At 47.8% G+C, this 144,179-nt stretch overlaps 1 long non-coding RNA gene across 2 annotated transcripts; it reads left to right on the top strand.

Moving 5' to 3' along the window:
* The first annotated feature begins 6,685 nt into the window (after positions 1-6,685).
* LOC129636889 (uncharacterized) lies at positions 6,686-67,408 on the top strand. Of its 2 annotated transcripts, none has more exons than XR_008707183.1 (5): positions 6,686-6,782; positions 18,491-18,641; positions 27,438-27,516; positions 58,695-58,873; positions 67,370-67,408. It is a non-coding gene; the product is annotated as an uncharacterized LOC129636889 (long non-coding RNA). The 2 variants fall into 2 exon arrangements; XR_008707182.1 differs by lacking the exon at positions 6,686-6,782 and adding an exon at positions 13,212-13,313.
* Positions 67,409-144,179: the final 76,771 nt, after the last annotated feature.

The following is a 144,179-nucleotide window of genomic DNA, read 5'->3' on the forward strand; positions in this document are numbered from 1 at the left end:
GGGTGGGGGTGGGGTAGAAACCAGCAGGAAGGATGGACAGCAGGTGGGGTCTTGGGGGAGGCAGAGATTCCTTAATAAGCACTCATCAAAAGGGAGAAATTGACATGTGGACTGTATTAAGGCAAAAAACTGGTCTTAGCTCAGGCTCTATTACAAATACCATAGGCTAGGTGGCTTAAAAGCCAGACATTTATTTGCCACAGTTCTGGATGGCATCTATGCTCACTGCTATACCGCCAACGCTATTTCCCACAGTTCTGGGAGCTGGAAGTCTAAAATCAAGGTGCGGGCAGGTCTGGTGTCTGCTGGGCACTGGCTCCTTGGTTCATAGATGACCACTGTTTCTCTGTGTCCCTGCAGGGTGGGAAGTGATTCTCTCTCTCTTGTCTCTTTTCTAAGGCACTAAATCCACCTTATGACCAGATTGCCTCCAAAGGCCCCACCTCCTAATGCCATCACACTGAGAGTTAGGGCATCAGTGGATGAATTTAGGGGGCTACAGTCAGTCCACTGAAGGCAAAAGGAGAAGTGGGTAGCAGAGAATGAGATAGTTACATAGCATCACTGACTCAACGGACAGGAATCTGAGCAAACTTTGGGAGAGAGTGAAGGCAGGGGAGCCTGGTGTGCTGCAGTCCATGGGGTCGCAAAGAGTCAGACATGACTTAGCAACTGGACAACAACAAGTTCAGTCCATAGCAGACTTTATGTTTATCAGAAGACCCTCTAAAACGAGTGAAAAAGCAAGCCCCTAGAAGGGCCGAATCTAAAAGATGGAAAGTCCCAGGAGCTGATGTGGATGGGAGAACTCTCCTATTCTGCTGGTGCACGCGTAGCTGGTACCACCACTTCAGAACGTGGTCCAGCTGTATCTTGTAAAGCTGGACGCCCCATGCCCAGCACACCTGCTCCTGCTCCTGCTCCTGCAGTGGTGCCATGTGCAAAGAGGAGCACAGAGCAGGGTATTCTGAGCTGCCTTTGCCATAATAACCTCAAACCAGGTTGCTCCCAGATGCTCATCTACTGTAGAAAAGATGAATATGCTGTGGTTTCCCCACACTATGGAATACCCTACACAGTGCAGAGGCATCATCTACCATGACGTGCAACACTGTGGATGAATCTCAGAAGTGATGCACAAAGAAGCCCGGCTCGGAAGAGAGCACAGGGTATGAGCCCGTTTATATGAATGGCAAGAGCAGGCAAAACTACGTGGTGCCTTTAGACGTTGGGAGGGCACATCTTCTTGGGGAGGGGACGGTGGCTGGAAGGGGACCCCAGGGGATGTGGGGGGGCTGGGAAAATTCTATTTTTCTATCTGGGTGCTAGTTGCATGGATATGTTCTGTTTGTGGAAATGTTGAACACTTGTGATGTGTGCTCTTTCCTCGCCTCCTGCAGCCTCTGGTGGCCCCAGCATTCCCTGGCTTGTGGTCACATCACTTCATTCTCTGCCTGTCTTTATACAGCCTTCTCCTCTCCCTCTGTGTGTCTCTCCAAAGGGAAGTTGTCATTGCATTTAGGACCCACTTGAATAATTCAGAATGATCTCACCTTAAGATACTTAACATCTACAAAGACCCCTTTTCCAATGAAGGTTGAGTTCACAAGTTCCAAGTGTCACATGGCCACTTTTTAGTCACTGAAAGGTGTGTGCCAGTCCAATGGGCTGAACGCTGGCCCCCAAAATGGCCATGTCCTGACCCTTGGAACTTGTGAACTCAACGTTCGTTGGAAAAAGGGTCTTTGCAGATATGATTAAGTGTTTTAAAGGTGAGATCATCCTGGATTATTCAGGTGGGTTCTAAATGCAGTGACAAATGTCTTTCAGAGAGATACAAGAAGTAAAGATAGCTTAGTCCTTTACTGCTTGAGAAGCACTACTTGAGAAAGTATCAATTTCTTTTTAAAATCTGATTTTCCTCTTTGATCAAAGGTAAGGGGGTGGAAGGTAAGAAAGTGGCCAGGACCTCTCCTGTTTGTTCACCTGGATGGTGTGAGGCATGTGGCAGAGTAAGGACTCGGTCAATGTTGTTTTTCAATTTATTCCTTAATTTCAACTTTATTGAAGTATAATCAACATAGAGTAAGAATACAGATTTTAAATACATTCATCGATAGTTTTTGACGAATGTAAACAGTCATGTAACCAACCTCTTACTGAGCATTTTCATTACCCCACCTCCTGTCCCACTTAACCACTGATCTGATTTCTTAGCATAGATTAATTTCCCCTGTTCCTGGATGAGCATCATAATAAAGGAAACCATACATTTTGTATACTAGCTGGCTTCTTTCATTTAGTATAATTTTTTTGTGATTCATTTATGTTTTTGCTCAGCACTTTGGACTGTTGCTGAATAGTATTCCTTTGAATGGCTATAGCATGGTTTATCAGTTCTCTTGTTGATCTACCTTTTGGTTATTTCTAGTTTTTGCTAATATGAATCAAGCAAGTCTTTGTGTGGATATATGACTTTATTTCTCATCGGTGATTGGACAGCAAGGAGATAAAACCAGTCAATCCTAAAGGAAACCAACCCTGAATATTCATTGGAAGGACTGATGCTGAAGCTGAAGCTCCAATACTTTGGCCACCTGATGTGAAGAGCTGACTCATTGGAAAAGACCCCAGTGCTGGGAACAGTTGAGAGCAGAGACAGAAGAAGGCGACAGAGGATGAGATGGTTGGATGGCATCACCGACTCAATGGACAAAAATTTAGCAAAATCTGGGAGATAGTGAAGGAGGGAAGCCTGGCATTCTGCAGTTCTTGGGGTTGCAAGAGTCAGACATGACTTGGCAATTGAACAACAATAGCAATGCTTTTATGTCTCTTGAGTAAATGCCTGGGTTGTTAAGTATATGATTGTAAACGATAATTCCAAAGTGGTTTTGTCAGTTGCTTCACATTGTTGCCAATATTTGGTATTATCAGTCTTTCATTTTAGTCATTCAAGTGCTTAAAAAGTGGTATCTCATGTGGTTTTAATTTGCATGTCACTGACAGCTAAAATATTAAATACCATTCCACGTGGTTGTTGGCCACTCGTATGTCTTCTTTTGTGTCTGTTCGTCTTCTGTCCATTATATTTCTGTATTAGTCATTTTTCTTGATTGATTGATTTGTCTTATTACTGAGTTGTAAGAGCTCTTTATTTATTATGGATATAAGACTTTTGTCAGATACATACATTAAGATCAGTTCAGTTCAGTTCATTCGCTCAGTCGTGTCCAACTCTTTGCGACCCCATGAATCGCAGCACGCCAGGCCTCCCTGTCCATCACCAACTCCCGGAGTTCACTCACACTCACGTCCATTGAGTCAGTGATGTCATCCAGCCATCTCATCCTCTGTCGTCCCCTTCTCCTCCTGCCCCCAATCCCTCCCAGCATCACAGTCTTTTCCAATGAGTCAACTCTTTGCATGAGGTGGCCAAAGTACTGGAGTTTCAGCTTTAGCATCATTCCTTCCAAAGAAATCCCAGGGTTGATCTCCTTCAGAATGGACTGGTTGGATCTCCTTGCAGTCCAAGGGACTCTCAAGAGTCTTCTCCAACACCACAGTTCAAAAGCATCAATTCTTCGGCACTCAGCCTTCTTCACAGTCCAACTCTCACATCCATACATGACCACAGGAAAAACCATAGCCTTGACTAGATGGACCTTTGTTGGCAAAGTAATGTCTCTGCTTTTGAATATGCTATCTAGTTTGGTCATAACTTTCCTTCCAAGGAGTAAGCCTCTTTTAATTTCATGGCTGCAGTCACCATCTGCGGTGATTTTGGAGCCCAAAAAAATAAAGTCTGGCACTGTTTCCACTGTTTCTCCATCTATTTCCCATGAAGTGATGGGACCGGATGCCATGATCTTCGTTTTCTGAATGTTGAGCTTTAAACCAACTTTTTCACTCTCTATTTTCACTTTCATCAAGAGGCTTTTTAGTTCCTCTTCACTTTCTGCCATAAGGGTGGTGTCATCTGCATATCTGAGGTTATTGATATTTCTCCCGGCAATCTTGATTCCAGCTTGTGCTTCTTCCAGATATTTCCTCTCAATCTTCAGCTTGTCTTTTCATTTTAAAAATGGTTTCATTTGAAGCATAGATATTTTTAGTTTTAATGAAATCCAATCTATTATTTTATTCTTTCAGGGCTAATTCTTTCTGTGTCTTGAGAAATATTTGTCTACCTTGAGATTATGAAGATTTTTCTTCTGTGTTTTCTTGTAAATTCATTTCAGTTTTAGTTTTTGCATTTAGATCTGTGAGCCATTTCAAATTAATTTTATGTGTGGTGTGAAGAAGGTGTCTAGGCTCATCAATACTTTTCCAATGAATTAAAAGTCACAACCATCCAGGTGAAGAGGGCGAGCTAGAAGAATGTTGGTTATCAACCATAAACTAATTGAACATTTATTTTGAGAATTTACTGGGTGCCAGTCACTGGGCTAAGCTCTAGGTTTACCTTATAGTATCTAAATAGATACCTCTCCTGCCTCTATGGATTTTATTTTCCAGAGATTAGATAGGCAGATGTGAGAGAATTACACAAATAAATGTGAAATGACTACTGCGGTAGGAACTACGAAATAGACGTCATTTGTGTTACTTATTTTGCGGGGAAGGTTTTGCATGAAGACACATAGATATTATAGCAGAGTTGAGGTCTGAAGGATAACTAGGAGGTAACGAGGCAAACTGGGGCTTCCCAGTTGGCACTAGTGGTAAAGAACCTACCCGCCAACGCAGGAGATACAAGAGACGTGGATTTGATCCCTAGCTTGGGAAGATCCCCTGAAGAAGGAAATGGCAACCCACTCCAGGATAATTGCCAGGAAAATTCAACGGACAGAGAAGCCTGGTGGGTCGCAGAGAGTCGGACACGACTGGGAGACGGAGCACACCCAGGCAGACTGGGTGGTGACTGGAGGACCAGCACGTGTTGTATCTGGTTGGAGTTCCACACGTGGGATCTGGCAGGCAGTGCTGAGTTTTGTTTTTATCCCAAGGACATGGGGGGACCACGAAGGGTTTAAAGGCGTGTGTGTGTCACGTGAATCTGTTTGCATTTTGCACACGTTCTCCTGCTGCCTGAGGGATCAGAGGCACAGAGCATGTGACTCTGCAGGGTCCCGTGCTAGGCTTGTGTGGACGATGGTGCAGTTGTTAGGGAGACCTTGCATTTCACTGCAGGTCAACCTAGTCTTGGAACAGGAACTTTAGTTGGTGCAATTGTAGTGTCTGCACCAAAGTGGGACCTCAGACCCTGTGGGGACAAGGTGACAGGGCACTGGGGTCAAATTTGACTGTAGAGCTATTTCATATCCAGGATCTCACTTCACTGTCCAACAGTTTGACCAGGGAAGAGTCATGGCTATTTTATCTCATAATTTCCTACTTTACAGAGGAGGAGACTGAGGGTCAGAGAAGTTGGGGACCTTGCTAATGAATGCTCTGCCAGGCAAGAGTCAACCTGGCCTTCCTGCTCCAAAGCCCCCTAATTTCCCCAACATCACCCATAACCAGGAATCATGACCAGTTAGATGTGTCTTTCCTGGCTTCCATGGGCTTCTGCTGTGGGGCCATTTCCAGATCATCAGTGAGTCTGGGGATTGGGTTGTGAACAAACCTTGGTTCAGAGCAGGTGCTAACAAGACCAGATCTGGGGATTTAGGGCTCAGTGACAGTCTTTTTTTCCAACAACTAAAAACCTACCCAGTGATCTCAACTATTCCACAACAATCCAGAGAGACCTGTACATGAGCATCCTGGATGGATCCCAACAGATGTTGGTGGAGAGAGCCTTGGATTTGAGTCAGACCTGCATCCCAACCCTGGGCGTCTGCTCAGCAACCTTGACACTTGGGCACGGTTCAAACTCTCTGAGCCTCTGTCTCTTTCTTTGTAAAATACAAAATCATAGTAGTTGTGGGAAGAAAATGGGATAACCATTTTATGTGAAAATATTCCAGTTCTTGGCTCATAGTAGGAGCTTAATAAATGTGAGCACTATGGCAGCAGCATTAATCTTTCCATTACAAGGGTGGTGGGGGGAGTTAGTTCTGTGGGTGAGGGGATATTACACCATTACTAAGGGGAAAAGGACAGGTTGATGTATTCCTTGGGAAGTTCTCTTGTCATGCTGGCCAACTGCCTATTTGGATCACCATGGCACTGAGTGTGCTTACAGCTTCAAACCATAGTACTGATTCGCGGTCTTCATCCTTTAGGCACAGGTAGCGTTTTTCTCTTTGCAAAGCTACTGTCACCTCTCTTACTGCATTTTTATCACCAAACAACCCTCTGAGGTTGGCCGGGCAGGCATGCTGACCCTGCTTTCCAGATGAGGAAATGGAGAATTGGAAATGAGTCTCAGGATCCAAAGCAAACCCAGGATCCCAAGGGAAGATGATGATAAAGGCAGGATGAGAACTTGGCCGGCTCTTCCAGCTCATTCCCAGCAGCCTGTGGGTAAGAGGCACAGGTCTGTACAATTCTCCCAGGAATAGTCTTGACAGCATCTTTTATCAAGCACCTACTACATACGGGACCCTGAGGGTAAGTTAGGTACATTGTGTGTTTATTCACTTCATCCCCTCTGGCTTCCCACGTGGCTCAGTGGTAAAGATGCAGTTTCGATCCGGGTCAGGAAGATCCCCTGGAGGAGGAAGCAGCAGCCTACTCCAGTATTGCCTGGAGAATCCTATGGACAGAGGAACCTGGAGGGCTACAGTCCACAGGGTCACAAAGAGGTAGATGTGACTGAGCATGCACGCCTACAGGTAATCCCCTGAGGGTGATGCCGTCCTCATTTTACCTATGGGGAGGCTTATCTCCCAGAAGTTAGGGGAGTGTCCTGAGATTACCCCAGTGGGAAGTAAGGGCTGGTTTGAAATCCCCATCTGAACCAGCCCAATGGCAAAACTGGCTCTCCCTTCCCTCTCCTAACTGCCCTTGAGAAGAGAAAGGAACCTCAACACGACGAGCTGCAGGAACTGCCAGGATGGACACAGGTTTGAGTAGTTTCCTATTTTAACTGGGCTAAATGAGACCTTTATCTTCATGACCATTGCCATCATGGCTGGGTGGATGTCTGGGTATCTGTTTAGGAGCTAACAGGTTTAGTTTTATTGTTTTGTCAAAATACTGCAGAAATCAATATATCTCCATAATTCAGTGTTATACCAAGAGGCATTTTTGTGCCATATATAGCAAAAATTGTATTATACTTTTGAGATCATAGGTAATGATGACAAAGTGTTCTGTGTTCAATTCCAGCATTAACGTCTGGTTTGAACAAAGCTTGAAATATGATCTCGGAGCTAAGAGGCTTTAATATTAAGATCTTTAACGGTAATTTATGTGACAGAAGATAGGGTTTAGCATAATAAAATGTAATGGGCTCCTCAAATGAAGAGGACGAGAGACAATTGAAAACAAGGTAAAAATGGTAAATTATAAATAACGGTAAATCTACCTTTATGTTGTTACTTCATTTATTTTTGATTTGTTAGATAGGTTCTATAATTTCTCATTTTCCCATGTTTCAGAACAGGACATTTCTCAAATGGTGCCTATTGGAAAGGAGACCCACAATCACCATTGGCCTTTGCTCGCTGTTTAAGAGGATATGAAATTTCTACCATGGCTCTTTTTTTCCCCCCTGGTGCTAAGGTCTGATCTGTATGTTTCTATTAATCTACTTTGTTGTCCTTTTCCTCTTTGTCTCCTTTTCTTCCTGGTACTTATGGCTTGGTTTATGTTTTAAAAACCAGCCTCTACTTGTAAGTGCCCTAATGTAAATTTCTCTGTGTTAGGGATCCATGAAAGATTGTAGACCCCAAACGAGCAAATCAAATTCACAGAAAGAAAGCAGCAGCAGCAGCTTTGTTTATCACAAGGGCACAGGGAGCAGGTGGCCCCGTGTGTTCAGTTTGGTTTTGAGCTTCCTGGCTGCTGAGGGTGTGATTGTTTATGGAATTTTTATTACCCCATCGAAAGAAAAAAGGTGGCAATTTTTCAAAAGAATTACCTGGAATTTCACCTGTGAGATCTTGGATAATAAACTTTTATTTTTTAGTCATTCCTGCATTCTCAAAACTGGCTTGCTCTCAAGATTTGGAAATAAACAGGCAGAGGTGGCATGGAGAATGCAGGGAGGCCTTAGTATGAAATGTGGCCTCTGGGGCGAGGGTATCTGGGCGGGAGGAGCCTTGACTCAGTCTGAATCAGCCATGATGAGCTGCACCCTCTTGCTGGCAGTACCCTCTTAATGGGATGGGCTCCACTCTGAGCAGAAATCATACCTCCTGGAAGAAAAGTTGGCATGAGAGAGACTAAAATTCACTCTCACCCATCCCAGTTGCTTCTGCACCCATTTTTGAAGCCTTCTCTTTGACTTCAAAGTGATGAGAAGGGAAGTAATTAGCTTGGATTCCCCTGCTCCTTCCCTTGGGGCTGAGATAGGTCTCAGCAGCAGTAGCCTACAGGTCAGATTCAAATGTGGTTTTGTCCTGGACCAGCTGACCTGTCCCCATAGTATCAGCAAACGCATTTACACTGCTTGCTTTCTATGCATTTACTACAGGAAGGGACTTCTGTGACACTTACCTGAAGATATCACCCCTGCCCCACCCCCACATCTAACTTTTCAAAGGCAAACATCCTGGGAGAGAAGCAGTGAGTCGGTAGGGGCTGCAGTCTGGGTGGCAGTGCTTTACTGGGGCCTTTTCCCCCAGGACGCTTCCCTTGTGGCTCAGCTGGTAAAGAATCCACCTGAAATACGGGAGACCTGGGTTTGATCCCTGGGTTGGGAAGATCCTCTGAAGAAGGGAAAGGCTACCCACTCCAGTATCTGGCCTGGAAAATTCCATAGACTGTATGGTCCATGGGGTCACAAAGAGTGACTGAGAGACTTTCACTTTTCACTTCCCCCCCAGGACAGGACAGACCTTTCAGATCAGATCAGTCGCTCAGTTGTGTCTGACACTTTGCGACCCCATGAATCCCAGCACGCCAGGCCTCCCTGTCCATCACCAACTCCCGGAGTTCACTCAGACTCATGTCCATTGAGTCATTTTTTTTTCCCCTGGTGCTAAGGTCTGATCTGTATGTTTCTATTAATCTACTTTGTTGTCCTTTTCCTCTTTGTCTCCTTTTCTTCCTGGTACTTATGGCTTGGTTTATGTTTTAAAAATCAGCCTCTACTTGTAAGTGCCCTAATGTAAATTTCTCTAAATGATGCCATCCAGCCATCTCATCCTCTGTCGTCCCCTTCTCCTCTTGCCCCCAATCCCTCCCAGCATCAGAGTCTTTTCCAATGGGTCAACTCTTCGCATGAGGTGGCCAAAGTACTGGAGTTTCAGCTTTAGCATCATTCCCTCCAAAGAAATCCCAGGGCTAGTCTCCTTCAGAATGGACTGGTTGGATCTCCTTGCAGTCCAAGGGACTCTCAAGAGTCTTCTCCAACACCACAGTTCAAAAGCATCAATTCTTCGGTGCTCAGCCTTCTTCACAGTCCAACTCTCACATCCATACACGACCACAGGAAAAACCATAGCCTTGACTAGACAAACCTTTGTTGGCAAAGTAATGTCTCTGCTTTTGAATATGCTATCTAGGTTGGTCATAACTTTTCTTCCAAGGAGTAAGCGTCTTTTAATTTCATGGCTGCAGTCACCATCTGCAGTGATTTTGGAGCCCAGAAAAATAAAGTCTGACACTGTTGCCCCTGTTTCCCCATCTATTTCCCGTGAAGTGGTGGGACCAGATGCCATGATCTTCGTTTTCTGAATGTTGAGCTTTAAGCCAACTTTTTCACTCTCTACTTTCACCTTCTTCAAGAGGCTTTTTAGTTCCTCTTCACTTTCTGCCATAAGGGTGGTGCCATCTGCATATCTGAGGTTATTGATATTTCTCCCGGCAATCTTGATTCCAGCTTGTGCTTCTTCCAGCCCAGCGTTTCTCATGATGTACTCTGCATAGAAGTTAAATAAACAGGGTGACAATATACAGCCTTGACGTACTCCTTTTCATATTTGGAACCAGTCTGTTGTTCCATGTCCAGTTCTAACTGTTGCTTCCTGACCTGCATACAAATTTCTCAAGAGGCAGATCAGGTGGTCTGGTATTCCCATCTCTTTCAGAATTTTCCACAGTTTATTGTGATCCACACAGGCAAAGGCTTTGGCATAGTTAATAAAGCAGAAATAGATGTTTTTCTGGAACTCTCTTGCTTTTTCCATGATCCAGTGGATGTTGGCAATTTGATCTCTGGTTCCTCTGCCTTTTCTAAAACCAGCTTGAACATCAGGAAGTTCACATATTGCTGAAGCCTGGCTTGGAGAATTTTAAGCATTACCTTACTAGCATGTGAGATGAGTGCAATTGTGCGGTAGTTTGAGCATTCTTTGGCATTGCCTTTCTTTGGGATTGGAATGAAAACTGACCTTTTCCAGTCCTGTGGCCACTGCTGAGTTTTCCAAATTTGCTGGCGTATTGAGTGCAGCACTTTCACAGCATCATCTTTCAGGACCTGGAACAGCTCAACTGGAATTCCATCACGTCCACTAGCTTTGTTCGTAGTGATGCTTTCTAAGGCCCACTTGACTTCACATTCCAGGATGTCTGGCTCTAGGTCAGTGATCACACCATCATGATTATCTGGGTCGTGAAGATCTTTTTTGTACAGTTCTTCTGTGTATTCTTGCCATCTCTTCTTAATATTTTCTGCTTCTGTTAGGTCCATACCGTTTCTGTCCTTTATCGAGCCCATCTTTGCATGAAATGTTCCTTTGGTATCTCTGATTTTCTTGAAGAGATCGCTAGTCTTTCCCATTCTGTTGTTTTCCTCTATTTCTTTGCATTGATCGCTGAAGAAGGCTTTCTTGTCTCTCCTTGCTATTCTTTGGAACTCTGCATTCAGATGTTTATATTTTTCCTTTTCTCCTCTGCTTTTCGCTTCTCTTCTTTTCACAGCTATTTGTAAGGCCTCCCCAGACAGCCATTTTGCTTTTTTGCATTTAGGTATCCCAATAGAAAAAGGATTTAATACAGGGGAATAGAGTTTTACGCAGCCTTTGGAAGGGCTGGGGACAGCTGCTCAGAAGATGCCCAGCTCCTGCCCTAGAAATGATCCATCCTGGGCATCCTTAACCTCAGTGGGGACCCCTCCTCTGCCAACCTCCCTGCTTGCGGCACCGAAGTGGGTGTGCAAACTTCAGGCCATAGATATGCTGTCTGTCTGTATGTCTGCCTGCAGCTGCCCCTTGGAGATGAATAGTGGCTCCTCTGTCCTTTCCATTTTTCAAATCTCGAAGAGCAAGCTCATCAGCTGACTCTAACCCAGAGCCACGTGGGCAGAGGGATTCTGGACTCAGTCTGGCTTCGCCCCTGTGGTGCAGGGGGAATGCGCTGGGGACCACAGAGAATCCAGGATGTCCCTTCACCTCCATCCAGGCACCGAGGCCCTCTCCTCCCCGCTGGCTGCCAGCCCTCAGGAGCTGGGCTCTGGGGCACCGAAGGGGACTGCTGTTGGCCATGCCATGGTCAAGCTCCTGATCATCTACCCCTCCTCCAGTTTTCTGGATCTGATTTTCTTTCCTGCCTCGCTGTCCTGAACCGCTTTGCTGCTCTCACTTTCCCCCTCATCTCTCCTCCCCAGGTCTCAGCTTCAGTGTCTCTCTTTTAGGGACACCTGACTCCTATACCCAGGCAGCCACCATTGTTCGCTCTCACAAGACCCGGCACACTTCCTTCATGGCTTGTACGTGTGTAATTAAAAGCCCGTCTGTGTAATTACTTGTTTACTCTTCTGGTCCCCTGCCAGGCTACATTCCATGAGGTCAGGAACTGTTTCTTGGTTCACCGCTCTGTTCCCAGAATTCCCTGCAGCGTGGCCCTCAAAAAATATTTGCTGATCTGCACGGAAGTTTTGACCTGCTCCGTTTCCGACCTGGGCCGGTTCACCCCTCCTTAGGCAACCTGGTGGCCCCCCGCTCCTGGGAGGTCACCATATTGATGCCGAACTTAGTGCAGACACCTGATCGGCATAGCGCACTGCAGCCCAGAACTCCTGAGCTCAAGCGATCCTCCAGCCTCAGCCTCCCGAGTAGCTGGGACTACAGGAGTGCGCCACCGCATTTTGTAAAGTTTAAAAATAAAATAAAATTAAAAAAATAAAATAAAATAATTATCATTTATTACTAAAAAAAAAATTTGCTGTTTATATGGAAGGGTGAAGCCGTATTTTGTACTCTTGCAAAGCTGCATCATTGCTTAGGAAGCTTTGTAGAACACTCGATCGTGAAATTAAATTACAGTGAACCCTCAGCCCTCCTGAGCTGCGGAGGATTTTACAGGGTACAAATCACTTTCTCTTCATTCATTTATTCTCACGCATCCATCTGGAATGCCTACTGTGGACACGACACAGAGTAGGTCCGCAGTTCACCTAGAATTTTACAAGCTGACTGCTGAGGCTCAGGAGGCAGCAGCCCATTTCTAAGAGGCTGCGAATCAGTCTGCATCCTCTGCTCCCTGAGGCCATGGTGATGGTGCAGTTATCTGATGGTTCAGGAAGATGTCAATGAAAACAGAACATGGGATTACAGTAATCCGTCACAAGCTGTTCTGGGCACGCCATCTAAGCGGTGTTCTCATCACCAATGAGTATGAGAAATACAGTTATTAGTAACAACTACCAGGCACAACACGATTTTTGGCAACCTTCCCCCACGCCACCCACCTGGTACAAACAGCTTAAGAACTGACTTTCACACTTTCAAAAGTTATCAGCCTGTGGCCGTTCCTTGTTAGCAGGGGCCCACGGTGGATTAAATGAGATTCTGCAGCCCAAGGAGACACATCTGTAGGCCAACAGTCTGGAAACATTGGAAGTCTTACTCAGGAAAGGTGATGTATGAATACATTTTCTGACTTTGCAGCTGTTTTCTTTGAATCCACTAATGTGGGGCACTTGGGCAATAGTCTAAGTGTGTGTGACTGGCTGGAAATGAACTGCTGTACCAAGTGCTGGGTGTGGAAAGCAAAAAGCAGCTAAGCCGACGTGGCCCCTCCCCTGGTGGCCCACCTTTCCCAACATTCTCCCTCCCAGTCTTGCTTCTGGAGGGTCTCGGAGGGCCCAGGCCTTTGCCAATCCCCGCTTTGCTCCTCTGGGCCAAGTGAAGGAGGAGGTGCTGCCTGACAATGCTTCTCAAGAGAGACCTGGCAGATCCCCAAATCCTGCAGTGAGCCAGGACATCTTCACTTTCAGAATTCCATCAGATGCAGGAGGTATCCGTCAGATGCTGGAGGTATCCGTCAGACTTTTATGGCTTTGTTGAAGAGCAGTTAAAAGGATGGTTATGTGATTCAGATAAAACAATCTTCAGGGTCTGTCTTTGGCTTATTCCTCAGGGTAACCTGGTAGTTATATTATGGAAGTTTCTTCTGTGTAGTCACGACTTCCAGGGAATAGAGCCAACAGGATATGTATATCTAAACCTGTGTTGTTGTTGTTGTTGTTTAGTTATTAAGTTGTGTCCGACTCTTTGCGACCCCATGGACTGTAGACTACCAGTCTCCTCTATCCATGGGATTTCCCAGTCATGAATACTGGAGTGGGTTGCCATTTCCTTCTCCAAGGGATCTTCCTGACCTAGGGATCAAACCCATGTCTCCTGTGACTCCTGCATTGCCAGGTAGATTCCTTACCACTAAGCCACCAGGGAAGCTAATCTATATCTATATCTATGTCATCTGTATTTATATCTACATATACATCTGAAGGAGATCAGCCCTGGGATTTCTTTGGAAGGAATGATGCTAAGCTGAAACTCCAGTACTTTGGCCACCTCATGCGAAGAGTTGACTCATTGGAGAAGACTCTGATGCTGGGAGGGATTGGGGGCAGGAGGAGAAGGGGACGACAGAGGATGAGATGGCTGGATGGCATCACCAACTCAATGGACATGAGTTTCAGTAAACTCCAGGAGTTGGTGATGGACAGGGAGACCCGGTGTGCTGCAATTCATGGGGTCGCAAAGAGTCAGACACGACTGAGCGAATGAACTTAACTGACTGAACTGATATGTCTATCTTTACCTCTGTGTATCTCTATCTATCCTGAGAAGTCCCACACTCTGCCCCCTGCAAGCTGAAGACCAGGAAACCCACAGGTGTCATTCTAGTCTGAGTCTCAAGGCCTGGGAGCCTTGAGAGGGAGGCAGTGGTGTAGGTCCCAGTCCAAGGGCAGGAGAAGACCTCTCTCCCAGCTCCCGCATCAGGTGGGAAGGGGCTGAATCCTCCCTTCCTGGGAGGACTGTTCTATTCAGACCCTCAGAGGATTGGATGAGGCCCACCCACATTGGGGAGGGCAAACTACTTTCACGAGTCCACGTTCAAATGCTAGTCTCATCTGGGAGCAACTGCACAGACACACAAAAATAGTGTTTCACCCGGATTGCCCCTAGATCGGTCGAGTTGACAACAGGAAATTACCCAGCATGAGTTGCCGTTGCTCACTCTAGCCTGGAGGCATCTGAAGGGCCTAGCTGTGCCCTAGCTTCTCCTCCTTCAGTGCTGCTAAGAGAGACCACCAGGAGTGGGGCTGGTCCTGGCCAAAGGTTCTGGGAGAACTTGTGTCCTGGGACGCCTGGCACAGACGTGAAGATCAGGGCTGAGGATGCTACACAAGAGGCTGCTGGCCACTTGCATTTGGTAGAGAATCATTCTGGCTGACTTCAAGCTTTGGATGTTTTCATCCAAGCCTGACTCACAGAGTTCTTCTTTTGGTCCTGAACCTCGGCCTCATTTTCTCAGTTATAAAGAAGTTCATTTCTTTGAGGTCCCTGGCTGACTGTGGGATTCAACCATGCCACAGCTGAACAGGAGGGAGAGGCGGCTGAGTCATGCGTGTAGAAAGTGCCCCCCTGAGAAGGTCAGGATGAAAGTGCTTCCTCAATGGGTTTGCCCTGCTCCCTGGAGAGAGGAGTCTTGCTGACAGTAGCAGGGCTCTGTAGCTTTGCAGCTGCGGGTGCATGGCCTCAAGTTATGGCTTTTAGAACAAGCCTGTGACACCACAGCTTGGTGACCCATGGGAAGCTCATGGTGGCAGCCCCACGGGGACATGCCGGTGTGTTTCTGGTGAGGAGTTTAGGGGGTGGGGAGGTGGGCCTTCCTGCCTGGGCCCATGTCCTATGGAGTCTGTACTCAGAGCTTGTCCCTTGTCTTTGAGGGAAGGGAAAGAGCCGCCAGGGAAGCCCATCTATATATCTATATCTGTTCTCTCCGTGCCTCCTGCCTCCTGACTGATCACATTCTATTGGACCTTTAGGGTCAATATCAAGATTCTTATCACCCGCAAAGTCCTCCCAGCCTAACTATGTCTCTGAGATGAGACCAGGGTCAACTGAGCAGTTGCCTCTTCATGGAAATATACATGGTCCCAGCATCCTCCTTGTCCCAAGCTCTACTCCCAGTGATGCCTTGTGCCCCTATCTGGGTCCAGCTCAACACTGTCCCCAGGAATCAAGCCACCACTCAGCAATCCAGATGCCTGACCTTGACCTTGACCCCAATTCCACCCTGACGACTTTGGAATGGCTTGTAAATTCAGGCTTGTAAAATGCAGGCACTGTCTCAGGAGCTTTGGCGACTTGTCAGCTAGTCAGTCATGAGTCTGAAGCCCTGGAGGGACTTCTACATCTTTATGAAGATGGCTCGGTGCTCCTAGGGTTGCTGGAAGCCTGGCAAAGCCAGCTGGGGCAGCCGAGATGCAGGAGCTGCATAGAGCCCACAGGTGCCAGAGTTGCTGACCACTGAGTGTGCAAATCCACAGGCGTGTCTCCCTGCACACCTCTGCCTCCCCGCCGCTGGCAGCTCACCCCTCTATCCCCCTTTCCCAGCTGTCCACAGAACAACAGGCTGTGGTCAGGTGTTTTCCAGGGCTTGGTGAGGGTTTCCCTCACCTCTTACTGAGGGATTTGGGCCACTCTGGAGAAGAGCTGGACTCAAACAGGCCCAGAAGAACTCTGCATCGGTCCAGCAAGACAGCACTAGCTCCAGAGACCATGCTTCTGAACACTCAGTTCCCAACCTACTCCACTCCAGTTCACTTCAGTTCAGTCGCTCAGTCGTGTCTGACCCTTTGCAACCCCATGGACTGCAGCACGCCAGGCCTCCCTGTCCATCACTGACTCCCAGAGTTTATTCAAACTCATGTCCATTGAGTCGGTGATGCCATCCAACCATCTCATCCTCTGTCGTCCCCTTCTCCTCCCACCCTCAATCTTTTCCAGCATCAGGGTCTTTTCAAATGAGTCAGCTCTTCGCATCAGATGGCCAAAGTATTGGAGTTTCAGATTCAATATCAGTCCTTCCAATAAATACCCAGGACTGATCTCCTCTAGGATGGAATGGTTGGATCTCCTTTCACTCCAAGGGACCCAACCCCAAATCCCTGCATTTTACAAGCTTGAAGTTTCTCATAGACAAACTTCCTTATGTGGTGAAAATGCATATGAATGATTTTTGTTCTCACTGGGGTGGAACTAAATATAGCTCTGGGTGCCAGCTTAGTATTCAGTGTGGAAAGGGCCTTTTCACAAATTTTCTTGGTATTTCCAAGGGACCAGTGTGTGTGGGGAGCAAGTCCTTTGGTTGAGTGGCACTGTGATCACCCACAGTCTCACTGGACTGGCTCCTTGAGAGGCAGAAAACCCTCCCAGCCTGCGATTTCTGGAAGGAGGCCTTGCTTTCATCATCAACGTCATCATATCCTTACCCAAACTGCGGGAAATGGTCATCTGGTTCCAGAATCGTGAAAGAATTCATCCATTTAACTGTGTACCTTTGATTCCAACAAGCTGTCCATTCGCCTCACTTCCTTTGTTGTTGCTGTTTAGCTGCTAAGTCGTGTCTGACTCTTGCGACCCTGTGGACTGTCACCCGCCAGGCTCCCCTGTCTGTGGGGTTTTCATTTCCTCTAGTACTTTTCTAAACATCTGGTGTAACAGGTTTTAGAATTTGATTACAGCACCATCTACTGGGGGCCGGGCTTCTCATTTTTCTAGGCCTTCCCTGCACATTGGGTTTTTGTCCTTCCTGTTTTCTCCTCTCTCCTCTGCTTTTTCTTCCAACAAAAGTACTGACGTTTAGCTTGAAAAGGTGCCATCAATTAATTCAAAAAAGTGAGGCTCTTCTAAAATGACGAAAAGCTTACCTCCTTTGCCAATAAATGCTTACAAAGACAATGGCCCATGCTTACCTCGATGCATCTCATATGATTATTTCCTGGGATCAATAATCTCATCAGTAGGCTGGGTGATGGGGACGTCACGGTAATGAATGGCTGGGCACTGCGGCCATCAGAAGTGCCGTCCTTAGCCCCGTCACCTCGGAGCTGCCCCAGGGCATGACGGGAGTCCGGGCCATGCCTGGCCAAAGGATTAATCATAGTTATCCCTAACTCATATTTGTGTAATTTGCCTGCCTTATGCAGCCTGCCCCGCATTGATCAGCATGGATTTCCTGTTGCACAATAGGTCACTCTGGCAGCACTGAGGCAAGTGGGAAGGACTCTGTGTAGGTGGCAGAGAAGGGACAAATTGCATTAGTCACGCTCAGGAAGTAACAAAAACGGAGCACTCCCGAGCCTCCCTGGAGCGTGCTTCTGGAAGCCAGGCCAGGAGTTCTTGGGACTTTAGGAGGGAAGACGAGGTGGTTCTGAGTGCTCAGAGGTGCTATGTCCAGGCCGGGCCTTGCCATGGGCCTCCCCGGGTCACTTGCAGCCACTGGAGGAGACTGGCCAGCTGGGGAAGGGGCATCTTCTCTACCCTGTTTCCTGAAAGGTACTGGCTGTGCTTTCTCAGAGACCTGGTGAAAAAAGCCCCAGGCTTTGGTTTCCCCTGAGGCACTGACCTATACTGAACATTCACTGACAAAGGTCACGGCTTTGTGGTCACAACACAGGGCTCCAGTCAAGACGCAGAACCAGCCATATCCGTCCATTGGCCGTGGCACAGGCAACTTCATCTCTGAGCTGCTTGCACTCTGGATGGGTGTGGAGGTGATGGGCTGCAGAGGCAGGTCTACACTCTCTGGGTATCTCCTTCTCCTGGACAACTGGCTTTAATTTGGCCCTGGCCGGTCCTCTGGGCAAGGAGTGACTCTCCCCCTTCACACATCCATGGGAACTTTTCTCACCTCCGAACCTGTTTGGAGTCTCGTCCCTCTGCCTGGAAGCCCTTCTCTCTGATCTTTCCCTTTAAACCTCTGAGTTGCATCCCTGCTGACTCTCCCCTCTCCCAGTCTTGTCGGCACGGTTCATCCAGGGTTTTAGATGTCTGTCCACTCGCCTTCCTTACTGAGTCGAGAGACTAGGAGACCCTGCCTCTGTTACCTGGATCTTTGTGCCCCTGTGGCCTGGCGCACAGGCTCTCAATCATTACTTCACTTATACTCAGTGTTTTGAGCACTGGCTTTTTTCTAGGTGGTAGGACCGCAGTGCTGAGCAAAGCAGCCTGATCCTGTCGTCATGGAGCCAGCAGTCCAATGCGAGGAACAGATGGTAATCAGCTAGTCCCACGGTGAGGATGGGGACTCCAGAGACATGGGCGAGTGTGACCAACCTCAAAGATCAGGTGAGGCTGCCTGGAGGAAAGGGTGCTTGATCTGAGCTGCAGGATGGGGCAGGGGGATGGGATGATGAAGGTGGGTGGGAAGGTGGGCAGAGGAGTGTGTCCCCAGAGGGAAGGACATCGCTGTTGCCTAGAGCCTTTAGAGGGAGCGTGGTCCTGTCAACACCGTGTTTTTTGGTCTTCTGGCTCCAGAACTGTGAAAGAATTCATCCCTGTTGTCTTCAGCCGCCCAAGTTGTGATGCTTTGTCATGGCAGCACTTGGAAAGTCATGCAGTGGTTCTGAGAAAACGGAGCGCTGTCGTGAGGGGCTGGTCTGCGGCCAAGATGGGAGAAGGAGAGGGAGGCTGGCGAGAGGACGGCTCCGGGCTGCGGAGTCTTGTCTTAGTCTTGCTGGAGGTGTGTCCTGTGTCCCGAGAGTGATGCATCTCAGTGAGGCCTCCCCGGCACGATGGTAGGGGGTTCCCGGAGGGGCAGGCAGGGCTGCAGGAGCCTGCTGATGGTGCCCCAGAGGGGTGTGGAAGGGTGGATGCAGAGAGGGAATCAGGGATTCTCGAGATACAAGGTAAATGGTCAAATGCTTGAATAATGAAGGAATGACTGGGGCCAAGCTACCTACAGGGGAAGAGAGGAGACCAGCGTTCAGCTGAAATCCTCTGTGTACATGGAGCAGAGATGGGCCAGGTGCCTGGGGACAGAGGATGTGTGTGTTAGTCACTGAGTCGTGTACAACCCTTTTCGACCCCATGGACTGTAGCCCACCAGTCTCCTCTGTCCACGGAATTCTCCAGGCGAGAATACTGGAATGGGTTGCCATGCTCTCCTCCAGGGCATTTTCGCAACCCAGGGATTGAACCCGGGTCTCCTGTGTTGGCAGGAAGATTCTTTACTGTCTGAGCCACCAGGGAAGCCCCTGAGACAGAGGAAGGGTTGTGCTATTTTGAACTTGCACAAATAGGATAGGACAGTGAGCACAGGCCCAGTTTTGAGACTGAGTCTTAGGCAGATGAACGGGAAGTGTGGGCAGTTATCCAATGGCCTGAGATCCTGTGGGCGGGGGGCTCTCGGTTTCCCACACCAATCCCTGCTCAGTGCGGGGACTGGCTTGAGTTTTCTGTATCTCTGGCTTAGGGAGCACACTTTGCTGTAACTTGCTGTTGCTGTAACAAATTATGAGAAACTTTGTGACTTAAAACAGCAGAAGTTTATTCTCTCCCTGTTCTGGAGGACAGTCTCACAGTTTGAGGTGTGGGCTGGGCTGGCTCCCTCTCGAGGCTGCAGAAAAAGAGCCATTAATGCCTCTTCCAGTTTCTGGTACTGCCTGCACTCCTTGGCTTTGGCCACATCCCTCCAGTCTCTGCCTCTGTGGTCCCATCACCTTCTCCTCTGTACACCTGTGGGTAGAGTCTGCCCCTACCTCCCTCATTTAAGGAGATGTGTGATCACATTTAGGGAACATGGAGGACACTAGAATGATCCCCATCTCAAGATCCTTAACCTAATCATACATCGAAAGATTTTTTTTTTTTAGATCAAAGTATAGTTGATTTACAATGTTGTGTTAGTGTCAGGTGTACCGCAAAGTGAGTATATATATACTTATATATATATATATATATATATAAAGCTGTTGCTATACTGTAGGTCCTTGGTTATCTATTTTATATATGGTAGTAATTTATCCCCATCTTCCCCTTTCCTTTGGCAGCCATAAGTTTTTTTTTTTTTCTGTGAGTTTGTTTCTGTTTTGTAAATAAGCTCATTTATATCATATTTTTAGATTCTATTTATAAGCAATATCATATGATATTTGACTATCTCTGACTTATTTCACTTTGATTACCTCTAGGTCCCTCCATGTTGTTGCAAATGGCATTATTTCATTCACTTTCTGGCTGAGTAATATTCCATTGTGTATATATATGTATATACACCACATCAAGTTTCTTTATTAAAATGCCATATAAGATAACAATTTTCAGAGATTAGGCTGTGGATTTCTTTCAGGTGTGAAAGTGTTAGCCAGTCATTTCCAGCTCTTTGCAAGTCCATGGACTGTAGCCCACCAGGCTCCTCTGTCCATGGGATTCTCCAGGGAAGAATACTGGAGTGGGTTGCCATTCCCTTCTCCAGGGGATCTTCCTGACCCAGGGGTCAAACCCAGAGGAGGAAATCATCCAGAATTTTCAGTTTAGAAAGTGCTTTTACATGCAGTTGATGGGTCATCCTCCAAACTTTGGTGAGGGGAGAGATGCTGCCTTGCTGTGCCCACTTCACGGGTACGGGGCTGTGACTATGAGCTCTGAGGGCGTCTACTTCAGGTCTAGAAGATTCCTGGCGATCAGTCTGTTCCTTAGAGGATGACTCCAGGGCAAGTTGACCTGTCTCTGAAACCAACGTCATTCCAGGTGCCGGCAGCTGGAGCACTGGATCCCGGATACTAGACAGGTTCATGCTCATTGGTCTCCTACCTGAGAGAGGAAGCCCAAGGAACACAGTCTTTGTAGTCAGACAAATCTGCATCTGACTGTGCATGCTGATCTACTCCAGATCTGTGAACTTGGGGCTATTACGCACTTTCCCTGGGCCTTTATTTTCTCATCTGCAAAATGGGAACAATAGAAGCTATAACATTTAAGGTTAGCAACATAAAACAGTATAACATTTGTGAGATGAGAATCACTCCCTGATATTTGACATATAAGGGATATTTCGTTTCTTTATGTTTCTGCATCAAATCCCACCTGGCCCCTACTTGTCCTCTTGGCAAGAATTCCCCACCAGTCACCTCAGGGCCACCCTTATCTTCCTGGGGATTGTGTTAGATTCCAGGGCACAAGCAGCCCATTCTGATCACCACCATGTAAGCCCCTGGTCCAGTTCCACTGGACGGTTTCTGAGTGGTAATGCTCCTTCCCACCGTGAGGCCAGAGAATTCTGGCAGCAAGGCTAGGCTGGTGGTCGCCCCGCCTGCAGGTGATCTGCCAACAACCTTCTACCAGACTTAGCCCTCTGCATGTTGCAGGAAGGTGGGGTCCAAATGTCCCCCTCTCCCTGAACCTTTCCAAGTAAATCCTATCCCAGTCCAAGTAGGGGAGGCCTCCTCTCCCCATCTCTTCCCCAGAAGCCAGAGTCACTCTCTTCCCTGCCCCATTCATAAATGAGGTCTGCTTAGGGTGGCCTCTGAGGTCCTGATAAACTCCCTTCCTTGCAGATATTTAAATCCCTAAAACCTTTACTTACCCCTTGGGGAGCAAGGAACGTGTGTGTGCTCAGTCGTGTTTGGCTTTTAGCAACACTATGAACTGTAGCCCACCAGGTTCCTCTGTCCATAGGATTTCCCAGGCAAGAGTACTGGAATGGGTAGCCATTTCCTTCTCCAGGGGAATCTTCCCAACCCAGGGATGGAACCGGGGTCTCCTGCATTGGCAGGTGGATTCTTTACCACTGAGCCATCTGGGAAGCCTTAATAAGGAAGAAAGGGCTCTAAACAAACCTGGCTCACCTGGGAGTGGAGTGGGTATAAAGAAAATTCCTTTTATCCCTAGAGTTTATAACAAAGGAAAAAAAAAAAAGAACCAGATGCAACTCACTTCTCAGCAGTGCCTGGAGTCCATCTGGGAGAGAGGATTCCTCTCCCCACCCCCCCGAACTTTCATGGGCTACTGTCCACCCATGACACAGAGTAACAGACGTCGGAGGCCAGTCCCTGACAGTGACAACTGCGGGGTCAGCTCCCCTACCTGGGACTGCCTGGAGAAGGAGGCGGACGGGGCTGGAAGCAGAGTCCGTCAAGAGCTGGCTCAGTTGCTGAGACCCCGTTGAGGGGATTGTGTGGCCCTGGGTGAGGGAACTCAGCACACGAAGGAGCCTTGCTGACTCCCCAGGCAGTGCTCTTCCGGGCTGTGCAAAGACAAGACCGAGGCAGGCCGCTGTCCCCCGGAGAGAGCCCCAGAGGCTGGGAGGAGCCTGTGAGAGCAGGAGGTCTCGGGGAACCTGTTGGAAAGCACATCCAAGGACAGCGAGGACCAGGGCATCTTTGTTCCTCTTCCAGGAAGTTCAGGGAACACAGGTCAGGCTGTTCAGGTAAGTGCATTATGCTTAGAGAAGCAGCAGCATTAGCACCTGTGCAGGAAGTCTCTGGAAAGCTGGAGGTGTGAGCGTGATCTCCTGAATACCACTTAGTCTCATCCACAGCCTCAAAGAAAGGAATCTGGGGCTGTTTGTTCCTGGCTGCTCTGAGATGGAGTGGGAGTTGCTGGGAAAGGAGGTGGAGGTATCTTTTCGGAGGCGGCGGATGGCTTCCATGTGGTCCAGTCCTCTCGCCACCGCCCGTGTGAATGATGCTATGGAGGAGAACGGATGTGGAGCAAACAGTGCATCTTGGCTCTTTCCAAGCTTCTCGCATTGATGCCTGCTTAGGTCATTTTTCTTTCAGCCGTGGTCCTGGAGAAGGATGGTGCTGCTAGGAACCCAGGGGTGCTGAGGGTAGGAGAGGCTTGTTCTGGTCATGCAGGTAGGAAGGAGCCGCACAGGTTCGAACCCAGGCGTTGCGGCCCCAGGGCTCCCCGCTCTCCTGCCCACACCAGCGCCAGCACACGGCGATGCAGGGGTGTCTAAGGCAGCTGCCGGGCAGCACTGCTGGACAGGTTATCTGTGTAAGCCCAGGAAGCCAGGACTCATCATGCAGCTGTGGAAGGCTGCCCTTTGGTGAGATTAATCACAAAGTTAGTTCTTTGGCATTTCAGGCTACCTTTCTTCCACCCCCTAACCCAGGCAGCAGAAGAGCAAAAAAGTCAAAAGCTTTTGACTTCTAACAGACTAGGTCTGAGCACAGAATCGTTTGAAACAACATACATCAATGTGCTGGAGAAGACTCTTGAGAGTCCCTAGGACAGCAAGGAGATCACACCAGTCCATCCTAAAGGAAATCAGCCCTGAATATTCATTGGAAGGACTAATGCTGAAGCTGAAGCTCCAGTACTTTGGCCACCTGATGCGAAGAGCTGACTCATGGGAAAAGACCCTGAGGCTAGGAAAGATTGAAGGTGGGAGGAGAAGGGGGAGACACAGGATGAGATGGTTGGATGGCATCACCAATTCAATGGACAGGAACTTGGGCAAACTCCGGGAAATGGTGAGGGACAGGGAAGCCTAGCATGCTGCAGTCCATGGGGTCACAAAGAGCTGGACATGACTGAGAGACTGAACAACAAAGACACATCAACCAAAGCCAGTTTTTCTTATCCTGTGGCTAGATAAGTTCAAGGTGGAAGTGAGAGGGAGGAGAAGGCTTTAACCTGCACAGGAGGGGAGGATAAGTGGACCCTTCTCCAGATTTGGGGACTGAGAACAGAGGGTACCTGCATGTCCCATCCCTGGGATGAGGTTTGGGGAGCTGGTGGGATCCCCTGAACTGCCCTTCACCCATCACTGGGCTGGAGCTGTGAGCAGAAATAGCCCGGCACTGGGTGTCTAGGCAAAGGGAGTTGGAGTGACCCCAGAGCAGTGTGGGAGCAGCCAGATGTCTCTGGGTGCTGAGGGGGTGCTGGTGGGAGGAAGGCTGGGCAGAAGGGGTCAAGGAGAGAGACGTCGGGATGAGTTGGGAGGCAGAGGGCACAGTAGGGTCTTCCCAGGACCAAGGGGAGTGGGTCATTGCTAAAAGCGGCAAGAGGGAGGACATATCAGTGGCCTTTTGGGAAGATGACAGCGGCCAGGACCAGACCTGGCTGCATGTAAGCCCCAGCCCAAACCCAAGTAGGGCCCCAGGGCTGGCTAAACCAGTGCTGAATCAATTGAATTTAAAAAAATGTGTTTTTTTTTGGCTGTGGTGTGCCACATGTGGGATCTTAGTTCCCCGACCAGGGATTGAACCTGGGTCCCTGACATTGGAAGTGCTGAGCCTTACTGGACCGCAGGGGAAGTCCTTGAACTAGTTGAAAATTATTTTCAGGCGTGGTTCCCTCAGTGGCTCAGCAGGGAAGACTCTGCCTGCAATGCAAGAGACTCAGGAGACCGGCCTTCTATCCCTGGGTCGGGGTCCAGGGTATCCTGGAGGAGGAAATGGCAACCCACTGCAGTATTCTTGCTGGGAAAAATCTCAGGGACAGAGCAGCCTGGCGAGCTACAGTCCATGGGGTCACAAAGAGTAGGATGTGACTGAGCGATTAAGTATGCACTTACAAGTTTCAGGGAAATGAGGACTTAAAATAAAAATTAGGTTCACATATGTTAAACAGACGTTACCCATCTCACTCACCTGGCTTTAGAACTTGAGACATCTTCCTGGTCCGGCAGAATCTCCGATTCCTCATCCCTAGATGTTTACAGCTCAGTTTTTTCCAGTAGGAAATTAATTCGCCTTCTCCAAGGAGAGAAAGGACAGAGTAACAGGACAGGCTTGCTCTTCTTCGAGTCCCTGGAGCCATAAGCCTGACCACAGAGGGGCAAGTTGGGTATGAGATTGGAGTTTTAAACTGGACTCAACTGAAGTTTTAACAACTGAAATAACCTCAAAAGTTTTAGAAACTGCCCACTAGCCCCTTACAGGATATACTCCCCACATGGAAGGAGCGACATCTGGCACCACAGTGTCGGGGGTATTTGGAGAAATAAAATGCTTTTGCATTTGCATGCTGCTTGGTGGGGATGGTCGATAAACCACTGTGTGTGCCTGGCAGTGTTTGCTCTGCCTCGGGTTGGCTTGGAGGGTCTGGCTCTGGGACACCAAGGATTCCCTCTGAGCCTGCTGCCGGGGTGCTCAAGGGGTCTGATGGCCTTAATTCTGCTCCCTCTGAACGGCCACAGACAGTTCAAGGTGAGATGGCAGTGTCTGCTTGTCACATCCCCAGGTGAAGGAGTGAGAGCAAGGTTGTCTCTGTTTTGGGTGGACCTTTTGAAAGGGTTGTGCGTGGACACAAATGGACTCTGGGCCTCTGGGGTGGCTTCCTTGCCCCATCCTTGACCTGGCTACCTGAGTTTATCTGTTTTTTTATACCAAGAATAAGTAGAAATTAGTTCTTATTTGCTTGCAACACAAAGGTAGACTGTTAAAGCATAAACACTTTTATTATCCCCATAATAATAAAAGGTATCGTTTAGTAGCTCAGTTGTGTCCCACTCTTTTGTGGCACTATGGACTGTAGCCTGGCAGGCTCCTCCGTCCATGGGATTCTCCAGGAGAGAATACTGGAGTGGGTTGCCATTTCCTTCTCCAGGGAATTTTCCCTACCCAGGGATAGAACCAGAGTCTCCTACGTTGGCAGGCGGACTCTTTAGCATTGAGCCACCTGGGAAGCCCTATAATAAAAGTAAGGCTATTCTTAAAAAGAAAATTTGATGAACGATGCCCAGTGCATTTGAGAATGAGGAAATACCTCCTTCCATATGCATGACTTTTACCCAGCCAGTAATCCACAGTTTAAAGAACTTTCTTAATTTAATAAAGAGGCTATTTTAAACTTAGATCTGGAAAACCCTCATACCTCCAGCACATGGTTTCGGTGAAATATCCCTCAACATGAAAATATAGACAGTTAGTTTTTTCTTCCAAAGTGAAACCCTGCGAGCTCCCCATTCCTGGTTTATTATGCTTTCTGTATCTCTGCTCATTTTTCACCAGTATTGCATTAAGTATTGATATTGATTTCTTGTAAATGGGACTGAAATAGATGGCCCACAGTTTTTTGTTATTGTTCGGTGGCACTTGTATGTAATTTATTATGGCTGCAATGGAAGCTGCCCCGCGTTGCCATGGCTTAAATTAAACGTGCCATGCTCTGGCCTCTGCTCATCACCTGCATCCCTCATTCGATATCAAAAATTACTATGTATAAATTTTCTCTCCCCCTCTCCCCCCAAAGGAACACTTACTGTGCCCTCTCTATTGTTTTTGAAAGTTTGTGCTGGTAACTTGTGTCATTAGTGATGCTTAGGAAGGTGGAGGGAAGGGAAGTTTCCTCTTGGCCGTTGTGTTTCATCTGAGAGGCCCGGAAGACAGGAGACCAGATTCTGGGCCAGGTTTAACCCTGTCCAGCTGGGTAAGCTTGGGCTGGTCCGCTTCTCTGTCTGTGTCCTGGAGAAGCATTTGTATGCGGCTGTAAGGATGAGCCCAGCAGGCCCAGGGCTGGGAGCTGGGGCCCTTGGCATGTGTCTCCAGAGTGGCCGGCAGTAAGCGAGAGGGGCTGGCAGGATGTTCCAGAGTGGTTCTGGTGGGCCGAGGGTGCCCCTTGAAGGCAGAGCAGCTCACATTTTTCTTCTGGGCACAAGCAGCCTCGGGGATCCCATCCAAGGAGTGGTGCAGGGTCAATCTTGAGGCCAGAGAGTGGCCTTGTCCTGAACAGGAGAGGGCGAGGGTGTGTGGGGTGTCCTGGCAAGAAAAGAAAGCCAGAGTTCTCTCTGTGTGTCTGTCTGTTGGGGCTGCTCGGCTGGGCCAGTCCGGAAAAGCCACATGGAACAATCTGGGAGAAAAGGGGTGACCATGGCCTCCCAGCAACCACCCCGCCCCCATCTCCTGGTGCCATGTGGCTGAACTTCGGGCCTTTTGTGTCTTGAACTGTGTTGGGTGCAGTTGTCAAAGGACAGAAGAGCCAGAGTCTCCAGAAACGGCTATGCCTGGGGAAAGGATGGGCCCTGTATTAACATGCAGTGTGTGTGTGTGTGTGTGTGTGTGTGTGTGTGTGTGTGTGAGTAGCCCCTCCAGTGTGGGCATCTTTATCCCTGCAGCATCTCTTCCTGGAGACATGTTCAGGTTGCCTCCTCTGAGACCCACGTGGTTGTCACTCCAAATGATTTCCCATTAGGTGCGAAGGATTCTACAAGACAACTTACAAAGTGCCTCACACAAGATGCTGGCCGCCTCCACATCCTCCGCTTTTGAAGGTACTGAGTTAGACTTTTCTGCATTCAGCCCGGGGCAAAACAGCATCTATTAATTAGACTTCCATCTCTATTGATAATGGGACTCATGGGCCCGCCACTGAAGTGGACGTGGCCCTATTGTGGCGTGGCAGTCTCGGTGCTGCTCGTGTGAATTAAGCCTGATTGCGGCATGAAGGGCCCCTCTTGAGTCTCCCGCTTAGACCTGATGACTCCCATTCTTCCTCTAACCACTTAAGGAGGCTGGCCGCCCTTCTTTCTTCCTGTCCGCTGGGTTTTTCTGAAGGAGCCTCTGCTCTGACTGAATTTGGGGCCTTGCGCAAACCTACAGCGTTTTCCCAACATGGGAGCCAAAAAGCCTTCTCCTCCAATCTCTCCAGTCCTTGGGTCCTTCCTTCCTCCATCCATCTCCCCCTCCCTCCCTTTCTCCCTCCCTCTTTCATTAAAAAGTGACGGTGTTAGTTGCTCAATCATGTCCGACTCTTTGCGACCCCATGAACATGTAGCCCATCAGGCTCCTCTGTCCACAGGAATCTCCAGGCAAGAACACTGGAGTGGGTTGCCATTTCCTTCTCCAGGGGATCTTCCTGACCCAGGGATCTTCCTGACCCAGGGATCAAACCCAGGTCTCCGGCATTGCAGGCATATTCTTTACCATCTGAGCCACCTTTCATTATTAAAAATTAAATGATGAATGAAACATATTATAATGAAATAAACTGTATAAAAAAACAGAGGTAATAAACACTCAAAACTCAAGATTGCCTCATTATTTTACATTTTATCATCTGTGTCAAAGGTCAGTGACTTTTTTTTTTTCTCTAAAAGCCCAGATGGTAAATATTTTGAGCTCTGCAATGTATATGATTGTTGTCCCAGCTACTCAGCTCTGCTGTACTAGGGTGAAAGCAGCCTCAGACACAAACTGGACAGGCGTGGCTGTGTTTCAGTAAAACTTTATTTACAAAGCTAGTAGGATAGATTTAGCCCACAGCCTGGGCTACAGTCTGCGAACCCCTGATCCATGCCCTTGAGGTTTTTTATGTCTGCTGCATCTGCCTGGTGGGAATATTCTGTAACTGTGTTACTGTTCATCTCATCCCAACTTCACTTTCCGTGGTGGCTGGAAATTGGCTGTGGTGGCAGTATTTATACCACAGCAACTGGCAATTGCTAAGAATCACGGCTTCTATTCCCTGAGACCTGGCTGAGCACTCACCGGTGTAGAGGATGGTGCATCTGACTCCTGACTCTTCATCGCATTAGCTGGGTGTCCTCAGGTACATTTCTGAACTCTGCGCTTTAGTTTCTTTGCTTGTTGATCCCCTCCTCTTGGGACTGTAAGTAATAAACACTTCTTTCAGTGGCACTGACCCCAACTGAGCATTGCTCAGTTGTGAAGACAATTTAAACACTAGCAAGGTGCCATCATGAAACACCCCCCACTGCCCCTCCAGCCTCGTCTCTGACCCTGCCCCCTCTTCACTTCACTGCAGATGCACTGGCCCCCTTGCAGCTCCTCAGTTACGTGCAACGTGGTCCTGCCTCGGGGCCTTGGCACCTGCTGCTTCCTCTGCCTGGACTCCTTCTCCTCCAGATGTTCTCAGGGCTCGTCTCTTCACGTCCATCAGATTTCTGCTGCCTTAAGACTCAAATAACACACACATCCCTCTACACTCCCTATTTCTCCAACCGGTTTCATTTTCCTCTTTCTGTCTCACCACCACCTGACATGACACACATGTGTTTCTGCCCCTGTTTGAGCGCCAGCCCCATGAAGGCAGTGACCACGTTTGTTCAGTTGGTTGCTGCATCCCTGGTCCCTAGAACAGTGCCTGGGGTATCACAGGAGCTCGAGGAGTATTTGCTGCCTCCTAAGTAGACCCAGATTGGAGAAGGAAATGGCAACCCACTCCAGAGTTCTTGCCTGGAGAATCCCAGGGACGGGGGAGCCTGGTGGGCTGTCATCTCTGGGGTCGCACAGAGTCGGACACGACTGAAGTGACTTAGCCACAGCAGCAAGTAGACCCAGAGCCCCTTGCCTATGTCCTCAAACCTGCACAAATCGCCTTGCTCACAGCTGTTACGTGTCTTACCCACTGGGGTCGGGCACTGGGTCCCTGGTCCTGGCATCTCCTGGCCATGCAGTCAGGTGGGGAGTGGCAGCCCAGTGCAGGTTTGTGGGCAGGTCAGAGCACCTCTCAGCAGGAGGGACTCAGCATGGGGAGAGAACATTTTCAAATGAAGGAATAAGGAAGCTTCCAGAGGAGGTGGCATACGGGTTGGGTGAGGGGAGAAGGGAAGTGATGCACAGGGCTACTGGGCAGAGGGTGTCCCATGAGCAGGTAGCTGAGACAGGTGAGTGCTCTCTGTGGACTGGCCATGCCCCCTCCCCAGCCATGTCTCTACCAGAGCTCCTGGGGCAGGCTGCCTCTCGCACACGTGTCTTCTCTGGCCTCAGGGCCTTTGTACATACCGCTCCCTCTTGTGGAACATCCTTCCTGCAAGCAGACCCCCAGGAGCACTCACCTCTTCAACTGTCCTTCTCTCCCAGCTCAAAGATGAGAGAAGAGGCCCTCCTTGACCCATCAGGTCCCTCTGTCACCTACTCCCAGGACCCTGTGCCTTTCCTCTATGATTTATCATATATTACAATTGGAGGTGAGAGTTTGTGTCAAGATTTGAGGACTGTTGCCCTTCCCTGCCAGGTGAAAAGCACAGGGGTATGGGGGCAGGGTCCGTGTTTAGTTTGGTCAGCAGTGGGCTCCAGATCCACACCTGGCACGTGTGGGCACTCAGCACACCCAGAGGACTGAGTTAGGTCCAGCTGGGGAGTCACATACTAGCTTTGGGGTGTTATGGGGCACCAGCTAGGCAAAGCAAGGGGGGCCACACCAAATGGTTGGAGACCAAGCCCACAGAGCCCCTTTAGCCAAAGACCCAAGAATTAGGCAAGCACATGGAGGTGCTGGGGGTCCTGGGTGCTGGTGGTGGGATGGGCCCCCAGACTCTTCCCATTGACCCTTCCTGGGAGAATGAGGGTGAATTCAAAAACCAAAGCCACTTAGGCAGTGGGTTTGTTTGAGGCTATAGCAAATTAGGCCTTTTAAGATCAGAAAGCCAAGCAGCGTGGCTGCAAACCGGAGACACCATCTTCCTTTAGCTTCTGGGAAATACCTTTATATTGAGAAAAATGTAGCCAAGCCTAAGAAGGAGCAGAACACAGGTGGGGACTCCAGATCCACCCAAACTTGGAAGATGGAGAAAGCGTCAGGGCCTGCGCGCAGTGAGGCCAGTTCTGGCGCCAGGGCTGTGGCCCACCTGGGCATGACTGCATGTCTTGAGTCTTGATGGCTTTCAAGTTTCGGGGAGGGACCCACGGCAAGGCCTGGATGCCTCAGCAGTACCTAAGGAGGCTTGGCATCTAAGATCAATGCCACCTGTGTTTGGTGGGGGGTGCTCACAGACTCCTGTGAATCGTCTAGGAGAGATTCTTAGGTTCCTTAAGAGTGCAGAATAAGCCACTGGTTTAGCACAGTATTCCAGGGCCTCGATCAGCCTCTGTAGGCCTTTAATGCAAGAGGGAGGGACAGGTGGAAGGAGGGAAATGTGAGGGACAGATGGAACACAGGGAGGGCGGATGCCTCTTCTTCCCTGGCCCCATATTCCATGTGACACGGTGTTCTCACCTCTCCCCTTCCCATGAACCCTTGTCCAGTGGGGTCAGCCGTCTCCTGCCCGCCTTCCCAGCTTCCTCCTCACCCCTCTTCCTTAACGGCCCCCTTTTCTCAGGGGAAACCTCTGTTTCCTCATCTGTAAGAAGGATGGCCCATTTCTTTTCTCATCACTTGGACTGTAGAAAATTAGAAATAAAAGGAACCAAAAGGGAATAAGGGCAGGTCAGGGTCAAGGTGAGTCTAAACCTCGATATCCCAGGAGATGAGTTTTCTCTAGTGCTTCGGCCAAGAAAGAAGTGAATATTTTGTCCCAGACTCTCACTGCCTCTCTTGTTTCTCTGCCTGACCTTGAACAGTAAATCATATCCAGAGAAACACAAACCAGGAGAAAGTCTCCCGTCTCTTCCTTCCAGCTGGAATGTGTTTCTGTGAAAGATAGTGTGCCAGGGTCTGAGAACCTTGGCAGTTTCACCAAGCACAGATGGGGCATGGATGGTCACGGCAGCTGGTCAGAGAGGATCCTGGTGTTTCAGCCTGACAGCATCAGAGGGGAATCTGTCAAGTGCCACAGTGGGCCGTGGATCACCCCGTGCAGGCTTTGGCCTCCTTCCACAGAAGGCCTGCACGCTCTCCATCCTCGGGTGTCCCTGTTGATGTGATAAGAATGATGGCAAGTCCATGGTCACCATCACGCTGCAGGAGCGTTCATGCTGGACCAGGCGGGAGTCAGAGTCAGCGACAGGGGGCCGCAGTGGTGAGAAGCCCTGGGGCTAGTGTTGAGTTGCTGATGTTTTGATTGTTACTAGTTATGTAACCCTGTATGAGTTGTTTAGTGTTTCTAAGCCCCAGGTATCTTACTTGTAAAATGGGAATAACAATAATACCCACCTTAAAGGTCATCATGAGGATTAAATGAGCTCTCTCATGGATAGACCTGGAGATGATCATGGGCTACATTCCTTCAGTCATGTCTGACTCTTTCTGGCCCTACAGACGGCAGTCCATCAGGCTCCTCTGTCCATGAGATTCTCCAGGCAAAAATACTGGAGTGTGTTGCCATTTCCCCCTCCAGGGCATCTTCCTGACCCAGGGATCAAATCTACTTTTCTTACGTCTCCTGAATCAGCAGGAGGGTTCTTTAACACTAGCGCTACCTGGGAGAGGTTCATACTAAGTGATATAAGACAAAGAAAAACAAATATCAGCTTCCCTGGTGGCTCAGTGGTAAAGAATCTGCCTTCAATGCAGGAGACGTGGAGACATTGGTTCAATCCCTGGGTCAGGAAGAATCCCTGAAGAAGGAAATGGCAACTTATTCCAGTATTCTTGCCTGGGAAATCCCATGGACAGAGGAGCCTGGGTGGGGCTACAGTCCATGGGGTCACAAAAGAGTTGGACATGACTGAGCAACTAAAAAAGAATACGTGGAATCTAAAAAAAAAGATACAAATGAACTTATTTATGAAAGAGAAATGAGACTCACAGACTTAGAGAATGAATTTACAGCTATCAGAAGGGGAGGAACAGAATGGGAATTTGGGATTGACATGTACACACTGCTATTTTTAAAAGAGAAAACCAACAAGAACCTACTGCATAGCACAGGGAACTTGGCTCAATATTCTGTAATAACCTAAATGGGAAAAGAATTTCAAAAATAATAGGTACATGTGTATACATAACTGAATCACTTTGCTGTACACCCGAAACTAACACAACATTGTTAATCAATTATAGTCAAAAAAAAAAAAAAGAGCTCTGATTATAAAGCCCTTAGCCGACTGCAAGGCTGTAGCGAGTGTTTAGCAAATGTTAAGTTTCTGTTAACGTTGATGGGTCTCCCACAGCCTGGGCTGTGGGTGTAGTTTCTCTGCGTGTTCTGTGTGAGGAGGCCGAGGTGCAGAGAGGCTTGGTACCTTGACCAGGGGCTCAGGGCTGCAGAGTGTTGTTGCTGGGCAGAAAGCAAGCTTTCCTTTTGTGGGAAGAAGGCTGAATAGTTTACAAGGTCCCATTAGGTACTGTCCTTCTCACTGAACATTTCTGTACGCATCTCCCAGGGCAGATGTATAAGAGTTTCTCTAGGGTGTGTACCCAGGAGTGAGACATGGGTCACAGACAGGATGACAATGTATTGTTCAAACCAGGATACTTTTGAGAGTGAAAGGGGCTGCTAATAACAGTTATTGGGCTAATAGATGTTTTCCCAGGACAATCCTAATTTTAAAATGTCCACCCATGTTTAGCAAATCTTTAATGAAAAACACAAGGCTTTAGAAAAAATTTTTAACCCATATATGCTTCCCCCCTCAGCCACTTCTGACCCACTTTATGGTTTTTTGGTATTTTTGTTCCATATTTAGTTATAAAAGAAATTTGCTTGGTTTTACCTGTGTGCTTTTCCATTTTACTTGTTCACCATTCCTTCCTGCAGCAGAGTCGTGCCTTTTGTTATCTTTCATTTGCTGCTGCTGCTGCTAAGTCGCTTCAGTCATGTCCAACTTCGTGTGACCCCATAGACGGCAGCCCACCAGGCTCCCCTGTCCCTGGGATTCTCCAGGCAAGAACACTGGAGTGGGTTGCCATTTCCTTCTCCAATGCAGGAAAGTGAGAAGTGAAAGGGAAGTCGCTCAGTCGTGTCAACTCTAGCAACCCCATGGACTGCAGCCCACCAGGCTCCTCTGTCCATGGGATTTTCCAGGCAAAAGTACTGGAGTGGGGTGCCACTGCCTTCTCCGATCTTTCATTTATTCCCTAATAATTGTCTTTAAGATGCTTCTGAGTGAAGATGCTCCTTTAGATTTGTTGGTAGCAAGCCTCTTTTTAAAATTTTATTTCTGCTTATAAAATTATATAGACTTGATTCTTAGTTCAAACTATGTTATTGAAAAGCAGTTTTGTTGGGAACAAATTTTAAGTTAACAGCTATTTTCTCTCTGCGCAGAAATGCTGTTATTCCATTTGGTCTTCTGGTTTCCTTCGTCCCAGTTGCACAGTTGGCTATCTGTCTGTTTCGTTGCAGGTAGTCTATCTCTTCTCTGTAGCCATTTTTAACCTTGTCCCTTTGTCTTTGACGTTGTGCGGGTTCACTATAATACATTTGGATCTATCTATATTCTTTTCTGTTCTTTTTGGGTTGATGCTTTCTGTATCTATGGATGCATATCTTTCATCAGTTTGGGAAATTTCTCAGCTATTTTTTTTTTTTAATTCCCCTTTCCATTTTCTGCATTCTTTTTTTTTTCCTGGGATTTTGATTAAGTTGGACTTAGAATTTTTAACGATAGCCTTTGCAGATCGTAGCCTCTCTTTCACGCTTTAAATCTCCTGCCTCTTGTGATGCATCACTGCTATCTCCCAGTTCACTGATCTCTCTTCTGTTGTGGCTCATCTATTGTTTAACATCTGTTGTGTTTCTGATTTCAACAATTTTATTCCTAAAAGTTGTATTGGGTTGTTTCTTAGATAACCTTGGTTGTTTTGATGATCTTTTATTGCATGTTTATTTTTATGATTCTAATTTTAATTTTCTTAAACAATTAACATACAGTTATTTCATATTATATCTATCTAATAATTCCAATTTTTGAGTTATTTGCTATCTGAGTTTATTTTTGGTGTTCCTTTCTTCTGGTCCCCGCTGACATACCCTAACTTGTTTTAATTTCTGCTATAAAGGAAAATGTGGGGGGCGGGGAATGGAGTGGGGAAGGGAAGTATGTGTGATTTATAAATAAAAACGGATGTTGAAAGACAAAGCAAAACACTCCTTCAACTTACCAACCCCCAAACATCAACCCTGATTTTAAATAATGGGACTTAATTCCTTATGTGTTTGGTGGTCTTCTATTGCAGAGCCACATTGGCAGGCTCTTAATTGGTAGGAGATACATTGCTCGGGGGAAAGGCTCTGTGTTAGTTTTCTTTCTCGTTACTAAAAAAGGGCTACACACGTGGGGTCCCCTTAGCCTCTGTTGAAGGCCTCTAAATGGATATGACAGTATGTTTCGTTCCTCCACCATGATGACAGCCCAGCCATAGTATTCAGTTGCCGAGCTGGTGCTGGTGCTTGGGCTCAGCATGGTGCCATCTTATTTTCTTGCTGCAGGTTATATTTAGCTCAGGGTTTTTGTTTTTGATTTTTTGCAGGATGGGTGATAGGTGGGGAAGGGAGATCCCTGGACATTAACCTTATCTAACTCTAGCAATGAAACAAATGCAGGAGGACAGTCCAAATCCATGCATTTCTCATGGATGAAGTGCTCACATCTGTACAAAGGGCATGCCAATGCTGGTTCTTTCATGAGACTGGAAGACAAAGTAACTTAACTGAAAGAACTTTTGCTTTCAAAAGCTGTCTATCCGTCACCTATTCTGCTCGCCCACTCCTGCTGTTTTAAGGATCCCCCACTTTTCCTCACATTTCTGATGAGCCACTTCCCAGGAGGCCTCACATTCTGGGGTTTTCTGGACCCTTGCTCCAGATAACCGCTCCTCTTTCCTCAGCATCCTTCAACTCCCCACAGCTCTTGGCTTTGTGACTCTGGACTCTCCCTGCCTTTGCTTCCTTCAGTCCCTTTGCCTTCAATGTGTTAAACAGCTTTTTCTTTTATTGGTGCTTAGACCTCAACTCTCCCAGCCGCTATCTTAATCAGTCTCTCCAATTTCATCATCTCTTATTATTTTGGCCACAAACTCCTTGCACCAACCTTACCCTGGGGACCCAGTGCTCACTCCATTCTCTCTGTCAATGCACAGTCCAACCAATTCCAGGGGAGTGGGGAGTTTATACAAGCAGAATAGAAATTGAAAATGTTAGTATCACTTTTATGATTAATTTCTATTTGGAAATCACACTATAGTTTGAGGGTTGGTAAGTTAGAAAGGGCTTTATATTTCAGCATCCATTTTTATTTATAAATAACACATGCCTCCCTTCCCCCACTTCATTCTGCCCCCTATTCTCATTCATAGAAGAAATAATTAAATTGGGTTACAGTAAGTTAGTGGGGTCCAGAGGAAAGGGCTCAAGTTTTAGAGCCTGATAAACCTGCATTTAGGAACAAAGAGGCTTCTAAATCCTGGGTAAGTAAAAGACCTTAAAGACCTGTCAGCAGCAGAAACAAAAGAGTACATCTTAGTGATTTTCAGATAGGCGTGACTTCTTAGATAAAGCACAAGCAACAGAAGGGAAAAATAAAAAAATTGGCCTATAAAAATTAAAAACTTTTGTGCTGAAAATGAAGCCAGCAAGAAGTGAAAAGGAACTCATAGAATGGGAAAAGATATTTGCAAATCATATATCTGAGAAGGGACTTGTATCCAGAATATATTAAAAACTCTTACAATCAATAGTAAAAAGATAAATAACCCATTTTTAAAAATGGGCAAAAGATCTCAATAGACATTTCTCCAAAGAAGATATATAAATAGCCAAGAAGCACATGGGAAGGTACTAAAAATCATTAGTCATTAAAGAAATACAAATCAAAATGACAATAAAATACCACTTTACACTCACTAGATGGTTAGGGCCCTGAAGACAGACAATGCTAAGAGTGGATGAGGATGAGGAGAGATTGCAGCCCTCAGACATTTCTGGTGTAGCCACTTTGGAAAACAGCTTGACAGTTCCTTAAAAAGTTAAATGTCAAGTTTACATGCTGATGCTGAAGCTGAAGCTCCAATACTTTTGGCCGCCTGATGCAAACAGCTGACTCATTGGAAAAGACCCTGACCCTGGGAAAGATTGAGGGCAGGAGAAGAAGAGGAAAAACAGAGGATGAGATGGTTGGATGGCATCACCAACTCAACGAACATGAGTTTGAGCAAACTCTGGGAGATAGCGAAGGACAAGGAAAGCTGGTGTGCTGCAGTCCACGTGGTCACAGAGTCAGACACAACCTAGTGACTGAACAATAACAACAGAGTTACATCTTGACCCTTTAATTTCACTCTTAGGTTTATATTCAAAAAAATTAAAACATCCATCTTCATGAAAACAAACACAAATGTTCATAGCAACACTATTTCTAATAGCCAAAAAGTAGAAATGATGCATATATTCATCAACTGATAAATGGACAAACAAAATGTGGTTCATCCAAACAGTGGAATATGATTTGGCGATAAAAGGGAACGAAATGCTGATGTATACTGTGACATGGATGAACTTCAAAAACACGATGTTCAGTGAAAGAAGCCATCACCAAAGACCGCGTGTTGTATGATTCCATGGACATGAAGTGTCCAGGACAGGCAAACCCACAGAGACAGGAAGCAGACTGGTGTAGGGCCGGCGGCAGGGGGAGGTCAGGTGTGGGTTATAGAGCTACAGCAGGGGGTGTGGGGTTTCTTCTGGGCCGATGAAAACGTTCTAACCTTAAACTCTGATAATGATTACACAGTTCTATACTCAAAACAACCGAACTGAGTGAATTATAGGATATAGTCATATCTTGATAAAGCTGTTAAAAAAACCCAAACTGTCAGCGCATTCCCTCCTCTGTCTTAGGATCTGATTAAACAGTGTGAACAAAATATTCAATTAGGGAATTCCCTGGTGGTCCAGTGGTTAGAACTCTGTGTGTCTACTGCAAGGAGTATGGGTTTTATCCCTGGACAGGGAACTAAGCTCTTCTAGACTGCATGGTGGGGCCAAACAAAAAAATTAGGGCTGCCAAATTTAGCAAACAAAAATACAAGAAGCCCAGTTAAATTTGAATTTCCAATAGACAAGGAATAATTTTCAAGTGAAGCATGTCCCAAATATCGCATGAGACAAACTTAGAATGAAAATTTATTTGCTTATTTGAAATTCCAATAACTGGCCAGTGTTTTATCTAGTTACCCTAATTAAAAAATAACATAAGCCATAGCCTTTTCGTACAGAGCTTTACCATTTTGAAAACCATCATCTCTCCATATGCAGCCCACAACTCCATGCTTTCCATTTCACAGAATGTTAACCAAGAGGTAGACTCCTCTAGGTGACCCACTGGTAGTTCCAGGATCTGAATGCAGGTCTGCCTGACTCCCAACACCAGGGTCCTCTGCTCGAGAGGTGGGCACGTGGCTGATGGTGAGAGTCCCGTTTCTTCCCTTGTTTCTGTAAGAGAAGCGGAGAAGGAAACCTTCAGTCCTCATAAAGTTCCCTGCAGGGGCTCCGAGGCCTGGCTGTTGAGGGTGCCGGCCAAACAGAACAGTGAGTTCCCATTAGAATGTTCTTTTCTGGGAGGAGATAACAGGATAATAGGTACCTTACTTGCTTCCTGTAAAATGATGAGTGACAAAGAGTCACTGGAGATTAGAGTAATTTAGAACGAGTTAAGCCAATACCTGTGTTCCCTAGAGATCAATTTTTATTTTGAGGAGAGGAGAGACAGGATAAGCAAGATGTAAAATAAAATTTGACATTCCTTCTCCCACCTCAATAAGCCCGGGGGCTTTGGTCTCTGTGAGCATGAGGAGAGATGTGAGGATATGCTTCTGAAATCAAGGTTTGTGATTTAGGATCAAACGCTATCTTGGCACTGAATTCCTCTGCTGTTCTGGGAGAGAAAGCGGATGCATAAATGATGTTGTAAAGATGTATCACATTTTTGAGCAGGGTACACAGTCAAAAATGAAACTGGCCATTTGGGGGACTGAAATCATGCTTTTCTCCATCCTGATGGTCATCATAACACATGATTCTTGCCGGCATGGCTGGGCCAGTGGGGCATGCCTCCTGTAACGCAACAGTCTCACTCTGGTGTTTTCTATGATATATACACAAATAGTGGTCATTGAGCAAGCATCAGACTGCATCTGAGTTAGCCAGAAACCATTCTGGAATATATACTCCTGGGCCCCATTCGTGAAGGTTCTGATTCAGCAGGACTGGCTTGGGGTCCAGGAGTTTAAGATTCTTAACAAGCCATGTTGGAAACCCCTGGTAGAGGAGAAATACCAAGACACTCTATTTCCCAATTTAAGTGTTTGCATTGGACAAGGTTTGGATGCAAGCGGTCTTTGTTTTCTGTAAATAGATCCTGTTTTTGACCGTGGATCTGTTCATGATAAGGAAATTTTTTGAAGTGCCAAATCATGCTACTAATACTCAGGACAAATAACTTTAAAGAAGTCTTGTGGCAAAATTTTTGTACAGCATTTGTCATCTAAAGACTTGCCCCTAAAGACAAATGTGATGGAGTGGAGAGAACCATGTCCTGGGAGCATAGATGGTGGGGTTTGAATTGCAGCCTGCAGCTGGAGAAACTCAGGACCTTTGCTTAACTGTCTGGGCCTCAGGCTTGGGGGGCTGGGGGTGGCAGAGAAGGTATGGAGTAAGGGTTGGGGGTGGAGGGAGCCAGCGAAGGAGTAAGGGATATGGTGAATGCTGACCTCGAAGGCTCCTTCCATCTTCTTCATTCTCTTATCTTTCAGGACTTTTTGTTGTTGTTGTTGTTTACTCGCTAGGTCTTGTGCAGCTCTTTGCAGTCCCATGGACTGCAACCTGCCAGGATCCTCTGTCCATGGCATTTCCCCAGCAAGAATACTGGTGCAGGTGCCATGCCCTCCTCCAGGGGATCTTCCTGATCCAGGGGTCGAACCTGTAGCTCCTGCATTGCAGGTGGATTCTTTACCATTGAGCCACCAGGGAAGCCCCTTTTTCCTTATTATAGTTATGTAATTTTTATTGCTTTCATTTTCATTAAGTAGTCTATTACCGTACTTTGGAGCCACATAGCCATCCCCCCTTCCCACTTCAATCTCACTTCCCATTTCCCAATCTGTATTAGTAATTAGGCATCTTGGTGGACTCCGGCTGCTCCCAGCTGCTGGCTGAAAGGCTGGGTCTCCTCCCTGTCCATGTCTACCTTTTGCTGCAGGTGCATGTCCTTTTCATGGATGTTTTTTCATGAACTTCTCCAGATAATTGGTTTTATTGAATGATTCTCAAGAGAGTTCCCCTTCTCTGTCATTCTTGGGAATGCGTCTGAAAACGCTGGAAAAATATTCTTATCCCAAAGTTACACTGAGATCTTTAATTAACACGAAATGAGAAGTTCATATGCCAGACCTTAAGTGGGTATGTGGTATTTAAGCCTCTAGAATTTCAGGGTGACCTTAGTCTACAAAATAGATTCTCTTGCCTGTAGCCATTGATTTTTTAATTTTTTTTTCCTTCTGAACAGACATTTGCTCCTCTCCTTCATATCCAATGGCACAGGAATTCAGTGCCCGTGTTGGGTTTGGGAGGTTGTCACAGATGCCTGTTCAGGTTGATCTCAATTCACCAGCCTTTCCTTCGTGCTGCCTGTCCAGACCTCTGTCCAGCAGTGTGGGCTGCCCTCCACAGCGTGTCCTGGTACTTTGGACTATTCTTTAGATGAGGCCCCCACGTGATGACCCAATTCTTCTCAAACATCACCAGAGAGAGGACAAATGTCCCCTTGACCCCTTGCTTTCCAATTTCTGGCTAGTCAGAGTCATGGGCTGGATCCACAGGTCTTTTTTAATACCCATGGATTTTAGCCTTATTAGACATACAAGCCTGAAGAGTTCTGGTGTCCCCAGGAATTGATCAACAGCATGTTCAGGAAAAATATTAAGCTTGGATAAAAAGCACATCTTAAAAAGTAGTTCTGTCTGATCTTTGATTATTATTGTTGTTGTAACACATAGTGATGTACCTACCAACTGCTTCTGAACACCTCACTGGTCTGGGTGTCAACTGGACCACAGTCAAGGTCAGAAGTAGGGTGGGACTGAGATGCAGGGAGCTGGGAATTAATCTCAATGTCATTCCAGACACTTATGATACAGTTGGAATTTGATGATCCATGTTCTTTGGACCACATCTGATCCTGAATTTCCAGCTCAGTGTAAAGAATCTGCCTGTAATGCAGGAGGCGCAGGTTAGATCCCTGAGTCAGGAAGACCCCCTGGAGAAGGAAATGGCAGCCCACTCTAGTATTCTTGCCTGGAAAATCCCATGGACTGAGGAGCCTGGCAGGCTACAGTCCATGGGGTCGCAAAGAGTCGGACATGACTGAGCAACTAAACAAAATTGTAGTCATAAAATGCATTCTGTTTGCTCAGAAACTACACAAACACACTTTAGCCATCACTGGATCCAAAGTCGAGGTTATAACAATGAAAATCACCGCAATGCTTTCTGCTGAAAGGAAAATGGCCAACTGCGATGGTGAGGCTGCCCTCTGCTCCCGACTTCACCATCGAGCAGAAGCCAATACAGAGCTCAAAGGGTGCGGCCAAGTGGCTGGATTTCAATCCATTTCAAAGGTCCATGAAAGAATGCAATTGTCCTTAAGATTTTACCCATGGACCTAGAAAAAGTTTGCCAATTGCAGAGGCAATGGGTTTAGCTACCACTCTAGCAACCTCTTTGTGAATGCGGCTCATGGCTAAGGAGACACCAGTAGCAGCCAGATGTCAGGACAATTGCTCACAGAATAAGTGGACAAGAGGCGTCTTCAGAGTCATCCAGGTGCCTCCAAACTCTGCACCCACTTATTTACTGCTGCTACGTGCCTTAGCCTGCAGACAAAATCCGTTGTCTTAGATTAGGTTAGGTTCTCAACTCACTGCCAGGAGGCCGTGGGATGTGAGAATGATCTTTCCACATCAGGTGTGTACGGACAGATATGTGTGAATTCTCTCTCCCCACAAAACAACCACAGCCATAAATATTTAGGTACAGTGGCTTACTGTACTTTAGTTCATGCCATTTCAGCTCTGCGCCTTTTAGAGGGAAGTGAGAGCGAGAGCAAGAGCACGTCCCTGCTTCCTTCCTGAGTGGAGGGTTGCCATACAGAGGGTGACTCTGACGTTTCCTCCTGATCCCTGTTCTAATGTGCTGCGCTTTCTGCCTCTCCCGTGGGGGCGTCTCACCATGCTGAATGTGATTGTATGATTTAAAGATATTCATATAACATTGCTCCTAAACGCAAGCCAGCTCGGTATCCAACATAGCTGGAGAAACTTATTCAGCTTAGTCAAAGAAACGGATTTCTTCCAGCCTTGGAGGAAAACCTAGCAAGGCTGAACTTTGGGAGACAGGACGATCACATCCAACAGGTGAATCCCTAGTGGATTTTCCAAGGGCATCTTTGGTTCCAGGTGATCGCAGCCTCACACAGCCTTTTAGAACTTGACCCTGGATAAATTCATCTCTGGTGAAATTTTTTTTTTTCCTTTTCACAAGCTGTACTCTGAGGGTAAAAGTTGGATATCTCCTTTCAGACTCCAAACACACTCTCAGAGTAGGTAAAGTAGACACTATAGCTCCTACTTATCAGATACAGAAATGGTGTTCGGATTTACCTGCTCAGTGGCACACAGGTCATGGTTCACAGTTGGGCTCAGTCCCAGCTCTGCAGGTTCTTAATCCTTCACTCTCTCCACCTTAGGATATTCCTCTCAGGTGCTGAGTCTTAGGTTCTTCTGTGGACCAAGAGGAAAGCAATGATTTTCAAAGCTGATTAGCTTGCTCCTTTTTCTACGCTCTGTATATCTCACTCTTACCTCTGAACTGACTAATGCTGGTACTGATCATAATATCTTTACTTTGGACACTTATGGTCCAGGTGATAGGCTGGGCATGTCACATACTTTATCTCATTTGATTTTCAGAGAAATGTTTTGGTTAGCTACTATTAATATGTCTACTTTACAGATGAGGAAACTGAGGCTTGGAGAAGTCCGTGGTCCACAGGCACTGTGGCAGGGACAGCCACTGGGTATATTTATTTCTAGGGCTGCAGGACAAAGTACCCCAAACTGGGTGGTTCAAGCAACATAAATGTATTCCCTCACAGTTCTGAAGACTAGTCCGCTATCAAGCTGTTGGCAGGGCCATGCTCTCTCTGAAGGCTCTAGAAAGATCTTTCCTTGCTATTCCCAGCCCACCATAGTTATCGGCAATTCTTGGTGTCCCATGACTTGTGGCAGAACAACTTCAGTTTCGCCTCTGCCATCGTGTGACTGACTCTGCTCTGTCTCTTCACCTTTTTGTATAAGGGCACCCATCACACTGGATTAAGGGCCCATCTTACTCCAGGATGATGTCATTTTCATAGACCTAAGTATACCTGCAAGTATCCAGTTTTCAAGTGAAACCACTTCTGAAGTTTCAGAAAGGATATGAATTTTAGGACACTGTTTAACCCAGGGCACTCTCCAATCTGGTTTCTCTTCCCAGACACACATTAAAACCACATCTCCTGGCTTCCCTTGCAGTTAGGTTGGGGCCATATCCCTGGGTTCTGGCCAATAGTATGTGGCCAGGAAGGTACTCCTCACTTCCAGGCTTGGCCATAAAACACCTGAGCCATCCTCCACACTCTCCCTTCACTTAGCCTTCAGTGTATCCATGAGTGATGAGTAGGCCCTGGAAGATGGTGCCATATGTGTTATGTTAAATTGTAGGCTTAAGTTTTGACCCATGTGTACACCTGTCAATCCATCGCTGCCATCGAAATAATGAACATTCCCCTCCTCTTCTCCCTGCAACCCCAGCAATCATTTGTCTGCTTCCTGTCGTTACAGATTAGCTTGCATTTTTAGAATTTTATTAAATGGGAATCACATAGCATGTACTCTTTTCCGTTTGGTTCCTCTCATAATTATTTTGCAATCCATCCTATAGAGCATACCAGTCACACTTTTGTGTGCAATACTCCACTGCATGAGCACATCATACACCATCATTCATTCACCTGCTGCTGCACATTTGGCTTGCACCCAGTTCGAGGCTATTACAAACAAAGCCGCCATGAACATTCATAAACAGTTTTTTGTATGAAGGTATGCTTTTTTTCTCTCTTGGGTAGTTTTATTATCTTAACTTTCACTTCTCTCATAACCAGCTATCTTTTCTTTTTAAAATGTGCTGCATTCTCACGGCTTCTGCACAGACTGGGTAGGATGGGGTTAAGACTGTTGTACACCCCAATTTGAGATGACTGTAGCCAGTGAGTCCTGGAGTAAGCCAGGCTTTAACTTGGCCTCTGATGTTGATGTGAGTATACAGAATAAAATAGCTAGATTAGTAAAAACAATTGTCTGGGGACCGTCATTTATGAAAAACAATTTGAAGGAGGAAGAAAAACTCTTCTTCCTTTATCTTGTCTTAATCATGTCTTTTCTCTGCCATGAGATTAGCACACGACGTGGTACCTAGGAGCTATCTATAGGCTAAATGCATTTTTTTAGGATGGTTATTTTCTGTTCCCAAAGTAAATGACACAAAACCAACGTGAATATGAGCTAGGACAGGCGTTATTAATGGTGTTTACTTTTCATTAAGAGGCCAGAACAACTCCCTAATTGCTAGCAGATTCTAGGAAATGCCTTATTTGTAAACAGTGGTTCACACCAAATAAGTCATTAACAGTGTAAACAGGCAATTTAGAGCGAGCAGTTGCAATTATAAAATGTATTTAATGGTTTAAGGAATATTGGTGATATTTTGCAAAGGCTGGTGTCTCTGCAACATTTGAATAGCTGAGCTGGGCCTACCAGACCCCACCCTCCTAGGTCCCCAGAACTGTTCAGTGGGTTTTATCACATTCTTTAAAAATGGTAACTTTCTGATTATAAAATTAGCTCATCCTCTATTATAGAACGGAGAAGGCAATGGCACCCCACTCCAGTACTCTTGCCTGGAGATCCCATGGACGGAGGAGCCTGGTAGGCTGCAGTCCATGGGGTTGCGAAGAGTTGGACACAACTGAGCGACTTGACTTTCACTTTTCACTTTCATGCATTGGAGAAGGAAATGGCAACCCACTCCAGTGTTCTTGCCTGGAGAATCTCAGGGACGGGGGAGCCTGGTGGGCTGCCGTCTATGGGGTCGCACAGAGTCGGACACGACTGAAGCGACTTAGCAGCAGCAGCAGCTATTATAGAAAACTCATCAAATAAAGGAAAGAAGAGCAGAGTAGAAATTTCCCATAACCCTACTTTTTAGAGATAATTGCTATTTTAGTAGAGTTCTTTCTTTTTATTCACATAGTTTATAGCTCTATATGACCATTGTGTCCTGGCACAGAGTAGCCATTTAGTTCCATTTAGTAAAACTAAATGGCTGTCAGTTTGTTCACTCACTCAGCTGTGTCCATCTCTTTTGCGACCCCATGGACTGTAGCCCGCCAGGCTCCTCTGTCCATGGGATTCTCCAGGCAAGAACACTGGATTAGGTTCCCATTTCCTTCCTCAGGAGGATCTTCCCAACCCAGGCATCAAACCCACGTCTCCTGCATTGGCAGGCAGATTCCATACCACCGAGCCACCAGGGAAGCTCCTTGGTAAAATCAGGTTAATGAAATAGAATACATTTGGGTAGTTGCTATTTAGTAATAAGTCAGCTAGATTCATTCATACAAGTTATTTATTTATGAGAGGGATTCAAAACCCCATTATGTTTGGCTGAATTCCACCTTCTCATCCTTTCTCTCCTGCCTCTCTTTACCCCACTTCTGCTTCCCCTCTCAGGCTGAACCACATGCCTACCAACCAGTGACTGACTCACTCAATGGTCAGATCTCTTAACACAAGCCCATGACCCCAGCTCACTGGATTGGAGAGAATGATGATGTCTATCATTTAACAACTCCACTAAGGAAGAAGCAAATATACAGAAGCCTTTATCAGGAGGTGATTAGCATGCCCATGCTCCAGAGAAACAACCCTATCTTGATCCTAGTCTTCTTGGAGAAGCTCAGTTGGTTATTCACTCAAGTAGTTCGGTTCAGTTCTGTCGCTCAGTTGTGTCCGACTCTTTGAGACCCCATGAGCTGCAGCACGCCAGGCTTCCCTGTCCATCACCAACTCCGGGAGTTTACTCAAACTCATGTCCATTGAGTCAGTGATGCTATCCAACCATCTCATCCTCTGTTGTCCCCTTCTCCTCCTGCCCTCAGTCAAGTAGTAACTCCTGCTAATTAATTCACCACCTTAGGACTCACTTTCGATTCGCATGACAACTTCCACTCCTTCCTGTGTGCGGCTCCCGACTCTCCTGGTCAGCAGGTGGGACTGAGCCAGTTGCTAGCAGGCTGACATTTCACCAGCCATGGCTGTCCTTGCCATCACATCACCAAGAACTGATTTAGACCTTGCATTCACCATGGAAACAGAATCACACACCACCTCTGTATTTCCATTATCTTTTGTTGGTTTTCTAAAAGTAGATATTTTCCATGCCACTATTTTCTCAGCTTACCAATTACACTTTAGAATTTTTGTCTGCGGTTTGCTTCTCTAGACTTTGGAAAATAAATTCATGAAAAAATGGTATGAATTCCAAATTGTAGGAAATGGAAATTGGCTTGGGCACTCACTGATTTTAAAATGTGAAGTCTGAGTTTTTTTGAGACACTGTGTAGAAAAAAGTTAATTAAAACCATATTGTATCTTTTTATGTACCAAAATCAGTTCCGGTCCAGAATGTAATTTGGCTTCTAATCCAATGGTATGAGTCAAGAGAGGCTGGATAATGTTCAATAACAAATGACCCCAAATCTTAGTGGCTTTAACACCACACGGGTTCATTTCTCTCTCTGTCCATTATGGGTCATCAAAGGGCTCTGTTCCACGTAGTCACTCACGGATCCAAGGTAACCAAGGTGCCATCACCAGGAATGTGGTCACCATAGCAGCAGGGACAGACAGATGATTGCCTACTGGCTCTTCTAGGCTTCAGCCCCAAAGTGGCACATTTGGCTAGAACTGGTCACCCAACTCTTCCCAACTGCAAGGGTGGCTGGGAATTCTGGAGAAGCTGATGGAATATTGGTTGAGCAGTACCACTTCTGCCAAGGCTGATGCCAGCAGTTAATTCTTTGGTCCATTTCTTTTTAAAGAGAGTTGATAACTCACTTTTTCTTCTTTGCATCCCCAATGTAGCCTAGTGTATCAGAATATCTATATCAAATCTCCATTCAGAGTTTGAGCTCCATGAGGACAGAACTGTGACTTCTCTTTGTATCCCAGTGTCTAGTGGGCTGTGAGCCACATAATAAGTGTATGAACAATGGTTATTGATCGAGCATGTAAATAATCTCCTACTTTGGCATTCCAATCCCTTATGATGAAAAGGATTTTTTTTTGGTGTTAGTTCTAGAAGTTCTTGTAGGTCTTTGTAGACTTTGGCCACCTAATATGAAGAGCCGACTCATTGGAAAAGAGCCTGATGCTGGGAAGGACTGAAGGCAAAGGAGAAGGGGGTGGCCGAGGATGAGATGGTTAGAGAGCATCACTAACTCAATGGACATGAATCTGAGCAAACTCCAGCAGACAGTGAAGGACAGGGAAGCCTGGTGTGCTGCAGCCCATGGGGTCACAGAGAGCTGGACTGAACTCAGTGATTGAACAACAGCAATGACATCAAAGTAGATAGGATCACTCACACGGTCGGAAGTGATGCCATGATATGGTCATAAATCATCATTACAGGATGCACAGTGTCAGAGGAGGAAGAACCCTTTTGTCTCGAGCATCTGATGCCTCGTTTGACTACAGGACACTGGACCTGGGATGCTTGTCAGCTGCAGGGCCAGCGAGGCACTCTGTGGGGTTTTCTTGGAAGGCACAGTCCTAGGTGGGGCCAAGTCTCTGTTTCCACCAGGAAAACGTTAGTGCAGACTGGAACCTCAGCTTTGTCGTATGTCCCCTGCCCCCCAGTTGTTCGCTTTCATGTCAGGACTGAGGCAGCTTTCTTATTGCTCAAATTCCAGAATTTGACCCTGTTCTCAACCTTCCTGGGATGTAACACTCACTTCCTGAGGCAGCAAAGTATAGTGGGAAGGACTTGGGCTTCAAATGAGGGAGTTTGAAGTTTAAATTCTGACCTCTCTGAAATAATTTCTGCATGGCCCTGTGGCAGTTACGTATGCCCTGGGCCTCAGTGTTCCCTCATAAGAAGTGGGGGTGATGGTGCCTGTCTTGTGGGGTTGTCTTGATGACCATATGAGACAAAGTCTGTAGAAGGCCCAACAGGTGGATAAAAGATGTCACATCTCTTGACATGAGCCATTGACCCGAGATCATCGGGATGGAGGGAGTAGGGGGCTCAGCCCTCTCATTGCTCAACCACCCAAGGAAGCAAAGAGACCAAGGTTTCCTCCTCCTCCCGAGATGAGAAAGGATGTGGAGAGCTCAGCACAGAGTGGGTGCTCAGTTCACAGATACTGATAATAATAATGATAGAAATTTGCTTCATATCTTTTTCTAGCAGCTTCCTGTTCCTGGTCCACAGCCCCTCAATAAAGGAGGGATGACTTTGCCTAGAGTGCTTTATCGACATCATTATGTGCCAGCTTCCTTCTCATGGTGCTGGGGATGGGATCTTCCATTTAAAACACCAGACAGCAAACTTTCTTCCCTCAGACACATTTTCCGCACTCTCAGGTGAGGGAGGGAGAGAGCAAGTTAAGTTTGCCAGCCATGTGGGTGCACCCAAGCAAATATCACACACCTCATCTGGGTTGCTGGCCAGATGTGAGCTGGAAATGGTTTGGAAATTTAATTGTCTGCAGGCCGTGTGTTGAGAATGATTAGGTAATCAGGGTTGAGTAGCACTGGTAGCTTGGTTTATTATCTAAGTATATTTAACGGTCTTTACTTGGTACAAAATGCACCTCAAGGCATTCAAGGCCCAGTAGGAGCCACACACCGAAGAGGCTGTGTATCACTGGGAGGCCAGGACTGGGGGGCTCCTGGGGGCAGGGCATCTGCGGCAACCCCACACTCAGGCTGCTCTCAGAGTACGTCGGTTTCCCAGCAAATGGTGAAGACTCTGTTCTACCTGATCTTTAATAAGCCATCAGTTCAGCCACTCAGTCATGTCCAACTCTTTGCGATCCCATGGACTGCAGCACGCCAGGCCTCCCTGTCCATCACCAACTCCCAGAGTTTACTGAAACTCATGTCCATTGAGTTGGTGATGCCATCCAATCATCTCATCCTCTGTCACCCCCTTTTCCTCTGGCCTTCAATTTTTCCCAGCATCAGGGTCTTTTCAAATGAATTGGTTCTTCGCATCAGGTGGTCAAAGTATTAGAGTTTCAGCTTCAGCAACAGTCCTTCCAATAAGTATTCAGGACTGATTTCCTTTAGGATGGACTGGTTGGATCTCCTTGCCATCCAAGGGACTCTCCAGAGTCTTCTCCAACACCTCAGTTCAAGACCATCAATTCTTCAGCGCTCAGCTTTCTTTATAGTCCAACTCTCACATCCATACATGACGACTCGAAAAACCATAGCCTTGACTAGACAAGCCATGGAATCAGGTATTCACTGAATAATGAGTTCTTGTCTATAAGGCGCTGAGCAAGGCACAGAAGAGCAGCCAAAAGAGAGTTAGGAGAAGAGATGGGAGGGCTAGAATGCTGCCCAGATGCTGCATGATGTGCTCTTTCTCTCTTCTCTAGCTGGATACACTCTATAAGGGAGAGAGCAGTAAACCCATTTTACAGTTGAGGAGACTGAGGCTTTAAGAGATTAAGTAGCACATTGCTGTAATTTCCACCCCTAGTGACAGTTATACTGGACAACACAGACCCAGATCAGGGGTCTTCAAACTACAGCTCAGAGGCCAAATCTGGCCCATTGTTTGTTTTGCTCATGAGATAAGAATAATTTTTTTAATGTTTTATAACGGTTGTATGAGTACCTGATTTTCCCTTTATGTTCAGAAAGCCTTAAATATTTATTATCTGGCCCTTTAACAAAACGTTTGCCATGCCCTGATGGAGATAAAGGTATAGTGGACACTGGGATGTGCTGCCCAGAGCCCTCCCTTGCAGCCCAGGCCGTTATTTCCCAGCTGCTGAAGGTGTTGGCTGCTGACAGCTCATTGCCGAAGCCGAGAAATGTGCTTGGGCTGTGAGTCCCCAGGTTTTACCCTCCAGTAACTGACTGATCAATGAGTGGGTGCAAAGGTCCAATTCTCTAAGCTCAACTTCCGACAACTCTGTTCCACAGGCAGAGTAGAGGGCCATCTACTCTACAGGGTCATCCCAGCCCCACAGCTGTCCTGGGGCTGGCTGAGACCTGTGTTGTGATGAGACAATCCCTGGCTTTGGACACTCCTGGCCACTGTCAGCGCTGACTGTCCTCCCCAGGCATCTCCTGCCCACAAAGCTCCCCTCAGCATCACGTTTCCCAGGAGATCATCCCAGGTCTTCCTCCCTGCGGGGTGAATACCAGGGAGCTGGGTGGGCATTGGAGGCCATCCTGGCTGAGTGGAGCTTGGGAATGAGGGAGCCTCAGGGGTCCTCCCAGAGATGGAGGTGGAGCCAGGTGACTTGTCAGAGGCTCTCTGTGCTCCCGCGCCCCCCACATTGCCCCTTCCAGTGGATCCAAGTCAGGTTTGCCTCCACCTGTCAGTCCTAAAGTCTGGCCACATGGCATCTCCTGCACGTCTCTGAAGGCCTCATCTTGTCTTCTGACTTTTGTACATCATGATCCCCTGAGATACCTTCTCCACTCTATTCACCTACTCTGGAAAACAGTCATATAGCCTGTGACCTTCTATGACTGGCTCCTTCAATTTAACATGACATTTTCAAGGTTTGTCTATGGTATAGCATGTGTCAAGGCTTCATTCCTTTGCACAGTCAAATAATATTCCATTTGGATGGATCTACCACATTTTCTTTATTCATTTATCAATTGATAGATATATGGGCTGTTTTCACCTTTTGACCTTTTGACTATTGTGAATAGTGATGCTGTGAACAGTCTTTGGATGTTTTTTAAAATCATAAAAATCACAGGGACAAGCTTGGGGCCAGGTGCCCTGGACATGCCCGCTGTCCTGGCAGTCTCTTTGGGCAGTGTCAGAGTAGAAAGGGTTCTCTGATTCCACTTTGACAGGTGTTAAGTGGTAATGCTCAGGGAGAGAGTCTCCACAGGCCTCTCTCAAACCCACCTCTTATAAGCCCATCCTGAGGTTGCTTAAGAAATTACTAAGTAATTGAAGCAATAACTTTCAAGACCAAAATATATATTTTCCTCCTCTGTAGAGCACAGTGCCCATAACTCCTGTGATGCTTTTAGCTGTTCTGGGAATAAGCCGACACCTCCTCTCCTCCCCTTGTGCTGCATGAAGCATGGAATGGGGAAAGGTATGCTCTGAAGGGAATTATAAACGGAAAAGAAATAAATGCTCTTTTTAAATCTTCAAAAATATTTAACCCCAGAAAATGCAACAAAACCCAGCAGCCCCTGACCCCGGAGAGCTGGAGCTCTCGTCTTCTCTGTACTCCCGGTTGGTTTGGTTCTGCAGCTATCCACGCGTTGGAATGAAAGCCTGCTCGGTCAGAATTGTCCACAGGTTCTCGTTTAAATTCCAGCTGCATGCAGGAGCATTGTTTCTCCAGGAAATGTCAGCTCTCTTCTTTTCCCTTTTAAACAGATCCAAATGATCTCCCCCTGATTGAAGTAAAAAGAGTGTAAATATTTTAGCATTTCATAAAACAAGAGACATACTAGGCTGCCTCCACAGTCATCTGAATAACAGCAAGTATTTCTTGCCCATTCTAATCAATTAGCCTTCCAGAATGGTCCCGCACCAACTCGCTCCAACCCTGTCGCAACATCACCGCCTCCCATTTCTGTCACTTTGGACGCAGGAAATTCACTCATAAAGGGACAGGAGATTTCTCTCGCCTTGCACACGATACATTGAGTGTGTCTGCAAGGGACGGTGTGGCGGCGGTGGAAGCTGGCCTGGGTCAGTCCTCGACACACGAAAGGATGGTGTGTGTGTGTGCATCCGCAGTCGTGTCTGACTCTGTGCGACCCCAGGAGCCACCAGGCTCCTCTGTCCATGGAATTTTTCAGGCAAGAATACTGGAGTGGGTTGCCATTTCCTACTTCAGCGGATCTTCCCGAGATCAAACCCGTGTCTCTTGTGTCTCCTGCATTAGCAGACGGATTCTTTTACCATGGCGCCACCACTGAAATCAGGATTAAGAAGCAAGAACAGGTTGTTGTCTTACTATGGTGCAGAATGGACATTCACAAATGAGAATTTCCATGGCCCAAGCAGGTTGTCTAACTAGATGTCTACTTTGCAGAGTGCAATTTCACATAGCATTTAAAAAAAAAAAGAAAAAAAATGATTTCTTGCCAGGGCTCCCTCTACTAAAGGCCATTTGGAAGAACTTGGAAAGCTTAACGATGCCCTGAAAGGTTGCAGAGGAGGAAAAGTATTGGCATCAGCATATGTTAGGATGGGGGACTTCAGAAGCTGCTTGTCTCTCTCCAGCAGAAAATTCCGCCCGACGCAAGCCCAGCCTCCAGGGTTGAAACTCGGATAATCTGTCTGGTACCGGGAGATTTTAAAGCATGGCCTGTGTCTTTGGGCTGTGAGCTGGTAGACATTTTTAGTTTTTGCTTTGGCCTCCTGCAGATGAAGAGGAGAAGGGGATGACAGAGGACGAGATGATTGGATGGCATCACTGACGCCATGGACGTGAGTCTGAGCAAGCTCTGGGTGACAGTGAAGGACAGGGAAGCCTGGCATGCTGCAGTCCATGAGGACAGGGAAGCCTGGCATGCTGCAGTCCATGGGGTCGCAAAGAGCTGGACACGACTGAACCACTGAACAACAGCAACCGGCAAATGAAGGGGGCTCTGGGGCCTCTGGCCGGTTGTTTGGTGTCTGGATAAGCCTGAGGCAGGGGATGGAAAGGGAATCTCAGGTCATTGGACCTGGAGGATGTGCATGTGGAGAGTGGGAGGGGAGGAAGTGTTTCCTGTCTGGTCATCCAAAGGAGGCCAGGACCCAGAATGCACTCTGAAGTCCCCCTCACGCTGAGAGATGTTTCCTCACAGGCTGGAGATGAGAAATGTGGCGACAGAGCCATAAATATCCCGAGAAGGGAGAAGATAGACAGGGGGAAGTCATTAGCAGTGACAAAGAGTCCCAGTAGTTGAGCATCACTCGCCTAAAAATGATTGCGAAGGTTAAGGGTGCAGGAGCGTGAGTGGAGAGGAAGGTGGGATGGGGGCGGGGCGATGCCTGTTTCTGGGCTGGCAGAGCTCCAGAGGGCTCCCCGGTGCCCCGCCCACCTCCTGCGGCCCCACCCAGAATTCTATGGCCCCGCCCCCTTGAGCAGGTTCAGGTTGGAACCTGCACAGGAACGTCTGTACCCTTCAGATCAAGCTTGTCCCTGAGATTTCGCAACGAGTTACACCTCTGCCTTTCAGAATAGAGAGTGACAGTTGGGAAAATCCTAACATTTTCCTGAGAAAGAGTCTCAGTTAACCATCTTTATTGCTGTGCAGCACTCCATTTTTAAATATACGTTCCCTGGCAAACCATAGCAAATAATCTCACTATGGCCAACAACACTGCATGCTCTCGCTTCTCTTCCTTGTTGTACTTAATGTGTCATAAAAATAAGAAAAAGAAGGAATTTTTCTATTCATCACTTAGAAATGTCTAAGATTAGCGATTAGAAATTTCCCTGCTGTCTCCTTAGAAAAAAAAAATTAAGATAACTTAGGGTGATGCTTATGGTACTGAAACACGAAAGTATCAACTGGTATGTTTTTGAAAATTGAAAATAAAATTATGGAGAAAATGCTTTATTTGATTCTCTGTTTATGGGAAATTCATTTTATTTGACTTTTTTATTTGTAATATCAACTACGGAGCAGAGCGCAGTTGCCAAGGTGTTCCCTCCTGGTTCCATTCTTCTAAATTATTAATGCCGGGCTGTTGATATATTGTCAGCCTTGTACATACATTCTATGAAAATGAGTTTTACAGTAGGTTGGGATTTATAACAAAGCTTGACATATGCAGCTAATTCACCTACACAGTCATGTCAGTTTTAGGTTCATAAATAATTGATACCCGGGGCTTGAAGTTCAGCTACTGTTAGTACTTCAGCTGTTAAATTTCAGCAGCATAATGGATGAATATTTGTTTATAATTTCTGTCCGTGGTCCCGACTTCAGCTCCCTGGCTTCATTTGCATAGGTAGATGGAGAGGGTGCGGGGTAATGAGTGCGTGAAGATGACGAATTGTTTGCTGGCATGCCAGTGCGGTTCTGTAAATGTTTGATTAGTTCTGAATGGATTACCGTTAGATTATCTGGTTCAGAGGTTAACGTGAGCAGTTCTTTGCTCCGAGAGCTTTGGTGATCCCTTGCTGACAGATTTTAAAATTCATACCACGAGATCAGAGCCTTGCAAAAGCAAGGGGGTGTTCTCGGCAACAGATGTTTCGTAATTAAGCATACGGTTTCCCTGTTTTGGAGAGCTGGAGGAATTTCAAATGGGCATGATTTGTTCAGTTGGAGGAAACTCGAGTTCTAAGAAAATATTCTTAATCCCCCCCATCCCCCCCTGCCCCAAGTTAGTCCGCTTCCCAAGAACAGGAATTAAATGAACGAAGAGCACAGAGGTATCTGAGGAGCAGGAATGGATCCCATGCCAGCGGAGGGCAGCTGCTTATGATCCGCCTCCTTCAGAAACCATGTGCTTGATGTGCAAACCACACCGAGGAAGCCAGAGACCAGCGGGTCACGATGGCCAGTCATCTCATTGTCCCCCTGGAAGTTAATGTGATCTGGACCCCTGGAGTGGCAGGTGGCTTTAGGAATCCCAAATGAATGACATCCATGCAGAGCCTTTTTTTTGCCAGTGTAGGCTGTCAGGAAAGTATAAGACTCATACACATACCACCTCAAAAGTGTGTGTGTGTGTGTGCGTGTGTGTGTGTGAAGAGCCAAATGCCAGCCATGCATCTGGTCTTGTGATCCTGGTTGACCAGTTTCCAGGAGGATAGGCTGGAGCCTCCACCAGATCTGACACAGCCCAGCTTGGATGAACCCTTTTGTCAACTTGCACCCGGGTCCTGTTTTGAGGCTGTGCAAGCTACCTGCCCCCACCCTTGCTTACCTTCTTCCAGCAACCATGCCCCCCACCCAAACCCACGCCCCCCTGCCCACCCTCTGTGCTCTTCTCCTCTGCCCCCACCCACAGCAGAGGCTCAGAAAATGGAGGCAATGGGGCCTTAATGAAAAGATTTAGGGCTTGCAGCTAAGCAGAACTGAGTTCCAGCGCTCTCTTCAACTATATTTTCCCAGCCCCGCATCCAGTTCCTCAGCTTGTCTGGCAATCATGTTAGTGATTATATGGGTAATGAAACACGTGCTCTTTTTGTCTGAGCCTCTGATTAATCTGCCTTCTCTTTAGCCTTGATTTATGGCGCTCAACTCTGGAGGTGAACGCTGGTCCATCAGTTCCGTAGCTTATTACAGACGCAGGGGCTGCTAAATGCCTCGGAGGCTTGAATTGTTTCTTGACAGCCAGGCTTCTTGCTACATTCCCTCCAATCTGTTTTGGTTCCTGGTGTGACCTTTCATACAGTAAAATACATTAGTTGAATAGCACAGTCTCATTAAAAGAGTGAATTAACCGAAGAGTCTTTTTAACTAAATGACAGCAAAGGACTGAGTGCTAATAGCCAGGAGCAGTTGGAAACTTAACTCATGAATCAGCCCTGTTAATACTGCCTCATGCCTGAAGCACCGACGGTACCACGCTCTCTGCCGGCTCTCGTAAGAAGAAAAGCTCATTACTTTCCTCCTGATGGGAGAGAAAGAGTGAGCGAGCAATAATAAAGCTTGAATTTTTCAATACTGTTAAAAATGGTGCTGACAGATTGCCGACAATAGGGACAACGGCCCAGGCAAGGCGTCCGGAGTCGCTGAATTAGCAATACCATCCATATATCATACGATCTAATTAAATCAACCCGGAGAATGAAATTAGTTTTCTGTGAGTGAAATGGCCTCTGAAAGAGCTCTATTAAATGAACTGGAGAGCATTAATTAAATAATTCACAGTGAGGGATTTTGCATTTATACAAAAATTGTGGGCTTAATTGTCCATGCTGTATTACAGATCTGGCCTTATGTTAACAATGTGTCGAAAGCACACTTATTGGGGCATATCAGGAGCAGTTTAACACAAACGCGGCTTGGAAAGTTTTATGGGTTGGGCCAAGGAACCCGTGAAAAAGCATCCAGGATCACCTAGGCTTCGCAAGTCACCTGACAAGGTGTGTTGGTGCCCGGCCAAGTTCGCTCCTTCAGACTTTGAAGCGGTTCTATCGTGAGTCGTGATGCTGATCAGAGCAGCTCTTAGCTGCCTGGGGTGGTATTCTCTTGGGGTGTCAGGGCTCCTCCTCAGTTAACCCCTGGGGTCATAATTAATCTGGAAGCTTGGCAACTGTCTGGCACATTTTGCTCTCTGCAGATATTCATCTGGGTGAACCTATTTCCTTTTTGTTCTCCCCAAATGTATTAGTCAGTTACATAGTCAAAGCTATGGTTTTTCCAGTAGTCATGTATGGATGTGAGAGTTGGACCATAAACAAAGCTGAGCACCATAGAATTGATGCTTTTGAACTGTGGTATTGGAGAAGACTCTTGAGAAACCCTTGGACTGCAAGGAGATCCAACCAGTCCATCCTAGAGGAAATCAGTCCTGAATATTCATTGGAAGGACTGAGGCTGAGGCTGAAGCTCCAATACTTTGGCCACCTGATGCAAAGAACCAGTTCATTTGAAAAGACCCTGATGCTGGGAAAGATTGAAGGCAGAAGGAGAAGGGGACGACAGAGGATGAGATGGTTGTATGGCATCACCGACTCAATGGACATGAGTTTGAGCAAGCTCTGGGAGATGGTGAAGGACAGGGAAGCCTGGCAGGCTGCAGTCCATGGGCTCGCAAAGTCCATGGGGACGCAACTGAGCAATTGAACTGAACTGATGGACTCTCTCATGGAAACCCAAGCATACTGGGTGCACTGAAGGAAAAAGTGAATTTAGATACAATACTTTAGAGAAATTAGACATCAGCCTGCTTTGAACTGTGGCTCTCGAGGTTGAAAGAAACCTTTAGTTCAAATCTACCCCCTCCCATGTAATGTCTGAAGTTCCTCTAGAATGTTCCTGCTCAGATACTCATAGGGCTGTGGCCCCGAGGAGCTCAGTCTTGGTCAGGGCAGGGTGGTGCCCAGGCTCTGGAGCACATTCCTGGATTCGAATCCCAGCAGCTCCCCCACTTTCTAGCTCTGAAGGTTGGCCCAGGGAGTGGGTTTCTATGCAGCCCTGTTTCTCATCTAATGAAATGAAGACGGGGGCCTCTTTAGGAGGATTAACTGAGCTGATCTGTGGCAGCACTAAGCGTCTGCCACAAAGGTTAGAGAACGTTATTTTGCTGTTGTTATTCAGCTTCTCCTTTCAGCCTTTTACGTCAATAGTTTTTCATCAATTATAGCTTGATCTTTAAAAATATAATTCAAAAAATTATCCTGATATTTACTGTCTATTCTCATTGATTAGAGAATTTGGTGACTTGAAAAAGTCCTTTTTTTTTTTTTGCTTTACCTTTAAGGCTTCTTATAGTTTTAAACATTTCCCTAATTTGGAGCCAGTTTTCTCCGTGTTTACATACATTTTTCAGGTTGTGTCGTAGGTGTGGGAAATTGTGCTGAATGAGACAAAGTCTCTGAATCCAAGGAGCTCTCATTCTGTTTTTCTTTTCTTTTAAATTATTGCTTATTTATTTTTGGCCATGCTGGCTCTTCATTGCGGAGCATGGGCTTCTCATTGCAGGGGCTTCTCTTGCTGCAGCAGGCAGGCCATCGTATTTGAGGCACATGTGCTCAGTTGCTCCACTGCGTGTGGGATCTTAGTTCCTAGACCAGGGATTGAACCTGTGTCCCCTGCATTGGCTGGCAGATTCTCAACCACTGGATCACCAGGGAAGTCCCCTGTTTTTCTTTTGAACAGTATTCAGTGTGTTACATACCTTGAACATCCTTAAAGTGGTACAAATTTAAATTAAAAACAAAAGGAAAGAGAATTCTTGTAGAATGTCTTAAGTGGAAAAACCTAAAAGTGGATATTGAAATATCAGAAATAATAAGATCATCATGCAGACAACTCAGCCATCTTTAGAATACACTCCCTCTGATGTTTTATATCTGGATCTTTTTACTGTTAGACATCATGTTAACTCCCCAGTACAGGTAGTCTTGGGACTGTTTCAAATTATCAAGCCACTCTGGTACACAACCAGGAACATCCTGAAGTACATGCATCAATAAAGCAAACTGGTGGCCTGTTATTGTTCTTAATTATAAATCGTTTTGTTTTTTATTTTACAAAGATTTACTTTAGCAATCCAACGAGGTCTTCTGAGACTCCATCACATTTATAAACCCTTCCTCCTATTTATTTTGTCACGTGCTTTTATCAGGTTGCTTTAGAGACACAAAAATAATCATCACCTTGTATTTCATTAAAATAAAAAGTTGAGATTTTCCGTAGGACAGAATCTTGACGTTAGATACTTCAGTTATCAGGAGCTTGCCATGTTCAGGGGTCTTATGATCCTAAAGGAAGCAAAATAGAATCTTAACCTCAGGCCAGCAGTCTTTCCCTTGTAAAGGAAAAGTTTATCAGCCTGCAGGACAAAGAAAAACAAAAAAGCAATCTATCAAAAGGAAATATGGAGAGAAGGAAAGAAGAGGGCTTGGCCATCGTGGAAACTGGGAGGAAACGGAGTGTGAAAAGCCTCAGAGCGTCTACAGAGCCAGTATGCCTTGGAGAGCCAGAGCAGAGAGCCTGTAAAGAACCACGTGGTGAGTAGCAATATCGATTCCCTTTAATGTTATGCGAGACATTCAAATAAAGATTAGAGCTGCCTTTGGTTGCTGGATATGACAATGCTGAGATTGGGGAAGCATGGATACATGTGTATGTGTGGCTGAGCCCTTTTGCTGTCCACCTGAAACTATCACACCATTCTTAATCAGCCATACTCCAATATAAAATAAGAAGTTTTACAAAATAGATATGTCTGACATCCCAACATATATATAAAGTGCAAGTATGTAGTGTTCTATAACCCAAATAAATATCAGAGGTCCAAATGGTCCAATAAAGTCATATACACTTAATTATGTAAGTTAAGTGAAAGGTCAGACATACTTATTTTTTTAAACTTTTATTTTATACTGGAGTATAGTGATTAAAAAATGTTGTGATGGTTTCAGGTGGACCGCACAGGGGCTTAGCCGTACGTACATGCATCCGTTCTCCCCCAACCCTCGCCTTCCATCCCGTCTGCCACAGAACATTGAGCTATACGGTGTTGCACTACACAGGAGGTCCTTGTTGGTTACTCATTTTAAATACAGTAGTGTGTTTGCCTGGTGGCTCAAACGGTAAAGAATCTACCTGCTATGTGGGAGATTTGGGTTTGATCCCTGGGTTGGGAAGATCCCCTGGAGAAGGGAAAGGCTACCCAGTCCAGTATTCTGGCCTGGAGAATTCTACCAATGGAGGAGCCTGGTGAGCTACAGTCCATAGGGTCACAAAGAGTCAGACACAACTGAGAGACCGACACACACACACAGACATATCTACTGATTCACTCATCCACCAGGTGATTTTTGAACACTTAACAATTGCCACAGTGTTCTTGGAGCTACAGAGGGTGCAAAGATGATTCAGACAGTAATGTTGCCCCCAGGAGCCGTAAGCCTTACCCAGCAGGTGCTGAATAAATATTTGTAAAATCATGAATGAATGCCTGTTGAATAAGGGCACTAAAATATGTTCTGATTAATTCTAGTAAGGGAATAATAATAATACCGATTATTCACTGGGTGTTTATTAGAAGGACTGATGTTGTAGCTGAAACTCTAATACTTTGGTCACCTGATGTGAAGAGTTGACTCATTTGAAAAGACCCTGATGCTGGGAAAGAGATGGCTGAATGGCATCACTGACTCAATGGACATGGGTTTGGGTGGACTCCAGGAGTTGGTGATGGACAGGAAGAGTCAAGACACGACTGAGCGGCTGAACTGAATAATACCAATAAGTAATGCTTAGTGAGCACTCACTATCATCCAGGCATGCTCTTTTTACATGTGTTTGTTCTTTAACATGTGTGCCCTAAGTGGAGTGTAAGATGCTATGGGAGTTCAGAGGAGAAGATGACTTTTCCCTTCGGGAAGATAGAAAGCTGTCTTAAGAGGTCAGGGAAACATTCTGACAGATATGGAAGGGGAGAGGCTCAAACAAGACCATCTGTGTAGGTGCCTCCGGTGAGCCTCGGATTGGCCACGGGGCCCGAGAAGGGTGGCTTCAGACGTCTTACGTGCGCTGAGAAAGTTGGGGGCAGGACTGGAGTGGTCAGAGAAGGGTGTGTAGGAGGCAGACAGGCGGCAAGGGAGGCTGATAGCCTCTATAGGCAGAGGCCAGCTGGATGGATAGCAAGGAGGCCAGACTGACCTGAGCAGAGATTCTCAGGAGTTCGTGGTGGGTCGGGGCTGAGGAGAAGGAAGGGTGGAGGGAAAACCCAGAGAGAGAGCGTGAAGGCCTGGGCCCCCAGGCGAAGGTGGGTATCACCGCAGCGCGGCGGGACAGGAAGCTGCACCTTCCATCTCCCAGGTGAGGGCCTGGGGGGATGTCTTTCAGGAAAAGCACAGTCGTGGCTGTGCCCAAGGTGGACCCGAGGTGCAAGGCCGCTCAGAGGTGGTCCCAGGCAACCAGCTATGAGGCCAAAACGCACCAGGTGCTGGTGACCTGGAGACAGCATTGACTGCCAAATGCCCTCCCGACCTGCCCAACCGTCCTCGCCCTGATCAATAGCAGCATTTTAGTCAGGAGATGAGGCAGGGCCTTGGAAAACAACGGCGCTCAGATCCAATCTTGAGCTTCAGGGCTTCAGCTGGTGGCCTTGCAAAGGAAGAGTGGGAAGAAATATGTATTTCCCTTTCTTTCAGCATTGACCGTTTCTGTGAGTCATGGGCTTTGAGTCTCCTCTTTTCCCTGGAGGAGGAAGGAAGGGGTGTGCAGAGCTGGGCGTTCAGGCCTTGACAGCTCTGGGTGATGGTTCTGTCCTCAGAGTCAGTTCAGACCAGAGATCTGGGGCTCCTCAAGGGGCAGGCTCTGATGCAGGAGAGTGAGGGGGGCGGGGGTACTGAAAAGGATGCTCTTATGATCTGGGCTTAGAGGGCCCCCCACCCCAGGGACAGGTATTTAATGAAGGACCAGTTTCCTTCAGTAAGCAAGCAAAAAGAACAGGGCCAGAATGCTACGGCCCACTTGGCTTCCTGGCTCTGAGACCTCTTGGTGCAGACTTGGGTGGGAATTCTGGTTTCCTCTGTGGGGTGGGTGACCTGGAGGTAAGGGGCCACCACGGGAGATGAGCAGGGCAGACAGGAGCGTGCTGGGCACCCGAGCGTGTGTGGATCACCACCTGAAACCCAGCTTGGAACCTCTCCTTGAGTTGTTGTCACACTCAACACGGGATGGACACCGCGCTCACTGATCGTCTAGACAGGAAAGCCTGAATGGGCCCTGTGTCCAGACCATTTTAAGAGAATGCCTCACTGAAGGGAGAAAGGGGGTCCCCAGTTGGTGGGTGAACCCTTTCAATCTTGCAAACCCTGGCCTGGGCCCATCCCAGGAAGCGGCTAGCCACCCTTGAACCTTGGCCTGAGTTGTGCTTCCTTAAGAGCAGCAGCCTCAAGACTTCTCTGCCGGTCCAGTGGCTAAGTCTCCATGCTCCCAATACAAGGGCCCTGGGTTCTATCCCGGGTGGGGGAACAAAGTTCCCAGATGCCTCAACTAAGACCCTGAGCAGCCAAATAAGTAAATATTTAACAACACCAACAAAAAAGAGCAGCAACCTCTCCCTTGTCCAAATCTTCCCGCAACCTAATGGTAACATTTGTATTTGCTTTTTTGCAACTGGAGCTCTTGTCATGCAACTTGCATCCCCACGTGAGGCCCTTTGGAGGGTAGGACTGTCAAACTATTCAATCTTTTGCACCATTACCTTTAATATTAGCCGTATTTAGTTTATTCCTAAAGGCCTGTCTCACATGAGGGAATTCTTTCTGTAACCGTGACAGCTGTGTTTAGGATCCCCTCTGAAATGTGTCATCTGCTCCTTCTTAGGCAACCAGTAAAAATCCAGATGTTCTCATTGTTGCTGGGGTCAGGAAAAGGGAGATGTCTTTGGTTCTCCTTCTGACTCTTTCCAAGAAGTCCAGGCTTGTCTTTCGGCATGAACATTGCCTGGGTAGACCCTTGGCCGAAGGACAACTCTGGACACAGAAGAGCTCCCGGTAGAAGGCTGTGGGGTTGTGGTGGAAGAAATTGAGGGAGCCTTGGGATGGGGTTTGACTAACTCCCCATGTTACAGACATGACAGTGCAGGACACAGAGGCCTGGAGGGGACGATTTGGACCAGCTCAGCAGGTGGGAGGTGGGCCTGGGTTTGAGCGCGGGTCTCTCATTCAAGGGCATCTACCACTACCTTCCTGGGCCAGAGCTGTGCACACATCACCTTGGCGGTCTCAGCAACACTGCAAATGGAGCTGTGTGCTCCTGGATTTCAGACCAACACAGGAGTGCTCAGGGAAAATGAAGTGGTTCGTGCATTCTTATAGTGAAGACATGGCCCCAGGATTTGGCCCCAGGCTAGCCAGGCCTCAGGGTCCACTGTTGGGGGCCACCCCAGGCGAGAAGGGGTGGTTCCATTGTAAGCCCCACTGCTGGGAAGACTTGGACCGCCGGGGAGACCTTCGGTCTCACTGTCTCCCCTGTGGGCGACCCCATGTTGGTGCAGCCTCCCCTGAAAAGTAGTCTCCCAGAGTTGGGCGAAGGCCTCTGGCCCTCGGAGGGTCTTCCCACCTCTGCTGGTGCCTCCTTCCCACCTCCTTGGAAGCAGAGGACTGGCTTCCCTCCTCCTTCCCTCTGCTTGGGTTTTGTTTTGTTTTCTTTTTTTTTAATGTAAAACTCCAGGGCGCAGTCCACTCAGGTTGGCTAAACAAGGGCCAGAGGAACCAAAACAATTTTTCTCTTTAACAAAGCCATTGTTCTGTTGCAAAGTTTTATTTTGAATGTCAGAATTGAAATATAACCTTCTTTTGTAACAAATTCTCATCTTCCCACAAGCAAATAGTTAGTGTAGGCCACCTAGAGAGAAGGACAGGTACTCAAGGGAAGTTAAAAGAGGAACTACATTAATGTGAATATTTTGCAAAGGATTTACCTTATTTATTGATTTACTTGCTTAAATAACTTATGTTTGCTATTAAAAATCATTTTAGTGAAAATAAGTAAAAGAAGACAATAAAAATTACTGCTACTCTACCATGGACATTCTGGGGTATTGCATTTCAAACTTCTCCTAAGCATGTTGTATACAGGTGTATTTTTCATACAAAATGAAATGATTGAATGCTTTTGCTGTACATGGTTAGAACAATGGGGTAAACATCTGGATATGTGAAGTCATCATATGATTCCCGGATGTAGCTCTTTCAGAGCAGAGACCCATGAGCGAAGAGGGGCCCCACATGTTGTAGGGAGACTGGGAGTAGAGAGCTACAACAGGCAATCCTGCTCCAGAAAAGGGGGCCAGGCAGTCCTGTGAGTGCTCTTGTCCTGTTGATCCCACAGATAAACATAAGTGAATAGGAAGAGCCATCTCTGGGTCCAGGGTACCAATCAAGTAGATTTGTTTGTGCCTAACTTGAATTTAACATGTGAATGTGAGAGTCAACCTCACATTTACAGTGATGTATTCTGAAAAGGTTTTCATTTAAATCACCAACAACTTCAGGTTGCTAAATCTAAGGGTCAATTCTCAATCCTCACCTTGTCTGAACTGAGTGATACTCAAGGCTGATGGGGCTTCCCAGGTGGCTCAGATTATCCTGCACAACCTGCTCATTCTGACAGGGAGGGAGCCTGAAGGCCCAAGAAGGGCAGTAACTTGGTGGAGGTGCCTCGGTGCCTTGGTGGCAGAGCAAGAATCAGTCAGTTCAGTCGCTCAGTTGTGTCCGACTCTTCGTGACCCCTTGGACTGCAGCACACCAGGCTTCCCTGTCCATCACCAACTCCCAGAGCTTACTCAAACTCATGTCCATTGAGTCGGTGGTGCCATCCAACCATCTCATCCTTTGTCGTCCCTTTTGCCTCCTGCCTTCAATCTTTCCCAGCATCAGGGTCTTTTCCAATGAGTCAATTCTTCACATTAGGTGGCCAAGGTATTGGAGTTTCAGCTTCGGTATCAGTCCTGAATGCTCTCGTACAATGACGAGGTCCTAGGTAAATGCTCATTCTCCATCTGCATCCACTCGCAGGGTGTCTGCCGAGTGCCGGTTGCTGTGCCAGGAGTGAGGACCATGGAGGACAACACATGCCCTCTGCTGTGAAGATGCTGAGTCCCACCCAGTTACACTCCCAAAGAGAAATGGCATTGGTCCAAACCATGTGGATACCAAGCCTCTTGGAACTTTTTCCTTAGGGGAATGAGCATTAATAGCATCACTTTCAAGGTCTCAAGGGCTCCTAATTCTTGACAGGGGGTCAGGGTGCAGCTGGCTGGCACGATCCCACCACTGTCAACAGGAATAGAGTGGGCGGGGGCCACGTTGACCACAGCCTCTGTAAAGTGAATAATGGGCAGTTGCCAAGTGGACCAACATCTGCTTCAGCATCTTGAGCAAGCTGAAAATAAAAATCGATACGTGTAAAATTAGGCTGTCGTGTGAACCCAGCACCACAAGTAATTGCAATCTGGGTTCAGGCTTCTATGAGTGTCCTGAACAGTCCAGAAAACAGGGACCTTCCCCCACATCAGTGTCTGTATCCTCAGCTCCCCTCCCAGTGATAGTTTCTGCCTTAGAAAATGATGCTGCTGGCAATCCCTTTAGAATCTTTTTTTTTTTTTTTAATCATTCTCTCTTCTTGGCTTAGCGTACACCCATTTGTGTTCTGCTATTTCAGAGAAAAGCAGCATATAATAGTTGTGTTGTAGAAATTGGAACAAGAAACTAGCAGATGCAAGTTTAGTGAGCATTGAGTTTTAGACTTGTCTTGCTGTGATTTGTGGCCGCGTCACGGCAAATATTTTTCAATGTCACCGCCTTAGCCAGTGTTGCCACTACGGCAGTCAGCTGGGGAATAGAGGGCCGAACACTGTGATCTCAATATTAATGGGAGCTGTTGAAAGTGGCAAAGGTGATAAAGTATTGTTTAGTTATTAGTGCCATACTTTGGCTGCGGGACATTATTATAAAACGCAGTCTGTTTTTGTCAGATTTCAATCATGGTTTCAATAACACGTTTAGAAACTTGGAGTCTAGGAGCCCACGGAAGAATGAAATTTTTTTTTTTTTTCATCTTAAACTAAAGGCGTTTAGATTGCAATCAGAAGAAAAAGGGCTTAAAATTTGGATTTTGTTTACTTTATTAATTATTTTTTTCCTCCAAATGCTTTGGTGATGTGACACCCTTGTCTGACTTGCAGACAGTCAGGTGGGTTGGACGTGGCTTAAAGGAGTTGGGAAGTTGATACCATCTCTTCCTTCACACTCACGATGCAGAGAGATTCCTGCAGGTTGTGCAAAAGCGGACCTTGTTCAACGGGCAGAACCACAAATTGCCCTTATCCATCCCTCCGTCCCCCTACCCTGGACGAGTCCAGGAAGAGAGAGTTATGCAAAGTGCATAATACTTTAAAAAATAATATCCTGTTTTGCAAAATTCCATTTCGTTCAGGAAATAATAATTTTCCTCAGCTTGTCCGCGACCCTGGGGAGAAGACGAATGAATAGTTTAGTGGAAGAGGCTGCCCCTGTCATTAGTAGAGCTGGGGTTTAAACTTATAATTAAAATAATCTTTAAAATTCAATTTTTATAGATGGAGGAGATAACTTGATTTGAAACCCTTCAATGCACACATTTTATGTAGCATTCACCCAAATCTAGTGGTACCATGGAAAAACGGGAACATAAAATCGGATGATGAGAGTTTATATAGCTTTTAAATATCAAGCTGTCAGGCTTTGTGCGGGCAGAAATATTGCAATTGGACAAGAGTAAAGAAAAAGAGTTTATATTAGCGTGGAGGGTTTTGGAGTGAATTCAGGCCAAGCAGAATATAATGGAAACCCCTTTAAAAGAAAGACGACAGAAAAATCTCGAGATCTGAGCATAGTCTGACCTCCCTTTCAGAGGCGATCTGCTTGATAAAGCAGACACAACCCCAATAAAACACTGACAATAGAAAAAAGTAAATAGAAATCATATTAAGCAGTGGCAATATTGCCTGAATTGGAACAAAAATTAGGTATAATAGCCTTGCTGGGTTTTAATATGGTCCCCAATCACATCACAATATAAGGCACATCATGATGTTTCTAAATAATGTTTATCGTCCTGAAATCTCCCTGCCTACTAGACAACTTGCATTATTGGAGGCTTCTGGCTTATTATTTTTTTAAGAACTCATAAATATTTAATGTCCAGGATCAAGAATGGGGCTGGGGGGAAGGGACTGTGTCTCCAGAACAGTGATGTTTCCCTGCGTGAGAGGCTCTGACATTGTCTGGGGCTGGGCCTTGGCCCCAGTGGTGAAGCTTCGGGACGAGGTGGTACATGTCCCATGGAGGACCTGGAGCCAAGAGTCGGTGAACCAGCTGGTACCAGAGCCTCGGAGATGAGCCCAGATGGCAGGGCAGCCTGGGGCAGGTGCACCAACACCTGTCTGCCAGGCCCTGACATGACTGGCCTCAAGTGATTCTTTTTTTTTCCCATGTGTGTCTTGGAACAAATGGGCCACAGAGAAAATAATAAAAGTCAAAATGGGGTCATGTTGGCCATGTGTGCTTGGTTGCTCAGTTGTCTCCAACTCTTCGTGACCACCAGACTCCTCTGTTCATAAGATTTTTTTCCGGGTTGCCATTTCCTCCTCCAGGGGGTCTTCCTGACCCAGGGATTGAAACTCCATCTCCTGCCTCTCTTGCACTGTAGGCAGATTCTTTATCGTTGAGTCATTGGGGAAGCTATATGTGAATGCTATTCTGAATTCCAGAACCTCATGGAAAAATATGGCCAAAGACAAATCACAATGGCACTCAAACCAGCCACTGGTCAACCAACCAGCGTGTTTACTGAGGGTTGAATGAGCCAGGTACCACAATCCTCAAATGGTGTTGCCGGTACGATTCTTTAGGGAGTGTTTCCAAACTTTTGTTAGGTCTCAGAAACCCACATTTTCTTTAGGGTTGATGCTGCAGGCATTTAATAAGGGTTTTGGAATCTAGTCTTTTCTAGACTTTGAAGTTCTACCCGAAGTGAGGAAGAGATTCGAAGGAGAGAAGAAGGTTTCCTGCTGTGCTGGTTCCTCAAAATTCCTGCAATCAATTAAAAAATTGATTAAATTTTTGATTAAAAAATTGATTAAAATTAAAAAATCCAGTTAGGCTCTGCAGCATTCATTCATTTATTCATTCACTGACTCATTCTCTCCGCAAACACTTACAGAGAGCTTACTACATTCCAGGCACTGTCCTAGGCTCTGGAGATTGAGCAGTGACTACCCCAGTGGGTTTTCTGTCTTCCTAGAGGTTGTGGGTCAGTGCACATTGAAATTCAAGCGCCCTTCAAACAGAAAGGTGAGAAGCCAAATGCCTTCTTGGATGGAGTGATTGATGCTTTGGGAGTAGAAGCAACTTGACTCACTCAGGATTCACAAGGTTGTTCTGATCGAGGGCAGGCAGCGCCCACACTCACGTGTGTGTCCCTCTTCAGGTCTCAGTGGTCATTTATGGAAGGAGACCAGAAAAGGGGGGCAGAAAAGGGCCTCCTTCTTGGGGGCCAACATGGTGCTCACTCTGCCCTCTGCCCAACGAGGGGGCTCTGTGGGCATAGCACTGCCCTCCTGGCCTGCAGAGCAACAGGACAGCCCTTCTTGGGATGGGTAATCTTTCAGAGGTACCCTGCCCACTGTAGCCCTCAGTCAGGCTGGACTCTGGCATTGAGAAGGGAGACAGACCCCTGCTAGGATTCCCTCAGGGAAGATGAGCAAACGTAGTTCTGTCCCGCAAAAGGGTTGCTGTGTCTGGGAAACCGCAGTGGTTTGCAGAATCATCAGTGTGAGTGGAAGTGAGGCCAGGGTGGGAGCCCCGAGTGAGCCCAAGTGCTGAATCAGAGCAGACGCAGCATGGAAACCCTGAATGCCAAGGGCACAGGGAGACTCCTGCCCTGGGGCAGCCCCAGGCTGGGAGAGGCCTGGGCTGAGGAGAGGGGGTCCTGGAGAGTTCTCCTTGACTGGGGGTCAATAATTTTGCTGCTGTGTCACTCAGCATTTTGAGAAGGGACTGGGTTCAGGAAGGAGAGAGAAAGACAAAGTGGTGGGGTGGGGGAGGATCAGAGAGACAGAGAGAAAGAGATGTTCCATTGGAAGTGTCTGTGTGTGTGTGTGTGTTTCAGTGTGAGTGTGAGTGAGTGTATGTGGGTGTGTGAGTGAGTATATACATGTGTGTTTTTGAGTCTGTGTGAGTGTGAGTGAATGTGTGCTCAGTGAATACACATGAGTGTGTATGTGTATGTGAGCAACTCTAATTTTTTTCCTGGGGAAAGAGCCTTTTTTTCTGGGGAGACAGTCTCCAGCTTTCACCAGATTCTCACATAAAATGGCAAAGAGCCTGCTCTGGATGCTGCTTTATCTATTACCAATGTCTTAATGGGACTGATGCGAAGAGCTGACTCACTGGAAAAGACCCTGATGCTGGGCAAGAGTGAGGGCAGGAGGAAAAGGGGACGACAGAGGATGAGATGGTTGGATGGCATCACTGACTCAATGGACATGAGTCTGAGTGAACTCTGGGAGATGGTGAAGGACAGAGAAGCCTGATGTGATGTAGTCCACGAGCTCACAAAGAGTCTGACAAACGACTGAGTGACTGAACAACAAATGGAACTGGAAATTTCCCTTTTAATGCTTCAGAGTCTCCACATGCAACAGACACACTCTCAGCAAGGCTCCCTGGCTTCTCAACACTTCCTCTGACCCCTAAAGCCAAGGACTGGGGAAACAGAGAAAAGGAATTTTTCATCAGGTTCCAGTAAGGGACGCCAAAAAAAATGGCTATCAGGATTGGGGTAGGTGATGGCCCTGGATGAGAGCAAAGGCCATGGCTGCTTGTGCATGTGTATGTCTGGGGGCACGCACGTGTGGATTCAGGGTGGAAGGGACCTGGGTGGGAGAAAGGGGAGATGCTGCCCTAGCCCAGCCCAGAGTGGCCACTTCTCACAGTGGGCACTTCTCAGAGTGGGCATGTCCCACCCTTCTCTTTCTTCCCATGGCCCCAAAGGAGGTGCCCATGCCCCAGTAGGGAGCCCGAGCTCTGCGGAGACCACCATCCTCAGGGAAAAGGAGAGGTGCTTCCCATCTCCCAGGTTCAAGGACTCCTGAGATCACTGGGAGGCCCCTCGGGGTGAAGCTGGGCCCTCACAGCCAGTTCACGTAGGATGCTGGGGCACCCAAGGCAGCTGGGCTCGGGGGCCTCCTGCCAGCCTCAGCTCGCTGTGGCATGGCCTTGAGAAGTGTGTGAGACTCAGTTTTCTCATCTTTAAAGTGGGCCTTTCTCCCAGATTTGGGAGAATGGCATGGAAACATGTGTAATATCATGTATGAAACGAGTTGCCAGTCCAGGTTCAATGGATGATACTGGATGCTTGGGGCTGGTGCACTGAGACGACCTAGAGGGATGGTGTGGGGAGGGAGGACGGAGGAGGGTTCAGGATGGGGAGCATATGTATACCTGTGGTGGATTTGTTTTGATGTTTGGCAAAACTAATACAGTGTTTCAGGTTTAAAAATAAAATAAAAAAAAATAGTCAATGGAAGTTTAAGAGAAAAAAAAAAAAAAAAAAACCAGAATGGAAAAAACTAAAAAAATAAATAAATAAATAAAGTGGGCCTAAGAAGAATTCCTCCACAACCTTCACTCGTGGTTGCAGTGAGAATTTTTAAAAAAAATCTATGTGTTTATATGTGTACAAACAAGCCTCACATTGGAAAGTCCTACAAATGCTGGTGTTTCCTTTGATGAGGTGACTAACGATATTGAGAATTCAGTTACTGAGAGATGAGATTGCTGGGGTCGTGTCCTGGATCCCGCGGCAGACGGGTAAAGAGCCGTCGATGGTGACCCCAAGGGCGGCGGACACCCTGCCGTGGGAACCTGCTGCCTCGATGGAGTCCGTCCTTCCTGCTACGCTGCCTGGTTCAGAATCCTGTCCCCTGAGCCCTGATGAAAGTCACGCCACACAGAGTCTGTGGATGCAGCTCTGGGATGCGGAACTCTTTCTAGGAAAAGTCCTCCGAAACGCCAACTGGGACCAAAAGCTTGTGGCCTCCCTGTGCCCGTGTTTCCAGCTCTCGGGCCTGAGCGCTTGATCAAAGCAAGTCCCCCGGAGAAGGGGCAGGCTGCCCGCTGAGCAGTTTTGGGAAAGCAGGGCGCTGAGTAGGCAGCCTATTAAGATTCATCCCTGCCTGGATCTGCAGGGGACAGAACACCGCGCTGGTTTCATGGAGAGAAGAGCTGGTGCTTGGGGGGGAATTCAACTTGCTCAGGGTCTCAGAGCAGCTAAGTGATGGCTCCAGGCTGTGAACCCCATTTCCGCCTCTGGAGCCCCAGCCTCTCCCTCTTTACCACCCAATCCCCTCCATCTTCTCTCTCCCTGCCTCCCCAACCTGCCGCAGTCCCTGGGGGATGAATGTCCTCCCGGATGGGCTCTGATCTCTGTGCCGACACTGATCCTTCGAAGGGAGTGTTAAGGAGGATGCAGAGGCTGCATCTGGGTTTGGTTGGAGAGTGCAGTGATCGATTAGCAATGCCTGCCTTGCGCCTGGGGAGGAAGACGTGCATCCAATCTTACCCCTGCCTTAGTCCTGGGTCACCAACCTCCCAGGTGCTGTTCGAAGTGCTGCAGTGGCCGCAAAGGAGCAAGTTAGGGTGGAACCTCCACCCCCAACCCCAGCCCCGCCTCCGGTGGTTCAGGGGTTAAGACTTTGCCTTCCAATGCAAGGAGTGTTGGTTCAATCCCTGGTCAGGGAGTTAAGATCCCACATGCCTTGCAGGCAAAAAGCCAAAATATAAAACAGAAGCAACATTGTAACAAATTCAATGAAGAAAAAAAAAAAGAGAAGAAATAGACCTAGACCAAAAAAAAGAAAAAGGACAGGCTAGCAGTGGGATGCTCAGCTGTGTGCCCTGCATCCTCCTGGGTAGATGGAGCAGTGACAGCCCAGGGGTCTCCTGCAGCCGTGGGAGGAGGCAGGGCAGCACCGAGACTGGTCCCATGGCTGGGGTCCCCAGCAGGAGCATCAGTTACTCTGCTCCTTCCTTAGACAAATTGTCAAGAGGCCTCCAGTTGCCCTTTGGTCCCTCTGTGATCTCAGATGTTCCCAGAGGGGTGCTGGCAAGAGAGCCCCACGGCCGGAACCTCGCCCCCTCTCAGGGCAGGGCTGGCCTGCGAGCTGAAAAGGAGTCAAGGACATGGGGCAAGGGCCTGGGAGTGAGGACAGTTGTGGAGGAGGTTGTCTCAGGAGGAAGGACAGGCCTCCCCTGACCTCACAGCTCTCTGAACACAGGCCATCTCCGTAAGGTTGCCAGGAAGAGACAGGCTACCTGGCAGTGTTTGCATTTCAATTAAACAACAAACATTTGTTTGATGTAAGTCTGTTCCAAAGAGTTTTCTTTGCTAAATCTGGCAAATCTAAACCCTTACCAAACACACCCCAGGCTCTGAAGCCAGAAAGGTCAAGGGCTTCAGCCTCTCATGCTTCATGACAACCGAGAAAACTTCAATAAGGTGGAAGGAAGAGCAAGGCCTGCCAGATCTGTGATGAGCGACACTGTAGATACAACTCAGTGATTATAGATGTGGGCTCAGAAGCTTGACTGCCCATGTTCAAAGCCCTGCTCTGGTACTTGCTATTGGGGAGACCTTGGGAGGGTTACTTAATGCTTTGAGCCTCAACTTCTACATCTGTAAAATGGGTATGGTAAGATAGCTCCTAGCTCATAGGGCTTTAGTAAGTTTATCCATGAAGGCACTGTAGACAGCATACTTGAGTCAAACGTGGTGATGGTGATAATTCAGGTGGCTGCTTCTGTTATGTAAGCTTTGAATAAGTGTGATGAGGGAGTTTTTCCAGTAGTCATGTATGGATGTGAGAGTTGGACTATAAAGAAAGCTGAGCGCCAAAGAATTGATGCTTTTGAACTGTGTTGTTAGAGAAGACTCTTGAGAGTCCCTTGGACTTCAAGGAGATACAACTAGTCCATCCTAAAGGAAATCAGTCCTGAATATTCATTAGAAGGACTGATGCTGAAGCTGAAATTCCAATACTTTGGCCACCTGATGCAAAGAACTGACTCATTTGAAAAGATCCTGATGCTGGGAAAGTTTGAAGGCAGGAGGAGAAGGGGATGACAGAGGATGAGATGGTTGGATGGCATCACAGACTCTATGGACATGAGTTTGAGTAAGCTTTGGGAGTTGGTGATGAACAGGGAGGCCTGGTGTGCTGCAGTCCGTGGGGGTCTCAAAGAGTCAAGCGACTGAACTGAACTGAATTGATGAAGGAGTCTGGGTCCTGACTTTCATTCCAAGCTCTGTCATGAACTTGCAGGGTTTCCTTGGGCTGGTCCCACTTCCCGTATATGGACCAAGTGAGTTGGACTGGGTCAGTCAGTTGCTAACTTAAATGAAGTGATTTCTGAGCAGCAGAGTCATTGCTTCAAATGAGCGTTAAAGAAACTGGTATAGACACTAAACAAGCATCTGCTGGGGCCAGGGCGCACATGCACACATGTGCGTGTGTTGGAAGCGGGGCTCAGAGCCAGTCCTCTTGGCTGTCCTTTCCTAGCTGGGGTGTCTGGAGGAACCCTGAGCCCCTGGATGATGGCTCGGTTCCCATTGACTGACAACACTCATTCTGCCCACGTGCCTGTCCCTGGAGAGCCTACGCTGTTGGACCTGAGTAGAGAACGGCCGAGGAGAGTCCCTGTCCCAGGGCCCACCCTGGGGTGTGAGGGGCTCAGAGGCTGATGTGGAAAATGCTCCAAGCTGTGATGTGGTCCAACAGCAGCCGCCCTCACCCAAAGACTGAGAGCCTGGTGTCTGGTTCTTCCAGGACGGGGAAGTGTGTGGGGCCTCCCTGGGCGAGGCCAGAGGACTGAGGGCTGCTGAGTGGGGAGAGGGAGCAGGAACCGGGCACTGGCTGGAGGCCCTGTGCTTCCAACCCTGCGAGGCCAGGAGGGGAAGGGGCACGGGGGTCTTCCCTCTCTAAAAAGGGAGCAGGTCGTCTGTCGTCATGCTCCCCCCCGCCCCGCCCCCGCCACCATCTGCATCTTAGGGGAAGAATGGTGTTTTCTTCTGCCTCCTTCCCTGCCTGCAAATGTGTGTTAGTCACTCTGTTGTGTCTGACTCTTTGCAATCCCATGGACTGTAGCCTGCCAGGCTCCTCTGTCCACGGGATTCTAGAGGCAAGAATACAGGAGTGGTTAGCCATTCCTTTCTCCAGGGGTTCTTCCTGACCCAAGGATCAAACTCTGGTCTCCCACATAGCAAGCAGATTCTATGCCATCTGAGCCACAAGGGAAGCCCTTGTTAAAAGGCCAGCATAGTTCAAAATACTTCCCAGTCTCCTAACTTCTTTGGGCTTTTCCTTTTTTATCCCTCCTTGGTCCCTGCATCAGGGACTCAGAAGTTTTCTGGGTCAAGTCTACTTTTCTCAGAGGTTGAGCAAGGTTTGTAGTCTGTTGGGGAGGCTCCTTGACCTTTTTGTAGGCCAGGTGGACCCTAAAAAATGAGACCCTGCTAGTGCCAAAGGGCCCTCCCTGGCTCTCTGGTTGACCCTGGGTTGTGCTGGGGAAGATCGTGAGGAGGCAAGTGGGCTGCCTGTTATCTGTCTGTTTCATCTCTGTGACAGCCATTCATCTGGTGGAGAGGACCCCACATCATCCACTCATTCAATCCTTTTTTGCACTTAGTACTTAACAAACGCCTATTCTCATCCCTTTGCCAGATGGGCAAAGTACAATAGGCTCTGCCTTTCTCATCCCTTTGCCAGATGGGCATTAGTACAATAGGCTCTGCCCTCCGAGCTGCTCAGTCTAGGGAGAGACAGTTGTGTGGACATCAGACAATAATTCCAGTGAAAGGCGGTAAAGGAGGACATACATGGCCTTGTGGACACAGGAAGCTGCGCGCAGACTGTTCATCCTCAGAAACATCCACGACATCTTTGTTTTTTGTAGACCAAAGGAAGGAAGGACATGGCGGGATGAAGATGCCCCAGTCTGGAACAAGTTCAATCCTTTTAAAATTGCATTGCTGAACCTGACTTAATTCAGGCCTCGTATCTGGCTACTGTATCAGTTCATTAGAACACAAAAATACACGACCAAACAGACAAGCAAATTTCATGTAACATAAGCTTCGGCAGGAAAACGGTTCCTGGTGTGTTCTGTGTGTGACTTGGTGGGCGGACACACTTCTTGCTGCGGGAGCAAGACTGATTTGTGTGAAGGCTCCTGTCACCAAATCACTCCGAAGCTTGGGAGATAAAATGTCGCTTAGGATAATGTAATTGGCCTTAAGGTACAGGAGTTGAATTATTTTCAGTGATTTATAATCTGGAAATTAAAGACTCACTCATTTTCTAATTTAATTCCATCTTCAATGGAAAAATGTTCACTCTGATCTAAATTGGCGAGTAATGTTGCTAATTCAAATGCAGATGTAATTTCGATCCTGGTAGCAGTTTGCGGTGATTGACGGGTCTCCAAAGAATCATTAAGATCCTTATCTCCCAATCTCACAAATTCCCCGGCAGTTGTGATAATAACTTCGGCTGAGGAGAAAAGGGGAAAAAATAAATTCTCCCCAGTCCTGTCGGTTTGGGCCTTGCCTTTTGCTGGTCAGAAATTGTGGGTCTCTTTTGAGTCTACAGCCTGCAAGAGACAATGCTGAAGCTTCATTCCCAAACGTGGGGGTGGTATAAACACCAAGGTTTAAATTGTTTACTTGTGTATCTTCCCTCTAAAATATGAATGAAATGGGCCTGGGCTAAGTTATCCCCCGGTTTACGGTTAATTATCTGGGATTTCACACTACATTTGGTGCCATTCATTGATAAGTATCAACCACCCAGGGACAGGGGGACAATGATTAGCCATAATCACGCAGCCTGCCCTCCCCTTTCAGCTGTCACATCCCTGGCACATGGTCGTGTGTCTTCATCTAAGTAGACCCCATGAAGCCGGGATGGAGAAATTATGGAGTCGCTTCTGCTGTGTGAGAAATGGCCGGGTCAGGGGTACAGTCGCCGACATCATCTGTTTGCTGGGTGAGCAGTGATGTCTGGATGGAGTTGCAGCCTCAGTCTTGAATGCTATTGACCTGCTGGGTGGTGGTTCTGGCTCTCTCTAAGCAGATGGCAAAAGGACTAACTTCTTTGTCCAACGGCTAATTTGTTTGAAGTCAAGTCATGCGATTCTGAGAGTTGGTGGTTTCAATCCAGTTTAGACAACAGAGTAGACATTTGGGGCAAGTTGGTATCCTGCGTTTCTATGGTGGCTGAAGGCCGTGAATGAGGAGTGGGACACGTCTTGGAAAAGTGTACTGACCCCACTTGCCAGCACCAGCTCTTACCATACATGAGCTGTGCAAGGTTTTATAGCAGAATTTGTTGATTTATATTTTATATTACATCTTCAGGGGTACATGGGTCATGGTTGTACAACTTTGGAGAGTGGAGGAAACATGGTAAAAAATAATTATGACTTGGAATAGGAATGAAAGCAGTCATTTTTGAAAAATATTTATTGCTATTTCATAATCTGTTTTTAAAGTCTGATTTTGGGCTTTCCTGGTGGCTCAGATGGTAAAGCATCTACCTGCAATGCAGGAGACCTGGGTTTGATTCCTGGGCCAGGAAGATCCCTTGGATAAGGAAATGGCAACCCACTCCAGTACTCTTGCCTGGAAAATTCCACGGATGGAGGAGCCAGCCAGGTAGGCTACAGTCTATGGGGTCACAAAGAGTCGGATACGACTGAGCGACTTCACTTCACTTTTGGACGTATTAAGCTATGGGGGCAAGACGGCTCATGCTCACACCTGTGCTCTCATCTTGGGCGTATGGCTAGACCACATTTCCCAGCCTCCTTTGCTGTTGGATGGAGACTTATGATTGAGTTCTGGGTGTAAGAATGGATTCATGCATCTCTTCTAGGTTAAGAGAACCTTTTCTTGTGATCCGTATTCTCTCTTCCCATCTGTAGGATAAATGGAGAAGACAAGATTCTTCTTCCTGCCTCTGAACAGTAGAACCAGAAAGAAATTTTACTTGAACTAGAAAGAAACTCCTATTAGGTTACACTATGGAGATTCTGGGGTTTTGTTTTAGTAACTGACATTGTTGTTGCTGTTCAGTTGCTCAGTTGTGTCCGACTCTTTGCAACTTCATGGACTGCAATAAGCCAGGCTTCCCTGACCTTCACTATTTCCTGGAGTTTGCTCAAACTAATGTCCATTGAGTTGGTGATGCCATCCAACCATCTCATCTTCTCTCACCCCCTTCTCCTGCCTTCAATCTTTCCCAGCATCAAGGTCTTTCCCAATGAGTCGGTTGTTCCATCAGGTGGCCAAAGTATTGGAGCTTCAGCTTCAGCATCAGTCCTTCCAAAGACTCTTCAGGGTTGATTTCCTTTAGGATTGACTGGTTTGATCTCCTTCAGTCCAAGGGATTCTCAAGAGTCTTCTATAGCAACCACAGTTTGAAGGCATCAATTCTTCAGTGCTCAGTCTTTTTTGTTGTCCAGCTCTCACATCCCTACATGATTACTGGAGAAGCCATAGCTTTGACTATATGAATCTTTGTAGGCAAAATAATGTCTCCACTTTTGAATATGCTGTCTAGGTTTGTCACAGCTTTCCTTCCAAGGAGCAAGTGTCTTTTAATTTCATGACTGCAGTCACCATCTGAAGTGATTTTGGAGCCCAAGAAAATAAATTCTGTCACTGTTTCCATTGTTTCCCCATCTATTTGCCATGACGTGATGGGACCGGATGTCATGATCTTAGTGTTGTGAATGTTGAGTTTTAAGTAACTAACATTACTTGTCCTAATACAAGCTGCATCAAACACACCAGTATAAAAATATTTAATCTATTGATCAATTTCCTCCAATCCCCCATTTAATTCTTTGTGTATCTCTTATACATTGCTACCAATGATCAAGCTGATACCTGCATGACCCACAGATGAATAAAGCTGTTTGCATTTCTCCTTTACTCACCATGACACTTTGAGTTAGACTTGGGCCTTAAATATGACCACTAGTAGATTAGAAGCATTTTTGTTTTATAAATATGTAGACATTTTACTAAGATTGCATTTGTGTCCAGAGCCAGGGTCAGTAGATAATATTACAACTTCAAGGCCATTTTTACTTAAATATGAAGACCCACTGAGATATGATGTGTGTCTCTGGCAGTTGTTTTCCTGGTTGTAACCTAGCCAGTGGGCTTCTTGGGTGGCTCAGTAGTAAAGAATCTGTCTGCCAATGCAGGAGATGTAAAAGAGTCAAGGGTTCAATCCCTGGGTCGGGAAGATCCCCTGGAGGAGGAAATGACAACCCACTCCAGTATTCTTGCCTGAAAAATCCCACGGACAGAGGAGCCTGGTGGGCTATAGTCCATGGGGTCTCAAGAGACACAACTCAGCAACTAAACAACAGCTTAGCCAATGCTTAGCCTTTGTGCTATGCTTAGTTGCTCAGTTGTGTCCGACTCTTTGCAATCCTGTGGACTGTAGCATGCCAGACGCCTCTGTCCATGAAATTCTCCAGGCAAGAATACTGGAGTGGATTACTATGCCCTCCTCCAGGGGATCTTCCCAACCCAGGGATCAAACACAGGTTTCCCACATTGCAGGCAGATTCTTTACCAACTGAGCCACCAGGCAAGCCAGCCACCTTTTGAATAATGGACAGAGACAGCGGGCTGGAGATCACACGCCTTTCCCCGTTCCTACCCCTTCAGTGGACTCCTTTCCAAACCTCTCCACACACAACTATTTGACACATTACTTTCCATTGTGTTGGGAGAATTTCCTTCTGAAGGATTATGTTACATGCTTCCTTACAGCTGAAGAGATCTCAAAGACCATGGTCTGAACTCAGAAAATAGGTTTCTTTTCTGCTTTTAAATGGAGGCATCAAGAGTATTCATGCAGTTGAATCTCATCAAGCTTTATGACTCATTGTTGGAGACCTTGCCCCCGCCTACCTCTGGCCTCACTGTTCATCTCAACCTCCTGTACCCCTTGCCCCCCAGCCTCCAGCCTCAATTGCTTAGGACTCATTGGATGAGCTGAGCCTGTCCCCACCTCCGTGCTTTGTATACCTTACTTTGTCTGTCCTGGAACACTGTACCTGGCAGTCCCCTCACCCTCTTCAGAGTAGAAACCCAGTTCATCTTGGAAGTTTCAGCTCAAGTATCAGTTGACCTTCTCTGCCTCGATCCCCTGCCACTCATGGGAGAACTGGTCTCTTTTGCTGAACTGCTTTCTCATAGCACCTGGAACTTTGGATCATTCTAGTTTTGTTTACTCATCTGTCTCTCTCTACCCTGTCCTCTGGGGTAGGATGGTGATGATAATGTCATTGCTATATAATTCGTATCTTATCATTATTATTGCTACCAATTGCATTGCAGAAATATCCATGGTATTATACCTCATTCATGCTATACATGGATGGTTAGCTTCCTGGATCCAGGCTAATTTCTGCCTTCAACCTTAGGCATTGAGAGTACTTTTCGTTCTAATGCCAGACAATTGGCTTGTCATCTTCTAAGGGTCTTACTCTGATGGGAAGGGATAGATGGTGATGCTGCTTGAGTTTGTGGCTGCCTGTAACTAACTATACACGGAGCTGCTCACATATCAGTATCTGGATGGCTCTCCCATAAACCACCTGGGGCACGTGGTGCCAACAAGGACCTAACTGAGCTATCATTCTGGATGCACTTAATTCCTTTAAGCCACTCACCTAAATAATAACCTGTGGTCCAGAGTCCTGCAGGCTAATGACATGACATGTACATAAATATTTCCTTCCGTGCTTTTTAAGATTTTTTTCCTTTTACTTTTATCAACAGCCCTCTTCTTCCCACACCACTAGAGTACAGAGAGGTTGCTGCCTCACCTGTCCATGGGCAGGCGTCTCAGCGCCTGAGTGTCCCCTGACACCACCCTTTTCTAGACCATATGCCCTGATATAGTCATCCTCTAGAAGAAGCTGGGTTCTGAAGCTTTGGGACCAATTCATCCCACTATTTTTTTTTAATCAATATCAATAAACAACTGCTAATCACTAAGTGTTGGCTGTGGATCAGGTGCTGTATGAAGGGCCTGGCACGTGGTTTTTCATCTGATCCTCACACCCAGTGCTCATGTCCTAGGCACCATTATCTCAGTTTGGCCTACAAAGGAACCAAACCCAGAAGGTCAAGTCCAAGTTCACCTGCTCAATCAGTGTTGAAGGCTGCATTTAAGCAGGGTCTGCTCCCTCTACACTGCCACTGACTTGGGTCCCAGTCTGGACGCTCCCTGAGGGCAGCACCAGGGCCTGTGTCTGTACATCCCCCATAGAACTGGCTCATGGGCAGTGCCCAATACTTGTCCCATGAGAAAAAAATGACCCAAAGCAGAACTACATTCTCAGAGTCCAAACCACTAAAGTTTTAAGTGTGAATGAGTATGAGGGGGGAAGCTGCAATTTTCTTTTAAGTCCTTGCATTAGTCAGGGTCCTCCAGAGAAATGTCTCTGTATCTGTCCATCTATCAAGACTTATTTTGATGACTGTATACATGTGCTGAGTCATGTCTGACTCTTTGTGACTCCATGGACTGTAGCCCAGCTGACACCTCTTTCCGGGATTTTACACGGGGTTTTATAGGCAAGAAGACTGGAGTGGAGTGCCATTCTCTTCCCCAATTTTAAAGAATGGGCTTATAAAATTATGAACACCGAAAAGTCCAAAATCTGCAAGATAGATCAGCAGGCTGGAGACCCAGGAAAAGCTGGTGTGGCAGTTCAAGTCTGAAGGTCACCCGCTGGCAGAACTCTTGTTGGGGGTGGGGGAGATTAGTCCTTGTTCATCCAGGTCTTCAGCTGATTAGATGAGGCCCACCCCCCTCATGGAGGGCAATCTGCTTTACAGAGTCCGTTGATATAATCTCATCCAAAAGCACCTTCACAGAACCGTCCAGAATAATGTCTCACATGTCTGGGCACTGCAGCCCAGCCAAGTTGATACATCATTAACCATCACAGCCCCCTGACTCTGTTTTGAGGACCGCAGACAAGGAGACCTTTGGTCTTTCACATAATACAGTGTAATCATCAAGAATGGACTCTGGAGCCTGCATTTGAACCCCAGATCCTCCATTTCTTACCATGAGACCTCAGGGAAGTAGATTAACCTCAACCATTCATGGGAAATAATAATCACTAGGAAAAATAACCCTAGTCTGATGGGGAGATTAAATGGCAACATGTGCAGGGAAGTGTTTTGAAAGCATTAAAGCATTGTATGAAGTGTTAAAATAATGTATAAAAAGCTAAGCAATCTGTGCTTGTGACCTCTTCCTGCTTGGGCCAGGACTTCAGCTTGGAGCCTGTCAGGGTGGCATTTCCAGCCTGGTCTTTCCCATGGTGCAGTTGTCATGGATACCAAGGCAGGGTTCCTTTAATGGGCAAATATTGGGCACACTGGGCTGTGTTCTCAAAGCTAGTAGATCACAGCAGTCAGGAGTGGCCTGGCATCTGGCTGAGTGAAGTGAGGCAGGGTGGAAGTAGGCCTGTCTCAGAAACAATCATTCAGACATTGTTATTTAGGGGCACATGAGTTGACCTGCCATGGAGACCCCAGCTGGTGGTTCACACTTTTTTTTTTTTTTTTCCTTAAATGTCCTTGGTTGGAGAGTTTCTGAGCGCTTGGTATGCATGCACTCATTCCATCTATGAAGTCAATAACATTCTTCCCATTTCACAGCTGGGGCCTGAGCTACAGGGAGGTTGAATAATGTGTGGCCAAGGCCACACCCTGGTAAGTGGCAGGACAGCCAACCCAAGAACCTGTGTCCCTAAGAACTGTTCTGTGTCTGCTTCCAGGGACTGGCACATGACTGGGGGCCATCTCAGGTGACCAGAACATAAAGGGGTTTGATGATCTATTGTGTAACTTTTCACCATGGGGTGGTCCCCAGACTTCCCCATACAGCCTCCAGCAGGCCTGCCTCCTCCTAGGACCTCACTTTTGCCATCTCGACAATGGAGCCATCCCTGTGCAGCAAGGCAGGTCTGCTCCATGGGATGGAGATCTGACAGTTGTCTACATGTGATAGAATGAATGTTTGCTCTGCCTCAGTCTCTCTACTCACGCCACTCTCCAGCCCTTCCAGGAAGTACCGTGCTCAGCAGCCAGATATGGCAGGAGGGCTTGGCTGGGTGCTTCGAGGGACCCCATATGGGTTCCCCATTCACCCTGGCTATCTGTGGATATGGCAGCATGATGCCTATTTCAGCATCCAGCGAGCCACTTGGAAAACATGGACCCTCATGCAGGAAGGAACTGGGGAGTTGGAAGGAACTGGGGAGTTGGGAGAAAGGATGAGAGGATTCCCGTCTTGGAGTCACTGTTCTGAGGGTGGTGGTGGAAGGGTGGGTGTGAGTGCAGCGTTGCTTCAGGAGTCGAGGTCAGTGGACAGAAAGCATGACTGTCCCCGACAGCACCATGCTTGGCCAGCTGGCTGGCTCACCTAAGATCACAGAGCCAGCCAAGCTCAGAGCTGAGACACTAGCCATGCTCAGAGCCCTGTCATTTCTCCCAGGCTCTCTGAATGGGGCTGAACAAGGGAAGCTTCTCAGGAGGACCACTGGGATCCTGGCCTTCACAGACTGAGCAGCTGGGGAGGGACCATGGAGTGGGCCTGGCCTCGGGTGTCTCTGCCAGGCTGGACCGTGGAGCTGATGAACTCTGTGTCCATCTTCTATAACTAAGACCTTTTGGCCAGTTCAGTTCAATTTAGTCACTCAGTCGTGTCTGACTCTTTGCGACCCCATAGACTGCAGCACACCAGGCCTCCCTGTCCATCACCAACTCCCAGAGTTTATTCAAACTCATGTCCATTGAGTCAGTGATGCCATCCAACCATTTCATCCTCTGTCATCCCCTTCTCCTCCCGCTTTCAACCTTTCCCAGTATCAGGGTCTTTTCAAATGAGTCAGTTCTTCGCATCAGGTGGCCCAAAATTGGAGTTTCAGCTTCAGCATCAGTCCTTCCAGTGAATATTCAGGACTGATTTCCTTTAGGATGGACTGGTTGAATCTCCTTGCAGTCCTGGCCAGTTAGGAATCCCTTGATCTTTCTAGCAAAATTGCCTGGCTGGGGTCTTGTAGGCGCAGAGCTCCGCACCGTTAGTGAGGCATTGTCTCCATCCAGAGAGGAAGTCCCGTCAGCAGAGAGCTAATGACCCTAAAGACGAACTTGGGAGCTCCACCTCCACAGTAGGTCCCCTCATGGATGAACTCAGCTCCCCCAGAGCCTGGCCCCTTGTCAGAGCTTCTCAGAGAGGACCAGCCTCCTCCTAGGGAACGTCTCAGAAGATGGATGAAAGCCAAAAAGGGAGCTAAGCAGGACTGAGCACTGAAATGAGAACATAAAAGTTTTCTCGTTTACTTATTAGTACAATATGTAATTGGATAGAAGGAGCAGGTTTCTAAAATTTGTCTTACCATAATGACTATAATTTTTTAAAGATTGAAAATGAATCTGACTAAAAAATACCATTAAACTACCAAGTTGCTTAAAATTTAAAGGGTAATTCACATATAATGCTTTTATTTAATAGCCCAATTTACAAAACGTCTAAAATTAATGCGGATCTTTTCAGGACAAAATCAGCCGTAACTGCACCAACTAATTTTTGCTCATTTGAACTGAATTATTAATAAGAGAGAAATATACCATATGTTCCCCAAAGAGCTGGATACATTTATTTCAAATAAAAGCACCGTGTTTGGTAGAATATAAGAGGTTTAAATGCTTTCAGAGAAATGGGTTACTTATATACAGATTTAATAGAGTATAAATCAGGCAACGTAATTAAGGACGCAGCTGCTTCGGAACCCAAAGCTGGCAGCCTTGCCTTCTCAAGTTCCTTTATCACCTGCAGTGGCTTTCTTCAGCAATCATTTGTTCTCATAAAATAATACTAGTGAATCAATGATGTTGCAATTTATACTATACTGAAAGAGAATTTTATAGTAGGTTTAGATTAGCCTTGGTCATATCTACTGACTTCATCTGTTTCTCCTCTAAAAGTGATTTAGAGTACCTACTGTGTGTCAAGTGGTGAAAATAGATCTGGGCCACTTTTTTTCCTTTCTTCCTTCCCTGCTTCCTCCTTTCCTGCCCTTCCCTCCCTCCCATCATTCCTTCCTTCCTTCTTCCCCTTCCTCCTCCCTCCCTCCTTCCTTCCCTCCTTCTCTCCTTCCTTCCTTGCCTCCTCTTTCCTTCCAATTACTCCTCATCTTGCAAACTTAGTACCTGGGATTCATGTTCAATGTGACTGGCCTCAGCCGACACCATGGAGTGAGCAGGTCACTGTTCCATTGTTTGTGCCTGGAAGGGAGAGGTTTTCCCCACCACTGTTGATGAGCTGGGAAGCCTTCATCCCGGTCTGGGGACTGATTGGAAGACTCTAGTCCCTACAGCTTCTTGCTATGGGGGACAGATTGCTCCCAGTATTAGTCTAAGCATCTCACTGCAGACCATCAGGGAAGAGCCCGCAGATGTGTGAGTTAGAGCATCACCAGCACAGAAAGAAGTTCAAGATGATCCTTAGAATGGCCCCAGCATTACAGCACCTGCTAACACCGCTCTCTGTATTAGGTTACAGCTCTTGAGTTGAATTTATCAGATTGCCAAGACCTTTGGAATGTCTAACTCCATCCGTGGGTTGTCAGCAGGGAGACAGCTTGAGGTAGCACATTTGGTGCCTGCTGGTCCCAGCGGCTCTGCATGGAGACTTCTACACCCTCATGTCTCAAAGGCCCTGTGTTCTGGGAGCTCCCAGGGTATTTCATTTGTGCTGTCAGCGCCTTAATTTCTGTCTTTGCTCCGGGATTCCCTGTAAGCCCCGGGTGGGACAGGCACTCTGATGTGGACGGGTTCTGGGTATGGCTGATTAACTGTACTATTCCAGTGACTGTTATAGGGTCCAGGCCCGTGGTAAGTACCCCAAGCTCAGGCACCATGAGTAAGCCAGACAAACAAACAATGAAAGATAACACTTCTGAATGGCTGACTTCTGATGCACTGGCCCCTTTTCCAGCTTCTGGCATGCCTTTGCTGACTTTGGCACTGCCATTGTGAGCAGAGTTTAATTCAGGAGAATGTGTCTGTTTTCTTGAAGGCTGGAGTGCAGATAGACGCTGGCAGTCACGGGCCCTGAAAATCTGATGTGTGTGTTTCAGCCACGTGCGCAGGCAGCCGGTCGCAAACCCCCAAAGCACTTGCCTGTTAAATCGTATCTCAGAGTGAGTTTTTTGTTTTAATGGAAGCAGTTATCCAACCAGCAGGCTTCAAATAGAAATAGCTGCTCTCTCTACATAATGGGTGAGGGATACTTTAATTACCAGCACCTCTTGGCTATTAATGACGGTAGCTTTGGTTTCTGGCCATCTGATGACTACTTGAGCTATTGTTTTGGGGATGCAGGGACATGCAAACCTGCTTGAGTCAGCCTGGACACAATGGGCATCTCAGAGGTGTTGTAATTTGTGCTTTTGCTAAGCCTGGCGTCTGGGTCTCATTTATATCTCAGAGCAGGCGCTCTACCCTGCGGGGTTGGGGGAAATGAAAACCTCTCCATTGTCTCTTTCATTACGGTGCAAACTCAGGGTAGGATTTCCAGCTGCCAACAGAGTCGCAGCACAGCTTCCCTTAATGGATGGATGTGGCTTTGTTGCAACGTGGCCGTGCCCGTAGCAGCAGGCGTGGTCTTCAGTGGCCTTCCCGGCCTCCATGGCTGCCGTATTGACCTGGCTCAGATGGGCCCAGGAAGCCAGTTTTCTAAGACTGGGGGCTGATCCTGCAGCTGATGGGGAGAAGGTCCTCACCTCCGACCCTGAAGCAGCGGTGATCGGAGGTGGCGGGCCGGGGATAGGGCTGTCTCCCCACCAGGTGGGGTGTTGAGGACCGAGGGTACAAGGCGAGGGAGACCCTCAAGGGGCTGTCTGTCTGCGGGGAGACAGTGGTGGAAGCACACGGTAGTGACATGAGCGTGCCATAGGTGCTCTAGAGAGGCGGGGTCTGGGTTCTCCTGGCTGAGGCTGTGACCCCGGCCAGCATCATCCGGATCCAAAGAGGCCAGAGAAAGAAGCATCTCCAACCCCCAGTCCTCCCAGCAGGCTTCCCCCTGCAGCCCCTGCCTTTTGGCTTTTTAAGGGGTGCCCCCCAGGCAGGGCCTCAAGAGGAGTTCCAACCTTTCCTTGTCTGGGCTCCCTGCCACCCCCCACCTGCCACACCGCCAGCAGCCATGGATCAGGATGGGGGAAGGGTGTGTGTTTCAAGTGGAGGGGCGTGGGGGTGGTGGACCCTCTGCATCCTTCCCTCCAGCTGGGCCAGGGCCTCTGCCTTGGATTCAGACTTGTGTCCAGTTGTGGGCTTGCACGCGTGCTCAGTGCTGTCTGACTCTTTGAGATCCCACAGACTGTAGCCCGCCCGGCTCCGCTGTCCATGGGATTTTTAGGCAAGAATACTGGAGTGGGTCACGGTTTCTTCCTCCAGGGGATCTTCCTGACCCAGGGATTGAACCCAGGTCTCCTGTGGCTCCTGCTCTGTGGGCAGATTCTTTACCTGCTGAGCCATCAGGGAGACCCCCTGGGTCCTGTTGTGACCTTGCGAATCTGACCCGGTTACTTGCCCACCCCACCCAGTGCACACACTCCTGTAAACCTTCCAGTGTCTTCCTCATGGGGGCGGGTAAATCCTGGAGCGGGGTCTCTCAGGGCCTCTCTGCCTTCCGCCCCACCTCACCCCCTCACTCCAGCGCTGGGTCTCCTTTCTCTCTTGCATTCCCTCAGGCTGTCCCCTCTGTGGGGAACACCTTTGACATCCCTAAGTGCTGGGTCAGCTGGGTCAGCTGGGTCCTGGGCTTCAGCTCTCAGCTCCCCCTTCCATCAGGAGACCTCGATTTCTCCACCAGCCGTTTTCCCCCACGATGAGGTTTGTGCATGTCCTTTCTTTGTGCTTAGTCACTCAGTCATGTCCAACTCTTGGGACGCCGTAGACTGTAGTCTGCCAGGCTCCTCTGTCCATGGCACTCTCCAGGCAAGAATACTGGAGTGGGTTGCTGTCTCCTTCTCCATCCCCTCCTGAGACACTGTCTTATTTTCCTCCTGAGCCCTGCTCCAGTGGGAGGAGATGCTAGCTTCTTCCCCTTGGGTCCACACATTTGGGATTTGGGAGATGCAGAGAACTAGGCTGTCCTGTTCTTTGCTCTCTGCTTCTCTGCATGGATCAGGCCATGATGACTGCATTTCCCTGTGATACTGGACAAAGCTTGAGCCCTAGGAGGCACTGACCCCTGTTGCATTGTCCAGAACAAGCATTCATTGTTAAATGAGCAGATAGGGGAAGACTTGGTGTGTGCACATGTGTGTGTGTGTGCATGCACGCGTATGCACCTGTGTACGCATGCGTGCACACGTGTGCATGTGTGTATGCATGTGAGTGCATATGCGTGTATGAGCACGTGTGCACGCACACATGTGCACACATGTATGTGTATGCACGTGCATGCACATGTGTGTGTGCACATACACGCGCGTGTGTGTGGGGAATGCCCTCACTCATGGGAGGATCTTGGTCCTTTCTGTGCCCCAGTGTGCTGCCTAGAGGACCAGCCCCAGAGGCAGTGTGTTTCCTCCACCCACTGCCCTCCTGGACACACACAGGAGGCTGACTTCAGCTCATACTGAGAGGAGGTAATTAACACTCTCCAGCTCGCTGCCTTCTCATCCGGGTACCTCAACCGCAGAATGGGACCCTCTGTTTAAATAATTAATTATAATCTAACTACCTGAAGCAGAAGAGGAAGCCGTGGGCTCCCAATGGGGCAAGTCCTTTAACCCTCGAACTTTGATCTCGGCCCCAAAGGTCAGCCATCAGCCACTCATCCTGCAGCCATCCTGGTGCTTAATTACCCAATTAACGCATCGTTTTATAGCCGAGTGGTTTAAGGGACTGTGCAGGAAGAGTGTGGGCCGCGGGGCCTCAGCCTTCGGTCATGGCCCCGTGGTTCTAATGCACGAATTAAATATCTGTCTCTTCTAAAAGTCAGTGTGTGATTTATTGGAAAATTGGTGGGAACAGCCCTTGGGGGGTTGTGCTCAAAATCTGGTTTAAAAGAGTGGCTGCTGGCTATGACTTTTTGATTTCCTCTATCCTATTGGATGTCATTAGCCCTCTTTCATGTAAAATAAATGTTTGAATCCAGTTCAGAGAGGGCTTATTTATTCATTTTGTTCTCTTCATTGCACACTATCATTATTTCTCTGTTGATTCTCTTCTCTGGGAGCACAGAAACTAAACCCTTTCCTTCAAGGCTCATATCTGGGATTCAGAAAATTTGGAGGCTCCCTTGGGTTTTCTCTCCGGACCACCCCCCACCCCCCCAACTTGGAAGCGGTAGGTTGCATTTCAGTCCTGGTAAATCATATGTCACTCCAGGATAGGAAGGGCTCATTTGTGATTTGCTGTTATTTATTTATTGGGAAGCAGACTCCCCGGGATGGCTCTAGTGGTAAAGAACCCACCTGCCAATGCATGGGACATGGGTTCGATCCATGGGTTGGGAAGATTCCCTGGAGGAGGCATGGAAACCCACTCCAGTATTCTTGCCTGGAGAATCCCATGGACAGAGGAGCCTGGCGGGCAACAGTCCATAGGGTCGCAAAGAATCAAACATGACTAAAGCGACTTAGCATGCAGCCTTTCCCAAAAGGAGCAGAGTATGCAGAAAAACATCACAGAGGGACTCGATCCACCTTACAGCTGACATGAAGAAAGCCCCAGCCACCCTTTTCCAATCAGGAGGAAAGCATAGGTCTCATCATAAATCATATCCTTATTAAAACATCCTGGTTTCCATCTGGGAGATGTGAAGAGCCTAGATTTTATCTTTTCCTCAGCCACCCGACCCTCCTCTGACCTTTAATTGTTCAGCAGAAGGTACCAGAGAAGGCCATTCATTTACTAGGTTACTGTGGGTGTGGGAAAGGGTCCCACTTAAGACAGAGCATAAGAAAGAGAGTTTGTGAAAGGACAGCTAAGAAGAGACTGCCTTATAGGCAGTGAGCTTCCTGATGCTGGGGGTAATCAAATTGATTTCATTTGGAGGAAACAGGTTGGATCAGAGATTCAAGTGGAAGGAAATTTGGATCGGCTGAAACGAGACTTCCACCTACCTTCTGTGCATCTAGGTGCCTAAGACTCAAATATTTATCATTTATAAACTGCAAAACTTTTGTCAGCTTTGTTTTCCCAAAGGGCCGAATAGCCAAAGCGAATCCAGAGACCTCCCTCAGCCCAGGCTGCCAGCACCTCAGTGATTACACTCATGTGTGCTTTGCCTTGGCAGGATTAAAGCATTCTTAGTTCAGTTCAGTTGCTTAGTTGTGTCCGACTCTTTACGCCCCCATGGACTGCAGCACACCAGGCCTCCCTGTCCATCACCAACTCCTGGAGTTTACTCAAACTCATGTCCATTGAGTCAGTGATGCCATCCAACCATCTCATCCTCTGTTGTCCCCTTCTCCTCCTGCCCTCAATCTTTCCCAGCATCAGGGTCTTTTCAAATGAGTCAGCTCTTCTCATCAGGTGGCCAAAATATTGGAGTTTCAGCTTCAACATCAGTCCTTCCAATGAACACTCAGGACTGGTCTCTTTTTGGATGGACTGGTTGGATCTCCTTGTAGTCCAAGGGACTCCCAAGAGTCTTCTCCAGCACCACAGTTCAAAAGCATCAGTTCTTTGCTGCTCAGCTTTCTTTATAGTCCAACTCTCACATCCATACCTGAGTACTGGAAAAACCATAGCCTTGACTAGATGGACCTTTGTTGGCAAAGTTATGTCTCTGCTTTTTAATATGTTATCTAGGTTGGTCATAACTTTCCTTCCAAGGAGTAAGCATCTTTTAACTTCATGGCTGCAGTCACCATCTGCAGTGATTTTGGAGCCCCCCAAAATAAAGTCAGCCACTATTTCCACTGTTTCCCATCTATTTGTCATGAAGTGATGGGACTGGATGCCATGATCTTAGTTTTCTGAATGTTGAACTCTAAGCCAACTTTTTCGCTCTCCTCTTTCACCTTCATCAAGAAAGCATTCTACTATGGTTCATAGGTAGCTGTCACATTCAGTTTGTTTTTCTTTTTTGAAGTCCATCCGAACCTTTACCATGTCTATCTTAGAGTTAGAAAACCTAGGCTCCGAGAGGTTAAGTGAGCAGCCCAGGGTCACGACGCATGCCAGAAGCAAAACAGGACTCGGAGTCCAGAGTGTGGGCTGTTCCCCCTGATCTGTGACCAGCCTGCAGCTGGGACTTTGGAAGTCAGAGATGTTTAGTAAATGCTGAACAAATAAATGAATCATTGTACATCACCCAGTGAGGAACTCTAAGGGGGGTCACTTTGTCTTGGGTCATGGCTGATCTCTGACAGCTTCGCTTCTGTACCAAGCAACAGATGGCCAGCTCTTCTAGGGCAGGACGTCGGGTGCCCAGCAGAGGGTGTGCAGGCAGTGAGAACCCAGCATCTCTGCATCTTTGAGCTAGGGTAAAACGTGTGTGGTCAGCAGTGCTGAAAAGCCGAGCACACCCCCCTGAAGCCAGACTGCCTGGATTCTGGTGTGGGCACTTCTATGTACAGCCTGGATGTCCTTGGGGAAGTCACCTCACCACCTCAAGCCCCAGCTGTCTCCTCTGTAACCTGGGCTGATGCCAGTGCCAATCGCACGAGGCGCTTGGGGAAATTAAGTGATCACTGCGCGCAGAGCGCTGGGAATAGACACAGGGAGCCCTGTGTGAGTAGAACCGCTTCTGTGAGCATCCACCACTGGCTTACCTCCCTACAGCACTGGAGTCCGTTCTCTGGACGAGATAAGCCGTTGTGCTTGGAGCCAGCCCTTTGGAACGGCAGCGTGTACCCCAGGCTTATGCAACTGTCCAAGGTCAAGGAAATGCTGCTTCCAGGCATTGGATGATGCCTCACTTGGGGTAAGGTGAGGCTGTTTGGCCCTGCACAGAGTGGCCCCTTACAATGACCTTTGCTCTTTGGTCTGCCTCTCACGTGTATGTGACTTCCTAAGCTGTCTCCTGTGACTTTAGTTTCTCCCTGCAAACTTAGCTCTGAGACTCAGCCTGGAGTTCTCCACCTGGTCCTTTTAAAATCACTTTTCTTGTGCTTAGATCAGAAGCCAAGATAACCCAAATGTTAGAAGAGAGAGTGAATTACCAGCAAGTCACCCTTGGGTGAAGGGTGGGAGGTTCCTTGATGAATAAAATATGGTGATTTTTCTTTCCCACCTGAATTCTGTCCAAGGCCTTCCATAGGCTTCTCCTCCCTCTCCTGCCCATCTTCAGTTCTTTCCTGTTCAGAAGACATGAGTCATTTGAATTTACATATCAGAGGACACCCTTCTCGTACTTTAAAGCCGTCAGTAGCTATCCATTTCCCCCAAGGATAAAACCCAAGCTCTGCCCATAGCCTTCCCATGACCTGACCCTGCCAGTATTTCCAATCTCATTCCCAACTACTCTTTTCCTTGCTCAAACACTTTTTGGCCACATCGGGCATCCTTCATTTCCTCAAACATCACTGGTCTTTCCTGCCCCAGGGCCCTTGCACAGGCTATCTCCTTGGCCCCAAACACTCTTTGCCCTACTGTGAGTATAGCTAATTTCTTTACGTCATTTAGTTTTAAGCTTAAAAGTCACCTCATCAAAGAGAACTTTCCTGAATATTCTACTAAGGTGAGCCCTCCTAGCCTCTCTTTTTTCTATTGCTGCTTTTTTTGGGTATTTCTTCTCAGTTCCTATCAAATATGTGGGCTGCTCTTTCCTTTTAAGATGTTAAGTCCTCAAGAGAGTGACAAATGTACCCGGTTCCCCACTGCACCTCTGGTGTGCAATACTTACCAATGATATGCAATCACAAACTTGTGGAATGAACTTCAGTACACGAATTCTGTGACTTCTCTATATTTTCACTTTTTAGGCTGCTTTCTGAATTTTTCTTAACATTAAAGTTGCAAGGCAACTTTACATCATCACAGTAAGGAGAATGCATTGACTATGAGATTGCCATATGAGCAGGAGGATTTGGTGTGACAGATACCAGTGATGGCTGGGCCTGTGTCTCCTGGGGCCACTTCTGAGTCGTCTGCGGCAACAAAGGACAGTTCCCAGCTCACTGAAAGCCTCCCACTTCCATGTCTGCCCTAGTCTCTCTGCTTCTTGGCCTAAAAGCTTTCTTGAGTGCTGGGAGTGTGTGGAGCTCACATTTGGGCAGCCCAGAAGTGCCAGGAATTTCACCTCCTTGGGCAACACCTTCAACCAAGCAAGGCAGAGATTAGGCATAGAATCACCCAGCTGGCCTGCCTCTTGATAGGATAGCTCAGGGATGTATTGTCTACAGTTCTTCAGCCTTGGCCTGGCCTCACTGATGGACACAGGCAGGGGGACACTGTGCTTCAAGCACCTCCCACAAACGGCCGTCATGTCAACTGGCTCAGTGACCTGCACATAAAGAAAGATGCACACAGCTGAGCATCACAGCTACTTGGGGACCGTGACCTTCTGCCGAGCCCCGAGTTACTTCATTGCTGGGGATGCTTCCTTCACCTGCAGGTGCTGCCGAAACTTGGCCTCTGAGATGGAGTCTACAGAAACACACAGTGTCCTGGGTTTGTGTCTTCTTGATTTCGAAGCTTTGGGCATGACGCACATGGGAATCTTCTGGAATGGCTGGAGACTTGTGTATGAGGGAGATGGTGGGGCCAGCTGGCACTTTTCTCTGGAGATAACAGGAAGTTTTTGCAGTTATCAAACAAGGGAGTGACCCTACGCGATCTAATAGCTGGAGTAGGCAGCCCCACTCGCCTGTTTTCAAATGTCCTTGAGTTGTCGATTTCATTTGAAATAGACCTGAGTTACCATTTGAGATCAATAACCTCAGATATGCAGATGACACCACCCTTATGGCAGAAAGTGAAGAAGAACTAAAGAGCCTCTTGGTGAAAGTGAAAGAGGAGAGTGAAAAAGTTGGCTTAAAGCTCAACAATCAGAAAACTAAGATCGTGGCATCCGGTCCCATCACTTCATGGCAAATAGATGGGGAAACAGTGGAAGCAGTGAGAGACTTTATTTTGGGGGGCTCCAAAATCACTGCAGATGGTGACTGCAGCCATGAAATTAAAAGACTCTTACTCCTTAGAACGAAAGTTATGACCAACCTAGACAGCATATTAAAAGGCAGACATTACTTTGTCAACAAAGGTCCATCTAGTCAAGGCTGTGGTTTTTCCAGTAGTCATGTATGAATGTGAGAGTTGGACTATAAAAAAAGCTGAGTGCTGAAAAATTGATGCTTTTGAACTGTGTTGTTGGAGAAGACTCTTGAGAGTCCCTTGGACTGCAAGGAGATCCAACCAGTCCATCCTAAAGGAGATCAGTCCTGGGTGTTCATTGGAAGGACTGATGTTGAAGCTGAAACTCCAATACTTTGGCCACCTGATGTGAAGAACTGGCTCATTTGTAAAGACCCTGATGCTGGGAAAGATTGAGGGCAGGAGGAGAAGGGGACGACAGAGGATGAGATGGTTGGATGGCATCACCAACTCAATGACATGAATTTGGATAAACTCTGGGAGTTGGTGATGGACAGGGAGGCCTGGTGTGCTGCAGTCCATGGGGTTGCAAAGAGTCGGACATCACTGAGTGACTGAATTGAACTGAACTGAACCATTTGAGAACTGCATCCTATACCAGCTGTCTTGAGAAGAATGGTTTGGGAGAGGAGAGAACTAGAGGCAGGAAAGCCAGCTGGAGGATTTATAGTAGTGTGGTCAGGGACAAGATTCCGCACTAGGGAAGCGGCCATCAGGCTGGACTTCAAAATGTCAGGGAGTTGGAAATGATGGGGCTTGCCAACCAATGGAGAATGCAATATTAAAAGAAAAAAGGAGGTGTGGAGTCTGCTGCCCCCAGGTTTTGGGCTTGAGTGGTAGGGAAGACAGCAAGGCCATTCATTGAGGAGAATTCATCCATTCATACTTCTTCCTCCCTGTTCGTTTGTTCTCTCCACACTCAACCCTCTTTGTCCACCCATCTGTAGTCACCCATTCACCCATTCTTCCATCCCCCTACATTAAACCATTCATCCATCCAACCACCCATCTACTCACTGTCCCCAAATCCTTATTGAATGCTTCTGCTTAATGCACTCAATGGAGGTTCAGAGATGGAGGTTCAAAGACAGGAGCTGAATGTTGGACCATTGAGTTTGAGATGTCAGTGAGACCTCAGGATGGATGTAGTGTCCAGTGGACCATTAGGTGCTGGGTTAGGAACTCAGACAGAGGTAATTCCACAGACAGCTGTTGAGACCACATGATTTGTGGCTTAAAAAAGCTGTAAATGAAGCTGACAACCTCCCATAGGTGATGGATACCAGACAGTGAGTGAACACAGAGCCCAACCACTGACTCTACTGCCAGGGAAGATGGCTTTGTGTCTGGTCCAGGCTGGAGAGAGTTCAACTCAGAGTCTCCTCCCTACCATCCTGGGACCCTCAGCCGAATGCCAGCCACCAAGGACGGTCCTCCACCACCACCCCCCTTTGGATTTCCTAGGCTTTGTTGGGCCCGGGTCACTGCGTTAATGTTATTTAAATCTAGGGTTGAATGGAACATTATTAAATGCCTCCTCAACCACACGAGGCTTGTGACGGGCCGTCGTGAATGGGGGATTAGGCAGATAAATTGCTATTCTGACTCTAGCACTATCACCAGGTTTGCTGAGGACAATAATTATGTAGCTTCCAGTGTTTGGAAATATTGCCTAAATCTCCTCCCCACATGTTGTTTGTGATGGAAAACAATTAGACAAAAGGTCCTTTTGGTAAGCTGCCTCAGATGCAGATCGGCTTGATGAATGGGCTTTCTCCTGGACCCCGAGCATTTGTTAGAAGTAAATTATATGTCATTTCAAATCCAAAAGGTCTGCCTCCCCATGTTTATTGGGATAAATTAAATCTTCTAAGGAGGGTAAACAGAAGGCCCTGATAATTATTTGCTTCTGTATAATTTGAGCTGAAAAGGATGCTGCCAAGAGGAGGGGTTGGGGGAGTAACACCCTGCATTGTGCCCACCACAGAGAGGGTACAATGGGGAAATTTAATTTGATACTGATCTACACGCACTGCGCGGTGTCGGGGTGGGCAGCCCCACTCACTCACCAGGGCTGTTTTTCAAATGCTGCCTTTGAGTTGCAAATTGCAACCAAAATCATCTTGATTTGCTATTTGAGAATTAACCTTTGTAATTTTAAGGAGCTTCCTTGCAAGAGTGGATGATGCTCCTCTGATCAGACAGGCCTCCAGTCCTCATGAGACTAGAGTAGGACCTTCTTCTGGGCGAGACTCAGCACAGACCTGAAGGCTACCAGGCATATTGATAGGAATCCAGCAATTCATCCATCCATCCGTGTGCCTACATATTGATCCATTCATGCATATGTTTTCTTCCCTATTCATTTGTCCTCCCCACATTCAACTATCTTTGTCCACCCATCCGTTGTCACCCATTCACCCATTCTTCTATTCCCCTACATTAAACCATCCATCCATCCACCCACCAATTTATTCACCATTCCAAAAATCCTTATTGAATGCTTATGTTCAATGCTGGCTACCAAAATACTACCAACACAACTTGCCAAAAGACAAAGCAATGTTTCTTGATCGCCATGGTAAAGGCGGCCCCACCTCTACAGAGCTCTACAGAGTGGGGAAGGTAAGGCCAGAATTTATTGATAATTGGAAGCGTGGGAGGTATGGGAAGGCTGGATTAGGATTAGACAAGGATTGTGGTCCGGTGGTCTAGGAACGGCAGAAACAGCAAGACAAGGATTTTCTAGGTAAGGGATTCAAAGAAATCTCAGGACACACACTCAGGGTGCATCAGTTGGTGCTTCCCAAGAAAGAACTGTGTGTCTTTGGGGAAGTTCCTCTGATAAGTAATCAAGCCATTTTCCTAGACAAGGGGCTTCCAGGTAAACAAAATGATGCTGATGAAGCTGAGGGACGCATAGTCTTGGCCATGCAGAGACGTGTGGTTTTGAGTCTCTGTGTCCAGGCTGAGTTCAGGGCAAATGGGCTTCATTTTCTCTTCTAGGAGGAAGTGACTGGAGGGGAGCCTGGCCAAAGGGTGGCCCTGGAGGCATTTTTTGAGTCCAGCCAAGGTGCTCAGTGGGGTGGGAGCACCCTGTGGGAGTCAGTCCCTCTGCTGGGTCTTTGTGCTTCTGTCCCACATTTCTGCAAACAGAAGACTGTAGTGTAAGATAGGCTTGGCAACTTCTCTTGAGTTGAGGTTCAGGAGGAGGGTTACCAACCAAGGGAGGCGAGAGCAGGGTGGGAAGGAGAGAGAGCTGACGGCAGTCCTTTGGCGCATGCCCAGCACTGGGCCGGGAGCAGCTCCTGGCCTTGATGGCCGCCTGGCGCTCGCCCCAGGGTATCATCTGCCATGTGAGGGTCCAGGCTCAGGTTTCACTGGTCGAGCCTGCGATAACATCTGGCTCCCAGGCCACTCCCAGGCCAGTGACCTCTTAGGCTCCCTGGTGCCTCGCAGTCTGCAGGGAGCGCTTCCTCTGCTCCTGGACGGACAAGCTTCCTTTGCTGATCTTCAGGGACTCGGAGTTAGCCAGCTTCCAGGCCCCTCCCTGAGCCGATTGCCTCCCTCACAGGCAGTCCTGTAGTGTCCTGCCCTGGGGCTCTGCCTGCTTCAGCTTTGAAGGAAAATTCCATCCAGCCATTGCTACTGCCTGAACACCTAACCAAGCCCTCGGCCCGAGCCTGCAAGAACAGACCTATAAAATCCCAGATGTTACTGTTTCAGCTTCTATCAGCAATCTTAATCATGGCTGGTTGGAACTAATAGGCATCAGCTAGTGTTTATTAGCAGATGCAGACAATAAAGACGCTTCTCGTGTACAGAGTGGTAGGAAAACTGCTACATGAGCTGATTCACTCCTGACTTGGTGAGAAGTGTCCCCATTTAACAGCAGAGGTAGAAGATGCACGTGGTGAAGTCATTTTCCCAAAGACAAGCTCCTGGAAGTGAGGACTTTGTGACTCCCTCCCTGCACCCAACTGAGAGGCAGTGGAGTGGGAACAGGGTTGCTTGCAACAGACCTGGGTTTGACTCCAGGCCCTGCCTCTGGCTCTCCGTGTGTCCAGAGCAGTCTCCTTCTTCCCTGAACTGCAGCATCACATGGATTCTTCTGTGAGTCAGAGTCAGCCAACTGTCATACTTAGAACACATGTGTCAGAAATGTGACGCTGAGATACACAGAAGGGGTCTCTCTCTTTTAAAGAGGGAGCACGTTGCCTCCACGGACCTAGTACCTCTCCCTCCTCCCCTCCACTGCATCCTGGCTCGGTCCCCCAAGCTGGCCAGCTGCTTCCCCCTGGTTCTTATCTTCCTCTTGCTGGGCCCGGCTGTGACCTGAGCACATCCTGCCTTCTGGAACACCGTCCACTCAAGGTTGGACATGACCACCCTTCCTAGGCCATCCATTCCATCTGTTCCCTGGAAGGCCACCACCCCACCCCAATCCTATAGGGATGTCCCTGTCCTTGATGGGGTAACTGTTCTTGGTGGGATCTCCTGGCCCCTCCCTCACTCTCTTGTCCCACCCCAGAGGTTCTCAAAGTGTGGTCCCCTGACCAGCAGCATCAGGCTTACCTGAGAGCCGTTTAGAAACCAGACTCAGAAAATCAGAAAGTCTGGGAGCTGGGTCCAGCAGTGTGCTTTGAGTCACCTTCTAGACGCCTTCCGAGCCTTGGTCTATTCTCTGCTGGATCATTCCAAGAGCTTTTCTAACCTTTTGTGAACAAATAAGTCGAAGTCTCTGTTTCTAGCCTGTCTCTCCTCGGTGCCTGATGATTCTATGAAAGCTTGATGTTGTCTCGGGATGATGAATGAGATTCATAGAAAGAGCTAGAAGAAGCCCCAAGACAGGTCAATTGGAACAACCCTTTCACTTTAACGAGCAGAACCCTGGGCTTCAGAAGGGTAATGGGGCCCACAAGTTTCAGCTTCTAATCCAGGGAGGTGTTTCTTTTTGAGCAGATAGACCCTTCCTCAAAATTACCTGTGGGCTTGGGGATGTGGGTGCTCATTTCATGGGTACAGGGCCTGAAGCAGGGCTCCAGGAAACCTCCTTTACTGGAGCCTCTGCAAACCTGCACCTTCTCTTCCCTCTCAGGTGGAGAGCTGCTCCCAGGCTGAGGGACGCTCATTGATTTCCATTAGAAGACACAGTCTTAAGGACTGTGGATCACTGTTCCTCAATATATCCCTGCAGTAATAAGGTTCTGATTAGATACTAATTAGCCTCATCGTAATGAACCTGTTAAACATCTCCAGGCTATCCTGTGCTCTGTACACCTGGTCCAACAGGCTCCCTCAAAAGGCACAAGCAGTTGGGAGTCAAAGCTTGCCTGGGCTTCCATGGGAAAGCTGCTTTACTGGCCAGCCTGTGCCGCTATCAGCCCGGCCATGGGATTAGGCACGGGTCAGAGCCGGGGTCACGGGAGGAAGATCAAATGTCAGCACTGGGGCCATGGCTGGGTCCTCGACACAAGTGAGGTTATCTTCCTAAGTGGCTCACCTTCCAGGCCAAGCCCGGATTCAGATTCAAGGGAGTGGAAATGTCCAAGGGGAGGCAGGGCCAGGGGATTGGAGGCTGGGATCTGGGCCAGCAAGGTGACTCCCCCATCTCTGCATCTCCACCTCTCTGAGAGGCCACTCCCCCGAGCCAGAGGCATTCCCCCAGTTTCACAGCTGCCGAAGACAGGCTCCTCCAACAAGACCAGTGTACCATAGCTGCTGTTCATGAGGTTTGCCTGTCTCAGGGTCTGTGCTTCTCACCTTATCAGCTTTCTTATTTCCTTGGAAAACCAAGGCGGGGAACCCTGTATTTTTCAACTGAGGTGAAATTCACTTGATATAAAATGAGTCATTTTAAAGCGAACAGTTCAGTGGCATCTGGTACAAACATCCCCAAATAAAACCCTGGACCCATTTAAGCCATTTTCCCCATCTGCTCTTCTTCCTGCACATGGTAACCGTGAATCTACTTTCTGTCCCTATGGATTTAGTTATTCTGAGTATCTCATATAAATGGAATCACATAATATGTGACCTTTTTGATTGACCTCTTTTACTTAGCACATTTTCAAGTTCATCCACGTTGTAGCATGTATCAGTATTTCGTTCTTTTTTATGGCTGAATAATAAATATTCCATTGCAGGGATGGACCACAGTGTGTTTTCTCATTTATCCATTGGTGGACATTTGGATTGTTTCACCTTCAGAAGTACTCATTTTACCACCATTTCATAGGAAAAGATCAAGGTTGGATGCTTTTCCCAGGTCGCCTCAGCTGACTGACAGAGGTGGGCATTAAATTCAGGTTTTAAAATCTCCACTTCTAAGTTTTGCAGCCACGACTTCTCAGTAGATCAGAGCAGCTGATCTTGGACTGAAAGATGGTGGATTGGTGTTCTCTGGCCCTCCTCTCCTGTGGCTCTTTGGGGAGGGGTTTCATGGCCAGTCTGTGTTTTTAATACTGTGTTTTAGGCAGAAAAGTGAGAATTCTTAAAGAAGATTAATCTGTAGTTCAACATGATTTATCATGCTATTCCCTTTTTTAAAAAGTCATAAGTTACATGCAAGTCACCAATTTTAAGTGTATAATCTGATAAACTCTGACACAAGTGAACAGTTGTACAAGCACCCCCACAATTAAGATAGGAAGCATCTGCAGTCTCCCTGTACCTTTTTTCAAAAAACATTTTATTGGAATATAGTTGCTTTACTATGTTGTATTAGTTTCTGCTGTACAGCAAAGTGTATCAGTAAAGTAAAGCTATACGTATACATATATTCCTTCTTTTTTGTATTTCCTTCCCATTTAAGCCACCACAGATCACTGAGTATAACACACTAGTTATCTGTTTTATACATGGTAGTATATATGTGTCAATCCCAGCCTCCCAATTCATCTCACCCTTCTCTTCCCACCCTGGGTGTCCAAACATTTATTTTCCACATCTGTGTCTCTGAGACGTGAATGGTCCCCATATCTTTTTACAGCAGCCTCCTCCACCCTAGATCCTGGCTTCTTCTCCTCGGCACAGTTGAAATTCACCCATATTGCTGCTCTTGGTAGTCTATCCCTTTACTGTCAAGTGGTATTTGGTTATTTGGATATGCCCGCAATTTGGTTATCCATTCCCCAGTGGATGGACACGTAGGTAATTTCCAGTTTGGAGCTCTTATGAATGAAGCAGTTATGAAATTCATGTACAAGTCTTTGTCTGGACCCAGGAGTAGACTTGCTGGGTGGCACAGGAAGTGTATTGCCATATTTATGCCTGGGAGGTGGCTTTCTGAAGCTGGCTTGCTCTGGGATCCATAAGGGTCCTGCCCAAGGAGGCTAAGATGAGGTCCTGAGCCTGATGGTCCTGGGATGGGGGAGGCCTAGCTTCACCCAGTGTGAGTGTTCCTCCTTGGGGAGGATCTGATGGGGCTCAGAGGGCAGCCCTCAGGCCTCCCCAACGAAACAAGGCAGGTTGGAACTGGGGATAAGGTTTGCGTTTTAAAAGCTCTCAATATTCTGAGCTGATGACTCAGAGCCTGACTTATTGACTCACTGCACACCAAGGGATGCAGTGATGCTTTTCAAGAGCCTTCCTCAAAGTGCTTCCCCACAGGTGCCCTTGGGTCCCTGCTGGTGGCAAATGGATAAGATGGGGCTCCTGCTAGATTGAGGATTTCTGGGTGCTGAGGCTAGGCCCCTTCTCACGGCCTGGCTGGAAGGCAGTTAAGCTCTTCCCAATCAATAGGCCTGTAATCTCCCTGCTGTTCGAATTTTACTAGGCAGGGCAGTTATGGTATCTCCACAGTGTTGGGAGTGGAAAAGGAAAATGAGCTAGGGAAATGCAGGCAAATGTCTGTATATTTTGAAACAGAGCCCTTCTCTTCCAGGCCTTTTCTGGGGGAGTCATTTGCATGCCCATCTGATAACAGGGGCCTGAGCTGCCCCAGCAGATAAAACCCATCTGGGACGTTTGAATGAAAAATAAACATTTGCTTCCTTTAGGCTCCTAGAAGGTCATTTGCATAAAAACCTGCAGTGTTTCCAAGGCCTCGTAGGTGGGGTGGGAAGTGCAGAGGTGGAAACAGGAGTTTGCATGAGCCTGGGAAAACAGAACTAAGTGTTTCAGGTTAAGCCCTATTGCTTCCTTATTATTTGCAAAGATCTGGAATCCAGAGACGTTCAGGCTGAGGCCCCGATCCTTGCTCTGGCTTCACTTCCAATTTCCCACTTGACCTCGTAGGACCTCAGTTTCCTCTTCTGTAAAGTGAGTGAATGGGGCCAGATCTCAGTTTCAGCTGTCTGCATTTACCAAGAATATATGATTTGCAGAGCACTTTTTAGGAGATTAAGATACAACAGGGTAGATAAGGACCTCACTTTCGGAGGTCCCCATCCAGTCGGGCAGCAGGCAGACCAGTGGGCACCAACTCGGCCTGTGCCATTGCTGTTTAGGAAGACAGACAAACCTCGTGCTGGAGAGACAGGACAACACAGGATGGGGGGGGGGGGGAGGGGGCTTCCAGGGCAGGTAGTGCTGTTCTTCCAGTTCTGTCCCTCAGATCTGACTCTCCTGCCTGTCCACATGGGCTCCCTCATCTTGAGATGATCTGGGGTTACTTCTAGATGACAGTCCGACTTTCTCGGACATTGACAGAGTCCTTTCAGAGATTCGATTGTCAAGTTCTGAATGACATCAAGTCGCATTATGGCTGCCCTCTCCTCTCTCTGCCAACTCTCCCTAGGAAGCCCCTGGGAAGAAGTGTGTCCTAGAAGACACACCCAACAGTGGAATTAATGTCACACCAGCCTCAAGTTTGGAGTCTATGGGACCACAACTCTGATTAGGTGAAAAATAGGATGTAATTCTAGAGGGAAATACATGAGTTCATTAGCAATTTTTTTTTCAATGCAAAAGAAGAAGTCTAAAAGTAAAGAAAGTAATGGGACATTGTGAAAGGAATACCAGCCAACACCCTCCCAGCCAAGAGGTGGCACCAGGCAGCAGGCAGCTCCCCGGCAGGATCAGGACGGAGGACTCAGCCTGGCTTTGTGGCTACAGGCAAGGTCTCTGGGACTCTGTTTTTCCCAGCTGTACAATGAGGAGATTAGACCAGGCTGGCTATAGGTGTCTTTGACACCTGACCTTGGGACTGGGTCAACCAATAGGAGATGCTCCTCCATGTAGCTGATTTGGGAAACCCCAGCTCAGAGAAGTCCAGGATGTGCTCTGGCCCAACCAGCTGCAATCAGATGATGGACCGGAGCCGTGTGAAAGTGGAGGCTATTTCTAGCTGCTGAACTGATTTTTGTCCTTTTCGAAGGATCATGTTACATAGAGACCCTCAAAAAAAGGGCAGTTTGGTGTATACCACTGCACACGTGTTCTGGTGCGTACAACCAGGCACGCCTCAGAATGCCTGCTGTGGACAAGCCCTGTAAAACAACTGATTGCAGCCCAGATCCTCAGCATCACTGGCTTTATCAAAGAAACAAAAGCTTTGCAGTCCCAAACCATCCTCCCTAATCTGGTCTCCTTCGCCTTTAAGAATTTTATTGTGACTGACTACACTCTTTGGATGCAATTAATTAAATCAATGACCCTCTCGTAAATTTAAAAAATACATCTCCCATGTCTCTAAATCTCCGAATCCCAGCTGGGAAACTGGAAGGCGTGAAATACACAGTCATCATGTCATAGCCACAGAAGCGCTATTCTGGAGCTGTGGTTCTGTGATGAATGTCCCCGAGACACACACCCACAATTTGGTTAAGCCCCAAGGGGCATCTGGAGAACCCAGGAAGGAGGGGGGAGGTTCCGGGGAGAGACTGGGCTGCCTTGGGGTGTGCTGTGGGGATCCCTGTAGACTAGAGGGTCAGACAACAATGTAGGGCAAGGCCAGGGCTTTCCAGAAACTTCATAATGTAGTTGTCTCCAACCATGGATTTGAAAAGAAATCCCAGAAATTCCACGAGGGCAGCTAGAAGGCCACATGGGCTGTGTCATGCCTGTTTCTCTTAGTGGGGAGAGGCAAAAGGAACAGAGAGCGATTGCATGCCTTCTCCTGCCAGGAGGATAGACTGCTCAGACCCGGCGTTGCAAACTGCTATCTATAAATGCCTCTCTGTTAAGGACCTACAAAGTACCAGGCACTGACCTAAGTATTTGATTGCCACGTAAAGGGTGGGTCTGGTCCTGTGCTTAGTGATGGGCAGCCTAGAGAGATTGCAGACACACGAGCGGGCAGGGCAAAGTGGCCACAGGACAGATGCCACTGGAAGGCACCCAGGGGAAACCTGCCTGCAGGGACGCAGGCCTCTGGGGCATGCTGAAGCCATGAAGGGTGACTTGGGGTTTCCCAGGTGAAAGGTAAGGATGGAGGGATGGGTTGGAAGAAGGAAGCATGTTCTCTGCAAGGGCATGGAGGTGGGAGAGAGAAGAGTTTGAGGAATAGGAAATTGTTCAGTGTGACTCAGGCTTGGGGGTGCTGGTGTGGGGCGGTGCGGGCAAGGTGCCGTCTCGGTGACCCTAGAATGTGGTGGGAGTGACCCTGGGCGGAGGGGGAGGGGGCCGATGGGGCAGTGGGCTCGGGCAGTCAGTAAGTACAGTTCGGTGCATTTGGGGAATTCAGTTTATTACTCAATTCGACACAGTGTTGAGGTGGAGACTTTTCTGTCCCCTTTGGTTTCAGTAGATTCTATTCATTTTTCTTCCTTTTCGTTTTGTTTTGGTTTGGTTTTGGTTGATATTGTTCCCAATCCACCGAGCATTATATTTCAGAAAATACTGTTTCCTGAACTCCTTGAGTTTTCATCACAGCGATTATTTTATTTGGGATGAATCAGGGAAAGCCCCATTTCCCGTGTGCAGGTTAGCCCTCGGGGCCTCCCCCTTCTGATTTCTGTCCCAGGAAGGGAGGCTGAGCAGGCTGCCTTGAGAAGGACCACGGGCTTGAGTGGAGCGCTGTGCTATATCACCTCTCTAAGTGCCAGCCGCATCACATCTCCTGGGCTCCCGATGGGATTGCAGGGGCTGGCCGGAGCATCTCACTGGTTCCCACTGAACCTTGCAAAGTGGGTGTTGTTTTCTAGCTCTCACCGATGAGGAAACCAGGGGCTCTGAGAGACCCTATGACTGCCCAAGTGAAAATGTGGAACCGTGGCATCTACAGAGCAGAGAGAGAGTCATGGTGTGACTCCAGCAAGGACCACCTCGACCCCTCCTTCTGATGGAGCTGGTGAGACTCTGGCTCTCGCAGAGAGACAAACACAGACTCTGCATGTTCCTGGGTGTAAAAGGGAACCCCTGGTTCATGGCAAGCTGGAGGCTCAGAGCAGAAAAGGCAGGGTCTGAGCAGGAGGGTGAGCTCTTTTCTTTTTGTTTGGCTACCCAAGTGCCCCAAACTTCCCAGATCCACCTCGGGAAAATGATTGACCCAAATGGTTTATTTAAAACTTTTTTTTCCAGCAATGTAAGTTGAAGGCAATTTTGGGCAAAAAGCATGCCTTTTGCTGCGGGCCCATGAGAGGTGGGAAGGAAACCCTGCTGCCTCCCCACTGCTCAGCCTCCCCACTAAGCGGCTCTGTCCTTCCCCCCATCCCTGCCCATCTGGTCCCAAGTCTGAATGAGCACCGTTTGAAAACCACTGCTTGAAAATATTCTTGAATCTACATCTATTTTCAGCTTATGCTCAGTTCTTAGCATTAAAATAAACCCTTGCTCCTCATTACACACTGTATGAAGCAGAACCTCCTTTCATTTTGAAAACTGTCTCCTTCAAGCTCCAAGAGGTGCTTTTCCATTTGCAGGGGAAGCCACGTGATTTCTCGGGAGCCGTGTAGGTTCTGGAATCTGAACATCTTGGGTTTAACCCCAGCTGGGTGGCACTGGGCTAATAGATGTCTGCTTCCCCTCTGAGCATTATCGCTTTCATGGGTTAACATCCACCTTGCTAGGATTTGGGATATTTAAGTCAGATATCATATGTGATGTTTTCCTTTTCCTGGAATTCTGAGTTTACAGCCCTGGGTCACTTGTCCACACCCTTCATGACTGTTGACCACCGACCATATCCTGCCTGCTGTCCCACACCCCTAATCTTTCCTCTTTACAACTTGGATTTTGGTAAACACAGAAGGAATGAACGTGCTTTGCTTATTCATGTTGTGCGGATCGCATAAAACTGGTCCTTTTCTCTTTCTATCTCTTCAAGCTAATCCTGGCCCTGATCTTTCATCCAAGTAAGCAGACACTCATTCAGCTCTATCATGGGGCCCTGCAGACCCTGCCCGATGGGTCTCGGGTGGGCGGATCCAGGCGCTTTCATCTGAGAGGAGATGCCTGGGCTGGGACCCCCCGCCCTGTGGGTTTCTGCTCAGAGCAGTGCCCTGTGACGTCATCCATCAACACCCCTGCGGCCAGCACTTCTCTCTGCTGGCCCCCCCACCCCCATGTCAGTCCCCGACAGGAAGACTCATGGCCTCCGATGGGTCCTGGACCACTGATGTGAGGCCCCTCGGTTTCCTTTGACTCGGTCGCTGGCACAGCCCCAGGAACGGGAGTCCTTGATGGCACCTGGCCCTTTCTAGTCACCGACAAGGGAAACCTGAGAAACCATTCTCAGAAATGGAACTAAATTGTCAGTGAATCTGTCCCCATCTGGAGAAGAGAGGAAGGTTTGGGGTGGCAACAAAGGCTCCTTTGATATCTGTTAATTAACTACTTTGGACTCGGGGGTCTGGAGAGGCTTTCGTTTGACACACAAAGAATCTGGGGCAAGGAGGATACCCACGTACAGGGTGTCTGCCCTGGAAAGGGCTCCGTGTAGTTACCTGTAGGGCAATTCAATTAAAAATAAAGAAAGGGGAAAATCTATGAGATTAGCTCTGGGAACAATGCCACCGATTGTGGCCAGGTCTGATGATCCTGAGTAAAGCAGATGTTAAATATTTTGATAACTTAGATCAGCCCCAATGTGAATCTTCTGTTTTTCTTCATTATCTCTGGACAGGGAAATGGTGAAACCCTCGACAGTCACACGCTTTGGTGATTTATTGAAATAATCATATAGAGAGCTGGGTTGTAAACACCCATAGGAGGGGGCACTGTTTATTAATGGGGACCAGCTGGTGTTGTCTACTTACCTTTCTGTCTTCACCTGTCCTTCCTGGAAGGGCCTTCCGTGGCTGCAGAGGTTTCTTGGGCTTTTGTGACAGACTCAGGAGAAGGGGGAAGCATAGAGGGGCCCGGGCAGTATTGATGGGAAGGCCCTAGTGGAGGCTACTGGAGTTTTCTTGGAAGAGGGGAGTAGTTGAGAATTTGCAATATGTGAGCAAAAGTGATGTGAAGGACAAGGGAGAATTTCAGAAGTGTTGCCTGGACCACATGACCCTTTAGGAGTGTACTTAGGTCTGTGTGAATGAATGAACCCGGGTGGAAAAGCCGTCATGTTGAAGGGACTTTGGGTTGCCGGACCACATTACTTTGACCACAGTGTCACTCAGAGACTGGACTACTTGGGACACAGCTTCAACAGGGTGATAGACACTTGCCTGAAAGTGATTTGCTAGACTGAGCGATTTCACTTATTTGTTTTTAATGATGCAAGTTTAAAACCTGGAATACTTTTAATATACTTAAATAGCAATATTAAAAAATGAGGAAAACTCAATAAAATTTTGCTATTTGAACAGCTTTCCAAATGTCTATTGTGCTAAGTCATGTCAGTCGGCTCTGATTCTTTGTGACCCCATGAACTATAGCTCGCCAGACTCCTCTGTCCATGGGATTCACCAGGCAAGAATACTGAAGTGGGTTGCCATTTCGTTCTCCAGGGGATCTTCCCAACCCAGGGATTAAACCCACATCTCTTGCATCTCCTGCATTGGCAGGCGAGCTCTTTACCACTAGCACCACCTGGGAAGCCCTTAAACGTCTGTTAAATAGAATAATCACCTCTCCTCTTCCTTCCTTTCCTTTCTCCATCTGAGCGAGATGCCAGCTCTGTGAGGACCCACCTGTTTTGTTCATGGGAGGTTCCAGGGCCATCACTTGGCTCACCGTAGACTTTCAATATGCATTTGTTGAATGAAGGAAGGAATCAATGAAAAGTCAGGTTCTCAGTGGCTGAGGTTCCATGACCATTTACGGTAGAGCAAAGCCTATCTTGCTTCCACCCCAGGGTCTCTGAACACACACTTGTGAGTAGCTCAGATCTGAAATCTGGCCTTATTGACCAGATTCTCTGTAGACTTCCTACCCTCTCTGGTGCTTGCCATGGTCCTTGACTCTGTCTTTACAAAGCAATAAGACTGCATTTATTATAATGTTGGTCACACTGAGGCAGGTCATAAAATTTGAGTGGTAGATATGGAATCATTTCATTTGAACATTTTTAGCTTCACATTTTTCAAATGGCCATTTGGCTCTGTATAGACACAATGAAAGAATTACGACCTTTGGCCAACTTTACTGAGCAAGGCAATAAAATACGGTTGAAGTATATAGTGCCTTTTGATTTTTTTTGAGGGTGGGGGTTGTCATTATAGCTTGAATTATTCTATTTCATCGACAAGGACAGGAGCATTCTACAGAGACTGAAAAGTCCTTTATATCAGCCTCTGAGCCTCTGGGAGGAGAAAGACAGGCTGTCTTGGGAATGTTCATCTATTGATACTTAAATATCCCTGAAAAAAGGAATTTCACATCTGCTTAGAGTCCTTTAGCCTCTCGAAGGGCTTCCCAGGTGGTGCTAGTGGTAAAGAATCCACCTGCCAGTGCAGGAGACATAAGAGACATGGGTTTGATCCCTGGGTCAGGAAGATCCCCTGGAGGAGGGCATGGCAACCCACTCCAGTATTCTTGTCTGAAGAATCCCATGGACAGAGGAGCCTGGTGGGCTATGGTCCATAGGGTCACAAACAGTCATACATGCCTGAAGTACTTAGCATGCAGTTTCTCTCAGACTCCATCTTCCCTTTAAAATATGGAAATGGCATTACCCGTTCTGCCTTCTTTATGTCATAATTATGTGAACCAGTTAGGAAAATATATCTTAAAGTACTTTCCAGACTTTGAAGCAGCATGTAAATCTACCTCATGTTCTATTAGCTTAAAGTGACCCTACCTTGGACTCCTGGAGTATATATCATAGATGGCCATATGAAAAGATAAATCTTAATATTTGTTTTAAGAGTCAATAATACAACATTTGTCAGCCACATAATCATTATTTACTTACCAATTGCAGATTACTTTATAAGGATAATGACTTGGGTAATTGCTTTGTCATCGCAAGATACCCGCACACTCATAGCCAACCATGTAAATGATAGCTTTTTAATCTCACAATTACGGAGCAGTGTGGAGGCTACCAAAGAGGTTGAGATGTAATTGCTAATTGCCAAACAGTGCACTGGGACTTTATTTATTTTCCATCATGACAGTTTAACGGCGGGATGCAAAGCAAGTAGTGTATGTAATGTGGGAATGGTTTGCATGTGTCTAAGGTGAAGACTCAGCCCCAGACTTTTCAGAGTTGCATTGTTTTAGTTTGTATTTTAATAGGACACTCTCCAACTTGAGATGCAAACATGTAAAGGAAAGGCTTGCCTTCAACTCTTTCAAGTGATGACCTAAGGTTTCAGGTAGGGTGGCCTGGGTATTACGTCTAGAATTGGTGCTGGCTTCAACAAGGGTCCTAAGAGGTGTCAGCCTGAAGGTCATACCTCTGATGAAGAGCATTTAGATCAATACAGGAAAGGGGTCATTGACTCACATTCAACCCAATACATATCGATTTGGCTCTTTGTAAGGGGAGGACAGAACGGGGGTTGGGATTCTGGCTGTACTATTTCTGAGCCATGTGACCTGGACTCTTCCTCTCTGAGCTTTAATTTCCTCATCTGTAAGACAGAAATGATAAAGAGAGAACCTTCATGGGCAGTTGTTGAGAGCAGGTTAAATAACATGATGCAGGTTGAGTGCTTAGAGCAGCTCCTGGCGTGTTGTCAGGGGGTTGGCCACATTGGCATATTATCCATCTGGGGTGACCTCATGCTGAAGCCTTCCTAGACCAATGACTTATGACTTTGTTTCTTGGAACATCACCCATCTCACAGGGAGTTCTTAAATGTCTGACGTGCTGATAAGTGATATTAACCTACCCTATCAGCTTGAAGCATCCTGCCTTGGGGACTTGAACTTGACTCTGAGGATCAGTCACTTGCCTTACGTGGGGGACTTTCCATCTCAGCTTCCCTGAGGCTCAAGTGAGGCTCCCAGAAATACTTTACTTTTTAAGGCTCATGAATCTGATTCAGCTCACAGGATCATTGTGTGAAACCTCAGACTCCCAGCTCGGTCTGCATGGACACCAACCTGCCCTTACTCAGAAACCCTCAGTCCACAAGCACGTACTCTTACATTTGAAGTTCCTATCTTCTTCATTCATGGACATGCGTCTCTGTTTGCCAGGGTTTGAGTGAATTCCAGCCTCCCTCGCAGCTGTTCTCTCTCCATCCCACCTTCAGGTTCATGACCCTTCCCCAAACCCACATGGGTCATATTTATAAGTACATTCACCAGCAACTCAGGCAAATTTGCACAAATAAGACTTCGATCTTGATGCTCAGAACTTGATCTTCTTGGCCCCATCCTGTATTTCAGAGTCACAGCCCAAGACACTAGCTTTCTTTGGAGAGGGTCAACATGTTTAAACGTGCCTACTCCAACGCCTTCCAATGTGTTTTCCGTGTGGCCAGATGGGAGTTCTGCCCTTCTAAGAACCAGAAGTCTCCCATAGGAGTGGGGAAGGTAGGCAATTTCAGAATTCTTCCCTTAGGAACAGTCCAGGGAAAATCTCAAGGGAAATTGTGTTACAGAGTTGACATTCACATTCAGATTTCTAGTTCTCCTAAAACCGTAGTCTTGAGAGGTTTGGATCCAGAGAAAAGAGAGACGTGGACAGAGGAAAAGGTCAGTGCTTGGAGAGGTGAGTGACCTGGCTCCAGGCGGAGCCTCTCTCGGTGTCAGCTCCGGGTCTGTGTGTTTTTGTTGTGAAGTATTTTATGACCGGTTTTCATGACTGTGAATAGAAGCTTACCCATGATTCTGCCCATTCACAGGTCTGGAGAACATGACGTCTAGAGTTACACAAACAGAAAAAGTGAAAGCAGTAGTCGCGTCCGACTCCTTGTGACATGGACTGTATAGCCTGCCAGACTCCTCTGTCCATGGGATTTCCCAGGCAAGAATACTGCAGAGGGTAGCCATTCCCTCCTCCAGGGCATCTTCCCCACCTAGGGATCGAAGCTGGGTCTCATGCATTGCAGGCAGATTCTTTACACTCTGAGCCACCAGGGAAGCCCACACAAACAGAAGTGGTGTGTTTTAAATGCTTATCCTTTCAGCATAGATCCATGGGGCATGATTGCTCTAGTCTCAGCTTTTGGTGACATCAAGGCCAAGTGCAGAGAAGATGCACTAATAAAGCAGGAAAGTCAAAGGGTATGGGTGTACAATTTTAATATCGAGAGAATGAGCAATTTTCTTTTCCTGATGTGAAAAAAAAAATGAAAGACCTTGTATTCTAGGAAGGAGTCTTGAAATCTCTTTGCTAAGAGATGATCACTTTCTAACCAAGCTTATTTGCATTGAATCCAGAGGTTCTGTGCCTTAGGGCCTGACCGTCCTCTGGTGTCCTATAGGGAGAAGGGTCTGCTGGCTGCAGCTCCAGATGGAGATCCAGGACCTGGGTCTGAATTCACTTCCACTTGATCTTGGGCAAAGTTGCCAATATTCTTAGCCTCAGTCTCCACTTCTGTGAAATGGGCAGAGCAATATAGCTGCCTTGCAGTGACATTGTGGAATTGTGTAAAGGCACGGGGGAGAAGCAGAGGAAATCATGATCTCTCTCCCATCTTCCTCCTTTATTTCCTCCCCTATCCTTTCTTTCCTTCCTCCATTTTTTGAAGACCTTTTTCAGGAGGATGGGGTGGGGGGCAGGGGAAAAGTGGAAATTATTTGAAGATCTGGGTAACAGGAAAGCTGGAATATGTTTTCAGACCTCACTGAACAATGTTTCTCAGAGTGGGATCTGGGGACACCCCCATCAGAGGAATCTGAGGGGCTCATGTCAAGTGCAGGGTTCTACAACTCACGACAAACCTGTCCAATCAGTCGCTCCGGGGGTCTGCATCCTAATCAGCATTGTCAGCACCAGACACAGCTCAGGGCCTGCAAACAATCATCACCCTTCTCTCTTCTGACCAAATCTGTTTTGTTCAGGGGTCCACTCCTCCTTGACAAAACTCGGGGGCAAATCCTGATTGGTCTGAGTGGATCAGGAAGCCTCTTGTCCCCCTGCTGATGACAGGTTTAGCAGAGGGCAGGGGCCCAGTATTGACCAAGGGGATGTGCCAGGACAGAGGCTGGGGGTCTGGAAAGCTGGCTTTCCTCTCTGGAACCGCCCTCTCTCCCTCCCCTGAATGCTGTTGTGTCTGTGTGATGCCTGGACCTGGGGTCCATCTTGCACCCCAGGGAACAGCCAAAGGCAGAGCTCAAGGTATCCTCACTGATACATCAAGTGGGATGGGGTTTCGGGGGGAGGACATTTTAAAAACTGAGATATAATTCACACAACATAAAATTCACTACCGGAAAGTATTCCATTTAGTGATATTTTTTAGTATGTTCCTAATACTGGGCAACCGTCACCCCTAATGCCAGAACACTCCTCTCATTCTGCAAACCAACCCACCCCCATGACAGTCTCTCTCAATTCTCCCACTCCCCCGCAACTGGAAACACGTAAGCAGCTTTCTGTTTGCATGGATTTGCCTGTTCTGGACATTTCCTATAAATGGAATCATTCAGTACGTGGTCTTTTGGTCTGACTTTTTTTCCTTAGCATGATGTTTTCAAGGATCACCTGTGTGTTAGCGTGAAGCGTCCAAAGGTCAGTGACATTCATGTTACCACTCAGATGAACCTATTCCTTTCCATGGGTGAATAATATTCCATCATATGGATATACCACAATTTTTATCCATCTGTACACACATTATTCCCACTTTTGGCTACCGTGAATACACTGCTATGAACTTTCATGTATATGATTTTGTAAGGACAAACGTCTTCCTATCTCTTGGATATATACATCAGGTGGTCCTTATACCTCCTAAAAGATGAGCAGTATGGCAGATGGTCAGAAGTAGACTCTGGAGTTTGACCACCTGGGCTCAGTTCCTGGCTCTAGCAATTACTAGTTTGGGGACATCAGGCTGGTAACAGGATCCTTGATCCTTCTGTCAGATGGTGATGGTAGCTACATTGTCTCTACAGGATCGCAGTGAGGATTAAATGAGTTAATCCATCAGTATGCCTTTGAACTCTACGTAATTAGTAATGTTAGAAAATGTTAGCTATTGTTAATATTTTACCCACATGCCAGAAGGAACTCACTGCAGACTCTCTTGCTCAACTTATTCATATCAAACTGGTCAAAGAAAAAAAAAAAACTGGTCAGATAAGAGCAGGCATGTGGGGTAGGATAGGGTGGGAGGTGGGAGGGAGGGAGGTTCAAGAGGGAGGGGACATACGTATTCCCATGGCTGATTCATGTTGATGTATGGAAAAAACCAACGCAATATTGTAAAGCAATTATCCTCCAATTACAAATAAATAAATTTAAATTTAAAGAAAGAAAGAAAAGAAGAGTGGGCAGTAGCACTGCCTTCTCAATTCTTTTGCTTTATTCACTTTGGGCTAATTATTGAAAACTCAAGCTTTTTCTTTCTATACGAAACACAAGCCTGATCAGCTTCACTGTTTCATGGCTAACATGATTGCCTGGCTTTGGTTCTTCCTCAGATCATAACCTCTTATCAGAAGGCCCATCTCCCTGGACCCCTTGCTGCATATATACCTTGATACATCTTTTGAGCTTCTCTTGTTCAAAGGTCAGCGTTTTCAAGTCAGGCTAGTAATGGTGTGGTTCTTCCAGCCCACCCCAATACCAACCAGTGTGAGGACTGATGCGCCCTTAACGCCAGGCCTTAGTCACAGCTTCAAGGGAGAAATATGAGACAAGATATGGCCTTGGGAGAGGGTTGCCGTCCTCCATTTCAAGCTTTCCCGAATGTCATAATTAATGTGTTATAATTAATACCTAGCTCTTCCCGAGCCTGAGCTGAAATGCACATCCTGGTCCCAGGGGGCACATGTATCTTGGCAGAACTGCAGCTCCTGGGCCCGCAGTTCAAGCTTCCTTAGTGTTATAGGCACCTCCCTGCCAGGCCTGAGCTCTGAGGCAGGTAGAGGATTTGATTTCAGCACATCCGGGTCTGGACCCGAGAGGCCTCCTGTTCCTCCCTGACCTGTGTGAATACGGTGCTCTGGAAGGCTAGATGGTGCCCTGACAAGGGGACCCTGGACCTCATTTTCCAGCTCTGGGTCCACATCTGTACATTTCTCCTGGCAGTGTAGGATCCTAGCTAACGAGACAATGGAGATGCAGAGCCTGCCTCCATCGCTTTCAGCTGTGTGATCTAGGGCAACTTCCTGCACCTCTCTGAGCCTTGATGCCCTCATCCTTAAAAGAGAAGGGACAGCAGCAACTTTGTTGTTACTTTGTTGTTTTGTGGATCAAATAAGACAAAATAAAGTGCTTTGCAGAGTCTCTTGGCCAATTCTCAACAAAGATGAGCTGCCAATGCCGTCACCCTGGGCCTGCGTCCCTGTGTGGTCCGCCCTCAGTGAACTCGCGTCTTCATCCGTCGGTCTGCTCCTCCTGACTTCCCTCAATAAGCAGCACAGATCCTCCACTCCTGCAGAAAGCTGACGCATGTTCCCGATTCCTCCTTGTCCCTCACACCCTGGGGACCAGACCCGCTCTCCCTTTCATGCCACCCACTCCATCTGTTCTTCCTGCCTCCTCTGGCTTTCAGCTCCCTGTCCCTCTGGGCTCTGGCCTGAATGCTCACCACCACACACGCTGCCCCACTGCCTCCAGGCCCACCTTTCTAAACCCCAGCACTCACTGCTCCCACGTGCTCGGAGAACTCTGTGGGGACCCCTGCAAACACATCTGCGCCTTCCCACCCTGACCCAGACTACGGTCTGGTCTCCTGGTGGCCTCTCCCCCACACACAGAAGGAGCACTGGGCTGCTCCAGGTGTGCTCAGGCCTCCCATGTGTGTTCACGCTGCCTGCAGCCGTGAATGCCCCCTCTGCCCAGCCTGGGCTCAGGGACCTTTATTCTGACCCTCTTGTCTGGGAGAAGCAAGTGGCACCCAGGTTTTCAGGCTCCTGTTGCTCTCCTCTAGCTGTGAGCACCATGTGTCTCTCTGCTGCCCAAGCATCTCAGCTGAGGTCTGCGTTGATGTTTCAGCATCTGCAAACCTGATGGGACCAAGTGCAGGCCCCCATCCACTCTCCAGGCTAAGCAACTTGGCCAGAGTCTGTTTGGTTTATTGGGCTCCCACTTACAAGTCATTATAAAAATAAAAAGATGTTCTGCTACTGACAAAGCAGTTCCAGAATCCACAGTGAGTGGTCACTCAAGAGCCAGGAATGAGTCTCCTGCCAGGAGGTGTTTTAATAGGCAGGAACAGAAGTGAAATTTAATTTCTCAGCATCACATACGAGGGTCTTTTCTGTGATCAGGAGAGGGCCCTTTGGTCCACAAGATGGAGGAGGAGAGAATGGACATGGCTTTGGTGATGGAGGGGCAGTCTCAGCCCGAATGTGGTCAGTGCCCAGTAGGGGGCAAAAGGACATTGAAGGGCACAGCCAAGTCTGGGAAAATCCTGATAAGTATCTGACCTCGGTCAGGGTCAGCAGCCCCGAGCTTATGCTCAAACCCATCAGGCCTCACGTTGCCAGTGCTGATCAGCTCGAGTCTCTAATTCACTGGTAAAAACAACGATGGGTCTGCTCGACTCTTGCCCAGGCTGTGGAATCCAATGCTCATCACAACTGGTTTTCACTTCCAGGCCTGGAACGAAAACGCCAAGCTGCCGACGGCTTCCTACAAATTCCACGGTGTTTTGTTTAAGGAGGAGAAACGCATCCAGCTCTTTCTATGGGCTCTCCTTGCTCCGTCAACCACACAATAAATTAGACGGGTCAAGCGTTGTAGATTTAATCTCACTGTGAACTGAAAACATAGTAGCTCTCCTGGCCATTGGAGAGTCCGTGAGCGCCCGGTGACCCCCCGGTGAACCGGAGGGGCCGGGGCAGCCGGCAGGTGCACGGGAGGGACTCAATGTGACATTCAGCGCAGTTCTTTGTGCCTTTCTGAGAACTGCTGGGGAGCGCTTGGAACTGAATCCTCCAGGGCTTTCCCTCGCTGTCTCACAATTACCTGTGCCCGGCAGAAAAAAAAAAAGGGAGAAATTGAGAGAGAGAGGAGGGCAGAGGGAGGAGGGAGAAAGGGGCTGATTCTCGCAGAGATGAGGAGGTTCCAAACGAGAGGTTGACTTTGGCTGAGGAGCCAACGGGGTGGTCAACACGATAGAAACAGTGTTTGGTAGAAATAGATTGCTCTCCGCTCGTGGGCAACACAGAGAGCCCGGCGTGGTCCTACGGGTTGGGGAGCAGGAGGGGAGAGAGGCTGAGAGTCCAGGAAGCCAGGTGGCACTGGCTGAGGGGGCAGAGGCTGGACGAGCTGTGTTGGGACCTGCTGCAGGGCACCTGCTCCCAGGGCAGATTCCCTGTGACTATTTGGAGCACCCAGCATGGGGGAGCAAGCACCCTGAATTGTCTCTTCTGTGGGCTAAGGCTCAGGGCACAGGGGCGGGTGCTGATGGCTCCCCTCCTCACTCTGCACAGCCTCTTGCTGGTGACCCTTGCATGGTGCCCACATTGGGCACAAGAGTCCGCAGGGGGGCTGGCATTTGGAAAGGTCGCTGGAGAACTCAGAGCACAGTAATGAACTGACCACCCCCACCCCCACACTAGGTTTCGATTCTACTCAGACAAGTCTCCTTCTCCGCGGGAAGGGGAGAGGGTGGCAGGTGAAGTCTGTTTGCATCACAGCAAAGCCCAGGGTGCCAGGGGCTCCAGGCCCGAGGCTGCAAGGACTCTCAGCAGGTGCAGTGGGGGCTTAGGGTCTGCAGGAGTCAAGAGCAAAAGAGAGAGGACTGACTGACTGCCTTACAGGTACCCTTGAGGGAGACCTGACCCCCCGCTTCCACACCTGCCTGGGACTCAGCATCCATGCAGATGCGAGAGTGTTGATGCCCAGGTGCCCACCACGCTGGAAATTCCACCACAGGTGGGAGTTGAACAGGTGCAGAGAGAAGAGCATGGAGCAACCCATCTTACCTGCCTGGCATCTTCAACCAGGTGATATTTCAAAGTCAGTCCCCAGGACTAAGTCTGATTTGTGGTCCCCAGAGAGACAAAGAAACACATGTCTAAAGGTTTTCCCAGATGGGTTGAGGGAACCATCTTCTGTCGTCCAGGGGAGTGCAGCCCAGAGGGAAGAGAGAAAGAGAGTCCATATCTAGAGCAGGAGGAGCCCTCGTGGGGGCAGGAGGTGGGAGCCCAGACAGACGCTCGTTCTCTGAAAGCTTGGAGTGCTCAGAGGCTCAGGCGCTGTGCCAGGCTCTGAGCGTCCTGAGACTGACTCTCATCTCCTCTGGCCTTAGATGGGCTCACGGGCAGCTCATGGCACCCACAGCCTTGGAGTGTTCTGGTAAACCCCCTGAGGCTCTCCTTCAGCCTGAACCTCCTTCCCAACCAGAGGCCAGCCGGGGAGACTGGACGGGTGAGTCACTCAGTAACCAGGCTGGTCCATCTGACCCCCAAGCAGGGGCCTGAGGGCAGTCACGGGGTGCAGGGAGCACTGGCCTGGGATCCAGGGGCTGGGTTGAGCCTCTGCACTCCCACTAGCCACCTGGGCAAATCCTTTCTCCAGGGTGAGCCCTGTTTCCTTCTCTAGGCCATGATGCAGAGCCCTTAGGGGCATAGACTGTGACATCTGAGTTAGTCTGAAGCCTGTGGTCACTAGGTCACCCCCTCAGGTCTTCCCCAAACCTCTAGGTAGCCCCAAGGGCTGTTCTGCCACTTGGGGTAAGACTGAAACCCAGAAGGGGTGGGGAGACCTAAGGTTCCCACACTCGTCTTTTCTCTTCAGCATCATAAAATGACTGGTGGGACTGTTTCCCAAAGGCCTCTCCCTGCCAGGTTCCAAGGGCTCTCTCTGCAAACGTTTTCAACCTGGAACAAAGATGCCACCCAGGTGGGCAGGCAAGGCACTTTCAGATGAGGCGCTGAGTTATCTTTGTCTATCTCAGGGTCCCTGAGAGTCCTGGCAGCTGCAGCACAGCACATCCCAGAGCATCTCTGGACAGAGAGGAAGGCTTTGTGGTTCCTGATCATTTGTAGAATATCCGGGCCCGCTCGTTTCGTGGGCCTGGGTCGGGGTCAGAGTGTAGGCACTGTGAAGGCAGCAACCTTGCCTTGCTCTCACTTCCCCCAGTGACTGGCCCATCGTGGGTGCTCAGTCAGTGTTTGCTGGACAATGAAGTGACCTGACCCTCTGCTCCCTTCTCGACGTGAGGTGGGGATGGAGAAGGTGGTGCTGGGGAGTGGTCCTCTCTGCCCTGCCCATGCAGATGGTGAGGAAGAGGACTTCCCTCCCTGCCTAGTGGCTGGTCGTTCCTGAAGGGGAGCTTCACCTAGGCCTGGAGAGCCCACAAAGCCTCCATCTCCTTTGTTGGGCTTTTCCTCCTGGCTCTGATTCCTAAAGGTCCACAGTCCTTTTTCTGAGCTCAGCCCTAGCCACAGACACAGACAGACTTACTGTCTAACTTCCCCTGGGGGATTAATTTGAAAGGGGTCCTGAGTTCATGTAAGTAGAGTTTCCCACAATGCATTACCTTCACCCTCACCATGCCCACCCCTGCACCTTGGCATCACTCAAGTATAGTGACACCAATAATTTAGGAATGCTTTGGTTCCCTGGCTACAGACAACAATAAAGTGAAAAATGAAAGTGAAGTCACTCAGTCGTGTCCAACTCTTTGCGACCCCATGGACTGTAGCCTACCAGGTTTCTCCATCCATAGAATTTTCCAGGCAAGAGTACTGGAATAGGTTGCCATTTCCTTCTCCAAGACAACAACAAGGTCAGGTAGAATTTGATCAGTCCCACCAAAGATGTTTGGGAAAGTTGCTTTGAAGGCCCGAGGAGGAGGGAGAAGAACCATCTGATGGAAGGCATCAGGAAAGATTTTATCAGATAATCTGGAGAAGAGCCCCGCAGGACAGGTGTGGTCATCAGGTACGGATGGAGGGAAGGACAATTAAGAGGAGGGCGTAGCATGAGAACTGGTTGTGTTCAGGGAATACCTAGCTGCTCCGCCTGGGTGCAGAGCCAAAGGTGCAGAGAGATGTTGATATGATCATCATCATCCCAGCCATCATCAGGCCAGTGTGATGTTGACGTTCTTGCACGTGACAAGCCGGAAGCAGGCACAGGATGAGTAACACACCAGAATACCGTGACAGTGCAGTGGGTAAGGACGGAGGGGGTCTGCGTGCATGTTGTGGGTGGCTTCAATGCCAGAGTCGAAAGTTGGCCTCTCCTAACTCACCTTGGCAGTGGGAAGCCACCTGAGATTTCTTTAAAAAAAAAAATGATTTTATTTATCTACTTATTTTTGGCTGTGCTGGGTCTTTGTTGCTGTGCGGGCTTTTCTCTAGCTGCGGCGAGCAGGGGCTACTCTCTAGTTGTAGCACAAGGGCTTCTCATTGCAGTGGTTTCTCCTGTTGTGGAGCACAGGCTCTACAGTGTGCAGGCTCAGTAACTGTGGCACATGGGCTTCGTTGCTCCATGGTCTGTGGGATCTTCCTGGAGCAGGTATTGAACCCATGTCGCCTGCATCAGTAGGCAGATTCTTTACCACTGAGCCACCAGGGAAGCCCCCTGAGGTTTCTGGGCTTCATCTGCCTTTCCACTTTAGTAAAAATCATCAAAAGTGGGTATTCTATTTCTTTTGATGAATTTGAAAGTCTTTATGGAGAGAATTCAGTTGCGATGACCCCATCTGCATTTCTTAGCAATTGGGCTTCAGTAAGGGTTTCTCGTCAATAATTACTCCTTCAACCTCTTAGAATTTAGAATGTGTCAAGACCTGACCCCCAACCCCTCCACCCAAGCGCAGATCTGAGGTGAAGAAGGACTGGGAGATCTACTGAGGAATGCTGGAGACCAGCACTCGGCCATTTGTCTGTAAAGGGCAGATTATAGATATTTGGAGCTTTGTGACCCATACAGTAATTATTCAGCTCTGCTATGTGATTTAGTCGCTAAGTCGTGTCTGACACTTGTGCCCCCATGGACTGTAGCCCGCCAAGCTCCTCTGTCCATGGGGTTCTCCAGGCAAGAATACTGGAGTGGGTTGCCATTTCCTTCTCCAGGAGATCTTCTCAAGCCAAGGATCGAACCCGGGTCTCCCGCACTACAGGAGAATTCTTTACCAACTGAGCTACAACGAAAGTGCATCATGTAAATGATGAGTGTGGCTGTTCTTCTGATAAAACTTTATAAAAATAGCTGGTGGTCTGGATTTGGCCCACGTGTCTTAGTCTGCTGACTGCTGCTATCAACTGTAGAAAGGCTTGGGACCCTGCTCTCTTTCCAGGCCATGATACTTTATGGCTTTCATACAGGGCTCTCACTGCATAGAAAAACTCTCTTTGGTCTGGCTGCCCAGATGCAGAGTGGGGGCTCCTGCTGGCTCCCTCTTGTCTCCAGGGATGGTGTCAGACCCACTCACATCTGTCTTGACAGCCGTGTTGTCTTGGCCCCAGCACACACACCGTTGGAGGAGTATGATGTAAAGCTGAAACATGCCTGAAGATGTTGGCTGTGAGGGTGCAGGGAAGTGGGCCCCTGAGCTGCCTAACAACACCCAGCCCCTCCCTGGCCCCTCCCCATCATTCCACAAAAGGCCACCTGTCAGAAATTCCTGCAGTGGCCGCTGTTGACGTTGCTGTCTCTCTGTGTTGCTGAGTTTCCACCACGGATATGATGGGCAGTTTAAAAACGTGCTTAGAAATGCTGTCAGCCATCCTTTTGAGAAAAGCCTGCCGGGACCCGATTAAACGGGGCTTGTAGCCGAAGCCCTGCTTTCCTTGATGACACAGAGTAAGTGGCAGGTAATCCGCGTCTTAATCTCCTTGCAGCCCCGAGAGGCTTAGGGTAACCGATACCCCTGTGAATGCCACAGAGTCTGATTGAGTTACCCTGAAAGGCCAGCGCTTCTTCCTGCTCCTCTCCTAATGGAATGTACTCAGATAAAGGCACCTTGAAGTTGGCCACAGTCTCCTGAGATGTCGCTCTGAAGGGAACATTTGATTTCCCTTAAGCTGGGCCAATGTGACTCGGTGATTTTTTTTCCCTGAAGCATTTCACCAAATGCAGCCACGTGACGGCACACCTGGGGGGCGGGGCAGGGCGAATCCCCGGGGGGGCTAACCTGCTTCCTATTGAGGCTTTGCCCTTTGAGAGCAATTCTGACTCTTGAGGAAATTGCATGATCAGAATTCTTACTTTTGCCACCACAATTAAAATTGCTCGAGAGCTGCACTGCTTTTGACACAAAGGGCTAATAAACCCATTGGGACTGGAAGGTGCCTGGAACATGCTGGGGCTGAATGGCTGGATTCAATCATTTGCAAGTTTGTCCCTGTTTCTCCACCCCTTTAGCTGGGGACAAGGAAGGTGGCCTGGTGAAGCAGAGAGAGCCCTGGACTGGGTTCTTGAAACCTGGCCATGGGCCTCTGACCGAGTGGTTGACTTGCTCTCTTGGTCATCTAGAGCCCGTGCTCTCTCTTGGCCCATCTGTAAAATGGGGCAGCTTCATGAAAAGATCACTCAAGTTTAGAGCCGCCAGATTTAGCAAATTAAAACAGCAGACACCAAGTTAAACCTGAATTCAGATAAAGAAGAAAGAATTCTTTAGCATCGGCATGCCCCACGCAGGGGCTTCTCCGGTGGCTCAAGAGTAAAGAATCCGCCTGCCAATACACAGGGACTCGGGTTCCATCCCTGGGTTGAGAAGATCCCCTGGAGTAGGAAATGGTAACCCACTCCAGTACTCTTGCATGGAGAATCCCATGGACAGAAGAGACTGGTGGGCTACAGAGTCCACCAGTCCGTGGGGTCACAAAGAGTCGGACACAACTGAGTGACTGAGCAACAACAGCAACAACGCCCCATGCAGCCCCCGGGACAGACTTCTACTGAAAAATTATCTGTTGTTTATCTGAAATTCAAGCTTAACCAGACAGCCTGCATTTATCCTTCAGCCCTGCTCATGTCGCCACCCCCTCAAGAAGTTTCTGAATTTCTACTATGGGGCACATGGCTTTTCTTTGATATTCAGGGCTTTAGGTAGCCACGCAAAGGGTTAGTTTGAAATGTCTAGCTCATTCTGGGCAGTTACCCTCCCTGGCTTGAACCCACGCTTTTTTTGAAACATTGGTTAGTGACAGAGTCTGCCAGTGCCTAACGGAGTCGTTGGTGCCAAGTAGGTGCCCAGTGAACACTGGTTCAACAAATGAATGAATGGTCTCCCACTTAGTGGACCTCATGCCTTTCGACCTCTGTTTGACCTTCTCATAGCCCATGCTGCAGAGAGATGCGGTGGCCAGATCTTCCCACACACGCCCCTTGCTTTCCAGGTCACTCTGCCTCTGATCAAATGGTCCTCTCCTCGGCACCCACCTCCCGCAGACACAGGCAGCCTCGCACAGGGGGCAAGACCTCGAGTGCTGGAGCCTGCGGCTGAGTCTCCTTCTACCACTGTGTGTCTTTGGGTAATTACTTTAACTCTCTGTGCCTCAGTTTTCTCGTTAATAAATGGAGGTGACAAGAAAACCTGCTTTAAGGAACAGAAGTGCTAATACGTGTATGTCATTTAGAAGACAGAGCGTGACATGCAATGAGTTTTTTTTTTTAATTTTTAGATAAATTTTTATATATTATAAAATTTATGGGTTTTTTTTACAATTTTATACAATTTTTATACAATATAGTTATTACAAAATATTGGCTACATTTCCCTGTGCAGTACCTCCTTGAGCCTATCTCACACCAGCAGTTTCTGGCTCCCATTCCTCCACCCTTCGCTTGCCCCTCCCCTCCTCCTTCTCCCTGGTAACCATTAGTTCCTTCTCTGTATCTATGAGTCTGCTACTTTTATGTTATATTCACAAATTTTTTTGTGGCTTTTAGATTCCACACATAAGCAATATCATACAGTATTTCTCTTTCTCTGTCTGACCTTTCCCACTTAGCATAATGCTCTACAAGTCCATCAATGCTGTTGAAAATGGCGAAAGTAATAAGGACTCTGACTCCATTCCGTCTACAAAGCCAAATCTCAATCATCCTATAAGGGCCACCTCCTCCATGAAGCACTCCTGACTGTCCTCCTCCCTACCCCTCACGTGGAAGCAGGCTTAGCTATATTTCTTGCACCCTCCTGCCCGGTCCTTTGGGATAAAGGATAAAATGAACTGTAATTATTTCTTCTCTCTCCTGTAGATTCTACAGTTCTTGTGGGAGGGATCAACTCTACCCGCCTTGGGTGTCTAACTGAGAAATTAAGAGTATGGTATTGCTCATCCTAAGAGGTGTTTGTATCTGATGCTGTCATCAAATAGCTAGGAGATCTGTGAAGGTGAAAAGGAAGATCCAGTTTAGAATAAGACTGAGAAGGGTGCTCATTCAATCGTCACAAAGGGATGCAGTTTGGTGTCATAGAAAAAGCAGAGAATCTGGGACCCATAGAAGCAGCTGGAAACCCGCTCCATCCTTTTAGAACTTCAGACCTTCAGAACCTTCCATTTCCTCATATGAGAAAGGGGTGTAAGGATGCTTCCTCCTGGGGATGAGGTGGGGAAGGACTTGGATTGGGGCGGGGAGAACACCTATGAAGAGTTTACCACAAAGAAGTGTTGCACAAAAGTGTGTTGTCTAGCTCTGCAGGGCTGTGCAAAGCACTGTTATCAGCTCTGATACATGGTTTGGGGGCTTTTCTAAATGCCCTGCTTGTGTCCAAGCACAGGCAAGAAGCTGGGATGGCAGCCTGTTCTGATTCCAATACCAAAGGGCAAGGGAACATGTGAAAGCCCATCCAACACCCTGCAAAAGAGGAGGGCAATCTGCTCAGGCAGAGCAGTGGAGGGCAGCTGACGTCTCGAGTCGCCGCCTGCCTTGCCCACATGGGCTCCGACAAGGGGGCTGTGAGCATCGGATCTGCCAGCTTCTCTGTCCCACTGTGCTTCTCTGGAGGCTCGGAGCCTGATATACGGTGCACACGTTCCCTGCACCACCAGCTACTCAACCCAAGGATAAAGGTCATTCTGAGCTTCAGTGGTTTGAGCTAGTAAAGATTTTTATAAAAACTCACTGTCTTGATTTGTGTTCAAGTACTTTAAAGTTCACATATTTCTTATTTGAACTTTGCTGGCTGTAGTCATTTCATCCACAATCAGCCTGGATTGGTTCTGCTTATTCAGAGCCCATCAATCACAGAGGACTGGACTGTAGCACACACCGCCCATGCACTGGCTTCGCCCTAGGCTAGCCGATTTATCTGACATTTAATAAGGAGTTTTAGATTTTGCAGCTTATCAGAAGAGCACCGTGCAAGTGCGGTTGAGCTGGTGAATCCCAAATAAGCGGGCTTGCACAGGAATCGCCTTCTTTCAACCCAGACTTTGTGAGTGTTGGGACATTCTATCATCCTGCCTTTGCTTTTGTTCTGCCTTCTCTCCTTTTCCTAAAATGGTTTGAAGGTTAAAATCATTTTGATGTTGAGAGGTCGTGGGGAGACTTCCAAAGCCAGCTTTGCCATAAACAGAAGCTCTGCACCTGCAGACAAGGATCAAGAATCTCTGTTGTCTGATGAAAGCTTAGGTTAGCAAAGAAGGTCGGAATGCCCATTCTCTGCCAGCCAGGGTGCCAGGCATGGTGTGACAAAGATGAGGTCCCTGCCCTGAAGGGTTGTGCGGTGCGGTGGGTGAGCAGACGTGGACGTAAATAACTCAAGTCCCAGGTGGGCTCAGCTGCCCGCTCTAATAGGGGTATAAACAATGCATAATGGGTTTGTTGGGGGCAGTAAGAGATTAATATTCTTCCAGATCCAAGTCTTTTGATCAAGGCTCAGATTATGAGGGCATATTGACATGTTTGACTCAGTAAGGAACTCTGATGTCCTGTTAAGCTCCTTTCTAGTTTCTTCTGACGATCAAGACCAATGTGTTCAATGGATTTCCCACTGGCCTTCTTATGGTCAGTTTGATACTCTTGGGCATCTTGTGTATGTTTAAACTGCCTGGCTTGGTTTTCCATCATAAATGCTCTTTAGGACCAAAGTTTCATTAAACATTAGAGTACCGATTGGCAGGGCAGTTTTATAGGAAAAGATGGAGCCTGTGCTGCTTTTGTCAAGTCAAACCTAATTTCCGCATTTTTCTTTCCTAGGATTTTCATTACCATTTTAGGGTTTTCGATTTCTAAGTTCAGTACACGTGTTGACAGCTGTATATGAAAGCCACCCTCGCTAATGTTGGTTATTTAGTTTTTCTAAGAAATCGAATTTTACAGGTTCCTCTGATAGTCTTCTCATTAAGTTCTGCCTCCATAACATCAGGAGGGCTCCTACAAGTTTGGTCGCAGGGTATCGCCACTGGTCTCCTAGGGAGCCTGTAAGAGACACAGTTTCTCAGCGACTGTCCCTGAGATTCTAGTTAGCACGGCTGAGATGGAGCCACAATGCTCAAGTTAATGGAAACCCACTGGATTCCCATGTCTTTTTTTTTTTTAATAATTAATAAAAGGAATTATTTATTTATTTGGCTGCACCCTCCAGCATATGGGATATCTTAGTTCCCCAACCAAGGATCGAACCTGTGCCCCCTGCAATGCTCATGCCTGTTAAAGATGGGGGACAAGCCCCGAGCATTACCCTTCCACAGCCTCATCCAACCCCAAGCTTGGTGCTGACTCCTGCCCAGAGCCCCCCAAGGAGTGTCAGATCTCAGGATGCAGCTGGTGCCTCCCAAGCCCCCTCAGATGACCCCAGGTACTACTCCACCCCTCCATGTCCAAAGGCAAAAGCAGTGTCTCCTCCCTAAACCCATTCTCCCACTGAGGTCCCACCTGAGTGAGCATCACCCATGACAGATTCCTCCCTCTCTCTACTCTGGCGTATCCATGAGCAACTACATCCTGAGAGTCCACCTCAAAAACAGTCCATCTGTTTAGCCGTCAGGGGCACTTCTTTGAACCAGCCAGTCCACCTCTCACCTTGGCTGGTGAGCACCCAGTTCTCGCTGTACTTAATCCAGTCTCTACATTAAAGGCACAAAGGCTTCCCTGGTGGCTCAGCTGGTAAAGAATCTGCCTGCAATGCAGGACACCTGGGTTCCATCCCTGGGTTGGGAAGATCCCCTGGAGGAGGGAAAGGCTACTCGCTCCAGTATTCTAGCCTGGAGAATTCCATGAACTATATAGTCCACAGGGTTGCAAAGAGTCAAACACAACTCTGAGCGACTTTCACTTTTTTTTTCACATTAAAGGCAGAACGATTTTTTTCTAAATGGCCAATCTGACCTTGCTGTTTGTCAGCCTCCAGTGGCTCCCCATCGCCCTCTGGATGGGGCACATCCATCCCGTTGTGGCTTAGAAGGCCTTTCACACCCTGCACATCACCTGCTTTCTCAGTCTCCTCCCACCCTGGGCTTCCCCCCACCTTCCCGACCCAGGCATGCTGGGCTTCTTGCAGGACATCTGACTGCTGAGCTCGCAGCTCCAGACCTGCCATCCCCTGTGCCAGGAGCACTGCCCCCTGCTTTACCTGCACAGGAGACCCCCCTCCTCACTCATGTCCCAACTAGGCCATCATGTCCTCTTTATTTCGTAGGGTGGGGGGAGGGCAAATATAAAAGTTTATATAGTTGTAAAATGCCTTAGCTACAACATATAGAATCTTTATTCTAGAGAGATTACATTCAGTTCAGTTCAGTCGCTCAGTTGTGTCCGGCTCTTTCTGATCCCATGGACTGCAGCACCCCAGGCCTCTCTGTCCATCACCAACTCCTGGAGCTTACTCAAACTCATGTCCATTGAGTCGGTGATGCCATCCAACTTTCTCATCCTCTGTCATCCCCTTCTCCTCCAACCTTCAATCTTTCCCAGCATCAGGGTCTTTTCAAATGAGTCAGTTCTTTGCATCAGGTGGCCAAAGTATTGGAGTTTCAGCTTCATCAGTCCTTCCAAAGAATATTCAGGACTCATTGCCTTTAGGATGGACTGGTTGGCTCTCCTTGCAGTCCAAGGGACTCTCAAGAGTCTTTACCAACACCACAGTTCAAAAGCATCAGTTCTTCAGTGCTCAGCTTTCTTCATAGTCCAACTCTCACATCCATACATGACTACTGGAAAAATCATAGCCTTGACTAGACAGACCTTTCTTGGCAAAGTAATGTCTCTGCTTTTTCATTAAGGGTAAACAAAACTTCTGTGTACAATTTCTCATTAATCCCAGACTAATACTCTAACAAGATTCTGTCCTATTAACAGAGAGAAAAAACAAAGTTTAATTGTGTACCAGCTTACCTTTGATATTAAAACTCAATTACTTTACATTCATTTCAATTTTAGCTAGTCCTAATCACCCGTAAAATTCCTTTCTAAAGATTGGGCTTTTCCCCCAACAAACATTCTGCAGCTTTCTTTCTCTCTATTTTTCCATGTCCTCTTCTGAGAAGTGGTTCTCCACCTCCCTAGGTCAGCTCCTCTAGTTTGTGTCTCAGACACTGGCCATCCTGTATAAAAATAGCCCATTCATTCACTGTTACCCAGCCATAACCTACAAAGGCAGGGCCCCATTGGTCTGGGTCTCTGTTATACAACCAGTACCTGGCACCAACATTAACACAGAGGTAGAATGAAAAATTTTTTTTAAAATAGTTATTGGAGTATAGTTGATTTACAATGTTGTGTTTGTTTCAGGTGTACAGCAAAGTGAATCAAATATATATATATATATATATATACACACACACTCTTTTTTAGGTTCTTTTCCCATGTAGGCCATTACACAATATCGAGTTCCCTGTGCTATACAGTAGGTCCTTATTAGTTATCTATTTTGTATGTAGTACTGGTATATTCCAATCCCAATCTCCCAATTTATCCCTCCCAGAATCAGACAAAACTGCTGATTTTTGACCAGCCATTTCATAATGATTCAACCTAACACTTGCCATTCATACATTTTTGTATGATGTAAACACAGTATTTCTTTGTTTTAATTAGAAAGTCGTTGTCAGTTAACTCCTCAAATGGCAAAGACTTGTGTACATAAGTTCAACAGCTTGCATGAAGCTCACAAATGGGAATAAAAGAAAGGCCCAAACTGGATTATTCAAAGACTAACAAGAAACATCACGAAGGAAGACCGCCCATTCCTTCAGCTTGATGTTTCACACCTGAGGGGCATCCAAGAGGCCACTGGGGGAGGAGGGGTGGGACAGTGAGGGAGATTTGTTTGAAGAGGACCTCAAAGAAGATTCTCCCACTTTCACAGAGTCTATGCCACAGGATTAAACATTCACGTGATAAGATCCCACCAGTTACATCCTTGTTGGCAGAATATATTTCCCCCCAGTGAAAATACAATTCGTGAATAACTACTTTAGAAACCTACTTTTTACTTTCAAGATTAAACATGCTCAATGGCCATGTTGGTCTATGGGAGACTTCTATGACATTTGAAGATAAATAACTATTTGGTTTCCATTTCCTTTCTGGCCCCCTTACATGTGCTGAGAAAGTATAGATCAATGGAAGCATTTTCCCCTTAGATCTTAGTTAGCAAGAGGCTGCCATCTATAGATCCTTGACCCAATTACACACTGTTTGAAGAGCAGAAACTGCAGGACTGTGGCTCTCGTGGGTTTGTGTAAGTTTCATACCTCTCACCTCTGAGAATTAGGACGGTAGGTTTTTAATGGGATTTTAGCTTTTCATTTAATTTAATTTGCTTTATTTTGCAAAAGATCTTGAAGTCCGTATTATGAGGATCATCAAGCTTCTTGTTCCGCAAACGGAAAAACTGCAGTCCACCCAGGATGAAAGGACATGCTGCCCCAAATTACCCAGGATGTCAGGGCATCGCTGGGATTTGCACCAAAGCTGAACTTTCATCTCATTCCAGGCATCCGTTTTTTGCTTGTTTGTTTGCTTTTGGCCTTATGTTTATTTTCCCCATTATTATAATTTTTTGACCGTGCCTCTCTGCCTGTGGGATCTTCGTTTTCCAACTAGGGATTAAACCTGGGCCCCGGTGGTACAAGTGCCGTGTCCTGACCACTGGACCACAGCGGCGGATGGCATTTCTGTTTTCTTAATACAGGAAAGGCAAGGCTCTCTCAGCATAGGGGTGCACCCTGAGACAAATCAAGTCCAGCCAAGGTTTGTGCCACGGAAGCTGGGTCCCTCCACCCACCCAAGGAAATGGTTTCCATTTCAGAGTTTGTCTTTGAAACGGGTAATTCAAACCTCCCTTAATATTTTAGACAAAACTACAACAACAGCAATAATAACTGCGTAAGCAGGGTTGTGATGGGGAACAGGATTTATAAGCAGGGTTGTCTTCATAAAATACCTTTGTATTTAGCCATAATATTATGAAAACTGGAATAAAGTTATCATCTTCTAATTAAGAAAAAGTGGGCAGACAACACAACTTTAAAAGAGCTGTATTATGCAGAAACAAAGGGCTACCCTCTAGTTCTAAATCCACAGTGTTCCACGAAATGCCTGTTCCCTGCTGGTTCCCAGATGCCAGGCCCTTTAACAAAGGTGCCCTTGTTCCTTGGGACACGTGCCTAGCTGTGTTTTCAGAGAGAAGTTTCCAGGGCACATATGTGTAGCCGTGTCCCCCCTCCCCCATTCGTGTGATCTACCTGGTTATTTAACTTATATGCAGAGTACATCATGAGAAACGCTGGGCTGGAAGAAGCACAAGCTGGAATCAAGACTGCTGGGAGAAATATCAATAACCTCAGATATGCAGATGACACCACCCTTATGGCAGAAAGTGAAGAGGAACTAAAAAGCCTCTTGATGAAAGTGAAAGAGGAGAGTGAAAAAGTTGGCTTAAAGCTCAACATTCAGAAAACGAAGATCATGGCATCTGGTCCTATCACTTCATGGGAAATAGATGGGGAAACAGTGGAAACAGTGGCAGACTTTATTTTGGGGGCTCCAAAATCACTGCAGATGGTGATTGCAGCCATGAAATTAAAAGATGCTTACTCCTTGGAAGAAAAGTTATGACCAACCTAGATAGCATATTGAAAAGCAGAGATATTGCCTTGCCAACAAAGGTCTGTCTGCTTAAAGCTATGGTTTTTCCAGTGGTCATGTATGGATGTGAGGGTTGGACTGTGAAGAAAGCTGAGTGCCGAAGAATTGATGCTTTTGAACTGTGGTGTTGGAGAAGACTCTTGAGAGTCCCTTGGACTGCAAGGAGATCCAACCAGTCCATCCTAAAGGAGATCAGTCTTGGATGTTCATTGGAAGAAGCTGAAACTCCAGTACTTTGGCCACCTCATGTGAAGAGTTGACTCATTGGAAAAGACCCTGATGCTGGGAGGGATTGGGGGCAGGAGGAGAAGGGGACGACAGAGGATGAGATGTCTGGATGGCATCACCGACTCGATGGACGTGAGTTTGAGTGAACTCCGGGAGTTGGTGATGGATAGGAAGGCCTGGTGTGCTGTGATTCATGGGGTCGCAAAGAGTCGGACATGACTGAGTGACTGAACTGAACAGAACCTGGTGAATATTCCATTTTTCCTGCTTGGAAGAAGTTGGCCTGAGATAAAACTGGCGGAGGCAGGCAGGATGCAGGCGACACAGGCTGGAAGTTCCCGGATGTGTGCGGGGCTGCGTGGGGGCTCTCCCCACGATGGACAGCCCACTCTGGCTGCCCTTGACCTCTCAGCGTGAGTGCCGAGTGGGGGGCTCGGTGTGGGCGAGCTATGAGGCAGATAGAAAAACAAACCCACGTGGAAACCTCCGTGTCTCAGTGAAAGTAGGCTCGGCCCAGGGGGTCTTGCGTTCCCTTTCCCCTTCTAAGGGGAGAAGGGGATGGTCACTTGTCAGGGTCCTTTGTGGTGGCAGAGCTGTCGCTCCTGGCATCTGTGGTCTCTGCCTTGCCCTGGGTCCTGCCTGCCCCCGCGCATCACTGCCCTTCTCGATGCCCGCCCCTCCCCGCATCCTTTGTGTACATACCCCTCCCTCTCTGTGCAGACACGCCCCCATCCTCACCTGTCCTTGGCTCCCGCTCATTCATCAGGATCCGCCGATACCTTCATTCCTCGGGAAGCCTTCCCTGGCCTCAGCTCCCGAGCCAGATTGATTGCCTCTGTCTAGACTGCTGGAATCCCTCGGGCACTGCCTCCCTCTGGTTCTTAGCGGTGGGCATCATGATCCTCTGAACGTGTGATGCGCCCCTGCACAGTGCCAGGATCCCTTAGAGGACCAGGACTGCGTCTATTCATTTTTCTCTTCCCAAGGTGGAGCTGGGAGCCTGCCGTGCACGAGAAGCTCACAGGGCATTGAATGACCGAATGGGTGATGGGAATGAATGGGTGGCGGGCCGTGGACCCCAGCGGGTCTTTCTGAGCAGGGATGCTGGGGAAGGGCATGTTGTCTTGGGATTTCACTTTTGATAGTTTAGGGCAGGGGTCAGCAACCTTCTTCTAGAAAGGTCAGTTAGTAACTATCGCAGGCTTTGTGGGCCAGATGGTATCTGTCCTATCTACTCAACCTAGCTGTTGTTGGGCAAAAACACCCAGAGATCATATGCAAACAGAGGTCCATGATCATGGCCCAATAAAACTTTATTTACAAACACAGGCAGACAGCTGGAATTAGCCCATTGGCCAGAGTTTACTCATGCTGGCTCGGGGTGGGGACAGAACTGCTACTACGATAGGTAGATTTTCCCTTGCTGGTTGAACCTCAGTATGGCCAGGGGTCTCTGGGGGTCTCCCAGGCAGGGGCACTTGTACTTGGCTTTCTCTCTCCTTTCCTTTGGGCAGGCATGGGAGGGGTCTCAGAACTCGTTTCCAGCCCTCTAGCTAGCTTCTCAGTATTTTCTGTGTCTTTTTGCCCTAGGTAATTCTAAGATGGATGTATCCCCTCTAGAGCTGGGGAAAATAGGCCAGCGGAGGCTCTGGTTATCTGGTGTCTCCCCCACAACCCGCTAGGCGGGCTCCCTCTCCCCCTCCTCTGTCCCCGAGTCCCTCCCTGCATCTTCCGTGAGGAACAGTGACAATGGCCGTGGTGGTCGATGTTTAAGGCCACGTCAGAAAACCATCACAGCCCCAAAACAACAGTTGCGCTGATTTTTCTCAAGGACAGAGCTCTCCTCTGCTGTTCTTGGCAAAAGCCAGGGTGGCTATAAGCCTGGGGGCTGGGGTCACCTCACCCACCAGCTGGTTCTCGGGCCAGGAGGACCATTCAGCCGGAGGCTGGAGCAAGTGGGGCTCCCTGGACATTTCTCTCTCTCTCTGGTTTCTCCACACCATCTGTCCAGCGTGGTGACTCTGAGTCACCAGATTTCTCACTATCAGCTCAGAGATTCCGATGTGCATGTTCCAGGAGAGCCAGAAAGAAGACACATCTCTGTTTATGACCCAGTTTTGGAAGCTGCTCCAGGTTCCTTCTGGCACGTTCTATTCATTGAGATGCTCATGAAGTTCCATGTACATTGAAGAGAGGTGAAATGGACTCCATGCCATCATATGAAAGGGTAACATTCTTTAAGAGTGGAGAGGCTGAAAAGGAAATAGCATCCCCACACCTTAACTCCCTGGGCCCTGTAGCATTTTGATATATCCTAAGACTTTATTCTTTTTTACTTTCTTAAATATTATGGCTGAAGCTAAAGTTCCAATACTTTGGCCACCTGATATGAAGAGCTGACTCAGTGGAAAAGACTCTGATTCTGGGAAACACTGAAGGCAATAGGAGAAGGGGGAACAGAGGATGAGATGGTTGGAAGGTGTCACTGACTCAGTGGACATGAATTTGAGCAAATTCCAGGATACAACTGAGGATAGAGGAGCCTGGTGTGCTGCAGCCCAGGGGGTCACAAAGAGTTGAACACGACTTGGCGACTGAACAACAACCACACTTTCTTAAATATTATGACTTTAATGACCAGAAGCCCATCAGTTCAGTGGGATTTTTTTTTTAATTAGAATATTTTTATAGGCTTCAGAGATTCGAAGACCCTTGAAGACATCCTGCTGAGTCCCTTCACTTTACAAATGGGTAACCTGAAGCTCAGAGGAAGGCAGTGACCTGCCCCGGGGTCACACCCACATCTGATGCTATTGCTCCAGCTGCAGGGTTTTGCTCATAGTCATTTGTCCTCTGTCCAGAGGGCTTGTTGCTCTCAACTTCTGAGTCCGTGCTTTCTTTCTGGCCCAGCTGCAGGTTATTCCAGAACAATCTCCAGGCTATGCCAGCACTTTCTAGCCCATTGAGGACTGTGGTGGAAACACTACATGTTGGCCCATGGTCCCCTCTGCTGTCCTGTCAGACTCTTCTCCTCTCAGACACCCGGTGGTGTCACCCCCAGGCGGTGCACTGAGTGTGTGGCTGAAGAAGCAGTTTGGCCCCTGAGCACAGGGACCACAGTCCAGGCTCCTTGATTCTGCCACGGCCTCATCTCAGCACCTGAAACCTGATGGCTGGGAAGCCTGGTGTCTCACTGACCAGCTGGTTGGACAGTTGAAGGAAGCCTTGTCCCAGGCAGCCTCATTTCCTTCGCATCCCTTCCGGGGCAGCCATTCTGCCTCTGCAGTCACGCTCCCCCCACCCCTCCTGCTCCACACACACACACACGCGCACACACACACACACGCACGCACACACACACACACACACACGTGTGCTGAATGTGGCAGCAAGCCTGCACCCCCTCCCCTGCCCTGAGAAGGGTGTGGACTTCCTGAGTGTTGGTGCAAAGTTCAGGATGTAACCCACCTGGCACTGATCCTTGACAGCATCATCTTTTGTTCCCAGTTCATTCAACTTGAGGAGGAAGAGAAGGAAGGATACGTGAAAACACAGGCCCTGTGTTCTGCCCCTTCCGCACAGTAGCTCTTTGAATTCTAGAACCCTGGCATCTCTGGGAAATTCCTGGCATCCTCCCCTTGAGTTATCACCCTTTCATATTTCTCACCAGGCCAGCATTTATGAAAGCCTGGTCTTCATATCGTCTTGGTCTGCATTAGAATCATCTGGCTAACACCAGAATTTTTAAAAGCAGAATCCTGGCTGACACCAGTCCTAGGTAACTAAGACTCACCGTATCAGACTCTCTGGGGACACAGAACCCAGAAATAGTCACACTAATAAGCCCCTTGGGTGATTTTGAAGCACTTGGCATTTGAGACTCTGTGCTTGAAGCAACTTGGGAAAGTTATTTTATCTACAGTCATGTGCCTCGCACAGGGCACAGAGAAGGTGATAATAAACTGTTGGTTGAATGAATGAAAAAATGCACAAATGGTGCCATATCCCTGAACTTGACCACAAAAGAGGTTCTGCTTGTTTTGGAACAGCCTTTCATCCTTTCCTCCAAGCTGCACACCTGCTATTTAATAGTTTGCACACCTAGAGCACGTCAGGTGACATTCCTTCTTGCTCTCAAATAATACCATTATGTTAATTCGGGCAGACCTTGGAGATATTGCAGGTTCCATTCCTGTTAATGTTGATATTTTGACCTCTTCCCATGAATTACGAATGTTCTTAATGGCATCTAGAATAGCTAATCCCTTCCAGAAGGTTTCAATTTACTGTGTCCAAGTCCATCAGAGGAATCACTGTGTATGGCAGCTTGAGCCTTATGAAGTGTATTTCTTAAATAATGAGCCTTAAAAGCCAAAATTGCTCCCTGATCCATGGGCTGTAGAGTGGATGTTGGATTAGCAGGCACAAAAACAACACAAATCTCTTTGCGTGTCTCCATCAGAGCTCTTGAGTGACCAGGTGCGTTGTAGGTGAGCAGTCACATTTTGAAAGGAATCTTTTTTCGGAGCAGTAGGTCTCAACGCTGGGCTTAAAATATTTAGTGAACCATGTTGTGAACAAATGTGCGATCATCCGGGCTTTGTTGCTCCATCTGTAGAGCACAGGCAGAGTAGATTTAGCATGGCTCTGAAGGGCCCTAGGATTTTCAGAATGGGAACTAAGCCTTGGCTACAACTTCAAGTCACCATGTTAACCCCTAAAAAGAGACTCAGCCTGTCAGCTGAAGCTTTGAAGCCAGACACTGTCTTCTCCTTTCAAGCTATGAGAGTCCTAGATGGCACCTTCTTTCAATACAAGGTTATTTCTTCTACATTGAAAATATGCTGTTTAGGGCAGCCACCTTCATTACTTATCTGGCTAAGTCTTTTGAATAACTTGCTGCAGCTTCTACATCAGTACTTGCTGCTTCACCTTGCACTTTGATATGCTATGAGGATGACTTCTTTCCTTAAACCTCCTGAATCAACCTCTGTGAACGTCAGACTTCTCTTCTGAAGCTCCTTCACCTCTTTCAGACGTCACAGAATTAGAGAGTTGGGGCCTTGCTGAGGATTAGGCTTTGACTTAAGGGAAGGTTGTGGCTTGGTTTAATCTTCTATCCAGACTATTCAAACTTTCTCCATATCAGCAATAAGGCTGTTTTGTTTTCCTTATTCATGTGTTCACTGGAGTAGTGCTCTTTATTTCCTTCCAGAACTTTCCCTTCGCATTCACGACTTGGCTGACTGTTGGCCATGAGAGGCCTAGCGTTGGGCCTATCTTGGCTCTCAGTGTGCCTTCCTCAGCAAGCGTGATCATTTCTAGCTTTAGATTTAAAGTGGGAGACTGCTATTCTTCCTTTCTCTTGAACGCTTAGAGCCCACTGTAGGATTAGTAGTTGGCCTACTTTCATCACTCTTGTGTTTCAGGCCCGAGGAGAGGGGAAGAGGTGGGGGAACGGCCAGTCAGCAGTACAGCAGTCAGAACGCACACGTCTGTCAATTTATTGTATTATAGGGCATGGTTTGTGGTGTGTGTGTGTGTGTGAAGTCGCTTCAGTTGTGTCCGACTCTTTGCGACCCCGTGGGCTGTAGCCCGCCAGGCTCCTCTATCCACGGGATTCTCCAGGCAAGAATACTGGAGTGGGCTGCCATGCCCTCCTCCAGAAGATCTTCCCAACCCAGGGATCGGACCTGTATCTCCTGTCTCCAGCACTGGCCGGCAGGTTCTTCACCACCAGGGCTGCCTGGGAGGCCCATGGTGTGTGGTACTCCAGAACAGTTCCAATGGTAGCATCAGATATCAGTGATCTCAGATCACCATCACAAAGGTTAATGAAAAAAATTTGAAATATTGTCAGAATTCACAAAACGTGACCCAGAGTCACAAAGTGAGCAAATGTTGTTGGGAAAATGATCCCAATAGCCTTGCTCAGCCCAGAGCTGCCACAAACCCTCAGTTTATAAAAATCATAATATCTGTAAAGAGCAGTAAAATGAGGTTTGCCTGGACTGCAGCAGGGGGGGGTCAAGTCCAAGGATGTGTGCGTATGTAACATCATGTTAAAAAGGTTAATCATCTTTAAAATTATTTTGTGTCTGTATTTTCCTTGTTTTAGATTTTTAAAGGGTTCAGAAGAAGGATGCCATAATCAATTTGAAATGGTCAATTGCTGAAGGGTTTAGTTGTCTCTAGTCAATGGAGAATGCACAAAGGTTTTATTTTCATAGTGTCATGGATGAGACATATAATGCACATAAATTGACAGGACACTTTTTTTTTTTGGAAAGAGCTCGCTGGGCTGAGTGAAGCCAGGCTGTGGCAGGGGAGGGCACCCTCCCACCTGGCCATCAGGCACACGTCAGTGGTCAGGGAAGGAAAAGGTCCTGCAGGGTGGGCAGGGGACTTGCGGCGTTGAGTTCTCGGAAGGCCTCCGGTAGGAGAGATGTGGATAATTTATACAATGTTTAACTATCTTTTAAACAGCCAGTTTTTCTTGTACAGTGACTGGGCTTCCATAAAACAGAGACAAGGCCTGCCCATTTGGCTCAGCTGAGGGGATGGCGCTGTAAAGTTAATGCACTGAGAAATCTGTGGTGCTTTGGCGTTAAACCCAACACGGGACATAAAGAATTGAGGCTTCTCTAAGCCATGGTGATGGGGAGAGAGATGAAGCAATCTTTGCAGATGAAAACTGTCCTGAGTTGATGAGAAAGGGCCTCCCTACACCACGCTGAGAAGCCAGGAGCCCAGGGAGAGATGGCTGGGGTCTGCCCCTTAACTGCCCGTGTGTGACTGTGAAAAGCCAGCCCCCAGCAGCCCGAGTAATTAACCACCACTGGACCCCAACATTGAAGGAGTCCTGAAAGACAGAAGAAAAGGAGTAATGTGACGTGTGTGCGTGCGAACTCGCTTCAGTCGTGTCCAACTCTTTGGGACCCCATGGACTGTAGCCGGCCAGGCTCCTCTGTCCATGGGATTCTCCAGGCAAGAATACTGGAGTGGGTTGCCATGCCCTCCTCCAGGGGAGCTTCCTGACCTGGGATCAAACCTGTGTCTTTTATGTCTCCTTCATTGGCAGGTGGGTTCTTCACTACTAGCGCCACCTGGGAAGCCTTTGATTCATTGATTTATCATTTGAGTCCTTGTCTTCTTCCCATTTTGGGTTATAGGAGAACATGGGTGGATGCCTCCCCAGAATGCAAAGAAGAGAAACCATTTCAGGCCAGTGGGAACTGCAGCTCGGGACTCCCAACCTTGCCCGGGCTGTCTGGGGCAGCCATGGATGCTGTTCAAGGTGATTCAGAACCCAGACTCAGCCATGGGGCAAAACTCATTTTTTTCACACTGCTTGTCACATAGGCGCTTACACAGCGAAGGGGGTTTACTTGACTAAGGCACCTTCTCTTTCCAAAATGTGTGTCTCAGTCAGTTACCTCCAGACCCACAAGCCTTGTCTTCCTAGGGCAGCTGTGATTGCAGGCGTCCGGCCAACAGGATGGCCGCGGGCCCAGGTGCCTGGGACACAGCGGCTCCGTGTTGAGACAGACGCTCTCAAGGCTCAGGGCAGGCTCTGGACAAGAGGCTGGCCAGTGGCTGAACAGGGCCAAAGCATTGATCCTGAAGGGCCGTGACAGGCCAGGCTGCTGGGGAAGGGAGCTGAGGCTTTCTAGAAGCCTCCGGGCTTGAGGAGAGTCCTGGGTTCGGCACCACCAGGGCTTTTAAGTCCTCTCACACTGGCCTGTGGTCGCAGCATGGGGTTGTATTTCTTGCTCTCTCAGGACTGTTGTGACTTCCTCCGGGGGTGAGAAGCCCCGAGGAGAGGCAAGACTGTGGAGTGTATGAGGGGAGGGGCAGGGCTGGGACCGCTGAAGAGAAAGGCCACTTACACAGTGGACACAGAAAGCTGAGGAGAAAGCAGGGGATGGGCTGGGGTTTGGAGGCCAGTGGAGTAGACGGCAGGAAAGGCTCAAGGCGGGTCACATCATATCAGAGCCTTCCTGAGCCTCACAAGGCGAAGCAGAAAGGCTGGAATAAAAACGGCCCTGAAGGGCTTCCCTGTGGCTCAGTGGTAAAGAATCCACCTGCCAACGCAGGAGACATGGATTCTATCCCTGATCCGGGAAGGTCTCACATGCAGCACAGCAACTACGCCCGTGAGCCCTAACTACTGAGCCTGTGCTCTGGAGCCTGGGAGCTGTGACTACGGAAGCCCTTACACCTTGAACCCGTGCTTTGCCACAAGAGACGCCACTGCGGTGAGGAGCCGGTGCATCGAAACTAGCAAGGAGGCCACACGCTCCACAACCAGAGAAAAAGCCCACGCAGCAGCGACAGCCCAGCGCAGCCAAAAAAATTAAAATAAAATGGGCTTTATTTTGGGGGGCTCCAAAATCACTGCAGATGGTGACTGCAGCCATGAAATTAAAAGATGTTTGCTCCTTGGAGAAAAGCTATGACCAACCTAGACAGCATATTAAAAAGCAGAGACATTTCTTTGCCAACAAAAGTCTGTCTAGTCAAAGTTATGGTTTTTCCAGTGGTCATGTATGGATGTGAGAGCTGGACTATAAAGAAAGCTGAGCACCAAAGAACTGACGGTTTTGAACTGTGATCTTGGAAAAGACTCTTGAGAGTCCCTTGGACTGCACGGAGATCCAACCAGTCCATCCTAAAGGAGATCAGTCCTGGGTGTTCATTGGAAGGACTGATGTTGAAGCTGAAACTCCAATACTTTGGCCATCTGATGCGAAGAGCTGACTCATTTGAAAAGACCCTGATGCTGGGAAAGATTGAAGGCAGGAGAAGGGAATGACAGAGGATGAGATGGTTGGATGGCATCACTGACTCAATGGACATGAGTTTGAGCAAGCTCTGGGAGTTGGTGATGGACAGGGAAGCCTGGCATGCTGCAGTCCATGGGGTTGCAAAGAGTCAGACACGACTGAGCAACTGAACTGAACTGAACTGAAAAGCCAGAGGGCAGTGCCCCCCTCTCCCAGAACTTGGGGTATCTCTCTTAAAGCACCTTCCAGAGCAGGTCTGGCTTCCCCACCCCTGCTCCCTCACTGGGGCCTGGGTCTCTGTCGGAGCTGGCTCCCTCACTCAGCAGGCTAGAGATGGAGATTTGGAAGCTTGTCTTCAGGGCCAAGTTTCTCTGAAAGCGTTGCACCCTCTCTCTGTTACCTTGCTCCAGAGACACTGCCTCTTCCAGGAAGCCCTCTGGTAGGGCCACTATGCTGCTCGTGGTGGGCCTCCATGGTGCCTCTGAGCCTAGCCTCAGCTCTGGAGGCACAAAGATGGCCACCTTGGGATTGCCACCCATTCTGGATGAGATGTGGGCTTCCTGCAGCCTTCACCGTGGCCCGGGTGCTTCTCTCTTCTCTCACTGGGCAGGTGGGCTCCTGGGGAAACAGGCAGGTCTCCCCAGCCAGCTTTGCCCAGGTGCTGGAGTCGCAGTTACACGGTCCAGAGGTCAAAGGTAGAGGCTGGGCGGTCAGGTCCATGAAGGGGCTCTCGGGATTCTGCAGGGCTCGGTCGGGCTTCAGGTGGCAAAGATCTGAATTCAGAGACCCTCTTGGGCCTAACTCTTTGCCCTTGGAAGAGAAGAAAAATGTTATTCTGCACAAGAGCAAACGGGTCACGGACTCATCTCGTTGGGACCCCTTGGCACATGAATTTTTCTTCCTTAAAAAAAAAAAATCCCCCAGGCATCACCTGCTTTGAAATCCCTATATCTAAACTTCAACCTGCAGATTCCAGCCAAGCTGGGGGTTCACTCAGGACTTGGAGGAACTGCTCGAGCAGGGACGGTCTGATGAAGGGATCAGTCAGGAATTCATAAAGTATTTATTTAGCTGCCCGAAGCACCCCACCCTCGCTGTCTTGTATGGAAGAATTGATGCAAAGTTTCCGAGACAAGCCTGCGATTGCGGCTGTCACCAAACAATGCCATATTTCTTTTCTTCTCTTAAATTCTAGGGATCATTCTCTGTAAGAGGCCAATTTGTCTGTCAGGCAGGCAAAACAGGGGCCGCTCCCTGCCCTCATTAAACTGACAGCACGGGTTATTAGCAGAAAACGAAGCCCGCCCGCCATGAAGCCGGCCTCTGTTTTACGGCGAGCGCCGGGGAGATATTTTCAGTAATTAATTTGATAAATATATTAATTATGAATTGAGTTGACAGTACAATCAGATTGTCAGCCGTCCAGACAGCCTCTTGTGATAAAGCTCTGTGATGAAGTGGTTGGATTTCAGGCCTGTCATCCTTCTGGGCTGTCCCTTATCGCCCGTCTGCCCATTCACTCTGTAATTTCCTGCGCATTGTAATTAAATGGTGGCTTTCTGATTGGAAAGTGACTCCTCAAAACTTAATCTCTCTTTCTGTCCGAGCTTGGTGGGGGAGAGCTACAAAAAAAGCCCTTTGTTTCAGGGCAGTCTTTTTGTGAAGAAGCAGTTCTGTTTCCCCCGCCCCTTTAAATACACCTCTCTGGTCCCCGGAGGGCACCTTGGAGGAGGGAGTGGGCTGGGAACTTAAAGAGGAGGAGGAGGAGGGGTGGGCGGTGTGTCCAGCTGTGCGTCCTCTGGCTCTGCCTCCTTGGGCAGGTCACTGTTCCTCTCTGGGCCAAAGTGATCGTGTGTCCCCCACTACCCCCCCCCCCCCCACCCCCAAGGCCTGAGCTTCTGGGATTCTGAGAACAGAGCAGCTCTGCCGGCCTGGCCTCCCTCCAGAGGCCTAGGAAGGGGAGGGAGGGAACAGCGAGCCAAGAGTCAGCTGTATTTCTGCAGGACAGGTCATTCGGGGAGTCCCTTGCCAGCACTTTTTTTTTCCCTTTTGATGAAATTAATTATGAACACTGCCTGGGGTCATTTGACTCCGGAGATACATGTCAAGATAAAATATTTCAGAAACACTTATATTTAATAATTTAATATGGTGGTTCGCATTTGGGTGCAACAAAGGGAATTATTGGTAATTGCGAATTTTAAAGAGGCAGAAGGAAGCCCTGCAAGATGGGGGAAGCATGGGACAAAGCCAGGAAGGTCAGGAGGTTTTTGTTCGGCAGGCCCCGAGGCTTGATTTGAGGCTGAGAACCGAGGTCATTTTAGAATGCCTGGTGAAGAAGTCAACTCCAGAAGCCTTCTGAGGGGCAATGCTGGGGACCCCAGGCGTCCTGGGTGTTCTAGGTGCCCCGGGTACCCTGGCCAGCAAAGGAAAGAGCATGTTGGTCCTCAGGAACATTGTCCCTGTCTTCGGAGTCCCAGAAAATCTGTGATGTGAGCCTCAGAGAGGCCAGGGCCGTTCCAGGCCTTGCAGATAAGAAACAAGATCCAGAGAAGATTGGCCTCTGGGGCCGGTGCCCCCAGGATATAGGGCTCCATGGAAAGAACAGCGACTGTGCATGAGGAAGTTCCAAGTTTCAAGTTCAACTGCTCCTTGCCTGCCATGCCTCAGTTTTTTCTCTGTAAAATGGGCTAGTAAAGTACCTACCTCAGATTTGATGTGAAGATTAAATAAAATAATGCAGGTAAGGTGTTTTTCAGAGCAGCCGAAGCACAGTAGAAGCGGAGTTGCTATCATCTATGCACATTAAGAGCTCAGTTAATATGTAGCATGTGCATGAATGAATGAAATACTAGCCCTGGGTCCTGGCCACTCTGCTGGCTGAGCCCTGCCTGCCTCTCTCATTGCTTTTGTGTTACTCCCCATTCATGGCCCAGCAGGGGGATAGGACCCCCTCCCCTTTCAGAGCATGGCACAGTGGGTTCACTCCCAACAAGGGCTCAAACTCGAGTCCTGCTCCTCAAACAACCCACCTAGTGGATTTGGGCAAACCCATCCCTGAAATGTAGGAAAGCAGGTGCCCAGAAGCTGCTCTGGTGGGTGTTCATCCAGCATGGGTGGTCTCTGACGATCTGGGGTGAGAACTCCCCCTCTCCAGCGAGGTGAGCTAGGCAGTCCCTTCCTTGTTCTGGAACTTTGCTTTTTTCATCTTTAAAGTAAGGATGCTGTACTCGACCATTGGCAGCATCCCTGGAAAAGCCACCATGGCTCAAACTCTACATAGTAAAGTGTTAATCGCTTAGTTGTGTCTGACTCTTTGAGACTCCCATGAACTGTAGCCTACCAGGCTCTTCTGTCCATGGGATTCTCCAGGCAAGAATGCTGGAGTGGGTTGCCACTCCCTTCTCCAGGGGATCTTCCCGACCCAGGGATCGAACCCGGGTCTACTGCATTGCAGATAGATTCTTTACCATCTGAGCCACCAGGGAAGCCCCAAAGTCTACATAGTTTTAGTTCAACTCAGCTTTCTTCAGAAACCCAAGCATCTTACTGGAAAACTCGGTTTTTGTCTATCACTTGGAAATCACGGGCCCCACCATGATCAGAGAGCACGGGCAGGAAGGATCAGATTACGTGCTCAAATTACAAGTTGGGGAGCCCCTGTTAGGGTTCCCACCAGTCAGGTTGCATACACTGGAGTCCCCACTGCCAGAAGAAACCCCAAGTTACACAAGCTTTCTTTGCGTCTCATTGGAGGCAAAACCAACACATCCATGCAAATCTCTATAATCAAGACGTAAAGTTTTAGCAGGAAGTAAGACAATTATCACTCACCCTGGAAGTTGATTTCTATACACGTCTCTTTCATGAAAAAAGGCACAGTTATTCCCCCTCCCCCAAAGTTCAAGATTACAGTCCTTTTCTTAACTTTTCAAAGACAGCTTAAGTATTTTGAACACAACTAAAGTTGACTATTATCCTTCGTCAGATCATACTTGAATCTAGATTTTAACATGTTGCCATTATATTTCAAAGAAGAGACATGATTGCTCTTGAAAACTAAAAAAAAAAAAAAAAAAGAAAGAAAGTAAGACCAGAGGCAGGGTATTGTCTATTATCCCATCCTCTTCCCCAGAAATGTTCTGCTCAGAGCCAGCCGGGTGCCTTCTATTAAATCCCGAATGATGAAGCCTAAGCTTCTTTATTTTATACCAGGAGCGAGTGGTAAGTGGACGCAAATTGATTTTGGAGAGGGTGCTAAGCGATAATCCTTCCCAGGTTCCCAATAAAGAAAATATACTTATTGGAGGGAATTTTTAACTTCGGTTTGAACTTGCTGCTGCCTTTTTAGAGTCCAAGTGGAGACTATGGAGCTTTTGTGTGCCTGTCAGATGTCTTTACCTAATGCAGAGGGAGGAATGATAAATATGCAGAAGGCTTTGATGTGAATACCGAAGGGGCCTCCGGAGGGGCTGAGGAGAAGGCAGTTGACACTGCGGTTTTCATCCCTCGGTAGGGACGGAAGGCGTGCTTGAAACTAAACGGCACCTGCAGAGAAGGCGCGCGGTTTCGGATTATGCCCTCGGAACCTGTGTTCCCCACCACCAGCTCAAGGACCCTGGCTCCAAGCTCTGCCCAGCAGGGGAACGCGAACTCGGGCGGGGGATAAAAGGCCAGGACTTCATTCTGTTTGCTGAGGAGCCCTTCTGATGAGCCCAGCGGCTGTCACTAAGAGATGCATGTGAAATCCAGCTACTTTTCTGCAGGCAGGAATAGGAAAGGGAAAAAACTCTCCAGAGATGAACAGATGAATCTGCTCTGCTCAGCTCCCTGTACCCCAGGGCCTCAGTTTCCCCATCTGTAGAGTAAGGGGGTTGGGCTAGATCTTATTGAAGGTAAGTGTTCCCTGTTCAGGATAAAGTCGCGGCCCTGGTCCTGTGTTGGGGTGGGCAGCTTGTGTAGGACCAGGGCTGGCCTCTTGGGAGGTATCTGTCTTAGTCCATCCCTCCCAGGGTCAACCTCACTTCCTGGTGCAGTTGGAGGGGAAAAACCAGGGTGGAGATGGGCGTGGGGCTGGAGCTGGGGCAGGGCACAGCAGGGATACCTAAGGCTCTGTGCCCAGATCCTATGGTTCTGTGGGGGCCCGAAGGCTGTCTCTCTCTGATCTCGGCAAAACGTCTTCTGCTGTTTGTGGGGAAGGACTGCCCTGCTAGGAGGCAGGAGACCACACCGCAGGCCTCCCACTGGACCCTCACTGTGTCCCCATCACACATAGTCCACACGACACCCAAGGCAGACAGAGCCTCTCCTCAGCCCGACCTGTTGCCTGGGTCACACCGGGACTTTGAGGGTCCTGGACTCTTTAGGCTTCATGGACCCTTTCTTCCATAAAAACAATGAAGATTGTGTTTTACAGCTGCATGGATATGAAAATGGATATAAACCAGGCTGGATTTGTTGCTCTATATTCATGATTTTTATATTCATTTCTTTCTTCTGATTTTAAGAGGAATAAAAAAAAAAACAAACCCTTTTTCATGGACCCTTAAAACATCATTGCAGGCCCCGTGCCTGATTGGTACTTTGAGCTGCACTCCCTAAGGAACTGTTCCCCTTCGGGAGCGGAGTCCACACTTTGAATTTGTAATCCTGATGACCAAAACCTGTCTAGTACTGGCCAGAAGGACAGAAGAGATAGAAACTATTTCTTCTGCTGAGTTATATTATCCGAAGGAAGTTAGGGGCCACCTTGGCTCACAGCACAGCCCAGCCCTGGGCAGGTACCCTGGTGCAGCGGACAGTGTGTGCTTTGGGGTCAGAGAGACCTGGGTCTCACCTCTCCCAAGGCTCTTCTTGCCTAATGACCTGGGGTGAGTTCTTCACTCTTGGCCTCAGTTTTGTAATCTGTAGAATGGGACTAATGCTACCTTGACTACAGGTCTCTTGAGGTACCCAGAGAGCCACTGTGAGGATGGGACATGGTGACCACAGGACCAGCATCCTCCAGGAAGTCTCCATGGCCAGTTGTTCCTATGGTCCCACACGGGCATTCATGCCTGGCAGCCACCACATGGTCCGATTCTTGCCTCAGAAGTTATGGGCCCAGTAACTGCCCCGCTGGGG

This window comes from Bubalus kerabau, chromosome 22 (genome assembly GCF_029407905.1).
Source record: "Bubalus kerabau isolate K-KA32 ecotype Philippines breed swamp buffalo chromosome 22, PCC_UOA_SB_1v2, whole genome shotgun sequence".
Lineage (NCBI taxonomy): Eukaryota > Metazoa > Chordata > Mammalia > Artiodactyla > Bovidae > Bubalus > Bubalus kerabau.